At 39.7% G+C, this 144,179-nt stretch overlaps 7 protein-coding genes across 11 annotated transcripts; 3 read left to right on the top strand and 4 right to left on the bottom strand.

Annotated features, from left to right (window-relative positions):
- Positions 1-31,474: 31,474 nt before the first annotated feature.
- rspo3 (R-spondin 3) lies at positions 31,475-44,655 on the top strand. Its single transcript, XM_026914403.3, has 6 exons — positions 31,475-32,256; positions 36,791-36,970; positions 37,075-37,218; positions 39,713-39,859; positions 39,981-40,154; positions 44,004-44,655. The coding sequence occupies exons 1-6, from the start codon at positions 32,163-32,165 to the stop codon at positions 44,201-44,203; spliced, it is 939 nt and encodes a 312-aa protein (XP_026770204.3). The 5' UTR covers positions 31,475-32,162; the 3' UTR covers positions 44,204-44,655.
- A 390-nt stretch (positions 44,656-45,045) lies between these two features.
- Positions 45,046-54,866, bottom strand: fez2a (fasciculation and elongation protein zeta 2a). Its single transcript, XM_026914402.3, has 9 exons — positions 54,479-54,866; positions 53,790-53,898; positions 53,374-53,490; positions 52,594-52,705; positions 51,939-52,204; positions 49,951-50,031; positions 49,709-49,784; positions 49,013-49,078; positions 45,046-47,021 (listed from the first exon to the last, which is right to left on the bottom strand). The coding sequence occupies exons 1-9, from the start codon at positions 54,745-54,747 to the stop codon at positions 47,005-47,007; spliced, it is 1,113 nt and encodes a 370-aa protein (XP_026770203.2). The 5' UTR covers positions 54,748-54,866; the 3' UTR covers positions 45,046-47,004.
- A 3,112-nt stretch (positions 54,867-57,978) lies between these two features.
- On the top strand, positions 57,979-63,357 carry cnih4 (cornichon family AMPA receptor auxiliary protein 4). Its single transcript, XM_026913416.3, has 5 exons — positions 57,979-58,135; positions 58,532-58,600; positions 59,077-59,189; positions 59,297-59,437; positions 61,085-63,357. The coding sequence occupies exons 1-5, from the start codon at positions 58,067-58,069 to the stop codon at positions 61,110-61,112; spliced, it is 420 nt and encodes a 139-aa protein (XP_026769217.3). The 5' UTR covers positions 57,979-58,066; the 3' UTR covers positions 61,113-63,357.
- A 155-nt stretch (positions 63,358-63,512) lies between these two features.
- Positions 63,513-71,781, bottom strand: wdr26a (WD repeat domain 26a). The gene is made up of 14 exons (XM_034306209.2): positions 71,010-71,781; positions 70,271-70,370; positions 69,968-70,024; positions 69,728-69,864; positions 69,293-69,390; positions 68,645-68,801; positions 68,215-68,353; positions 67,896-68,036; positions 67,573-67,692; positions 67,321-67,466; positions 67,151-67,229; positions 66,917-67,046; positions 65,951-66,145; positions 63,513-65,804 (listed from the first exon to the last, which is right to left on the bottom strand). Exons 1-14 carry the CDS (start codon positions 71,306-71,308, stop codon positions 65,782-65,784), a joined length of 1,821 nt encoding a protein of 606 aa, XP_034162100.1. The 5' UTR covers positions 71,309-71,781; the 3' UTR covers positions 63,513-65,781.
- Positions 71,782-72,183: 402 nt separating this feature from the next.
- adcy3a (adenylate cyclase 3a) lies at positions 72,184-93,384 on the bottom strand. Of its 2 annotated transcripts, none has more exons than XM_026914040.3 (20): positions 91,129-93,384; positions 88,646-88,795; positions 84,780-84,910; positions 84,495-84,606; positions 83,741-83,868; positions 83,361-83,519; positions 83,077-83,242; positions 82,850-82,969; positions 80,835-80,977; positions 80,176-80,337; positions 79,660-79,747; positions 78,315-78,431; positions 77,714-77,970; positions 77,094-77,175; positions 76,817-76,975; positions 76,567-76,713; positions 76,307-76,423; positions 76,075-76,204; positions 75,867-75,991; positions 72,184-74,546 (listed from the first exon to the last, which is right to left on the bottom strand). In XM_026914040.3, the coding sequence occupies exons 1-20, from the start codon at positions 91,891-91,893 to the stop codon at positions 74,364-74,366; spliced, it is 3,441 nt and encodes a 1,146-aa protein (XP_026769841.2). In that variant the 5' UTR covers positions 91,894-93,384; the 3' UTR covers positions 72,184-74,363. The 2 variants fall into 2 exon arrangements, with proteins under 2 accessions (XP_026769841.2, XP_026769842.2); XM_026914041.3 differs by having other exon boundaries at positions 82,850-82,966.
- Positions 93,385-96,346: 2,962 nt separating this feature from the next.
- preb (prolactin regulatory element binding) lies at positions 96,347-107,915 on the top strand. 2 transcript variants are annotated; one of them, XM_026914229.3, is made up of 10 exons: positions 96,347-96,422; positions 98,939-99,113; positions 99,566-99,761; positions 100,058-100,293; positions 100,373-100,453; positions 100,578-100,705; positions 101,358-101,531; positions 101,623-101,695; positions 101,793-101,952; positions 103,587-107,915. In XM_026914229.3, the coding sequence occupies exons 2-10, from the start codon at positions 98,979-98,981 to the stop codon at positions 103,679-103,681; spliced, it is 1,278 nt and encodes a 425-aa protein (XP_026770030.1). In that variant the 5' UTR covers positions 96,347-96,422; positions 98,939-98,978; the 3' UTR covers positions 103,682-107,915. The 2 variants fall into 2 exon arrangements, with proteins under 2 accessions (XP_026770030.1, XP_026770029.1); XM_026914228.3 differs by lacking the exon at positions 96,347-96,422 and adding an exon at positions 96,429-96,719.
- A 21,757-nt stretch (positions 107,916-129,672) lies between these two features.
- On the bottom strand, positions 129,673-137,166 carry lyplal1 (lysophospholipase like 1). Of its 3 annotated transcripts, none has more exons than XM_026913375.3 (6): positions 137,053-137,166; positions 136,159-136,306; positions 132,683-132,782; positions 132,220-132,389; positions 130,546-130,661; positions 129,673-129,992 (listed from the first exon to the last, which is right to left on the bottom strand). In XM_026913375.3, the coding sequence occupies exons 3-6, from the start codon at positions 132,727-132,729 to the stop codon at positions 129,747-129,749; spliced, it is 579 nt and encodes a 192-aa protein (XP_026769176.1). In that variant the 5' UTR covers positions 132,730-132,782; positions 136,159-136,306; positions 137,053-137,166; the 3' UTR covers positions 129,673-129,746. The 3 variants fall into 3 exon arrangements, with proteins under 3 accessions (XP_026769176.1, XP_053093628.1, XP_026769175.1); XM_053237653.1 differs by lacking the exon at positions 137,053-137,166 and adding an exon at positions 136,911-137,037; XM_026913374.3 differs by lacking the exon at positions 136,159-136,306 and having other exon boundaries at positions 137,053-137,162.
- Between the last annotated feature and the right edge of the window lie 7,013 nt (positions 137,167-144,179).

Below are 144,179 nucleotides of genomic sequence, written 5' to 3'. Positions count from 1 at the left end.
GCTGTGTGTTGATAAACAGTTTTGGTCTGCCTACTGAGGTACTGAAGTTTATTAAACACTCAATCACACACAAGCTATTGTGAACCATTTGGTAACTGAGAAATGTTAAGCATTGTTCAGTCGGCTGTCAGACACTAAGAAACATTAAGCTTCTGTTGTGGCACCAAGCTTTTGATTTTAATTCTATCTATGCACTAATATTACAAAAAGTTCTTTCTCCAGATATTTTAAATATAAAATATAAATTTTTTTCAGTTAAATTTGGAGAAAGTTATAGTCAGCCTCATTGTGGGCTTAAACACATCTTTATACTTTAGCACTGGTCTAAAGACTATGTCAATGTACATACATCAGTTTTTTACATATTTACTTTACAATAGTGAAAATTCCGGTGAGATATTTGGTATAGTTACTAGTCAGAGTTAACACTGAAGCCTCTCTCCAAAGGAAAAAAAAATCACAATATTCAGAATATGCAGAATTTTTCTGTTTATTAAATTCTTTTAATGTAAAGTATGACAAATTCAGATTTGTATAAGTTATAGGATAGAGTATTTTTCTTTTTCTTTCTTTCTTTCTTTCTGTTTTTTTTTTTTGTTGTTGTTGTTTTTTTACAAAGAATGTATTGCAAAATTGCTTTCAGTTTGATATAACAAGCATAGTCACCAGTAGTAATGGATTATATAATTATGTAGTTAAAGATCAGATTAGACATGAGTCTCCACACAACACTCTGAGAGTTAAACTCTAAAGCAATGCTCACTTTTACATAAATCCCCTGAAACTGTGCAAAACACAATGGATTATACAGTTTATGGAGATTTTCAGTATAATAGTATAGCCTCTGTGTCTGTGGTTTACTCAGCTTATTCTCATATATGAAGCAAACTATGTATGTTCATTTTTATTTCATATTTTTCTTCATGCTTGACACTTGCAAGGGGTGGGGATAGTAGGCAAGACATAGTGAGCTGCTTAATAATATGACCAGTGTTTTCTCCGGAATGGCCCTAGCAGAAAGGATCTAGAGAGCAGAACAGTGGAGAGTGACACCGGCATTGGGTTTCTCTGTGAGTGGAACCATCTCTCTGCTCTCTGCCTGATGCTGCATGACTGGAATGTATTGGGGTTGAAAGTTACAGACCTAGTGGACAGGGAGAAAGTGGCAAATTTTTTTTTCTTCGTTCCTGTTGACAATTCCCTGTTTCAGAATGATATTCCCACTACAGCTTTGACCTTTCCTTCTAACCACACTATTGACTAATCACCCCTCTGTTCACTAGCACGACAGGAAACAATGAATGAGCTGTTTTTCCCTCACTCTCTTACCTCCCTGCCCACTAATTACTCATCTACAGAAAACAAACACAGGTTCATGACGTTGTTAACAGTGTTTTACCGCTTAATTCTCCTGTGGGGCATGATTGTTATACTCGCCAAGGGGAATCAGATGGTTTATGGCTATGAGCATTCAGCCAGCCGGATAGTTCATCATGGTCCACCAGACTTCTTAGCCCAGCTGTTGCTGTTTTGCTGGTGCTGTATATGTTAATTACCAGATCTGACATTTAGGTCAGTTCTACAAAACAAGGAGGACTTATACATGTGGTGTTAACAAGGAGGAAGTGTTGATGCTGAGTTGACTTGCAGAGATGAAATGATCCAATCTTATTTATGGATGTACTGTGACTGTAACTATGGCGGTGGTGTGCGACAGTGCCGATGGGAGGATTGCCCCGTCTCCTTGGGCACAGGTGTGGACTAACAATATTTGTTTTGAAACTGATCAGCACTTCTCCACACATATCTTCCTCTGTCCCTCCCTTTCTCCCTCTCTCACTCGCTCATGTGGAATGTCTGGCATCTCTTACTCCATACAGCTTTGTGTGTGTGTGTGTGTGTGTGTGTGTGAGTTTTTCCTTAACTGCATGTTTGGACTGACTACTATCCCAGCATCTAAGCGTTTAAAAGCCACTTACAGAGGATTGAATAGCAAAAGGTGGAAGGGAAGGTGTCTAAACAAGATGCACATTGTTGAGCCAACTAGACATGCCTGGCACAGCTGCACTAAAGCACAGTGCTCGGCACAGGAGCTCAGACATTGCTGTGTGGATGGGTGCTTCTGATGGAGATAAGGATTTGGCCCTGGCCTGCTGAATTTTGAATGATCTATGCTGGCAGGTAAGGAGGGTAGTTCTCAACAGACTACAGCCCCATTTTTTCTCTCCTTAGTGTGTCCGTCTACATAATCTTTATGCCTCCTACATGAATTTTATTTTATGCAGTGTTGCTAGCAGATTTTTTAGAGCCCTTTAGTGAATTTATTTAAATAAATAGTCTAAAAGTGACTTTTGAGCAGACATGACAGACTGTCCTGCTCTCAATGCGGCTCTCTCTAATACTGCTACTGTTTATATGAGTTGTTGAGCGTTCAACTACAAATCCAGTTGACTCACTACCAGTGTGTAAAGTCTGTCTCTGAGCACATCACTATGTTCCCAATGACCAATTACTGAGCATCACTGATTGTCCCACCCATGGAACTTTTTGCTCTTCACTTCTTTTCTATATTTATATGAAATCAAAGCAAGCTATTGTGTCCATAACCATTTCTCAATTATTTACTACCAGTGCTTAATTTTGTCTGCATTCTTGATAGAAATGATATTAATTTGTAAATGCATCAATAGTTGGTTTAACTCTATTTAGTAAATATGTAAATAGTTATTCACTGGTGCCATGGCCAAAGATGACTTCTTTGTATAAGAAATAATTTACAATCTATTATTTTCTATTCTGACAAATCCCAGTTCTGTTCTCTTGATTACGGTATCATGTGGTGAATTCAAGCACCTCTCTGAGCATGCATTAGGTGCTTTCCCCTGAAAAGAGCTGGCATCACTGATACGCTGATTCATATCTCACCAATAATGTGAGAAACACACCTGATCTACTTTTATGCCTAATGGCATATTACTCAATACAATGGCCATGATGAGAAACACATTAGCGTATATACTACTGACTATTCATTGAATTTCAGTTCCAGTACATTGATTCTTTGTTACTCATTAGAAATTCTAACAGATTACCTCACATATTGAAACACAGTAAATGCTTTCTGGCCACTGTTTAGTCCATCAGATTTCCACTGAATAAAATGTAAGAAATATGATACATACACTATCTAATAAACTAATAAAGTTTTTTCTCCTTGTTTATTTTTGAATCTGTTACATAGTTCCAAGCTCTCTAGAGATCACATCATCTTTTTGATGGCATCAACCAAAGGAAATTTCTTGACAAAGGCCATGTTATTCTTGTGATTTCTTTTGATTCATTTAGATGTCTAATTTATTGTAAAACAGAATATGTGTATAGCAATGTCTATTTATCTTTATAATTGTTTGTACAACTTTACGTGCCAGCAGTTAATAGGAAAAGATTAATTTATTATTCGTCTTCAGTAACAGATTTATCCTGGTCAGCGTCAGGTTTTGATGCAGGTTTGAGCTTATACTGGGAACACTGGCCCCAAGGCAGAAATACATCCCAAACAGGATGACTGGATAAGTTGCAATTTAAAAAAGCAAAATTAGATGAAAGAGCTATATTTGGAGGACTTCTCCCCTGTACTTGGAGGACAGGCCAAAGACCCTGACCTTTTGTCACATCTAAAGCCATATTTCTGAAATATTAGTGGTTGATTACTGCATTCTTTTCACATATCCATCACAAAAAAACAAAAAAAACAATCAGATGCTTGATAATGGTTCAAGTAAATTCAACTGATAAGCAGAAAAATGAAAGGAAAATAATACTATGCAAATGTAATTAATTAAAGATCACAGCTAGGGCAGAGGACAGAAGGGAAATTTCACTAGTATCTGTAATCCATTAAACTTTTTATAATTGAATATTAAGGAGTGAATCAAAAGGCAATCCTCCATGATATATGAGTTTCTATCTCTCATTAAAGTTGGAAGCAACATACTCTTTTATGCACGCAACTTCTTTCTTAGTCAGAAGTGCATAGCTTGAGGACCTGATCATACACCACGACAAAGAGTTTCATGTTTCCCACAATCAACCACATGCACATAAAAGGCCAAAAAGGAAATAGCAAAGTAGAAACCGAATCTCTATCTAAATGGCAAACCCACTTTTAACCAATTACATATATGTAATTACCCCATTGGCAGCATGACTTGAGAAAAGTCTTGGTGGAAAGTTGATTGGCACTGCACAAAACGATATCAGTCAGTAGTACTGCTGTATACACACAAAGAAACTGAAAACATTGTGTTAGCTTAAAAAGTGTTATATTAGATGAGTTTACCAATGTGAACGCTACCTGCTTCTTAGGTGATTATTACACTTTACCTTATTATAGTGCATCAGCAGCGTGCCTTTTAAATGATTATATTGTGTACTATCCTAGATGATTTTGGAATATATTGTTTACATAGCACACAGATGTTAAAACACATCAGTAATATTACAGGGAATTGATCACATTTCAAAGAAACAGTTTTATGGTAGTAAAATTATTTCGCAAATCATTCAACTAGCAAGGTGAAAACAATCAAAGTGAATACAACCTTATGACTTTGGAAGCTTGGATGGCTATACACATTCACAGACACAGTCACACACATATGAACAAAACAAGCGCCAGAGAATTTGCCTCCATAATGCAGGTTGGTGTTTCTCTCTGATATTACTTTATTTGGAATTATTTTTCTTCTCTCTACCCAAGCTCAGAGAGTTAAGGATTGAGTGCTAGCTTTGTTATCTTGGTTAGCTTGCTAATCTTGGCTAGATGGTACTAAAGAGATACGACATCAGCCAATAATAATGCCTGTGTTGACTTAGGATTGTTAGATTATTTTTTAATCATATTGTGATTTTATCTATGCTGTTTTCAATCCTTCCACAGGACCATCCTTTTTTTGTGGATGCATTGTACCGTATATGGTGGCAGTTCAGGGAGTCATTATCAACAAAACTGGGCTCTCTAATCGGTGGCCTTATCTAGATGTTTACCTCATTCTACAGTGTGAACTGTCTCCATCTGAGCTAACTGTCATGTTGGAGTTCAGTTTCTCACTTTTTCATTTATTATGTAAGTAAGAAGTGGTATAGATTATTTCAGGGGCTCATAACAAATGCATTACTCAATTCAGCAGATTCAACAGTGTAGACAGACAAATCAACTCTAGGATATATATGTACTCTTCTTCCAAATCATTATGCTTCAAACAATTTGAATTACATCAGTAAATATGTGAGCCTTGAGGCCTTGAGGCTTGTTCTATTGATGTATTATATATTGATCTATAGATATATTATATATCTAATACAAACATGAAAGATAACTATGCATACACTGAACAAAAACTCATTTGTCCTAATATGGATTTTTTTAATAATTCAACAGATTAATTTTCCACATTAAGCCTGACAAGGGAATCAAAGTCAAGAAAAACAAGAACGAAAAGCAGATTTTTTTAAGTAATTCACCATGAAGCAAAAGGTTCCTTTGAACATTGCAAATTTGGCAGACTGGGATGGAGAGTAACGTTAGCAGGTTATCTAAAATTTAAAACGCACACATCTGTCCAACATGACATCAGTGCTTTCCTTCCTCATCGTTCTGATCCCATGTGCTTCTGTTTTAGTTTTGGTTTTATTCTCTCCATCCTTTTAAGTTATTTGGTTGTTGTATTCCTTAAAAAAGTACTGAGAAATTATACTTAAATAAAAAGTATAGATATTGTGTCAAAATCTTAATCAACTGAGAGTGAAAGCATCCAGCCAAATTATACTTAAGTGAAAGTAAAAAAATAAATAAATAAATAAATGTGCTCGAGTATTAAAACTTAAAAAGTAAATGAATGAACTGATAAAATTAGGTAATTTAATGTTTTTAATTTCATGTTTTCACATATTTTTTACCCCTGGTGTCTAGTACAGAATTGTCTATATATTTCTGCTTTGTATTTAGTTCGTTGTGTGATCTTGTTGGTTTCTTTGTTTTGCATGTTAGTTTGTTAGCGTATTTGTCTTGCTTCCTGTATCCATTGTCTCCCCGAGTTTCAGTTATTAAACATTGACATATATTGCTGGAATGCTGTTGTTTTAATTTGGATGTTTTAGGGAGCCATGCGTCCAGTGCTAATGCCCTCAAAGGAATAATGCTTATTTATGGGTAAAATATTTTATTACTGGGTAAAACTAAATAAAACGTTTTCTGTTCTCAAATCTTTTTACTGTTTTGTTTGTGTCATGTAAAAATGTATGTCCTGTTTTTTTCTTTTTCTTTTTTTGCAAAAATAAAAAATAACAGCACTTGTCTTTTCAATTAGTGTAATATAGCATTTTTGCTGTTTTATTTCAAACATTGATAGAATGATGATTTTATCTATCTATCTATCTATCTATAATATATGGTCAAAAGTATGTGAACATTTGACCATCATATCCACATGTGCTTGTTGAACATCTCATTCAACTGATTTTGGGTGTGCAATCAGCATTCCAGTTCATCCCAGAGGTGTTCAGTGGGGTTGAGGTCATTTAATTTTATTCTGAGACACTGGGCTCTGACCAAATAATATTTCAGCATGATCGTCTTAACCAGAAACCATTTCTTTTTATTTTTGTCTGTCCATAAATAACATAACAACTTAAAATGGGAGAATCTCCTTATGACCTATTTTTCACAATGGTGTAACTGCTGTCTTTCAGGACAAATCAAATTGTTCTGTATGACGTTGTTTATTATTGTTAATTGCCATATTGATGTAATCAGGATGAATGAGGTATAGGGGAAATGAGTAAAACCTCAATGCCTTTAGCTCAGTGGTGTTCAGGGCTTGAACTGGAATATATATTAAGGGTTTAATCCTTCCAGGCATCTATATTTGCCTCTCTTTCTTAGCCTGCACCATGCAGAGGGCCTTTGTGGAAGTGGTTTTTTTAAACAGCACACTAAAGCTAAAAATTTAAAGCCTCACACATGTCAGTGATTGTGGTTCGACTGGAGAATGGGCTTGGTGCATTAGGTATCCTGATTTTTATTCTCTGCACCAACACTAGTATGTTGTGAGTAAACCAGAACACATTTGAATGGCACTGGCTTTTATAAACAGGTTAATAGCTGGCATACGTTTGTTCTCATGGATGGCACTGTTCAAAAAACAAGCTGTACCTTTAAATACATAATTTGGAATATTTTTAGGTCACAAACTTTTTGCATGCACTTTGTCTGGTGCCATAGAGAGTCAGTACTGAGCAACCAAATGCCATTATCTAAAGTGCTCCATAAGTGCTCCTTATACCTAACACATTTTCCAGCATGAGATGATGAGTGTATCATTCATGAAAGATGGCAAAATTGATAGCAATGAAAAGGGTTTGCTAAAATTTTGTACTCTGTTGTAGTATAATATAAATGTGTCACCTTTGTGCCCTTTCTACGTACAGTTTGTATGTATCTATATATGTACAGTGAATATAAAAGATTTACACATCACTGTTAAAATTGCATTATTTTGTGATATAAAAAATGAAACCAAGATAAATCATATCAGATATTTTTCCCACCTATAATGTGATATAGCAACCAGCAAAATTCAAGTGAAAAACAAATACACACATTTTAGGGGAAAAAAGAAAGAAAAAACTTACAATAAACTGGTTGCACAAGTGTGCAGACTCATTTAGAATGAGGCATGTGTGCTCAGAATTGACCATTCACAAACGCATGTCCAAAAATAATTATCATATAGCTGTCATCAATGAAGCGATTCTGATTACCCCCAAATAAAGATCAGCTGTTTCTATAGGATGTTTTTGACATCTTCTTGGCATCTTCTGAAGCCATGGTCTGCAAAGAGCTTACAAAGCCTTTCAACAATCTTCTCTATTCTTCACATGTCTGGGCTATGGCTCAGGGTGGCTAGATGGAAGCCCTTTCTCACAAAAAAACATCCAAGCCCACCTAAATCAATAGAGACACATGGCAAAATGTGTTGTGGTCTAATGAGACCAAAGGAGAAGCTTCAAACACAAGACAGCTTATCACCCAAAGAACACCATACCCACGATGAAGCACGGTGGTGGCAGCATCATGCTATGGTGCTGCTTCTCTTCAGCTGGGATTGGAGGTCTAGTGAAGATAGAGGTAATCATGGATAACTCCAAATACCAATCTATATTGGCGCAAAACCTGCAAGCTTCTGTTATACAGCTGAAGATGAAGGAAAATTCTGCCTTCCGATAACAACCCATAGCACAAATGCAAGTCAAAAAAGAAATGGCTTCATGCTTGCAGAAGAAGATCAGCATTTTGAAATGGCCCAGTCAGAGCCCAGATCTAAATCCTATCAAAAACCTGTGGAATGACTTGAAGAGGGCTGTGTACAGGAGATTAATTTGATAGATCTGGATCATTTTTGCAAGGAAGAGTGGAATGAAATTGACAAATCAAGATGTGTTAAGTTGGTCGGCTCTTATTCAAAAAGACTGATCGCTGTATTACAAGCAAATCGTGCTTTACCAAAGTATTAGTTAAGGGGTGTGAGTACTAGAGCAACCCAGTTATTTTAACTAGGTTATTTTCCCTAAAACACTTTCGTTTCTTTTTCTCTTGAATTTTGGTTGCTGTATCACATTAAAGGTGGAATAAGATGTGACATGATTTGCATTTGTTTAATTTTTTTTACATCACAAAAACCTGCAATTTTAAAAGGGGTGTGTAGATTTTATATCTATTTATCTAACTACATATCTATCTACATCTTTTCCTTGTTAATGAAATGTAGTGGTATACAGGGAGCGCATGAACATTCTCAGAAAATCAGCTACAAAGTACTAAAGGATTGGAAGCATGGAGGCTCTTAGGAGTATAAGTGTGGCCTTTGAAGTACAGAAAAACCTTTCCTGTGGTGAAAAGATATTGTAGCCAGTACAATGTCAAGTACAGTTCAAGTCTGTTTTCCAAAATGTGACAAGAAGAACTTCTTGCTGGCAGCAACTTTCAGGCCCACATCCTACTGAATTTCCTGACTCGCATAAAGGCTGTAGAGAACATTATGAAATGTGTTGCTGAGAGCCTCAATTTAGATTGATGCTGCTGGCTACAACAGTCATGGATTTGAGACATATATGGAACTGATATCACTCATGACTGTGTATTCAAACAGGTCACAGAGGCTGCCAAAATATAGTTAACCCATATTGCCAAGGGCATACATCTTGAAAAACTTAATAAAATTCATAAACTGTGTGCATTGAGTGTTGTGAAATATAATAGGGAGGAGTAACAGCACCAGTGGAGAGTAAATGAAAACCAGTGCAATGCTACAGAGCGGTGTACCGAGGAGTACCCAGTACTGAGGTAGCTAGACCTACTACATTATTGCCGCCTTACCCCTTCCTTCCACGTATCACAGTCCGCAGGTTCCCTCAGCATCGCCACTGGAACTCAGAGAAGTTGAAGGTCAACCCATCTGCCGAGTCAAAGAAATCCTGGACTCCAGATGCAGAGAGGGCAAGCTCCAGTATCTCGTCAAGTGGAAGGGCTACAGCCCTGAGGAGATATGCTGGATCCCAGCATGCAATGTCCTTGATTCCCTTCTCTGCAGGGATTTGTATGCCCAAAATGCAGAGAGACCTGGACCCTGTCTACAAGGTAGTCCTAAGACGAACCCTGCTCCTGGAGTGAGCTCCACGGGGGAAGGGGGAGTGAGGGCGGTTTTGTTCTGTCATGTAAATGCTTCAATTGGCATCAAGCTCCATTTCCCAGAACACACCACAGCCTACAAGTACGGCTGCCAAGAACTACAACACCCAGCCATCTCTCTCATAGTCACATTCACAAACACCCGATTACTGATTACACACACCTGGACTCAGTCACCACTCACTACTATATAAGCACAAAAACTCATTCATTGTGAAGTATCTGCTCAACTCTATTATTCGTCTGATGTGCCAAGTTCTTGATCTATGTTCATGGTTTTTGATCTGGTTTGTTTCCCTGGTTGTTCTGTTTTTGCCTTTGTCTTGGGTATCCTGGTTGTGAATCGCCTGCCCTTCTGTCTGTCTGCAGCCATCTCTGCCACCTGACATAAGCAACTTGCTTTAAATGTATCATTCTATGTCTACACTTCTATCTATCCTGTAAAGTTAATTATGTCTATCTAGAGAAGACTATTTGACTGTAAGTGAATGTAACTGTACCAAGAATAGATAACTGTACTTAGCTATTTTTTGGACATAGTTGGCTAGAATTTATAATACTATAGGTTAACAAATTACATTAGCACTGAAGCTGATTTAACTAACTGTTACCTGAAGTATGCATTGTTGGAAGCATGATTAAATCATTATTTTTTGCTGTACCAAAAAGGAATTGTATGAAAAGTTTTTACCAACATGCATCATGTCACAGAAATGAATGATGAGTGATGAATTTTCACAATTAATTATGCTTTCACAAGTATAAAAAAGTACAATAAAAATATTGTGAAATATTGTTTTATTACCATAGCAAAATAAGTGGAAGACTGGACATTCTTCATTTTGTAATGAAGAAAGCTTTTTAAACATATTAAACAACATTCTACTAATTCTTTGTATTTTTGATACCCAGGCACATTTGATACCTAAGTAGCTGTTAATCAGTGATTATTATAGAACTACAGTACTACAGGCTATTTTTAGTTGAAGGTTTATATTTAACCCTGCAGTTACACTGAGCTAATCCTTAAATTCCTGTGCTAAACATTACATACAAATAACATCATCATATATGTTTGCAAAGTCTTCCTGTGCTGTTGTAATAGCAGATGGTTTAACACAGAAACATGCATTGTGGATTGTTGTGAATTGAATTGTTGTATTCCATGTATATCTGTCTTTAATCTGATAATTTAAGCAGTACTACTATAATCTCCATTAGCCAAGTACTTATTCTAACTTTTCCACAGCATGAATAATGATTCACATGACAGAATGATATCAGAGGATGTTAGAATTCACAAGTAGACTGGTGGCCTTCTCAGGCATAATACGGGCTCTAAGCATTTTAAATGCTATTTAATCACACTGAGCAGTGGGCCAGCACTTAGGCTTTATTTTTCCCCTTCTAGGTCTTCTTAGTAATTGAGAGCCACTTGATGAATGGGTTTAATAATGTCAGGAAACGAGAGCACTTACACAGCTCATCAATCTGGTTGGAGGTGAAAAAAGAGGCAAGGTTTCCAAATCCAGAGGATTTGGCTGCAGTTTTCTCAAGAGCTTTTCCCAGATACATGGAGACAAATTTGGACGGGGAGGGAGGTTAGCAAAGGAGGGGGAATATCTTCAGCATAGAAAGAGATTCACTTATCTGAGAGCAAAGGGGTTATTCGAGTTCTTCAGGGGGCACGGGAGGATAACACACATAGTGGTCCTCTGCCCTGTATCTGTTCTGTGATTGCCAAATATACAGAAAGAGGAAAATCAATTCGTAATGCCTCATTGACCCTATAAATTATTAATAACTAAAGCTACAGTATAAGAAGAGATGGATGTAAACTGAAGCACTGATGTAGTGCACTGCATGTGTCCATGTGCCTTGTGTTTAATTCTCTGCACTGCATTTGTCTGTTCATTCAACAATATCTGGTATTTTGGCATTTTGTATTAGCTGTATTTTTGGTGTCTTTTTATATCCTGTGGTCTGACACTGTGGTGATATTTTATGCACACTGATATTTGAAACTTGTTCAGAGCACCATGGTCCCACACTTGAACATTTGTATGACTATGTTCATATTTAAAAACAGGGGCAAAGGTCAAGATTAGAGTTAGGGCCAGGATTACCTTCCATATTAGTTCTCGAGACAATGCTCACAAAATCAAACAAAATCCAACCATGTTGCTCTCGCACTTGGAAATTCGAATGAATTCATAGGTTCAGAGGAAACCTACCTTTCTTTACCTGAGTTCAGAATGAAGGAACTCCCACTGTGTCAGGTCCCACTCTGAGCGCCTGCATCGCCCTGCCCTCAGCATTTAGAATGAGGGCAGGATTAACGCCACTCAGACACATGCTTCATATTCATAAACCACTTTGCCTCTACTGCTTCCATGAACAACAACTATGTGTGTGTGCTAAATCTCCCTTTTATTGTAACATCTGTGGAATGCTATGCTTATACTTCATTTGTCAAAATGTAAATCACCAAGGTTTCTGTAAAGTTTGCAGTTAAATGCTCTAATGCCCTCTGACGTTTGTGCACCAATTTTCTTGGCCCAAAAAAACAGAAGAGTTTCTGACAGCAGGAAATATGGAGGAAACTGGTGTTCATTTACTACCTTTGTGTTCCGATTCCAAGGAACAGCGTAATGGCATATTTTTGTTTATGATCAGCGAAGTGAAGCAAAAAGTCGTGGCATTTGTTTCAGGTTGAATTTAGGCACAGCAACAACATAAAAGAACAGTGGTTGAGAAACAAGAACAGAAAAGATGGATGAACACCTGTTTGCAATTTTGGAAACAGAAACTCCATGGCCTGGCTGGCTCAGACTTGGGTAGTTTTCAGATAAATCCACATAAATCCAGAGTATAAATGCAGGAGCAGTGAGAGCGGCAAGCCAGCATAGGGACATTCTTGACACAGGGCCAGAAGAACATGAGAGCGTCCACACGAAAGAAAAATGTAATCAATTATTTTTCAGTTTCTATTTTCACAAGATCCATCCAGTCAATCTGGCCTGTATGTGTCATGTATTAGAGCTGAGATTTGCAGCATAAGTTTCCCTTATTATGTTCTCATGTATTATCTTTGCTTTACAATGAGATAAATGTGGGGAAACCTCAACCCATTCAGTCATTCTGTTCATTCATTTTTTTTCCTAGAGTGGATTCCTGTTTACAATTAAAGCTGGAAATGGAAGAAGTTGGGCAGGGATATTGACCAAGTATCCAGTGCTAAGCTATACGCAGGAAAATTCCATAAGTACAAGCATAATTGCTGAGGTCTGCATTTTTATTTAATCAAGATGTAATTCTAGAATTCATCTCACTTGTGTGACAGAAGAACATAAACAATAAAAAAATGTGGTCTTTTAATGAGTAACGAATTGGCAGAAATTTTAGCTGCCAGCTTCTTAGTGAGAGAGGTTTGAAAGTAGAACTTCACATATATTTAACATCCAATCCTTTTTTTCCATTTTTTTCTTGCATTCAGGTATTCAGTTCTGATTTCCTGGATACCTCCAGTGAGACACACACATTTTTGCCTGGTTATTAGTTTTGTATGTGTGAGTCTCTTTCCCTGCGCTGTACCTGCTTTGAATTTGATGCAGATATCCTCTTACCAAACCATACAGGCCTCTGTTGTCCTGATATATGGCCGGGAGCTTATTCCATTCCTGACCTAGAGAAATATCAAAGAACTTGCGCCTGTCTTCCTCACAATTTTTCCCCTTCACCCCTTTTCCAAAGATGGGACTGTTTTTGTGGTCCACTTACCGTGGAATTGTTCCTGAGCTCTTAGGATTTGTATGTGAGGCGTTTAATGTTGGCACTGTGCTAGTAAGTGTGAGGGTCTGCTCCTCTTATAGCTAAAAGTAAGATGTAGAAATGCTTATAGTTTCTACAAATCTGTCTTTTTGAGTCATAAAATAAATAAGTTCAGATTAATGAGTTATCAACTCATTTCTTTTCACTGTATTAAGGTATTGAGGATGATTTGTGCACAAAGATTCAGAAAGTTCTGTATGCACACAAAGATACATTTGCACCCAAAAATATGGAAAATCAGAAAAAAAAAGTCTAAAGAGTGCAGGCCACAGTGGTATACAGTGGTATAAAGTTTCTATCTGAGTTTGCTGAATTTTCGGTATTAGGAATAGTAATGATAGTATGGAAGGCGAGATGGGGGATTGGAGGTGGCATGCCTACAGGGCAGCAGCTGGCATGGCTGACATGGCAGACACGCTGGATGCACATAGTGTACATTTCTGCTGCTGGAGAGGAACCGAGGCAGGGCATTGCTCTCTCCGAGTGATAAGAGCAATGGAACAGTGCCTCTGATTGTGCACCTAAAGCTGTACGGCTGAGTGAGGAGCCGTGCAGGAATGCACACAACCATCTCAGTAATGAAAACAACAGTTTTTGCCTTGAGTATCTTATTTTACCCTGAGTATCTCCTTGATAATTTGGGTGCCACTATAGACAGACCTCCAATTCACTCCTTCTCTCTATACATTATTATTGCTAATTGCTATTACCACACTACATTTTTACATAGAACATATTAAGATAAAGGTGCTATAAAGATCACTGTAAGATTATTTGTACTTACTGGCCCTTTTGCTGTGTTTGGGAAAGAAAGAAAGAGAACTTGACAAAATGGGAGAAACAAGAAGTTATGAAGATGTGATCTAGGGAACCTTGTGCGTCATATCCAGAGAGACAGAAATCAAACCTTATCAATCCAAACACTTAGCACAGAGGCCTGACATGTACATCTTTGTACATTTCTTTGTATTCATTTGACACATAAAATTTGGTTTTCCCCATGATAGCAAACTTTGCCAGTTCCTAGGTCATGCAAAGGATTCTCTCCTAGTGTAAAAAAGAAACACAGATAAGACCATGGAGATAAAATTGTATATTTTTCTTACACTGAGATTCCAGAGAAGAATTTCACAACAGTCAACAATAAACATTTGATAAAGAGACCATATTATCGCTGCCATCCAACAACATTGTCCCATCTTTCCCAGCTTTGTCCCATCTTTGTCCCTATGATAATGTAAAGTGCCCTGGATGCATTTTGTAAAATTAGTAAGAATATTAAGACTATGAAATATAGTCCATAGTCAGTTGCAGTATCACTCTGCATGATCATAAAAGGTTGTGGCTTTGCTGTATCACTTTATAAAGTATAACTGAAAAGGTGAAAGAGGAAGATAAAAGGACAGAAAAGCGGAAACTGAGCCTGAGCATATCATGTCAGCCTATCAGAGACTAGTGTTTAGCCCAGGTAAAGTGTGGGAAATGGGGGAATATGGGCATAGTGGAGCGGAGTATCAGTCACAGCAATGCACTGATTCACACTGAAGAAGATTTTAAAACTATATATATATATATATATATATATATATATATATATATATATATATATATATATGTATATATGTATGTGTATGTGCGTGTGTGTGTGTGTGTATATAAGGAAAATTAATTTAAAAAATTATATTTAGTCATTTAGTCACAGGTTCTCTTTACAGCTTTAGCAGCTGAAGAGAGGAAAAAAGCACCAAAAATTCTCTTACTAAAATACATTAATTTCAGTTAAGAGAATCTAGTAGGATAAAAACATTTCTTTGTAGGCAGAATATTATGTCCAATTCCTGTGTCCTAGTGGTAGCAAGCCTGCCTAGAACAGCTGGAGGCCCTGACGTGCTACTTCACAGTCAGTTCCACTGATAGTGGTGATTGGTGAATGTTCACCCTCATGTTCTCAAATATAACTGCTTAGGTTCAAAGCAGCAGCAGAGGCAGCTGTGGAGACAAATGTAGGTAACCTCTGAGAGAGGCCAGTCCACATAGAGGCCAAACCCAATGGTACAGTTTGCAACAGGCACAAAAGAATTTTGGATCTGTTGCAACTTTGCCCAAGATGTTTATAGAAGCATAGGCAAAAGAGCATAGCAAGATGAAGATGTTGAGGAGTTTGATGGGGGCCTCAAAATCCACCTCATTCTCATACGGGTGCAGCCGTCTTCCATCTGTGCCAGCTCTTAATTCTGTTCACAGTGTTTTAGGCAATTAGACCGCTAAAAATGTCACTCTAATAGAACCTCCCTATGCCTATACACACGCTTGCCAAAACCTTCCAACCATGTGACAAAATGATGTATGACTCAGTATTTAAAATATATTCCTCTGTCATATAACAATTTGTTTTGGCTGTTTTTCTTATCTCTTCTGCCATGGTGAGGTTTTTTTTACATTGCAATTGCTTTTCTTGTGAAACAATATGAAACTCTCTAGCACCTGTAAGTGTTGAGGTGGCTTTCCTTTGTTAGATTTGTTAGCCTTATTAGCTATCAGTCACCAGGTTTTTAGCAAGTTATCTCTACAAAATTGCTCTCACTCACTTCTCATTCTACCTCAGTGCTATCTACTCTGGGTGTTCATATCTCCCACTTTTTAACAATCAAGTGGGCCGGTGAAAATATGATGCTAGTGTGGTTGAGTGGTTTTCCCTCACCATACCATGAATTTTATGACTGACCCTGCTAACTTAGCTGGATTCTGCTAACTTGCAATACTGTGATTGCAGTCGAGTTTCTCACCCCTCATTCTTGCCTCTAGGTCAGGTTCTCCCTCTGCATTATCTGAACAGAGAATTATACATCCCATATTGATTAACCAACTAGTGGGCCTGTGTCTAAGTACTGCTAGTGTGGTTTAGGGGTTTTCCCCCATTATACCACACATTGAGCCTGCTACATTATGGATCACTCAACACTGGACCATTTGGGTTTCCTTCTGTTCACCCCTCATTCTCTATATTGGCCCTCTATCGGCATGGTGATATCTAACCAGAGTAACTTCCCCCATCATGTGGCATGCTACAGCACTCCCCACCATTAAAGAAAAGAGAATGCTCATTAAGGGCAGGGGCTGGAAATGGGACACCTTATAGCCAAAACCATTGCTCCTTGAGCAACGACTACATCGCAGGGATACAAATCCCCCCCCCCCCCCCCCCCCCCCCAAAAAAATTGTCATTTTGACCCAAGAATTTTATTCTCTCTTAGATAAAGATACAAAACAAAGGGTTCAGCATTCAGCTGAACAAAGGGTTCAGCTCAGCTCAGCATAATTGCTCTGAAGAAGAATGGCATTTTCTGTCCAACTCTTAATTTGGCTCCTAAATTCCTAAATTTGAATTTGAATTAGGCTCCTAAAAACCCTTTCTTGCACACAGGACTGGCTCATGTCATTGGACCTACGCAACATTTATTTTATGTCTCCTTCACATCAGAACACAGATGCATTTTTAAGTTTGCCTTCCAAGAACAAGCATCCCAATTCAAAATTTCACCCTCTGGCCTCTCTCCAGTGCCACATGTGTTTTTGAGATGTATGAAAGGGGAGTGCATGGGAGGGGTCCCCACTAGAGAGAGATAGTCAAGAAGAATGCTTTTGACTGAGGAGCAGTGTGGTGCCACAGGGACACAAAGGTGTGGAGACCGACAAAGAGGCCTGGCATGCAGTTGCCATTTCAATTCATCCCGAAGGTGTTCAGTGGGGTTGAGGTCAAGGCTCTCTTCAGAAAACTTTAATTCTTCCACACCAACTTTAGCAACTTTGGTTCTTTATGGAACTCGCTTTGTCCACAGGGGCATTGCCATGCAGGAACAGGGTTGGGCTCCTTAGTTCCAGTGAAGGGAAATTGTAATTCTACGGCATACAAAGACATTCTAGACAATTGTGTGCTTCCAACTTTGTGGCAACAGTTTGGGCAAGACCCACATTTGGCTGTGATGGACAAGTGTCCACATAATTTTGGCCACGTAGCGTATTTTTTCTCTCTTTACATTAAAATAAAAACAGATATCAGAGATGAACATGTTGTAGCCCTATCCTAGTTTTGATCATTACTACATATTTATAATTAACTCATTGTATTTAATAATTGGATTAATTCTAAGATCATTGTCGATGAGGACAAAAGAGATGCATTTCCTCAAGACTCTCTATCTACTTGTTAAGCATATTCTGTTCAGCAAAAGGAACAAATGACGCATCCCCCTGACCATTATCTTGCTCTGCTTATCTGCACAGGCTGACTGACACTTCTCCATTGCCCAAACACACTTACTATCAGGTGCGTCATCCAGCATGTAATTGCTATTCATTCAAGGAATAACGTAGCCCATTCCGGAAATAGCAGCATGCAGGATGCTGGTGGTGTCTCGGCTCTGATGCAAAATAATGATTATGCCTACTATTGCTTGGCTATTAACATTGCAAGAATCAGTCTAAATAACCCTCTCATAATAGTCACTTGCTCAAACTTCAGAGGTCTCTTCCTATCCTTTGCGGGTAGTTCATGATCAGAAGGAATTACAAGTACTTAAAATGTGAACTACATGTTGAACACATATGCTTGATACTTGTGTAACGTGTAGTTGTCTAATTTGATTTTATGTTTTGTTGTGTTTTTCCCTCTACTGAAAATGTGGCTTAATGGCCAAAGATGATGAATGCCTGTAAAGGATACGCTGCAGGTAGGATTTAGTTACAGGGCTAGCTGGCAGAGGGCTGGGGAGAGTCTGGGGCAGATTAAAAGCTACACAGCAAGGGCAGGATGTTTGTATTCCAATGAGGCATGACCCTGGGAGACTGGGCCAGGTCTCAGCATCCCAACAACATGGCCTTTAAACACGGATAAGTGCAATACAGAACCTCTCCAGTTCCCTGTTGTCTTTGATTCTTCTTTTTCTGTTTATCTATGAACAACTTTTCAAGTTTTGCTATAAATCTTTTTACGTATTTCCTTTTCACTCGACCTTCACCTGTGTTCGTCTTGGCCTCTCCCTTCACTCCACATCTTTCTCACTTTCACTTGTTCCCCATCTATCGGCTTACTCTGGGGAACAGTGTGTTTTTCTCTCTGCAGCCCAGCATTGTCAACACCAAAGCCTTTGACTGATGACAGTTCTTGATGGGCACTCTGAGACTGTATTATAATTTGCGGATTTCATCTCTAACCTGGTTGTTTCTTTAGACAAAGCATTAATTGTTGGAGACATTAATATTTATTTTAATAATCCTGAATACCATCTGAGAACAGTGGTTGTGTCCATTCTTGATTCAGTAGGGGTTAATCAAAATGAAATAGAACCCACTCGTAGTGGTCCTTGATTTAATACTAACATTCAGATTAAAAATAGAAAATATAGTCACATTTCCACAGCTATCTCAGCTCATTATCTCATTTAAAATGTATCTTAATCATAATATATGCACCTTGCCATCCTACCTCATCAAACGTACATTCACGTCAGCAACTGCACAGAGTTTTATCAGTAATCTCCCAGAGTTACCAACCATGATAGAATCACTGTCTGATCCCAAAGGACTTGAGCAGGCAACCGAACGCTTAGAATCAACGTTCCGCTACATGCTAGATAAGGTAGCTCCACTTAAAAGAAAAATATTTAGAGAAAAAAAAGCTAGCACCCTGGTATGACGATCATACACACACCTTAAAACAGACCACTCGAAAACTAGAACGTAAATGGCATCAAACTAAATTGGTAGCATTTCGAAAAGCATGGAAGGAGAGCCTTTTGAGCTATAGAATAGCTCTTAGTGCTGCTAGATCAATGTATCAATGTAATTAAAGATAACAAATGTAATCCTAGATTCTTATTTAATACTGTAGCAAAATTGACTAGGAATAAGACCACAATCATTATATGGCAGCGGTGACTTCATGAATTTTTTTCAATGGTAAAATCGAAAATATCAGACACAAAATTCAGACAATTAATTTACAACCAGGCAGTTTTATAACTAACCCTGTAGATAATAACATAATGATATTAGATCAATGAAGAATGTTTTACTCCCCTTAGGGAGACCGAACTAATTTTCTGAGTGTTGTGTCTCCTTGCTTGTGTTGCTTAACCTTAGTGCAGCTTTTGATACCACTGATCATGCTATTCTTCTCGATAGACTAGAAATGTTGTTGGCGTTAAGGGAACAGCCCTTTCCTGGCTCAGGTCTTATTTGACTGATCGTTATCAGTTTGTAGACATAAACAGTGACTTCTCTACGCATACTAAGGTAAAGTTTGGTGTTCCGCAAGGCTCTGTTTTAGGCCCACTGCTCTTTTCTCTATATACGCTACCTCTGGGCAAAATTATTCATAAGCCTGGTATTAGCTTCCACCATTATGCTCATGACACACAGTTGTATGTTTCAGCAAAGCCAGATGACAGACACCAGCTTAATAAAATGGAGAAATGTGTAAAGGACATTAGAAACTGGATGCCTTGCTGTCTGGATGTTCCAGTAGATGCATAAACAAGCTCCAGTTAGTCCAGAATGCAGCAGCGAGAGTCCTTACAAGAACCAGAAGATATGACCACATCACCCCTACCTTATCCACAATGCATTGGCTCCCAATCAAATTTCGTACTGATTATAAAATACTACTATTGACCTATAAAGCACCGAATGATCTCACGCCACAGAACCCGAGTGAACTTTTGGTCTTATATGATCTACCACACCTACTTTGATCAAAAGGTGCAGGCCATTTGTTGGTACCTTGAATAGTGAAGGCTGCAGCTGGGGGTAGAGCTTTCTCTTACAAAGCCCCACAGTTATGGAAAAGCCTTCCAGTTAGTGTTCAGGGCTTAGACACAGTCTCAGTATTTAAGTCTAGGCTGAAAAAATATTTGTTTAGTCAAGCCTTTTGAGAATAGTTTTTTCTTAGGTAAAGGAGCAGGTCTGGAGGGTTCACAGGCATAAAGTGTTGTGGTGAACTGGGATGTTTGGATGCTTTCGCTTCCCCACTCTCAGGCATTCACTCAGGTTTGTAGATGGTGGAGTGGCTGGCAGCTTTATGTCCCAGGGTGCCCTCAAGTCTGTGTTATCATCTGGCTCTCCCTTTTAGTTATGCTGCCATAGCTAGTCTTGCCAGAGTCCCTGCTTGCACTCTGCACGCAAAGTACATTGTCCTTAACCATTACGGGACAAAAACTTACCTAACAATTTTTCCCTCTCTCTTCCTCTCTCTCCCTCTCTCTGTTGAGCAACACATGCAACTCTTGAGATACCAGTGATCCTGACCCCTTCTGCTCTCCAGACCTGCCTGATCCATCCTGATGCCCTACTTCTGGTTGGAGTTCTCATCACTTGGAAGCTACTCGCTGTTACTGAGGATGGGATCACTTCAAAACCATGAAGATGGCTTTGGACTGCAATTGATATGAACAGTCTTGCTATGATGGCTTAAGACTACAAGTTCTATGATAGCTTTAGGACTGCAATTGCCACAAACAGTTTTGCAGCAAAATAGACTTCATGTGAAAACTATAATGAATTTCCTGTTTACACAATTGCATTTGTTAACCATGTAATACACAGTTATAGAAGGGAATTAATTATAACTGCACAATTCATTGTCACCCAGATGAGGATGGGTTCCCTTTTGAGTCTGGGTCCTCTCTAAGTTTTTTCCTCATATCACCTCAGGGAGTCTTTCCTTGCCACTGTCGCCTCTGGCTCGTTCATTAGGGATAAATTCACATATTTACAACTTATTTTGGTTTAATTTAATTTGAATCTATTTATTTCTGTAAAGCTGCTTTGTGACAATATCCATTGTTAAAAGCGCTATACAAATAAAATTGAATTGACTTGAATTGAATTATTATCTTCCAGTGTGCACCGTGGTAGTGAGCATCTGTATATCCTGGACATGTATGTGAGAGAGAGTGAGAGAGAGAGAGAGAGAGAGAGAGAGAAAGAGAGAAGGTGGGAGAGTGGTTGCTCGGCAGGGCTGGGGTGTTTATTTATTTGTTTTTGTTCTGTAGCTCTTTAAACAGTGTGTGAAATGTCAGCTGCTGTAGGGAGATCTACTTTGCTTTGACAAGCCTCACATGTTTAAATGTCCTTGTGGACCTTCTTCACACAAGGTATTCATACGATTCCCACATGAAAGTATGATAGGCTTGACTGCGGTGTCCATATGTCCTGCTGGTGCAGGTCTGGAGAGAATTGATGTCAAAAACATTTTCAAGAAACATAACTTGTGCCTTGAATGAAAACCAGAAACTTTCTGTAATCAAAATAATAAAAACCTGCTTTATCTGATAACATGAGCAAATATTGGTTTTAATCTAACAATTTATGACAAGCTCCTTCTTTTCCTAACATATCTGAAGGATGTATTCTACATTTCTACCAGTATACGACTTTTTAGAATTCCAAAAAAAAAAAGTTCTGTATACTCCTCAAATTTGTCTTACCCATAAAATTGTTTGCATTTATCGTTGTGCCTCTGAATTGATATTAACTACAAATAGAGTTCCCTTGATTCCTGTTAAAGTTAACACAAACACAGCACTTACAGCACATTATTATGTAGCACTCCAATAATGGTATTTCCATGAATGCACGTGCAGAAAAGTTGGGAAGAAGAAGTCTTTGATGAGTATTTGGCTTGAACTGGGAGTGGAGGATGGATTGCCAGGCTAATATTCTTGATGGGGTATTTTGTGTGTGCTTTGCAGTAAAAGAGGTAGAAGACTCTGGGTGAGAGTCAGGAGGAACAGTGTGCTGTGGTGCACTTCAGGCCATGTTTTTCCATCTTCATGCAACACCTCTCAGCCCCCGTAAATCTCCTCTTCTTAACAACCTGCATTAAAATGTCACAGATTAAATAGCTGGAGGATGACAACATTGTTGATGCTGATGAGTGAAAATCGGTCTTTATGGTTGGTCAGGCTTTTATCGGGAGTGTTTGTGAGATCTGAAAGAACATGTTGTGATATGTGATGGAGAGTAGGATAAACTCACTAAATAAGGAATGTCTTAAAGGTTAGCTGCTAGTAGTGGCCTCTATTCTAAAAATTTTTTAAGTTGAATTATTAAAGCATGAATTGTGGGTATGTATTTTGGTTCTGGAGCTGACAAATGGCCTGTTGCTGTTTGGAGCTGACACATTCATTGTAACAATTTCCTAAAACCTAATATATGAGGTCTTCTACAGTCAACTCTCCAGAGAGATTAGTCTTTAGCTCACACAGCAAATTATCCAGTTATTATGCAATAGGACATAGAGCCAAGGCCCAGCTCAAGGTCAGTTTGCTGTTAGATTGGTGTTTGCAGCAACATCAGCCAATGTCCAGCAGTCCAAGAGGTTGCTGCAGAGAGAAACAGTCAGTGAGATCATACTATGTGTACAGTTTTTAGTCATATACTAAGATTTTCTGGATATAAATAGTGCTTTATTAAGTTACAAGCCAAGTTATTAAGACAAAGCACTCAATTAAAAAACACAAGTCTTCCCTCTTAACAGTGCAGACTTTTTTCTTGTTAGGCTGAACAAAGCAGGTAAAATTAGAAGTGTAGAAATTTGTCTTCATTCAATCAATCATGAAGTCAGCCAGGAGACTATAAACATAACTGACCAGTTTTAAACTATAGAATGATTACAGTTCAGTAATAATAATAAGTCTTTAATAACAAACATATGTATCAGCTAATGCATTTTCCTCAGCTTCTGTTGGTTTTGTTACGTGGTAAATAGTTACAATGTGAAAGAAACACACTGTCAATCTTGGAAGCAGGGCTTTTCCCTTATTTATTTGGTGGAAAGAGGAGAAGTTAGCTTTGTGAATCACATGTTGACAGATCCCTGCTCATTAAGTTGCAGTGTCCATGGACCCCAGCAGTGTGGAAGTTGTTTTTGGCTAGGTTGCAGCTAACAAATGCTAGCCAATAAAAATAAAACTGTTAAAATGCCATGAAAACACAAGTGTGATGGGGTGTAAATTAGCCTGTTGTGTGGGAAATCCTCAGGCTGACTAATATTTACAATATCATGCTGACTTTTTTTTCACCAAAGGCTTGTTTTAATAGCCGTGGATTCCAAGGGGATTATGCAAAATGTTACAGTGGTGTGAATGGTGCCCGTGTGCTTTCCTGCAGCGGTTGCGTGTGTGGCAAATGTGATTTGTTCTGGGAGGTCAGGAGGCCAGAGCGTGTTTCCCATCATGCCACAGTTCAGAGGGCTTACCCACACTGCTGAGGAAATACTCCATTGATGGAATCACACACAGACACACACACACGATTACATACAGTCTTGTATTCTAAGGGGCGAGTGTTTCCACATTTTTGTCTCTAGATTTTTTTTGTTGCATTTGTCCTTTGATTTCCCATTTTGTCAATCTTTCCCTGTTTTTGCCATGTGTTTGCCATTAAAGAATTTCAGTACATTTTTTGAATAAGAGGAAAATGAGTCATCTGTTATGGAGACTATTGATCTGTGGGTTGCACCTAAAGGATGCCTCCAAACCCCAGATTATGGTATTAGATCATCTGAGTTGTTTCCTTTGTGAAGGCTTTTCCGGTCTGCAGACCTTCAGCTCAACAGGAATTTAGTTCTCCCTCCAGACAGATGACTCCAGGTGGTTAAACCACTCTCGTTTTTAGTGTGTGTTGAGGTTGGTGGGGGGGGAGGGAGGAGGGGGGGGGGGGACCTGTGTCTGTGTGTATATCTATGTGTGTGTGTATTGATAGATAGATAGACGGACAGACAGACCAACAGAATCACTTCTAAGCTGATGTAAGGAAGGGCGTAATCATTGTTGATCGATTGTGTGATGTTACTTCTGCTGTGTACAAAATCCTTAGAAAATGAAAGATAACAGGTACATTACTTTGTTGTTCTAATTAATGTTTACTTAAGCAATATATGATTTTAGTGTTTCTATACTTTTGCTTCATGCCAGTGTCAGTGAGATTTAACCTTTTAGTTGAAGCTGCTTGTTTAATGCCTTTCCATGCCATTGTGATACTGAAAGTGACAAGTTTCAACAACAACCAATCATGTTACTCGTTGGACTGTCCATGGAGTGTATCGCTTTCACACATGGTGTGGTCCAGTGCTGAGTTCACTTTAAGAAACCTCAGACCACAATGCTCAGGTGGACCAGATACAGGACCAAATTTACTGAACAGACTCAAGTCTGGAAAAAGAGTACAAATAACTGCCTTTAAACTGAAAAAAACTGCCTGTAATCCCTAGGAACATCCAGGACTGTAACTGGCAAATCCTGATTTAAGCACCGTGATAAACCCATAACTGAGAAATTAAAACATGTTTATTGTTTATTAAAAGAATGTGGGTTTCATGACTGCAGAATTATTAATAAAGATCATTGTCTTTATATTGTCTAGGAAGAGGGTTGTTACCACTATGTCCACCATGACCACAGATCCCATGTAATATAATAGCAAACATATTGGCAGTATAAAAAAAAAAAAAATCGATTTAAATGAGTTCAGGTAAGCAATTTTCATGAGCCATTTGGGTTTTTACGGTAATAGGGTTTGTGTATTGGCATTTCCGTAACTGTGTCCAATGACTTCTAGCATAATTAGGCCAGGGTTTGTTTTATGGAGAGACCATTATCACTAGCCATAAACAGTCCAACGTCTCCCTGTCCACTCTAGCACTTAGATATATTTTTTTACAGGTCCCATGTGCCCGACACGCGGCACACACCTGTTTCCATCCAGCGTCAGCGTCCACCAGCACCCAGTAATAGCCAGCAGACAGCTTACTGGCACTAGTGGAGCCAGTCCTGTGGCCATTAGCTTGAACACACATTGGTTTTAATTATTCAGTAGGTTTGGTCATAAAAAGCATGCTTTGAATCATACTGTTTTATATGACTCCATGCTTTTTATGTAATGGGTTTTGATGTTCAGTGTTCATGTTCAGTGGATGCATGTAATGTCTAATTAGCACCATTTAGATTTAACAACTTTTAGCTCATTTTCCTTCCTTTTTAACTTTATTTAAATATTTCTGCCAAAGTACTTTTTTATCTACACACTTGAAAGGAGGCATTTTGGGGGTCGCTATATTGCTTAAACCAAAATGGTTGACTTTTTGGTCACCAATCAGAAGTTATTTAGGGGATCTAGCACCTGCCAGCTTGTAGAAATGGTCTGGAATTAGATTTTCCTTGTTAACTCCTATTTATCACAAACTCTATAAAAACTTCACTTATTTATACAAGCTCTACAATTAAAATGTTTTGCATACACACAATGTTTGAAAATATGTTGTAGGTTATGCATCGATCATCAAAATATATCTTAAATATATCTCTGCAAGTATGTTAGTTTCACACTCATTGCCTGACTGGAGGTCAGAAGTCATCCCTAATGAACAGTACTTGTTTGAGATGTATAACTACACTTTAAGCAAACAGCACAATAAATATTCCTGTTCATAACTCATATATGTTTTAAAATCAAATGAAATTAAGATGCCCACGCAAAAGGCCCACAGATAGAAATATAGGATGTTGCTACAGTTAAGTGATTTATGGACAATTTTTATGCATTTTTATGCATTTTTTAGTCTTGCTAAGGTTTGAGTTGACTATTTGAATTTCTGTTGAAAACACTGCATGGTCTGAACAACAGACAGCTTTTCATAATCTAATACTAATCCAACATCCAGTGTTTTTTCTTATAATTTTCAAATTGGTGGTTTGCTTAGCTGATTTCAAAGACAAAATTTGGTGAAGACTTTTTTTAGTTATTATTTATTTAAGTTGAACCCCCGAAGCCCCACTGGTCAATACTGATGGTAAATATTCTCAATTATTTTGGACTTCTGCCTCTCTGGTAACCTTGAGTACTAGTTTAATTACTAGTATGCACTGATAGGGAAATATATATTCCCAGTTTGTAAGGCTTAACTGAACATTCCGGGTTTTATTTACACTTGCCTGAATAAGAAAAAAAAAACTTTTTCAAAAGGTAATTAAGTTTTCGGGAAATGATAGCTCTACCTCTGCTCTGGTCATGGTTAGTTTTACTGATTTTGTTGCAGAAATGTTATGTTTCATTGTGCTGCTTTCTTAAATATTTTATAGTACTGCAGGTTTTGTTTTCTTAAAAATAATGTACATTCTCCTGCATGGTGAGCTCTTGGACAGATTTACGGCTTCAGACAATCATGTGGTGCCATTTTTTTCCATATGCAATCTTTATTGCCATTTGGTGTTCATTCTTAAGATGTAGAGTATATTGAAGAAGAAGTAGAAGTAGTAGTAGAAGAAGAAGAAGAAGAAGAAGAAAAAGTATGGCAGTAGATTAGATTACATTCAGTTGCGTGGGTGCTCGAGTGCCTGTGTGTTTGATCCAATTTATACATCCTGTACACATCTGCAGTAATTTCAACTTTTTAGACCGGGGTTCCTGACAGTTTGATGACTTTCCTATGACAAATTTATGTCTCTGCCAAATGCCATGGAATACTTGATTCAGATTGTAGCGGCTTCATCATCGTCTAAGGTTCATGCAGTCCTTATGAATTTAGATTCAGTGCAGCTGTTTCATTAGAGTTCCCACCTGGATAGAATTTTAAACATCTTAGTGTAAGAACTGACTGGTAAGAAAGAGACTATTATGGAGACGATAGAAGGTAGAAAATGGCAGTCACTAACACTAGGTAAAGTTGGGTAAAAAAAAAAAACTAATTTAATTAAAAGTTTAGACGGTATTTTGCAGTTATGGAGGAGACTGAGGGCAAAATAAGCATTTGGAATCTTGCAGCGTGTCTAACTTGTGTCTGGTCATGGCATATCTGATTCCAACTGACTGAACTGACAAGATTAACTAATTCAAGTCCAAGTCTTAATGTCTTTATTTGATCTGCCAGACTGCTTTTTTAAACTTACTGGATGGCATCCACTGAGCCTTCAAATGTCCCATTTCTCTTTCACTCCAGCACATTAAGAGCCATATACAAAATCATGTGTGGTTTCATTAAAGCCCAGCTGTAATAAGTGACTAAGTGTAAATAAACAGATGCAGAGATCTTAAGGGCACCAGTAATACAATACCCAGCATTTCCTACTTTACTGGACTGTCAAGAAAGCTGCAAACTAAAACACACTGGGGAGGTTACTCCCTATCCCATCTAGCCTTGTCCAGGGCAAAGAGTGATTACACTGGGACAATAGCCCAAGCTGGACCAGACAGACCACCTGCCAGGAGAAAGAAAAAGCCTTAATCAAAGTTAAAGAATCTCCCAGCATAGCACAGATTAATATAAACCTCCAGGGTCTTTATAATCTCCTAACCCCTCGCTTGGAACACCTAGAGTCGGAGCACAAGTTGTTCAGCAAGAAGTTGAATGAGCTGCTAGAACTGCCTTGATTAAATCTCCGGGGGGGTTTGACTCCACTGTACATGGCTCTTGGCAATCCACAGTCATGCAGTGGGTCTCAAGTATGTTTAGGCAAGGAGGCTTTGTTCATTGTGTGATCTCAGATTAGAGAGATGTCATGGAGCTTTTTAGCTTTGATTCTTCAATTCTTGACAAGAGTTTAACTGACAGCCCCACATGCCAACATGCTAACAAAGGAAATGTATAACTGATGTGTTTCTAATGAGACAGATCACTCTATTTCCTTATTTACTTATGTTGCATTTATTGAAAGCTTCATCCAAACAGCAGAGGCACACCTCAGGAGGAATGTGTAGTTAATGCCATAACCATGCTCAAATTAGTCAGGGTTGCAGAGAAATTCTTTTAATGGGGATATGCAGATATGCAGATCCACTCCTGTTAAAGTGCACGATAATTGCCTGAAAAAAAATAAAGTATGAAATTATTTAATGCTCAGAGTTTGGGAGGAGCAGTTGGTCATGTGTTCACTCAAAAATATGCAAGAAACTGTAAGTGAGATAGACTTCCAGCAGTTGGCGGCATGGTGGCCCATCAGGTAACTGACTGCCTCACAGCTCCAGGGTTCCTGGTTCAGCTTCAGTGTGGTGTTTCTGTGCATGTTCTCCCCGTGTCTGGTCGCGTTGCCTCCGGGTTCTCCAGTTTCCTCCCACCTCCCAAAAAAACATGCCAGTAGGTAGACTGGCTAAGATAAATTGCCCCTCGGTGTGAACGCAATGCACTGGCATCCCATTCAGAGTGTATTTCCTCCTCAGGCCCACTGTTCCCTGGAATAGGCTCTGGATTCACTGCAATCCTGACCAGGATTAAGCGGTTCCTGTGAGTTTGTGAGTGAGCGAGCATTCATCAGTTAGGCAACACTTTAAAATATCATTCCCTCCTGTTTCCTCATCTAACACCTCATCTTGCTTAATGAGAGGAGAATGTGAGAAAACAATGGTGGTTAATTTGGTTAAATTAAAGTTAGATTAGAGGCATTCCTTTTCTCGGGCTGGTGGCTAATCCTCTGTATGCTCAACATGCAAAATCAGGGTAATTAAGCTGTATAGGTCTGTAAGAGGGAAAGTGGGCTGGAATTGATGTCAGTGACCTTCCTTTCACAACTGCACTGAAATCCCCATGTCTAGACTCTACTGCTTTAATTAGATGCAAAATAGCTTTTTTTTTTTACCTGTTTTTCCAGTTCCCACATACTACTACTTGTGCTGCACTCACATTTTTAGGAGAGGTGCACCTGCCCAACTTCATTTCAGGCTGCTGACGGCTTCTCTCATCGGCTATCGCATAGAATGACCAAATGACCTCACCTCCTCTCCTACGTTACCTGCTAGTGTTCTTCCCTGGGACTTATTTATCAGAGGGGTGGGGGTACAAAGACGGGCTTTATTCTGCCCCCCACCCATGTAAAGATGAATTCTTCTGGAATTCTTACCCCCCACATTGACGACGATAGGCTTTTAAAGCTTTTTCTTGCTCTAGTGAAGTTCCGATTAATGTTTCAATACAAGGATGAACATTTTAAAAATGATCTTCTCTCTCCAACTTTCATGGGGCACTGACTACTTTGCCTAGGAAGAAGGGACAGTCTGGCATTTCTCCCAGCACCCTTACTGTGATTGATAGAGTAGCCGCAAAAGGGGAAACATTGGTCTGGTCATGTTCTTATAAACATCAACACACTGCTTAGAAAAAGCAGGCCTCTGCTTTCAGTGCCAGACGTGTAAATAAGCTTCCCTGTGGGAAGAGGGGGAACTACTGGGCTGTGCAGTGCTCTCACGTACACCAGTAATCATTACCATTGTTTATACTCCAGAGCATGCACACAAAAATGCAGGCATTTGTCTTTATGTGGCTATTGCTGCATATCAAATGAAAATGCGTCTCAGACCTTCCGGAAAGAAAAGGGCCCACAAATTCGTTGAGGATGCAGCATGTAACCAAGGGCCATGTAACCAATCATAGCGCTGACGCCCTCTAGAGGCTAAGAGCAGCACTTGTTTTCTTTGCACTAAAATACTGTAGAACTATGACACATGTCCCCAAAGTGGTGCCGCACAATGGCCGTCTATGCTTCTGTACCCATCACTTCCCTGCTGGCTCTTTCTATGTGAAATATTGTAACTTATAAGACAAATTGCAGAAAATGTTGCAGAACCTATTATCATAGAGACTATTTTGTTAGAAAAAATCATCTGTAAAACTTACATATTTTATATGAAAACATTTTACCAATTACATTATAGATATACATCTATCTGTATAATCAAGGAATGCAAAATATTCCACCTGAACATGACCCATCATTTTATTTTTGTTATTTGGTTCTCAAATCGGTCATGCAACATTAATGGTAGACTCTTACACAACGTTCACGGTTGGACTTCGTCTGCTTGGCAGCTGAAAAGAAAGGGATTATGTTTCCATAGTACTTCTACACCAAAGGTATACAAGTAGATACAATTCTCTCTTGCTCATTTTTCCCAAATAAGTTGACAGTGACCAACTCCAAATGATATCAGAACATTGTACAACATGTAAACGTTAAGCATGTGATGAATCACCTGCTGTACTCAACAAAACTAGATTTTCCCTCCTGCTGCTGTGTGTGTAAGTTTTATTTTCTATACTGTTGTACATCTTTAGTTTCTTATACTATAATTTCACAGAAGTCCTTATGTGTGTGTATCTTGGGATCTGCTTTTGGGGCTGCGAAGGGACAACTTTGACATGCGGGACGATGTAAAATGGGATGCACAAGCAATATTTTTAAACATGGTGGATGTAGAACGATTTCTCCGATCAATGCCATGTGCTACTGCGTTCATTCTACACATAATTTTTTTTGGCATAGTCTTAAATGATTACTCTCTAAAACAAACACTGACCTGATCAATAAGGGATTGTAAGGGTAGGGGTTCTAATAAGCCATCATGAACATAAACCCATTTTTCTTTTTCTTACAATTCCTACAGATGTTTGATTACAGCTGCAGTCTTCTTCAATCTTTATTAAACCTTCCAGCAGTCAGGTGATAGCTACATACAGTCACACTGCATACAACTTCAACTTTTGTGGAAGTGCAAATTCATTTTATGTTTGTTTTACCTGCAAACCTCATGGCTTAGGTGAACCAAGCAAACATTTGGAAACAAAACGTTTAGAAAGATTAGAAAATGATCCAGATGAAAATTCTAACTCTGACAAGCAGCATTACGCAAATGGCATTATGTTAATTGGTGACTTGTCTAATAACATCCGTTCGTTGTAAGAGTACTTTTAATAGACTTTGACAGATAGTCGGATCATATGATTATAATACTCAGGTTGGCTTTTTCCTGTCAGTGTTGGGGGGGTGGGGGGGGGGGGGGGGTGACGTTGGGGGCTCACCCTCTAAATAAACTTTGGAGTTCAGGACTGGGGGAAAGAGACGGCGGAGAGCTGAAGTCATCAGTTATCGCATGGAGAGTGTGTTGCGCCGTGGCAGAGAGAGAGAGAGAGAGAGAGAGAGAGAGAGAGAGAGAGTTGCTCAACTGTGAAACTTTGAGCTGTCTAGGCTGCGTCAGTAATGTATGTATATAAAAAGGCGAGCTGAAGTTGATATTTCAAGCCGAATTTGTGTGAAAGTTGTAGTTAAACTCGTGTGAGATGCCGCTGAGACGCGGACCTCCTCCTCCGTACCGAATCCGATAAAGTTACGCGCACACACCTGGACACCCCGCGCTCCTTCCACCCGGGAATACAGAAGACAGGGACGGTGGATAAGCCACACTTCCAGCCTTTCTTCATGTCAGCTTTGGCTCGTGGTGCGACCAAGAACTAACAGTTGGCTTTTGCTATGAAATCTGTGCGACGGACGGAAGACTAACGATCTGTACGCTCCGATGAAATGTGCTACACCGTGTGGATACCGAGCTGTCGCGCGCTCTTTTAGCGGCTTCTGGGAGGATTTCTTACAGGATGGTGGTGCCGAATTGGCCCAGGTGTTTTTGGGCCATTGTAAATTCCCCTGAGCAGAGTTGCGGCTTCTGCCCGCTGTAGAAAGCGTGCGTTGCAGTACACGTTTGGCGCAACGCGTCTGTCGAGGACATTAACATTGGCAAGACAAGCATCGCTCCTCCGGTTACTATGCAATTGCAACTAATCTCCATTGTATTGATCTTGCACTGGATGGAGTACGCAAACTGTCAGCATCATACCTCCAGGCACCGGCAGCACGAGCGTAAGTAGCGCGCGCTCTTTGGCTCTTTGGGGCGAGGCTTCGCGCGCACCTGCACGCACTCCTGCTGCCGCGCGCCGGGAGTTCACACACTGGTTTTCTGGGATGCATTTTTCAAGTGGCCTTTTTTTTTTAGAAAGTTTAGTTTCGCTTAAAATTAGTTGCATAAGGATAGACACATAAGATCCATCATTGTAAGTGGCTTAAGCAGAGGAGTCGGTGAAGGTGGGTGTGGGTTTTTACAAGAACAGACACAAGTACACAAATACTAAGTCTGTAATAAATATCCAAAGAAAAGAAAATATATTATTTTAAAGGATCACACTTGCGCACTGGCCAAGATGACAAAAAAATAGTACCTACTGTTGTATTATTGTGCTACATGTCCTTTTTGTATTTATAACATTGAATGTTTAGATTGTTTAAGCAGAGGATGAAGAATTCAACCCGAAACTTACAGCCGCAGCTGCGCAGGTTGCAGTGCGCACTGGATGAAGTCACTTATCCCGTCAATCAGTTAGGGTTTTATAAACAACCAGCAGCAAATCTCTTTCCCTTTCAAAGGCAGCAGTTGGAGTAAATATGTATGCATGTAAACTGCATTTGGCTATAATTTGTGCTCGGTGTTAGTGAGCGATTAGGGCGCACTGCTCGCTCTCTAGCGGTCTGTGCAAATCCACAACTATGGCTCAGTGTGCGCTTTAACAAACCTCTGAGCTACCGAGAGGCTGAAGTGAGAGACCCAGTGTGAGAGGAAATGTGCTGACTGGAGCCAAATCACTTTCTACACATGCATAATGCATAATCTAGAGTCCGATTCTGAAATAGAGCAAACACGGGGATTAGTAGGCGCAAAACAGATATTATAAAACAAAACAAAACAAAGGTTGCCTTTGCGACCTTTGTATATTCCAGAAGTGCGCAAATGTCGCTACATGGCAAACTGGTTTGTATGTTTAAGCTGAAAGGGCTAAAGACATTTGACAGAATCTGATACATTGCATAGGTGGAATAATTATAAAGCAAACCTGAATTTGTAACTAAATAAAATAGCACTTATATATTTTTTTTTAAAAAAAAGAAGAAGAAGAAGAAGAAGAAGAAAAAAGAAAGAGGGAGACACTGTTGGTGGAAAATGGCCTGTGTGAAATATGTGGAAAATGTGGATATTGACCTATCCTGACCTAATATTTATGTCAGCGAGAACTGTGGTTAGGGAGTTGTACTTTGCATATGTGATTTGTGGTTTTATGCCCACAAGAAATATCTTTAATCCTCTGTCAGGAAGCTAGTTAGTTCAATAAACCGCACGTCTTTGGTTTTAGTTCTGTACTTTTTTCAGGGTAATAACAGAGGAAAATGTAGGTTTCGTCATATTGCATTACATTTCTTTTGATCTCTGCTGCATGAAGGGCTAGAAAGGAAATGTGTATAAATGTAGCTGGAATAATCTATATTGTCCTGCTAATGGCACCGAAGCGTAATGAAAGGTTAGTCGCAGTGGAACAGATCATCACATTCTTCAACCAAAAATTCATTAACAAATTGAAGGCTGCCAACTGATAGAGTCGTGATCAGTTTTGTGAGACAGAGAGATCACAATATGAATTTACAGTGAGTGACCCAGCGGATGCCTGACCTCAAATGCTTCCTGCCTCCTGCGTGACCAGTCCTGTGTCAATGTGCCATAGCCTTGTTTTTTGCACGGCAAAGAGACGCATGCTAGTACTATGGTTTATAATTACTTTGATTTCATTTCAGTGTTTGCAGCCTGGAGTAGTGTTTTATGCTCCTCTAATTCACTGTGGTATAACATTTAGTATGACTATGGATGAGTTGGTGCCGCTTGAATATGTTGGTCAATGAGTCATGTGGATGTAAGTGAGCCTCCAGACGCATTACCATCTTCATGCATTGTGCTGTTCCATTATTATACGCGTGTTATACCAGCATGCAGTTCCCATCTACTGCACATTAATGAGCTTATCTGAATTAAATATGCCAAATGCAGGCAATAATCAACAGTGTAACACATTTATTTTGTTTGCTTCATTTTAACTAATCAACTTTGTCTGTGTGTGGCCACCTCATATAATTAATGTCTCAGGAAATGAACTGTGTTCGTCGATGACTCAGAGCAGAACTCTCTGGCCATGGTTCAGTGCTGTGCCTTAATTCTTGAGACTGAAATACCGTGATTTAGTTAGGTTTTAACAGTTCTTCTAATAAGTTTGATTCTGGGAAAGCTTGTTTTGTGGTCTCTGTGTTTGAACCATGACAAAACAATTTGTGAGAGTTTAAATATTAGAGCTGCTCGTGCTTCACTTGTGCAAGTAGGCCCAGAACTTGTGGCAGCACGAGGGCAGGCAAAATTCCTCTGAGTTAAGAGTTCTGTGAATCAGAAGGTCTTGGCAGGAACGCATGTGGGCAAATGGACAGCAGTTGTAAAGATTGCAGAGATATGTCAAACAGAATATCCATGATCTATTGCAATCTGTCAGCCAAGGCTGAACTCGGGGAATAAGGAGAGAAAAAAGATGCTCTAGCACAGTTCAGTGGCATGGAATGCAAGAGCAGGGAAAGAACAGGTTGAAAACACCTCTTCACTTGTGTGGTATGGTGGGATAAACCTTTTGTTTATCTCTGTGTATTTTCATGTAGATGTCTGAGTGCAGTTAGGAGGGAACGTTTATGTACTGCAGTTCATATTCACAGCAGACTTAGAGTTCATCAAAGCTGTTTAAACATAAAAACATAAAAGTGTTTTATCTCGTTTTTATCTCGTTTGTATCACAAATAGAGTAACAGAGAAAATTTTGACACCTCATATTTATTTAAAACTTATTTAAAAATTTAAAACTTGAAAACAAACCATTAGCTAAATAAAAGCTTACAGGAAAATAATTTCCTTTCCAATGATCACTGGTTGTTTTAGGATGCTTTTGGTCATTTCATTTTTTTTATTTCATTTCTGTGAAAATCTCTAGAAAATCACATATCTTGCTCCCCTTAAAGACCGAGACAGAGCTCACACACAGTTACTCTTGCCTTGCCCACAACCTCTTCTCATAGAACCTGTGTATTCAGGTCAATCTTTCCTACCATCTGAGGCTCTCACCTGAAAGAAACACATGGAACCGATTGACTTCAATCAGGAGTCCTTTCTCATGCAGCCAAGGAGCATCATGCCTTTTTAGACTCAGGAATTCAATGAGGTATTTAATGTAAATCAGTCACTTTGGCACAAATCCGTAGCCTGCACTGTTAAGCTGATGTAATCAGTGACCATATGCTATATGCTTTATTCCTTAACAAACTGTTGCGCTGAATGCTTGACTGTTTGACATTAGTCTTTAAACTGAAACAGTGAGGCCTCACGTTGCGCTGCTATTTGCACTGGCTTTGGAAACTGAGGACTGGAAAGACAGTGTGCCCTCACTGCCAAAACTGCTTTATAGTGTCTACACAGTTTTCCTGATTCTGAAAATCACTCCTTAACAACTCTGCGCCCTGCATGTTCCAATTCACATCAATAGTGGAATAACACACTGACTTCTGTGTTGAGATAACACAGGAGTCGATGGAGGGAGGATGTTTTCATGTGAACAGGTTTGCAGGGCACTGCTCCAGCCTGTTCCTTTGGTCTCATGCTGGCAGGAGTTTATTTCTCTATTTTTTTCCACAACACAGTTGTCCTGTTATTAAGGTTATGAATGCAACTGCTACTGTGCTGACATTTGCGTGCAAACCTCGGTATGCAGCGTGTCTCTGCTGATTAGTTTCCATGGCAGGAGAATGCACAGATGAGGGTGCTTCCTGTCATGTTTATTATTATGCAGCATTATGGTCATTGTCACAGCGTTAATAAATAGCTCTGCTCTTTCTTTAACTGAACCTGGAACTATTTAACTTTTACAAACATTCTTTGTGCTTCAAAATGTGGAGCGGCGCTAAAGTCCCGCTTGTGAAGTTTTTCAAAATGTTCTACAAAAACATTGAGGTGTATTAGTATTATGAACAAGTTAATCTTTGCTCATATCCTGGAGTTGATTTGATTAAATGTTACCTGAAATAATTTTAATCCAAACCAGAAACTGAAATACAATAAAGTACTATAGCAAAGACTATAAGCAAAGAATGGTGAGCTCAGTAGTTGAACTACTTTATAGATAGGTGTAATGGTTAGGAAAATGTGAGAATGTTCTAAATGAATAGTAAAACTAACTCAGCTGTTCAGCACTGAATCATTTCTTTTTTGTGGAAAGAAAGATACACATCTAGGAACGTGCAAGACCATGAAACATATACACATCACATATGTATCTGGGAAAGTGCAAGACTGTAAAACATCTGATCTGTGTACATAAAACAGAGTTCCTTAATTTCCAACGGCTGTTTTAAAAGCAAAAAAAGAAGCATACCATTATTGACCTCTATTTTAAGCTCAGGCAGTAAACTGGAAGAACTGTGAACATCCTCGCAGTAAAATCTGCACTGAAGCTTACTCAAAGCTCTTTCTTTTGCCTTGTGAATTTAGGAGGTCCGGGATGCATGGGAGGCTGTCTGACCTGCTCGGCTTCGAATGGGTGCCTGACATGCATGCCCAGGCTCTTCATTCACCTGGAGAGGGATGGCATGAGGCAGATAGGCGTGTGTCTGGCTTCCTGTCCCAAGGGTTTCTTTGGCACTCGCTCACCTGAAAAAAATGACTGCTCCAGTAAGAACACTTACTAATCCCTGTCTAAAAACAGTCTTAAAGATGTAATTCGGGTGGTTTAATAAGCACCATGATGAGTAACTGGTCTGTGATGTGTCTTTCAGAATGTGGCTCTGAGTGCGACACCTGCTTTGACAAGAATTTCTGCACACGTTGCAGAGCAGGATCGTATCTTCACAAAGGGAAATGCCAAGAGAGCTGCCCAGATAATCTAGTGCCCAGTGACATCAAGAGGGAGTGTGTTGCACGTGAGTACCCTTCTCCCATTGTAAAGATTTATCGCAATTCAATGGCCTAAGAAGAAATGAAATAGCAACATATCATAATAGATGCATTAGCAGTTCTGAAGCTAGGAATCTGATCTCATGCACAACCTATGAAAAATCATATGTTCAAGGCAATTTGGTTGGCTTTCATGGTTGGCTAACAAAAGGAAGCCATTACAAACTATTAAATTACTAAGAAATTGTAATAGGATTACTTTTCTCTTTAGATTCTAGAAAAAAAATAACCACACTACTCATTAGCTTACATTCAAATTACTCTCTAAAACCCGTACAAATCTGTTCCAACTAGAAAGCACAAGATTGACAGATATGTTAAAGTGTTTTATTAAGCAAGAAACAACCAAACAGAGTAAATGCAGTGTAAAAGGCATGACTGAGCACTGTCTTTGCTCTGAACGAAAGTAACATTGCATGATAATGCAAGGTTTAAATTATAAATTCAGCTTATGCTACTTGAAAACTATTATATAATCTGACAAGCAGTCAGCTTCAAATTTAATCTTCATAAAATGAGAGTGTAACAGAGCTGGTTAAGTGGTTCAACATGCTACATGATTAGATGCTTAGACAGATTACTCATCAATGGAAAGTTCTTTCAGGCTTAGGCATAGTTCACACATCACAGTATTGCTTTTTTATTGCTATTCCTGCACATAAATTGAATTTGATGTAATAATGTGTTCTTAAAGTTACCCTCAGTAATTTTAAAATGTAAGATACACTCTATAAACAGTGGTCACATTGACGGTGCCTGTACCAGCTCCTGCAGGCTCACACAAATTCTATAAGGGCTGGTAAATTTATATGCATTCCGAGTAAGTGATATTATTTGTTTATAAGCATAGGTACAACACAAGTAAAAAAAAAAATTAACTTAAAGCTATAAATGTAATGTGATTACGGTAATTTAAACAGTATTGTCTTACTTCCAGGGAAGTACACTCACCATGAACATCTGTACACCTGCTCATTTATGCAGTTATCTAATCAGCCAATCATGTGGCAGCAGATAAAATCATGCAGAGACAGGTCAAGAGCTTCAATTAATGTTCACATCAAACATCAGAATGGGGAATTTCACACACAAGTCTTCCTGGGGATTTCACACACAAGTCTCTAGAGTTTACACAGAGTGGTGCAAAAAACAAAAACCATCCTGTGAGCAGAGGGTCTGCAGGCTGAAACACCTTGTTGATGAGAAAGATCAGAGGAGAATGACCAGACTGGTCTGAGCTGACAGGAAGTCTATAGTAACTCAAATAAGCACTCTTTACAACTGTGGTGAGCAGAAAAGCATCTCAGAGCGCACATCACATCAAACCGAGAGGTGGATGGGCTACAACAGCAGAAGACCACATCGGGTTCCACTCACCCAAACTGGACAGCTGAAGAATAGAAAAAAATCACTAACTCGTTTTTCCAGTCTTCAGCTGTCCAGTTTGGTTGAGTCTGTCCCCATATTCTTGGCTGACAGGAGTGGAACCTGATGTGGTCTTCTGCTGTTGTAGCCCACCCACCTCAAGGTTCGATGTTTTGTGCATGCTGAGATGCTTTTCTGATCACCACAGTTGTAAAGAGTGATTATTTGGGTTACTACATCCTTCCTGGCAGCTTGAACCAATCTGGCAATTTTCCTCTGACCTCTCAAATCAACAAGGCGTTTCCACCCACAGAATTGTCACACACTCAACGATTTTTGTGTTTTGCACCATTCTGTGTACACTCTAGAGACTGTTGTGTGTGAAATTCTCAGGAGATCAGCAGTTTCTGAAATACTCAAACCAGCCCATCTGGTACCAACAACCATGCCATGTCACAGTGATCACATTTGTTCTTCATTCTGATGTTTGATGTGAACAATAACTGAATGTCTTGCCCTGTTTTTATGCATTGTGCTGCTACCACTTGATTAGCTGATTGGATAGCTGCATAAATGAGCAGGTGTACAGGTGTATCTATTAAAATGGAGGGTGAGTGTAATTTGACTACAGTAAACTTGTACTGTTACCCCCAACTCTGCATATGAGTGAAATCTCACTAACCCCACCTCTAACCCTCTAACCCTAACTTGTTAACGTTTTATACAAATTAAGCCATGCAGATTACTGCTTAGTGGCATATGTGAGATCATGGAATAAGGCTGAATTTGATGACCAAATTGTTCATCTTTCTGTTGCATGTGTGTGTTCTTATTTTTATATCTTGGTGGGAACCAAATGTTTTACCTTGTGGAGACATTTGGCTGGTCCGCATAAGGAAAACTGCTTTCTTACAAAAACTGCAGATTTAAAAAAGAGAAGAAGCTTACTTTAACTGAGGTTAAGGTCTGGGTTAGATTTAGGTGTGGGCATAGCATTAATTAGCTGCATTAACAATTATGTCATTGAAAGCTCCTCACAATGAAAATAATACAAATATGCATGTATGTGTGTGTGTGTGTGTGATGGTCTTACAGCATGCCCAGTGAACTGTGAGTCCTGCCTGAACAGTGACACCTGTACAAGGTGTATGTCAGGTCATTATCTACTGCATGGTCAGTGTCACAGCATCTGCCCTGAGGAGTTTGAGCCCAGCGAGCAGTCAATGGAGTGTATTCCTAAAGGTGAGTGCCACCAGACACATCATCCATCCGTTCCTGAGCAAAGTGTGCAAGTATGTGTTTCACACTGAGAAAAGGGGAGAATTCTGTTGATTTGTCCTCACTGTCTTGTCTCTTGTTTCAGTGCACTGTGAGGTGGGAGAGTGGAGTGAGTGGGGCCTGTGCTCGCGGATAGGGAAAACCTGCTTTGGAGAAGAAAGCCGCACACGGAAAGTTCTGCAGAACCCCAGTCCTCAGGGCAACCCTTGCCCTTCCACCTTAGAGAAGAGAGAATGCCTTGTTAAGAAAAAGAGATGTGGTAAGTTAGTGAAGCTTAAAACCTCCTGGTTCTGGGTGGGCTTCAGAGATTTTAGGGATGTAGTTTTAAAAATACATGTAGGTCCTAGGTGTTTTGCTTGCTTAAGGTGTGATACAAAATCATGTGGCAATGTAAATAAGGGAAGCTCTGGAAAAGTTCAAAAAAGAGCTTAATGTCACACTCTATGAAATTAAGCAGGGAAAGATGGCACAGCAAACAAACAAACAGACAATATTTATTTATATTAATAGTAATTATTACATAATAAACAGATTATTTATTCTGTTTGATTTTCAAAATCATTCTTTTCCCTCATCAACTCTAATAAACTGTTTTTTAATGGAGCATAGACATCTGGAATTGGCAGGCACTATCATAATTTTAAAATAAAATTTAAAAATTTTGCAATCTTTAACTTGATTTATGTAAAGAACATTTATTGCCCATAGTGGTGCGTGTTGAAACGACTGAAAAATTATGCCAAGGTCAAAATCATTTAGATTTTATCGGTATCGGCTTCATACCTCATGAAAAATAAAACTCTTTTAAAATAAGGAGCATAAATACTTTCTAACCAGAACAAAAAAGAAACATGGAAGAACTGGCTACGTTGTTAAAGCATATTTATATGATTACGTTCTGAATGTTCGTTTGGTTGGACTGCGGTGTTTAAGGCGTAGAATTCAGCTTTGTGATAGATAACAGAGACCGGCTTCGTGACCACATCCCTCATTAACTCCTGGTGCCTTGTGTGAATGTGCATCAAGTTTCCCAGACCGTGTGTGTTGGTTTACGATCCTCTTTTGCCTTTTATATACTAATAAATAATATGTCATATTTAAAAACAGAGCTAATCCCAGATCCTAGGCTCAGAATCTGACACACAAAGAGTGGGGAGATAAATAACAACTCTGTAACCCCTCTGTGCATTTCTCTCACTAAAGAGAAACACACACACACACACACACACACATCTTGCCTGGAGGGACTTCCGTGGCACATTAGCTCGTAGCAATGAGTCGGCATGATGTTGATCCACTGGGGCCGCCAACAAGGGTGCATGTTACGCACTACAGGCTCGGTTATTGACCTCGTCTCCGACTGTGATTACCCAGCTGCCCCTGCTCCTGGAACATCAACTGAGCACTAATTATCTGCCAGGGCTCTGTCCCATCCATGTTTATGTTTTGCGTACCCCAGCGGGGTCAGTGGTCTGACCCCCGCCAGCCCTGAGTAATCCCAAGCAACCCTCTGACACTGACACATCCTCCCCCTCACCCCCATATACACACGGCTTTATTTTTCCTCCTGCCAAGTCCTTCCTCTCTGCTTTCCCCTGACTTGTCGTTTGTTTTTCCCCTCCATGCTGCTTGACCTTTATCATATGCAGCCTGTTCCAATCCTGAATCCTATGCCCTGACCATTCCCTTTCACCTCATCTCTTTTATTTATTTATCTGTCCATAATTTTGAATACAACTCAACTCAAGGCAAGTAGCACTGACTTGATTTATATTAAGCTATGGTGTACATTAATATGATCTGTTCCCAATTCAGACTATGTATGCTCTGGATATAAATGTCCTGGCCTATCAGCAACACTTTGTTTGAGGGTTAATTTACCCTCGAAACCACTGTCCCTTTATTTGTCCCTGCTAGCACAGTCACAACAAGGTGTCGAAGCCCGAGGCATTCCTCCTATGGGATGAAACAGAGCCCTTAATCCCTGCCTGGCTCCTGCCAAAAGCCCCCGGATGACAGCATGCCTGTCCACATCCTCATTAATGTAATTCTGGCACTCTGTCCTCCACGTCATATCTGGTTTGAGCTATCCCCTGAAACACAGTCCTGAGCACCACTCACGACCTGACCAATCATGAACAGCACTTGAAGCCAGAAGTGTATAGAGAACCTTCCGTGATTCTGGGCTACTCTGCAGTTATTACCTGTGACAATTACATCTGGTTTCTCATGTAGTCTTCAATTTCCTCTTGCTTCCTTACCCTTTTTCAATCACTTTTGAAAATTATGAATAATCAGTGCCAGATGATGCCTATGTTGAAATATTGACGTTGAGCTGAGAAGCATAAACAACTCTAAGCTAAGCTTTGGCAGCCAACTTGCTTTTAAGGGTTGCAACATGTTTTTGAGGACTGTGAGGTTCAGGCACCAGCTAGTTTGTTGATAATACATGCGTGATGAATAGGTCCATTTTCACATGGCTGTTTTGTACAGATCCAACTTTAAATGGACTCCCCCACCAATCCCTCATCCAGATCATCTAACAAGGCCTTCCATCTGCTCCAGCAGTGGTGACCAGATGCTGAAGAATGTGTTATATTCTTGAAGAAACTGCCTGTATAATGATATCCCATTTGGAATCAATGCATCGCTTGACAGTTTATAGAAATGGTAGACAGCCTCCAAGCTTTGAAATAGACCCAATAAACATATCCATAATGATCCGAGCAGCACCCCGATGGTGTTATGGCTTGGTTTGTAGGAAATGCAGAGATTATGACTAATCCACTGATCTCTAAATCGTTATGACAAAGAAAACAATGTGTGCAGAGGGGACTTCCTGTGTATAAAGAGCCGGGAGAGAGGGAGGGGGTGTCAGTGTGAGTGAGTGATGGGCATGGAATTACAGTGTGTGTGTGTGAGAGAGAGAGAGAGACAGAGAGAGAGAGAGAGAGAGAGAGAGAGTGTGATGGCTGATCAGTCGCAACTGAAATGAGACAGCTCTCTCATAACAATCCCAACTGACTCAAGTCTGTGGGAGGCATGGTGGGGTCTGCCTACTCAAGGAGAGCGTGAGAGATAGAGGAGCAGTTGTGTCTCCTCACAGCCGACACTCTCACCCTTCATTATTTGTGCACATTTTTTAAACAGCCATAGCTGGTAGGGCCCCGTATCAGTCTGGCCGGACCCCAGGAATGTGCAGGTCAGTGTGGGCTGCAGTGGGCAGTCTGCCCTGATCCCCCCCAGCAGCAAAGAGAGCAGCGCTGATTAATCGAGTCCGAGTGGACGGATGCAAGCAGGGGGAGGCAGCTGGGTGTCCACCTCAGCACTTTTCCAATCCTCCACACAACAGAGCTCAGCCTTGCTCCACTCATCCACTGATAAGCCTCCGGCAGGAATTGAAATTGGCTCGTTGGGAGTGTTGAGCAACCCCAGATAAAGTAACATCAACAGAATTTTATTTAAAGGTCCTCTATTTTTGACAAATACAAACCCGAAAAGGGAAGATTTGCCAAGTGTGCTGCCTAAAAAAACACTAAAAAAAGAGAGAGGTTATTAAACAAGACTATCATCTTGTGGTTTGTTGGAGCACAGCATCTGCATTAATCACAGAGATGTTATGTGTCTTTCATTATTCAGCCTAAATGTTTTATATATATATATATATATATATATATATATATATATATATATATATATATATATATATATATAGCACTGTGAGAATAATATGAGTAAATTTTAATTTCTTGAAATTTACCTGATCGACAACTCAAGAAAACGTATGTTTAATTATAGACTAATACTGTAGGTATACTCCAGTACCTATATAACTCACAGCTTATTATTCAGTTATTATTCAGTAATTGCTGTGAATTATTCAGTAACTACAGAAAAATGAATAGCAGAATGAATAATAAGGTTTCTAGTTACAAGAGCGATACTGAGCTTTAAAGTGTTAACCATTTTTGACTGCTTTAGTAAAGAAGAGATGGCAGAGTAGAGACGTTTATGTGCTTCTATGGGACATAGAAAAAAAACCCAAAAGCTTTATTTGGAGATGAAAAAAGACTGCTAACGCTAACATTATTAATGCTTGTTTTATTAGGGAAGGGAGACAAAGGCTCACATAAAGGAGAGAGGAAGAATCGCAACAATCGAAAGGAGAAGACAAACAGTGAGGGCCGTCGAGAGCGGAAGAGAGAGCGAGAGCGGGAGAGAGAGCTGGGCACCAGGGACGATGACAACAGGAACAAAACAGAACAGCGTCACAAAAGGACCCAGAGCAGAGGCACTATAATGGAATAGGGAGAATCTGCACGGTGATCCTCTCAATTAACCCTCCGCTGGTTCTCCCACCCCTCTGCCCCTTAACCTCCCCACTTTCAGGGGTGCTGCTGCTACCTGTATAATTTAAATGTATACTGTATATGCACAAGAGAAACAAAGCACTGATCAGACAAGTGACATGAACAGTGAAGCTCACCCTTCTCCCTTCTGGCTCAACGCTCTCAAAGGGCATCTATTGCTCATGTGACATCTTTCTCATGCAGAGGAGTTGGAACGATGTTGAACTCACTGTAGTGGAGTGGGACCTTTATGAAACAGCAGACTGATGATGTTGACTCAGACACTGCCCTGGTACAGCATCGCTTTGTGGTTTGAATGTAGAGTTCTTCAACATTATGTAGAGTTGCTATTGTATAAACGTCTATCTTTTATTTTTTTTGGCTGAGTAAATTAAAAGCTTGTGTCATGGACATTGCCTATTGAGAAATCTATGACTGCAGGATGGACTGGTATAAACCCACCAGACAAGAGGACAGGCTGTGGTTTTACTGGATAAAGAGGTAATGGTTCTCCCTGCAATTTTTTTTTTATTAATCTTTGTTCAGTGTCCTCCAAATAAAGGGGGAAGTTTGCCTGTCTGTAGTAGCAGAATCCAAGCTTTCAATTAAGCCATCTGACCGGAAACCAAAAGCACCTGTATGTTCAATAAATAAAGATGTTTGTACTTTTTTTTTCATTTTTTTGGTCTAAGGAAGTAAGGAAGTGTAAACACAAACATTATAGAAATTAGCTAAACATGCCACACTTTATTTGCAGTAGCATGTTGAGAACCCTATACATATATGATATACATTTTCACAGGTAAATATCTATATTACTATCACTAGAACTTCTATAACTGGAGGCTACAAACCCAAAGCATTCTATAATGATTTGCTGGGCCATATTACAAACGTATCATACAGTATCCCCACCAGGAGATGTTTTGGGGAGTGGCAAAATGAGAGCTTAACCTCTGTTTAATATAATCGTACTTGGAGGGAATGCCAGACCTTCACATTACTTGGGAGTATCATAAATCAGCAAAGTGGTCTAGATTGTAGCTACATTCCAAAGTGTTGTTGAGACAAGGGCCATTTACAAAACGACCCACACTTACAACTCGAAGAGCGAAGAGAAACTTAAATGCTGGAAATAAGACATGGATTAAAAAAATCTGCAATAAGCAAAAGTAAAGAGAGGGAGAGCAAACATTAGGAAATCACTGAAAACAAGCCTTGTCCATGCTGAAATAAATAGACAAGCCATAGAAAACACCTGGAGGTAAAACCTCCAAATACAAAAAGCTTCATATATGGTGAGTCACAAAGAATCACATACACAAAGCCAGTCATGCTGGAGAGAGCTCCTTTCATGGCCAGTGTTCCTCATGTGAGTCTATACTATCATTACTATTATAATATTATATTACAATATTATGTTTCTTACAGACTCAAAATACAAATGAAACAAAACTGTGATGGCTAAGAACACATAACTGCAAAAGGTCAATAGAAAAGTCCCTAATGAAAGAGGCAGAACACAGTTTTATTTTAGACTGTTGTTTTGTTTTACTCTTTTTGCTGGAAACCATATTAAGAGTCGGAAAGCATAAATGAATAGGTACATCTTGCACATCATTAACATCATTAATAATCACCAAAATATGTAAAATAATAAATAGTTAAAAAAAACATAAAAGTAGTCAAAACAATTATATAAGCTTGTTATATCACAAAATGTAATCAAAGCAGCATTGATACAAACACAGTGAAAATTATAAGGGAAATAATTCTGCTAATATTATTCATTCATTCGTCTTCAGTAAGCATTTATTCCTGGTCAATACGGCGCCAAACCTGGGAACACTGAGTGTCAGAATACACCCTGGATGGGACACCAGGTCATCACAGGGCATCATGCACACACACATTCAGACAGAGAGGCAATTTAGAGTAGCCAATTAACCTACTGACATGTTCTTCTGAGAGTGGGAGGAAACTGGAGAACCCAGATGAAACATGCGAAACACTGAGCAGACAGTAACCTGAACCAGGGACACTGAAGCTGTCACGTGGCAATGCTACTCGCTACGCCACCATGTCACTCCACAATCATTTGTTAGTCTCAATTTGACATTAGGATGTTAAGATCCAAATAAGTCTCAGCAAAAAATATCAACAGCTGCCTAAAAAGTTAGAAGTGAATTTTGTTAGTGTATTAATTTCATTCTTTTTCTCTGAATGAATATGACATTTGAGAACAGCAACACTTATTTAACACGTTTGCAGGATACATAAAAACTGTTCAACCCTTAGGATTGGAACTAAAACACCCCTTAGACAACACAACAGTGAAACATCAAGCCGCACACACACACATACACACACACACACACACGGCTCAAGAAATCATTCTGTATGCACTGGCTGTAAATCAGGACTAAGGTGAAACATACCTTTGTTGCAAGGGGTGGTTATAAGAGCACTTTCATTGAAAAAAAATTACACTTTAGAGATTTGTTTGAGTTGAACACGCCATACTACAGCATGGAGCATAACATGAAATTCAGTAAAATAATAAACCATTACCTCATAAACAGTGATCATGTAGCAAATGGAAACATAATCTCTTGATACCTGCAGACATTCGAGCAATGGGACAGAGGTGTAAACAGGGGTAAGCAGAGTAGAAATGAATTCACAGTAACAACATCCATCTGGAAATCCTTCACGTTGTGGAAATTCAGTCTTTTATCAACAAATTCTTCACTTCCCCAATTAGGAAGGGCAAAGCACTGTGAAAGAGATAACGAAGTTATTGATCAGTTACATCACTGAGCTGATTGTTTATGATGACCAAAATAGCATCAGAAAATATACTATACTAGAAAAATACTATACAGGTTTTTGTTCCTCAGGTTACAGGCAATATACAACAGTGGAGCCAATATGTGCTGAAAAATCCACGCTGAAAATATGTTAATCTTTATAATTAACGTATGATCTCCAGTGGCATCCAAGATTTATTTTAAAATGAATTCCTTATAATGAGTTGACTTCTTTCATCAATATGTTGGTCTATGTTCACTTTGGCTCACAGTTTAATGCATTACCCACAATGCTGTTCAACTATTTGTGGTTAATGGGGAAATAGCCCTTATTTATCTGCACATAAAGTCTGTAATACAACAGTTCTCATCTCTCATGTCCTCATCTGTACACTCTGCTCAAACAGATCAGCTTCCAAAGCTTTCATGCTAATACTGCCATCAACACCATTGTCCTTGTCATCTTGTAGCTTAGTAACTAACTGAGCCAAGTTTCTGCCATAACACAACTGTGTCATGCGGCTGCATTGCATTCTGCAACATTGAGTCCAGTGTTTGTTGTCATCACTACATTCTACATTAGATTTTTCCTTAATATGACCCTGAACATTGCTATAAAACAGTGGGTGAGAAAAGAAGCTCTTGCTCTTTTTTTAGGAGCTCACAACGAATCCTGACAGTTATCACTTATGCCTCACATCGATGAATTTTTTCTCCAATTAAAGCCATTGTAACTGAGCTAGCAATGTCGCCCTGTGACATCAGTGCGACAGACAACTTCTCCTGGGAATAAAGCACCAACCAGGAAATTAGCACCAGAATCACTAGCACACCACAAACATTTCAATATAAACATATTTAATGTGTTTCAGAGTGGACATTACCTTTAACTTCTCAGAGATGTTCCACTAAATACAGGTACAAAACTCATCTCTTTGATGGTACCACCCCACTGACAACTGCACCTGATAACCCCAGTTTAGTGTTTTTTCTTTCTTTCTTTCTTTTTCTTTTTTCTGAGAGTGTAGACATAATAAACTTAAATTTAAAATTCCACCTGGAGATCAATGACACTTTAAGATAAGATAAGATAAGATAAGATAAGATAAGAGGGAAATTCTTGTGCCAGAGGTTGCTCAAACAGATATATCACAACAATGTAGAAATAAAAGACAATATAGTAATAAATGAAGTAGTAAAATTAACCACGGTGCACAGAGAATAGCAAAAATAGTGAGATACGTTAGTAAAAAAATAAGTAAGTACAGCAAAAAATAAGTGAAAAGTAGAAAGTGACATTACACATGATATTGCACTTTATATTGCACATGGTAATGCACATTCAAATGGTAGAATAGCAGAAAAATGATAATGCCCACACAATGTCAAATACTTTAGTGTGAAAACTGGGCCTGAGTACGGAAAAGTGACAAGGATCGGACAGAGACGTGTACAAATGCTAATATTTACTGCTTTGGAAAAGGACTACAAAAGGCCACAATGATGAAAACATGCAATAATAGTTTTTTAAACTCATCACATATGTGTAATAGCCAGGTGAAGGCATTACAAAGGAAAAGATGCTGCAGGGACAGTTATGGAAATCCTCAATAGCTGGGAGTGACTGTTCCAGATTAAAGGGGAGAGATGAGAGAGTAGCTGTGGATCTGTGTTTTTAGAAACTAGCACCAGGTAACCACAACAGGAAAGCAACCATGGGTGCAGTACTTTGGTTTGCCAGCAGAGGGCACTAACTGTGGTTAGTGAATTCTTCATAATCACTTACAAACCTCAGGCCATTGCTCACACAAGAGCTACTAATGACAGACCAGAAAGAGATGAAAGAGCACAGAGGGAATAAAACAGAAAGCACAGCTTTGCTCAGTTATACAGAGACTATTATATATGTTATGCAATCAATGCTGTTACAATTATAAGATAGTAACTGAAGAGGTTACCTTTAAGGATGTAGTCTGTTAAAAGACTGGGCACTTTGTCACTGTCATCCTTCATGGCTTGAAGAACTGTTGAGAGAAGAAATAATGAGCTAGAAAAGCTTTAATAACTTCTTTAAATTACTGTAGGTCAGGGGTCATCAACTGGCAGACCGTAGTCCAGATGCGGAGCTGAGCACCTGAAAAAATACTGCAACAGAGCCGATAAACATATCCTCTGTACAATCACATGCTTACATGTAATGTAAATTATGTAAATTATTTAACTGCATTTAACTATTTATCCACTCATTAGACCAGAGATTAGCTACAGTGCTAAAGACATTAGCTCAGAAAGGGAAGCATTATCACTGGCTTTCATACATTTTAGAGATTCCTGGTCTTATTAGCGAACCTATGTCTTGTTGTGTTTAAAAAAAAGGTGATGATGAAAACAGAGTGTTTAAAGACAAATGGGCAGAGTAGTACAGTATGTGTTCATTCTCGCCACAGAAAATAAAAAAAACAGAAGTGTCACCACGTCACTAGTCAAAAGTTTTAACATGAAGCACCACTACAAAACAAAACCACTTCAAACTGTCTTATTTATAGGCCTAAACAAATCACTACTGGTTAAGCATTAAAAGGTAACTGTTGTTGCCATACAGTCAGGTTAGTTGCTGACGCAGTCTGAATATTCCTGGTATAGGTAATACTCACTTTTTGTGAGAACCTGAAGATCTTCGACTGACGGAGGCACATTTTTCTTCTCATAAGGAATGACTGTAGTGAGGTACTGTGGAAAAGTTTAAAAGACACTAGTGAGTGGATAAATGATAGTAGCTGTTTTGGTGTTCCTGGAGATGGGATGGAGACATTAAATTATAAAATCTCAATGAGTTAAAGCTGATATTCAACACTGCAAAGGAGAGAGTGGAAAGGAAGTAAAAGGACACAGGCACCTGTTTCTCCCCTCCCATATTCCCGAAAGTTTGGCGAAAGCTATTTTGAATAGCAGTAGAGATGCTCTCCATGCTGAAGCGCTGAAACACCAGAACAGGTACAGAAAAACAGAGAAAGTAAGAGGGACCAGTTCATGGAGGGGAAATAATATAATTCTCCTGTTTTATTATACAGAATAATAACAGTAGCCATGTTTATATGTAGCCTAATAATTAATTAATAATCTGACATCTTAGTAATCTAATAATCAGATTATTACTTTCATGTAAACATTTGTTTTGTTTTTTTTTTAATTTGTAAATTTCTGAAACTGATTTTCATTCACAATCTCAGTTATTGTATACAGTCGGTGCATATGTATTTGCACACAACACACACTAGCCAACATGGCAAGAAAAAAAACGTCCTGTGAGAAAAATTCAGGTTACAGTTTACACATTTTAAAAGATTTAGATTCCTCTTCTCACTGGTTGTTCAGTAAGGATATTTGAGTACATGTTTTGAAATGAAAACTAGCTGAAAACATAAATGAGGTAATTAAAAAGCAGCCTAATATGCTTAGCTAAATGGCAAATAAATTTGGTTAAGATTACATCTAAGGTGCATATACAGTCAGGTCCATAAATATTGGGACATCGACACAATTCTAACATTTTTGGCTCAAGCCATCATTAGGCTGAAAAAACAAAACAAACCCATCAGAGAGATAGCAAAAACATTAGGCGTGGCCAAAACAACTGTTTGGAACATTCTTAAAAAGAAGGAACGCACCGGTGAGCTCAGCAACACCAAAAGACCCGGAAGATCACGGAAAACAACTGTGGTGGATGACCGAAGAATTCTTTCCCTGGTGAAGAAAACACCCTTCACAACAGTTGGCCAGATCAAGAACACTCTCCAGGAGGTAGGTGTATGTGTGTCAAAGTCAACAATCAAGAGAAGACTTCACCAGAGTGAATACAGAGGGTTCACCACAAGATGTAAACCATTGGTAAGTCTCAAAAACAGGAAAGCCAGATTAGAGTTTGCCAAACGACATCTAAAAAAGCCTTCACAGTTCTGGAACAACATCCTATGGACAGATGAGACCAAGATCAACTTGGAACAATTGAACTGGTTCTCTTGTATTTACTGATGATGTGACTGCTGACAAAAGCAGCAGGATGAATTCTGAAGTGTTTCGGGCAATATTATCTGCTCATATTCAGCCAAATGCTTCAGAACTCATTGGACGGCGCTTCACAGTGCAGATGGACAATGACCCAAAGCATACTGCAAAAGCAACCAAAGAGTTTTTGAAGGGAAAGAAGTGGACTGTTATGCAATGGCCAAGTCAATCACCTGACCTGAATCCGATTGAGCATGCATTTCACTTGCTGAAGACAAAACTGAAGGGAAAATGCCCCAAGAACAAGCAGGAACTGAAGACAGTTGCAGTAGAGGCCTGGCAGAGCATCACCAGGGATGAAACCCAGCGTCTGGTGATGTCTATGCGTTCCAGACTTCGGGCTGTAATTGACTGCAAAGGATTTGCAACCAAGTATTAAAAAGTGAAAGTTTGATTTATGATTATTATTCTGTCCCATTACTTTTGGTCCCTTAACAAGTGGGAGGCACATATGCAAACTGTTGTAATTCCTACACTGTTCACCTGATTTGGATGTAAATACCCTCAAATTAAAGCTGACAGTCTGCAGTTAAAGCACATCTTGTTCGTTTCATTTGAAATCCATTGTGGTGGTGTATAGAGCCAAAAATGTTAGAATTGTGTCGATGTCCCAATATTTATGGACCTGACTGTAAATGGAGTTAAACAAGTTAGTATATGTACTTAAGTGTACTTGTATATGTGACATTAAATGCTATTTCTTTCTTTCTTTCTTTCTTTTTAGGGTTCAGGTAAACAGTTGGTTGGAACCTTAATTTGTAATAAATTCATTTGGATGGACTGGATTCATTTGCATCAGAAGTCCTAGTGTTCACTCACACTTGCAGGTAATCTGTGTAGTCTGCCGTTCTGCTCCCTGACTCCACTCTTCACCTTCTTCTTCTTTTTCAGGAGTTCTTTGTGCTCCTTCTGGAGATTCTGTACATCAAGCAGCACAGAGATGAAACAGTTCATCACTTCCTTCTCAAAGTCGAGCTCGTCTCTAAGAGCCAGGTGCTGCACGAGCTCCTCAGAATAGTGACGGATTGCCGTCTCCACCTCGTCCAATAACTCATTCAGCTCTGCAACACTGAGATTCCTTATTCCTGCAAACATACATTCTGTTAAACACTCCAATACGCCTAAGCCCCTTTTTCACATGCACTTTTATGCAGAAATTCAGTGGCAATTAATTGAAAAGGGGTTAAGTGTAAGTCACAATCCTGAAACTAATGTGGTAGTCGACTGGGACGAAATGTAATATAAGTCCCAGGAAATTAGTGTGAAATTGTGTCAACAGAAGCCAAAGAAGTTGAGATCTTTATATATCTGTCACTGACCCACTAACACCTTTTCACATGGTTGATTAAGAACATTAGCACAGTCAGGTAACAACAGTTTAAAAAATCCTAAATAAACCTAAGCATTTCCATTAATGACATGCTGATAATGTAAAAGTGTAAAAACACTATTAGACCTGTGTTCTGGCACTTACTCTCCTCATAGCTGTGATCAGTGGCTCTGTGGATCAGGTTTGACTGAGTAGGGTACTGCTCTGCCTGCATGTCTGGAGAGTCCTGCATCATCTCTTCGATCTCCTCAATCACCTGCAAAACATAGTGTGGTCCCATGAATACGCAATATATCTGCATCGAAAGGGGTGTGATGGTTTAACAGTATAACAGCATACCATGATAAATAATGATACTATTATCACTATGTAATACCTTTATAGGTAATGATGTCAGGAAAAATACATTTTCAGCAGGGCCTTCAAGACGTAATTCAATTCAATTTCCTTTAATAATTCCTTTAATTCCTATAATGCTTTTAACAATAGACATTGTCACAATGCAGCTTTGCAGATATCTGGATGTTTAGATTTATATTTAGATCCCTAATGAGCAAGCCTGAGGTGACAGTGGCAAGGAAAAACTACCTGAGACAACATGAGGAAGATAGCTTGAGAGGAACCAGACTCCCATCCTCGTCTGGATGACACCAGATAGTAAGATTATAAATCATTACTGTTCTATATTCCATACTATTCTACATCATTACTATGTATAATATAAAACTAAACAGAACTAACAGTACCTGAAAGGATGATCAATATGAGCATATTGTGAATAGGAGTCCTATAATAAGCGCAGGAAACGCTGTCCCAAAAGCTGCTGCCCACATTTTTTGCTTTGACTACACAAGCATGTCATAAATCATATATCTCGAATCATATATCATATATATGTCAGAAATCATATATCTCGAACAGCACCTGTTCTGCAGTGAGGAAAGGCTCGTCATTAATGCAGGACACAATGATGGAGTGCATATCCATCTGTTCTCTCAGCTCTTCTTCATCAGACACATCCAGAGTCACGTTATCCACCCTCTGAAACAACATTTACATTTACATGTAAGGCATTTGGCAGACTCCTTTATCCAGAGCGACTTACAGAAGTGCTCTGAAGTCTCCGTCAATAAATACATCCTGAGACTGGTTCTCTACGTCACTGACTAAGAATACCATCAATCCAGAAACTCTGTTGGGGAGGTAATATAGTAACATACACCCAGACAATACATTGTTTTTTTTTTTTTAAAGAAGAAAAGAGTTTTCGTCTGAATCCTCGCCACATCACTTTGGGTTTTGAGCAGGAGAGCTGAGGTACACATGGGGGTTCAACTCACTGGCGTGTCCTCAATGTTCAGCACGGGGAGGTGAAGTGAGCGGGTGCGAGACTGGTTCCAGTCCACTGGCATGACATTTCCGTAGTTATCAGTCAGAGCCTTCCAGATCCTGGAATAGAGAGAGGATGTCCACTATTACTGTCAGAGTTTCACTTCAAAACAACAAGCAGAACTCAATGCCAAAAAAAAAAAAAAAGATTCAGATATTCAAATGCTTTAATTAACCATTTTTCTGATCTCTTTTATTTACTTTAGCCTATTTAGAATTAGGTTAAATAATGACACTGTTTCCTCCAACACATTAACAGATTTTTTTTAAGCAAAAGCTTTAACACAGTAGGGGTATGGGGAGGTCACGTGACCCACTGAGCTGGTGGAGTGGTGATGGAGGAAATGGTCAGCGTGCACTGGTGCACTGTAACACTGACATGTTTCATTCCTGATTAAAGAATAAACAGACAAATAAAATGAACATCAGTGAGATTCAGAGACAATGCGCTGAACCTTCGCTTTAGGATATGGCTGAGGCTCGCAACGCGTCACGTGCGGTGTAAATAAATACACAAAGGCAGTAAATAAGGCAGTAAATAAGGCTGGTCAGTGCTTCAGCGGTATCTCCTGGTCTGCAGGCTTTCTGATCCCAGGCCAGATAAAGCCCAGCTCTGTGCATACATCCCTCTTTCACTTACTCGTCGTTTTTTAACACAGTGCTCTCTGTCAGAGGATTCACGCCATCGATCAGCTCGGCTTTAGCGTCCACGTTTCCAAAGCACGCGTTTAACTTCTCGTCGAAGTCGGAGACTAGCTCCTCCACACATCTGAGATCCAATCCGTCTGCGCTGTTTTCATCGACATCCGGAAAGCGCAGGAGCTCCGTCACCGCGTCCACGTCCAGGCTGATCCGCTCCGGCTGCTTCTGCGCCAGCATTTCAGACACTAATGCGCTCTGCTCCATCATCCCTGCAGTTCACCAGCTCATCCCTGCACACAGCAGCTCATCATCCCTGCACACTGTAGCTCATCATCCCTGCACACAGCAGCTCATCATCCCTGCACACTGTAGCTCATCATCCCTGCACACAGCAGCTCATCCCTGCACACAGCAGCTCATCATCCCTGCACACAGCAGCTCATCCCTGCACACTGTAGCTCATCATCCCTGCACACTGTAGCTCATCATCCCTGCACACAGCAGCTCATCCCTGCACACAGCAGCTCATCATCCCTGCACACTGTAGCTCATCATCCCTGCACACTGTAGCTCATCATCCCTACACACTGTAGCTCATCATCCCTGCACACTGTAGCTCATCATCCCTACACACAGCAGCTCATCCCTACACACAGCAGCTCATCCCTACACACAGCAGCTCATCCCTGCACACTGTAGCTCATCATCCCTACACACTGTAGCTCATCATCCCTACACACTGTAGCTCATCATCCCTACACACAGCAGCTCATCCCTGCACACTGTAGCTCATCATCCCTACACACTGTAGCTCATCATCCCTGCACACAGCAGCTCATCCCTGCACACTGTAGCTCATCATCCCTGCACACAGCAGCTCATCCCTGCACACTGTAGCTCATCATCCCTGCACACTGTAGCTCATCATCCCTGCACACTGTAGCTCATCATCCCTACACACAGCAGCTCATCCCTGCACACAGCAGCTCATCCCTGCACACAGCAGCTCATCATCCCTGCACACTGTAGCTCATCATCCCTGCACACAGCAGCTCATCATCCCTGCACACAGCAGCTCATCCCTGCACACTGTAGCTCATCATCCCTGCACACAGCAGCTCATCATCCCTGCACACAGCAGCTCATCATCCCTACACACAGCAGCTCATCCCTGCACACTGTAGCTCATCATCCCTACACACTGTAGCTCATCATCCCTGCACACAGCAGCTCATCATCCCTGCACACAGCAGCTCATCATCCCTACACACTGTAGCTCATCATCCCTGCACACAGCAGCTCATCATCCCTGCACACAGCAGCTCATCATCCCTACACACAGCAGCTCATCCCTGCACACTGTAGCTCATCATCCCTGCACACAGCAGCTCATCATCCCTGCACACAGCAGCTCATCCCTGCACACTGTAGCTCATCATCCCTGCACACTGTAGCTCATCATCCCTACACACAGCAGCTCATCCCTGCACACAGCAGCTCATCATCCCTGCACACAGCAGCTCATCATCCCTGCACACAGCAGCTCATCCCTGCACACTGTAGCTCATCATCCCTACACACAGCAGCTCATCCCTACACACAGCAGCTCATCCCTACACACAGCAGCTCATCCCTGCACACTGTAGCTCATCATCCCTACACACTGTAGCTCATCATCCCTACACACTGTAGCTCATCATCCCTACACACAGCAGCTCATCCCTGCACACTGTAGCTCATCATCCCTACACACTGTAGCTCATCATCCCTGCACACAGCAGCTCATCCCTGCACACTGTAGCTCATCATCCCTGCACACAGCAGCTCATCCCTACACACTGTAGCTCATCATCCCTACACACTGTAGCTCATCCCTACACACAGCAGCTCATCATCCCTGCACACAGCAGCTCATCATCCCTACACACAGCAGCTCATCATCCCTACACACAGCAGCTCATCATCCCTACACACTGTAGCTCATCATCCCTACACACAGCAGCTCATCATCCCTACACACAGCAGCTCATCATCCCTACACACAGCAGCTCATCATCCCTACACACTGTAGCTCATCATCCCTACACACAGCAGCTCATCATCCCTACACACAGCAGCTCATCATCCCTACACACAGCAGCTCATCCCTGCACACTGTAGCTCATCATCCCTGAAAAATGCAGCTCATTGTCACTAGGGGCTCTGTTATGCCGTCCTTAGCACAAACACAAAAGTGTGGCTGAACTTATATATATGTATGTCCAGTACATATGTATACACACACACACAAATCAGCCATAACATTAAAACCACCTGCCTAATAATGTGCCAAAACAGCTCTGACCCCTCGAGGCATGGACTCTACAGGACCTCAGAAGGTGTGCTGTGGTATCTGGGACCAAGACATTAGCAGTAGATCCTTTAAGTCCTGTAAGTTGTGAGGTGCGGCCTCCATGGATCAGACTTGTTTGTCCAGCACAAGATCTGGGGAATTTGGGGGCCTCTTTGTCATGTTTCTCAAACAGTTTCTGTACAATTTTTGCAGTGTGGCAGGGCGCATGATCCTGCTGAAAGAGGCCACTGCCATTAGGGAATGCCGTTGCCATGAACGAGTGTACTTGGTCTGTAACAATGTTTAGGTAGGTGGTACGTGTCACCTACCGGTGTCTGACCGGTCTGCAGCTACGCAGCAAGCTGTGATGCACTGTGTGTTCTGACACCTTTCTATCAGAGCCAGGTTTAATTTTTTCAGCAATTTGTGCTACAGTAGCTCTTCTGTGGGATCGGACCAGATGGGCCTTTGCTCTCCATGCGCATCAATGAGTCTTGGGCGCCCATGATCCTGTCACTGGTCCACCGGTTGTCTTCCTTGGATCACTTTTGGTAGGTACTAACCACTGCATACCAGAAACACCCCACAAGACCTGCTGTTTTAGAGATGTTCTGACCCAGTTGTCTAGACATCACAATTTGGCCCTTGTCAAAGTCACTCAGATCCTCACGCTTGCCCATTTTTCCTGCTTCCTACACATCAACTTAGAGAACTGACTGTTCACTTGCTGGCTAATATATCCCACCCCTTGACAGGTGCCAGTGGTTTTAATGTTATGGCTGACCGGTGTGTATATATATATTTTTTATACTACCAAACGCTAGCAAAGTCATATAATTATAGGACTAGGCAAACATTATATATGGAAAAATATTACTGTAGGTTTTTGGTTTTTTTTTTATCTTAAACATGCCATAATGCCAAACAAGAGTCGATTATTATATTTTCTTAAGTTTTTCAACTCCTCCACCAGGTTGGCTCCTACACGAGAAACAATTATCTTTTGGGAATTATATTTATTTAAACGGACAGTGTTAAGAGATAAATTAAACCCCTGGAATCAGGACCTACCTGTCTTGCTTTCAGTGTATATATGATCTATCATGCCTGGAATCTTAACACAGAAATTGTGAGTTGTGGCCACTGTGTGGCAGTAGCGCTGTGTAAGTCCTAGAAAGTGCAATGACGCGAAGAAGAAGCTCGACCGGAAGTAGAACTCTTAACCGGAAGTAGGCGCGGGTTGGGAAGTTGAAAATGGAAGCCGCTGTGTTTATCCTGTCGCTTGTCGACTGCTGCGCCTTGATTTTCTTGTCTGTGTACTTTGTATCCTTTCACTGCACTTTACTTCAGATTAATCGCTGTGTTTAATTTGTCACGTCGACACAGTGAGTAGATTCTAGCCTGCAGTTTTTTGCATTTTGCAGTGGCTTGGTTAGCAAAGACGAGGCTCAGAAACGGAGATTGCGAAAAACCTTATTGCTCCAGGTCTTTTAGTCTGAATCAAACAACATGTTCTTTTCACCCGATCGTAACAGTACCCTGGTCTTTATCTTTAAACCAGCTGACAGATTTTATTACTGTAACATTACTGTGCTAGGTGAATGAACTGGCGAGAAGTTAGCTAACTTCCTATATTGTGACTTTTGTCCTAATTACAACATGCTGTCTTTTTTCTTCCACGTGTCGATGAGTATTAACTGACCTTAACTCTACATGCAGATCATCACTCTGTCTGATCTTGAGTGTGACTACATTAATGCCCGAGCTTGCTGTTCAAAGCTGAACAAAGTAGGTGTTCATGAGGTTTTTCAGTAGAGAGGAGGATGAATGAATGTGTAGCTAGTCAGGGTTCCACCTCCACACTTCTCAACTCATCAGTTGCCTTCCAGTGCAGTTTCCTGTGCAGGTCGTGTGCTGGGTACATGTTGGCTCATACCCTGCACATGTGTGTGTGTGTTTTTCCTGCACCTGATCCAACCCCTCAGATGTTAAGTGTTAAGCTGGTCCCAGGTTTAGTCTTGAGTTCAGCAGCTGTGCAGTGTAAAGTGTACAGTCACTGACACTGGGAAGAGAAAAATGACCTCCTTGAATTTAAATATTCAAATTTTCCAAGTTGCTTTTTACTTGGAGTGTAGATCCACTTTCACTTAACAGCTGACACTAAACACCACCAAACTGCCTTCCTTATTGTGTATTTGTATATGTGCATTATGCTGTGATGATGTCTAATAACATGACTAATCATCATTTTTCCCCGTGTGTAGTGGGTCATACCCGAACTAATCGGCCAAGCTCTGGCCACGTTCCTAATGCTAGTCTCCATGCACTGGTTTATTTTCCTCCTCAATGTACCTGTGGCATCGTGGAACGTGTACAGGTGAGCTGTACAAGTCGTCAGAAGAGTGCTTTTTGGAAACGTCGCTAACAGAATTTTCTTCAGTAAAACTAAGTGTTGCTAAACTGCACATGTTTTCTTTTTACAAGATATCTGAAGGTTCCTATGGGTAACATGGGAGTGTTTGACCCAACAGAGATCCACAACAGAGGACAGTTAAAGTCCCATATGAAGGAGGCCATGATCAAATTAGGCTTCCACCTACTCTGCTTTTTCATCTATTTGTACAGGTAAAAAAAAAAAAAAAAAAAATCAATTCACAACTCTCGCATGTTTGGTAGGAATGTATATACAAATTCAGCACGATGATCAAAACTTACCACAGGAAAGTACACTTCTGTAAACAAGAACTAAATTACCTTTAACTTGTCAGCTTCGGTCTGTCTGTGGACACCTGACCATCACATGCATATGTGCTTTCTGAACATCCCTTTCCAGATTTAGTTTCCTTTGCTGCTGTAAAAGCCTGCACTCTTCTGGGAAGCTTTCCACTAGATGTTGAAGCGTGGCTGTTGGGATTTGTGTTCATTCAGCCACAAGAGCATTAGTGAGATCAGGCGCTGATGTTGGGATGTCGAGGAAGTCTGGGGTTCAGTCGGTGTTCCAGTTCATCCCAAAGGTGTTCAGTGGTGTTGAGGTCAGGGCTCTGTGCAGGACACTCGAGTTCTTCCACGCCAACCTTCACACACCATGTCTTCATGGAGCTCGCTTTGTGCACAGGGGTATTGTCATGCTGGAACAGGTTTCAGCCTCTTAGTTCCAGTGAAGGGAAAATGTAACGCTACAGTATACAAAGTCATTTTAATCAACTGCGTGCTTTCAACTTTGTGGCAACAGTTTGGGGAAGAACCACATATGGGTGTGATGGTCAGGTGTCCACAAACCTTTAGGCCGTATAGTGTATCAGTATTTATTGAATGTTTATGGTTAAGGTCTTGTGTCTAGCTAGCCCACCAGGCAAGTGAAAGCTGTAGTGTGATGCCCAGGCCCATGTTTTGCTTACCTGGAACTGACCAGACTACAAGTGGTAGCTAACATAATGTAATAACATATGGACAGCTAGTTTGCTAATTAAGTTCATTAATACAGACCAAGAGAATATTCTCTCCTGACAAAGTTTCTAATGTAGTGTACAGCATAATGTAAGAATTCATTAATGTGGTGTTATGTCCTTTTATCACAAGTTCAAGTCTGGCTAGTGTCTTCATAGTCTTCTGTGAACATGTTTAACTGCGAAGTGACTGCAGGAGAGTTAAATGATGGCTTTGCGTGAGACTTTATTTTATTCAGTCGTATCAGTGTTTCCACATAATCTGCAGGTTCCTGATTCTGAAAAGATTGCAAGGTGTTTTGTTTAATTTTTAATTCATTCCAAGACCTAGTTTATTCATTTCATACAACAGTTAACCACGCAGCCCAGGGTAAGATGGGTAATACCACAAAGTCATTACTGTAGGCTTTGAAGGTAATGTTGGACATGTCATATTCATAACATGTTTGTCTGAACAGGGTTTTCTAAAATGTTTAGTTATTACTGTATAGCATTATACACATTTATGTCTTCTGTTGTTTTGAAGGGATGGGATAAAAAAAACTTGTATAATGCCATGTTGTATACAATTACATGTAAACAGACAGATATTTTTTATATGAAGAATAATGCATAGTATCTATAAAATGAGTTAAATGACAGCTAATAGGCAAGGTTTATTTTCAAATGAAAAGTTAAACAGCAACTGTCCAGTAATTGGACCCTGCTGTCTGTTTAGGGTTTCTGTACCGGTTACCTCCAGGTTTAACCTCTGTCCATTTAGCCCCTTGCCTGGAAAAAGTCACGCTCTCTAACGCACTCACTCTGTCTCTGGTTTCAATTCCAGCATGATCCTGGCACTGATCAATGATTGATGCCGCAGAGACGCAAGAACCTCAACTGCCAAACCATAAACTGTCCACTTTGTGCTGTGAATACAGTCATCAGTCACAGCTAAAGCCGATCAAAAAACCCCCCACACTCCATCAGACACTTCATCCTGACTATCATCATCATCTCCTTACTGAAATAATCGACTTGAGAGACTGGTGTTCCTGTGTGTTCTTTGCTTGTGTATTTGCATTGAAGTAAAGCTTTGTGTAGTTACTTTATTTAGCTGTTTGTGCAAAAGGCTCTAAAGCTGTAGCACTGCTCACATCGTGCGCTGCTTCTCAGGGCTGAATCAACATGACAATCTCACTGACTCATCAGAGCAACTGATAAGCTTACACCTCGTGAGCATGTCATGTCTCCACATGCTTGTCTTAAATGTGCCGTCATTGTAAACGTGCCCACCTGTCTACCCGTCATTTTTATTGTAATTTGCTGGAATATGCTCTGTGTATAATGTTTCAATGTTATTCAGTTAATGCTATTACTACAAATGATTCCAAACTGTAATAAGCACATTTTAAATTACCAACTTGGCACGTGTTTGGGTTAACATATGTATATATGTTTTTCATTTACGATTTATGCAAAGTTGTGTTTCTGGCCTGTTTTCTGCAGTATTGTTCCTATGTTTTGGGGGTACCATGGTTACCTCTTTGCCTTCTGATTTTCATTTTAACAAATCTATCAGTTCATCTAACAAGCTGTAATTTGTTGGTGTGAGTCATTCTCACATTTACCATTCTATAAACATGAGTCCAGTTAGAATGAAAAACACTATGCTCAGGGGTAATAAGCTGGGAGTTGCTGCTGGCTTTTGGTTGCAGTAGATTTTTTTGGCAGTAGTCTGTCTACAGCAAACATGATATAACTTTAGCTCTGGCATGTCTGGTCTCATTTGTTTCAAGCATGCTGTTTGTCCATTTCACATTGATTACCTTTCCATCTTGTTAGGACTTGCTCAACAGCAGAAAAGCCCTGTTTTATGAATGTCATGTATAACACATTGCAAAACTGTTAACTCCTTGCAGGCCATATCGCCTGGACATTGCCCTGATCTATGATTTTGAAAATTAGAAAAGACTTTTTTTCCAGAGGCACAGTCACAGAGTGTTAAAGTAACTTCACACAAATCGGGAATGATCCTGCTGAGTGATCACTGTTGTATTTACATTTAAGAGTAATTCCTGTGTTTCTCTGAAGGTGGTTTTTTAGGTAGTTTTTCTTTATTTTAGTTTTTTTTTTTTTTTTTTTTTTTTTTGTAGTTTGTAGTCATGTAATTTCAAAGAGTCATGTAGTCATGTAATTTCAAAGATATGTTCAAAAAGACACTAACTTGTGATATTGCCAGGTTAGTTTCTTTACTTCATGACTGTATTTACATTTTCTGAAGTAGGCTCAAGCTTCCGGCTGTAAAAGCTTCTCACAAAAAGGCAACATATGAGGCATACAAAGTTTCAGCAGAGGGCATGCAGGGTCACTTTGAGAGACCGATAAATCTTCTAATTGCAAGTGCAGTTTACCTTAAAGGCAGCAGAGAATTCTAAAAATTACAAACTGTTCCTTTAAGAGCAGTGATTTATTACCTACAACATGAGATATTTTCTCACTAAGATAAAGAGCCATAGAGAATCAAACATCTTTCCCTTACATTATTATAATTGACAAATATTCACATTGCTACAAAGGCGTAGGTGGGCTGCCTGTTAGTACACTCAGTGGCAAAGTACCCATTACGACCCAGAATTCTGCAAGGTATTCTGGGATGGATATATGGATTTTGTTAAGTGCATGTTTTCCTTCATTATCTTACATTCACTTTAACTTGAACCATTTTTGCATGTGTGCAGTTATCTTGTCTGCTTTTCATTTGGCATCTTTAAAGTATAAAGTAACCCATGACGGGGTCATTAATTGAAATCCCTCCACAAGCCTATTTCTTCCTAACTGCAGTGTCCATTGAGAAAGTGATTTAGGACTGTTTGGGAATAATTCATTATAGGCTACAGCACTGTAAGTGGAATATTGTGAATTAGAGCATGAACGATGGTAATTGGTGCGTTTAACTTGTGTCGCCTGGGAGATTTAGTTGATTAAAGCAATTTTTCTTTATATAGTTGTTAAGCTACAATGACATAAAAGCATTTATTTATATTGTGATACTGTCTTCCCCAAAAATGCACCACAAAAAAATGAAAACTGCATGGAAATTAAAAAAGGAAAACGTGACTAGAAGAGTTGTTTTTTTTTTGTTTGTTTGTTTGTTTTTTTTTAAATCCAAAAGCAATTCAATTTCATTATAAAGCATGTACGTTGCCCTGGCAGATCATTGTGTTGTGCTACCCGGCAGAAAGCTGATAAACCGATAGTGACTCATTTTTCTATTTTTTAAAACCCTGAATGCTTTATTGAAAATATGCATATGTAAGACTTCTCCTACACATTACATAACGGTACAATCACTTAGAATATTAACACAGTTAAATGCAAAACAGATCCTTCAGGACCTGATGCAAAGCAAACTGTTTGCCCGGTAATTGCACCCTGGGCCATGTGGTTAACGTGCTGGCTCACAGCCATGCTTTCACAGCACAGGAAAGCAAAAACAAATCCTCTGAAAATGAAATACAAAGTCACCAAAAAAGGTCATTTGCATATGCAGAATATTGAATATAATGTTGGTGATACAGTGTTTTAACATTAGACCTAAAGGGTGTGTGTGTGTGTGTGTGTGTCTGTCTGTCTGTCTGTCTGTGTGTGTGCGTGTCACTCCTCAGCGACAGGACAGGTTTGGCTGGTGAGGGGAGGGATAACCTGTACAGAGGAGCTTACCTGATGCAGGTGCAAACGTATGTCATTTGGAGGGAAAGATATGTTCAGTCTAAATGATATTCTTGACCAGTCATAATACATGCCATAAAATACACACACATATAAAGCACATACTACAAGCAAATCATAATAGGCAAAGTTCCTTATGCTTGATGACCAGACTGTAACACTCTGTATAGTATAAGAACATCACATAGAGAAAAAGAAAGGTAGTTAAGAGGCCACTTCTGAAGATATATTTTCTATTATAGTTGAGGGAATAATAAGTAAAACAAAGGATCAATATAACATTAGACATAAACAATGAATTAAGCCAAATAAAAAGAAAAAAAATCCAACAACTGTGAAGATTATTCAATTGTATATCTAAACAATGTTTAAAAAAAAAAGAAATTAAATCAAGATAAAATAATCTAAATAGGACAGATGACTGACAGAAGGGGATTAGTACATTAGGATGGATACTGCAGTAAGCCAAAACATTAAGGAAAGATGATCTGAAGGCTTATTTAGACCTTAGCTTGCTTACATTACCCTTGAATTGTATTCCTCTCAATCTGCATCAACACCACTGAGCAATTTACCATATCATACAAAATCATACCTAATTCACCCCCATCGAACATGACACCTGATTTAATATTAACACCCAATTAATTCACTGAAAAGCTTAACTGTGAACTTGCTACAATAACACAATCCAAATATGACCAACACCTATTAGCCATTTACAAAGGGAAAGCATTCTTTCTTGCGCACTAATGATGGTCGATATTTACATGTGCTCATAACCTTGTAAATAAGGTCCAAGTCTTATATGGTGTCCGCAAGTTGGACAGCAGGGAACAAGGAGCATGCAGATAAGAGAGAACGGCCATGGGCGCCTAATCCCAAATCTCACTGATGAGTCTCATTGATGGGTCAGTCCCTTTCTGACAGGTTAAAAGATTCAAGTAAGGTCAGTTCATGGGACATTACACTTCCTGTCTTACCCGGGCCCATAGCATGCAATGCTGTGAAGATAAATCTTATTCACCTTATCCCCTCACTGTCTAGCTGCATCACCTCTCACACACTTACCCATCATACATAAATGATAATTAGAGACTTTAGAAAATAAAGTACCATAAACTTAAGATTTACCTCAGAAATTGAAATGGGTCTGATCTCACTGTTAAAATGCCTGCAAATTCAGTCAATTAAAATTGTCTAAACATGGAAAATTATTACATTCTGCTGGTGAAAACGTCTCTCAGGCACACAATCACACGGGTGCCTGAAAAACATAATATTTATATGGGTAAAGATACAATGGACAATCGTTAGTGGACCCCTCCAAAATCTCCAAACCCTTGCTGCCCTCAGGGGTCTCCGGGGAAATCATATAAGCTAAACTGATTAAAATATTCATAATAATAATAATTAAAAAAAAAAAAAAAAAAAAAAAAATCTTCACTGAGTGAATATTGTAAAGAACATATCATGACTACAACTCAATCCTGATGCCTCAACTGATACGCAGCAATAAATAATAAGTGTAATAAATAATAATTTGGTGTGTTTTGTGAGGCTGCAGCTCCTCAGACATCAGATTGAGGTCAATTAGCCTCCTGAGTGAAGCCACGCAGGTCTGAGGGCTAAAGGCCAGCAGCTAGGTGAGTTTCATTCAAGTGGTCCGGCTTTACTGCGTAAGCTCAGCCTCTCCATTGCTATGGGGTAAACCTCCAGAAAAACATCATCAGTGTGCATTTTTTTTTACTTCATTCATCCATAATTTCTTGCAGTGTTTACTCAGATTTTCCTCCTGCTCCAGGGCCAATATCAACTGTCCATGCTACAGCATTCTATGGAGGAGGGAAAAATGTAGGGCTATTTTATTTTTGTTTAAAAGTGTTCACCATTCATGAGCTACAGAATGATGACAGAATGCTCACAAATTGTCCAGATATTTACATAGATTGGTGGTGCAACTTGTTAACAGAGCTCTTACCACCTAGCCTCTCTGCCTCCTGGGATTCAGTGAAGGGAGCAGGACCCCAGATGCGGACAGTGCCGTCATCAGACGCGCTGGCCATGAGTCCTGGCAGAACCGGGTTCCAGCTCACACAGTTCACAGTGCGCGTGTGGCCCGTCAGCTCGGCGATTGGCAGCTCACTGCGCTTGTGCCAGATGTACAATTTGTGGTCTAAAATAAAAAAATACATATATATTAGATTAAAAAAAAAAAAAAAGACTGGGCTATTATATAAGACCTCATTATTACACCTGACATGAAAAGGAAAAACAAATGTTCATTACATTTCATTAATTGCTTTCTGTAAAATTAAAACTAGACTTATAGCTCACATTCAACATTAATATTAGGTGAAAACATAAAATGTGAGAACAATAAAAGTCAATCAGTATAAGCTATGAATATCATTGAATTTAAAATCAATATGCTTGTTTTCCTTTTTTTTTTTTTTTTTTAATTTTTGCTCATACTAAGCTAACCAAATGTTATTAGATAAGTTCAACATTTGTATTAATGCTAACATTTAATACAAATGTGGCCCGTTCCTGTCAGCACCAGAACAGAAAAGAGATGCTTTTGCTGCCAATTTAGGGATTATGCAGTGTGCAGGGAGTGTTTAAAACTGGTATTAAGCAAAAAATTAGCTATAAATTATCTATAAATCTAGCCGAAACAATGATTTACGCTCATTGTCATGGTTCAACACTAACCAGATTACATAAAATTCACTGATTAAACTTTTGGCCAGCTCTTCTTTAGAGATCACCCAATATAAGGAAAAAAAGATCTGTCAGCCAGTCAGAAAGGAGTATTTTCCATGATCAGGTTAAAGGCATGTAAATACCAACAGAGCAGGTTCTTCATGAATCACTTCATTAGCATTCTTCAAGGCACTACGTGTACAAAGAAGTGATGTATTGCACATCAATTCAGGCATTCTACCTTCACTCCCACTGGCAATAAAGTCTTCGTTATGGCCACCGAAGCAGGAGTGGATGGTGTAGAAGCCTTGTGTCACACCTTGGTACTTCCTTACCAGTACCCGATCATGTAGGTCCCACAGATGAACTCCCTACACACAGCAACAGAGCAGAGTGAGCAACACTGCTATTTCTGTTCAATCTAAAAGACAGACATGCAGCAGAGAAACAGAATACAATGAATAAGAAGGAGTACCTGAGTTGCAACATTTAATAGAGCTAATCTGCCATTCTTTGACACGGTGAAAGACATTATAGGGTGATCCTCCTGCACACTGTGAAACACAATCAACGGTTACTTATGAATGGCGATTAAGTACGGCTTTTCTAGTCAGACTGGTTCTAAAGGTAATGTCATGCCCTTACATGTTTCTGTCAGTCAGATCTTCAAAGTTATATCCCCGGATACGCTGATGCGTGTCTGAGGCCAATACAGTTTTGCCGTCATTCAAGCACCACAGGCATTGAACACGAACTCCTTCCCACGAATCCAGCAGATTTCCATCTAGATCCTACTCAGTCAAAAATGATTAAAAAGGATGTAGATGCACAGTAATCAGCAACTGACCAAATACAGTTTCCAGTTACATTATTACATACAACTCCTGGGATACGTACACACTGATAAAACTGCCCTCTCTGACCCCCAGTTACAAAGCGCTTTCCATCTGGGTTCCAGGCTACACTTGTCAGGCTATCTTCATGGGACTGGCTCATTTTTGTCCTCAATTCCCCAGTCTGAAAGACAATAATAGAGATTTAGGATAAGCAGTCCTTCATTCATTATGTTTAAAAACTGCTTTTATCCTGGTCAGGGTTGTGGTGGTTCCGAGGCCTATCCCAGGAATACCGGGCGAGAGGGGGAAATACACCCTGGATGAGCAGAGGAGCGAAATTAAAACCAGGCAGCACAGCTGTAGCTGTATAGGGTAAAGCTGCACCTGAACATTCCAGAGCCACAGCTCTGAGCAGTCATCGGGGCCACAAGCTATCAGGTATGCATCATCTGGGCTCCAGGCCAGGTAAGACACCCCATAGGCATGGCCTTCCAGAGTCCTCAGCTGCTTCAGTAGGTGCGTCTCCTGAATATTCATGACAGACAACCAAACAGTTTACCTTCCCTTTCTTTCCTCTATAAATAGTCTATATATAATTTTTACAATTTCTACAATTATGTTCATTGTTAAATAAATAAAAATGTATTAATTTATTTAAAATTATATATGATATTTTTATGTATTTTTGAAGAAGAGCACACACCGGGTCAACCTGCCAAATAATAACTGTAGTGTCTTTGGATCCTGAGGCCAGTTTGGTGCCATCATTGGAGAACTTACAGAACCAGACCTCATTGCAGTGCTCTGTCAGGATCTGCTGAGTGTAGCAGGGAAATTGTTTCCTGGAGATAAAGAGAACGCATTTCAGAGGGGCCATCTATAGCGCATCCATAGCTGAAATGAATGTGAGCTGGCATGGGCAAGACAAGTGTAACAAAAATAGAATCACTGGTAGGCTGTACCACAAAGATCACAAATCAAGATAAATGTTAATGGGGCAGAAACAAGATACAGATTTCGAAAACTCTATTAAAAGCTGGAGGGAGATTGATATGAAGCACTAGTTTGAGGGAAAAAGAAAAAAAAAAGAAAAGAAAGAGAGAGAGACAGAGAGAGAGAAAAGGAACATTTACCTGCTGCATACATGGTCCACCAGCAGAGACACAGAGTCCAGGTTGCTGTCCAGTTTGGTGTTGTGGTAGAGGCAGCGATCTCTCTGCAACTCCACAGCCTGACGTAACAGAGTCTGTAGCCTGCGAGGAGGCAGCATCACAGAAGGGGGCAGATACGCTGTAGAAATAAGAGAGGGATACAGAGAGAGACAGAGGAGTGGCAAGTCGCCAAATAAGAGAAAGTAGGGAGACGTAGCTCATTACAGACTGTAGGCAAGGTTAAGGTCAATCCCTTTTCAACTCAGCCACTTTAGGAGATTTACTGAATTCAGTTCATCAACTAAACTTCTCTACAGTGCAAAACTTGTTTTAAGTAATTATTTATTTAATACATCTTCTGAATTCACTTTGTCTCCTGAGATGGCTGAATTAAAATGATACTGACCTAAACCCTGAACGTGAAAAGCAAAAGGAAATTACATGGCACTGATAGAGAGATAAGAAGGTAAAATAAAGAAAAGGAGAAGGACGGAATATATCTGTTTAACCATGATGAAGCATACGTAATACACACTACTATGTAAACTGGAAATGGGAATTAATTACACAAGGGGATGTGTGTATGTGTGTGTGTGTGTGTGTGTGTGTGTGTGTGTGGACTGCACTTACTCTGGAGTTTGTCAAGCAGCTTGGAGCGAGAGGATGTCCCTTTTCCCTCCCACTCAGCCTTGGCTCGGAGATCATCAGAATGGCTGCACATCAGGTACCTAAGCATCCAACAAATGTGCTTTACACCATGTTCCCTCTATTCTCATTTCCTTCATCACACATTTTGGTAAGACGCATAACATGATCCGAAGCGCGACACCCTGAGAATTTTAAATAATCATTTATAGATGTCACTGCTTAAAGCCATGACATGTGGAATCAAAGTGTTCATCATTAAGTTTCCATGTGTAAGCAGGTTTTAAAATTACTTATGTATATTAGAAATTCATATCAACTAAATATTTAAGACGTTACGATAAGCATCGGCATTTCTACTATCCAGAAATGGAGACAAAAGAGCTTTAAAGTGTGCAACAGGAGGCAGCAGTACTATACCCGCTAAGAATGTGGATGCGCTCTGTGTTGTACTTCAGAGGAGTCAGTTCTGCTCGGAGAACATGTAGTGCCTCCAACACTTTCCCATCCTCTAAATACTCCAAATACTTCTGCTGCAAGAGCAGGAACTTCATCCGCTAAACAGAGGGAGAAAAAGAGATGCATCAAACGAGCGGCAGCGCATAATATAAACGATTAATACCTGACAGTAAAAACACGTGTGGGGAAATTCTCTCTCACCACGATAGCATTTGGAGAATGCATCAATGCTTTCAACTCATTGAGATCACTTTCAGCCTACCATGAAAAAAAAAAAAAAAAAAAAAAAAAAAAAAAAAAAAAAAAAGAGAGATTCATTAAGGTCACAAATAGATACAACTGATTAAACGCAGTCAATGGCTAAACTAAAGGAGAATAACCGCTAAGTAGGTTCATCCTTGAAGGATGATATGATCTGTCACTCCGTACCACATAACTATAACTAAAAGCACATGAGACATCTGCTGCCAGAACAAACAGTCAACGTGATTATGTTTTTATTACCTTGTCCCATTCTCCCTCCATTACATGGTTGCGGAACTTAGTGGCAGCTGGATGCTCAAGTCTGCAGCCTGATTCCTGCATGAGCAGATCCACTGTCTGACTGAAAAGAAGAAAAAAAAAAACAGGGATATTCACATTTACTTATTTACTTACCCATTTTACCTGACACAAAGTAATTATAAAACACATCTCCCTTATGGATGGGGTAGAAACATAACGAGGATTTCTATCATGCTGAACTTGTTTCATTGCTCAATAATATTCAAATGAAGTCCCATGAAGTCCCAACAGAGAATATAACAGATATTTAATGATGGGTATTCAATTTAATACATTCAACAAAAGCAGCATTTCAGTCATTTCAGATATTCTTGATTGTGATGTTGCTGATCAGACACGTTCCCAGTATCTGTTTTCTGAGCTTGATGGTGAAAATGAAACCACTCATGCTAGAGATCTGTGGAAAACTGAATATGTTGAAAAACAGGTATCTGTAGACTGTAGTCTTCCTGCTTTCTGCAAAATGGAGCCCCCTGCGTCCTCTTCTGCAGGTTTGTTTATCTTGCTCGTATTTTCATTTCCCACTACAAGACTTGACAATCAGCAGCACATACAAAGCACCCCTCATAATATATTTATTATTATTGCTATTTATTTTTTTTTTTTCTTACTTGAAACAACCCATTCCCTGTTAAATGGACGGTTTCATGTTAAACCTAAAATGATTCCAGCTACTTACTTAAGCCCTAACCCGTGTAGATGTTGTCCTATTAAGCGAATCACATCCTCATCAGACTGAGACAGCCGTTTCTTCTTTTTCATTGAGCCTGTCTCTGAGCCCAAGGTCGTGGCGGTGGAGGTGGCAGGGTTGCCCGGTGCCGGGACTCCGTTGTTTGCGGTGACAACAGTGCCGTTGTTCGTGGAGGACAGCAGCCCGTTTGAATGCGCTCCTCCGGCTGCTGACGATTCGCCGTTTTGGGCGCTATTTAGGCAGGACAGCTCGGAATTTTGTCCCTGTCCTGTCCCGTTGGCCTGCATGTTACAAATGCTGGTGTCAGTGCCCCTGTGCAGGTTGAGGCAGAGAGCAGAAATAGCGCGGGGGCTCGGGAGAGAAGCGAAGCCCAAAACAGCCGCAGAGAGGCCCGCGCTCCCGGCAGAAGCCCCGGTCTCTCCTGCGCCCTCCGCCGCCGACACTCGGACTTTCTTCCGCGGTGGCGAGGCTCCGCCCGGTTCCGAGTCGCTGGAGGAGCAAGCGGAGGCCAGAGTTACTTCACTGGGAACGTCGGTGACAAGACGCCCGCAGACTTGTCTCTTACTGCCTAGACGTCCAAATTAAATTCACTGCAGTATTCGCACTTTATTTCGCTTAAGAATGCGATCGCCGATGTTGTTATTGTTTGTCAGAACAGCTGCAAGTCCGTTATGGACGTCTCAACGTGATGACGTCACCGGGAAGCCCTAAACAACCTTGAGCGTTGTGCTACCTTCAAGAGCTTGTGTGATTTCTACTTTATCAAAACCGAGTTACATTTGCTCAGAGTAAAAAAATATTGCTTAGGTTTTATGTTTTCTAATAATTCCCTTCGTCAAATATGGAATCTCAATGAGTTCATTACTAACCAAAAAATCCGATTAACTCTCTCCTGCTATAATTGATCAGCGTTGGATAATCGGTAACTTGAACGCGGCATTACCTTGTATCATCAGTGTAATGGTATAGAAATTGACCTATAAAAATGAACCGTCATAATACACAAAAATAATCAGTAATCATGCTGTATTTTCTCTTTCCATCCTAGTTCCCTGACCGAGAATGGTAACTTAAAGTTTGCTAGAAAAAGGTCTTATATCAATAAAAATGATTTATGCTTCGTTCTGTGGTGCATTAATTATGTACAAATAAGAGATCCAAATCATTCAAAGTGCCATTTTATTCCCATGTCTTAGGATATTTCAAAAAAATTCAAATTATTTTTCAGTAAAATCCTGCATCAGGCCAGAAAACAAACAAACAAACAAAAAAAACAATCTCCATGACATTCCTTCAGAATCCATTACAACAATTCAAAAACAATAATTGCAATTCTGTCTGTGGTTTCTCATTCAATATCCCTGATATCAGCAATAAATTAACAGGAAACTGCTGCCAGGCACACCACTCCAGTCCTGTACCTGGTAAAACTGCACAATACTCTTTTGAATGAAACATATACAATATAAAAATATGACTTACTGGGTAGAGAATGTTTTTGCAAAGGGTATTGGAGAACAGAACATTGTAAAAGAATAAACTATTGCACATTCATCTAGTATTTTAGGAAAGTCTTTGAGGGGAATATAATCAGAGATCTGAGAAGCATCCATATCTCCAATACTGCCAAAAAAAAAAAAAAAAATCTCTTCACCCTAGCTGCACTTTCATCTAGTGCATGCATACTGTACATACACACTTGTATTTCGCCTGCTCACAGTGACACGTCGATCACCCCAGAGGAGCATATATACAGGACACAAAATTATGTTATGGCACTTCTTGTATGGCACACTAAAACACTTGCAACTGGGTAGAAAAATGGGTTGACCATAAAGGGCTGTAAAGTCCAAAGCCACAGAAATAAAAGAGGGTAGATAAAAAGATGTTCAGTACAGCAGGCAAGAACACACACAAGTCTGCGTGCATGCATCTGCACACACAAAATGGCAGAGAGAGCCAGTGTGCTTCCCTTTATATGCTTTAAAATTTGCTCTTCAATTAACAAAAAAAATCTGAGACATACAACAGAATTTTTAACAATAACTTATATAGGATCAGTTTAAAAGTCAACTGTAAAAGCATTGTGTGTCATGTACAATCTTGATTTTATCCACCAAGTCACTAAATCTACTGTTTTGTACTTTGTGTTGTAGTCAAACAATAGTTTTACTGATTCAGCAGACAGATTATTTTTGGAAATTCATTCATTCTTCCTTCCATCCATCCAGCCAGTCATTATTTAAATGATCCACGTACAGTATGACCCCGTATTTCTCCTGAGTGACCAGAGAGAAATCTTATTTTACACTGTATTTCTGTGATCTGCCTCCCTTTTAATATGCAAAACAATATTTTTTAAGGGGAATTCCACAGATACTTCAAATTTCTACCCAATTCTTCCAAAACTCTTCCTAAATCTTTAAGAAGTATGAAAGTTATTCGGATTGTTTGATCAAATACGCACCATTCATTCAGGAGTATTTACAACGGCAGTGATAGGAACCAGCTGTTTGAAGTGCGTAAAGTCTCTAGAATCTACCTCACAGAAACATGATTCAAATATATGGCTGATGCCCTAGAGGCAGTTTAATGATAGCTTTGTGACAAGGCTTTAGCCATATTTATGTTTTGTATAAAATTGTATCCATTGATTACTTCTGTCTTGTTCTCGTTCCAACTGTTGCATTGTGCATGAAAGCCAAACTCCCAAACCATGTCAGGCATTTCTGCTGTTAATATAGCCTGTAGAAATAGCCAGTCAACACATGTAACAGGTGCACTATTCCACTCTTTTATTTACTTTTAGCCTACCTACTAACAAAAATGGCAGCATAGGAGGATATTTTTAAATATCCAGAAGCTGCATCAGTTTTAACCTATAAATGCAGATAAAGAATTGCAGTAGACTCACAAAGAGAGCGCCAGAAGGATGAGGAAAACTACAGAACACTGATAAAGAAAGAGAACAGTCCAGGGCAGGTGGAATTTGATGTGCAGATACAATAGATGTCCTTTTGTGCTAACAGAAACTGAATGTCTTTTTTGCCTAAACTGCATTTCACAATGCCACTTAGTAAAGGACTCATTGTGTATGAAGTTACGACAATGACCCCAGGTTCCTATCACAATTGTTAGGATTTTTTTTTCTCTTCTCTTCTCTACTCTTCTCTTCTCTTCAGTCTGCATAACTTAATTTTCACTAAGTGAATTATGATAGATCTTGGAAAAATCTGTGAAATTCCCCTTCCAAGGTCTTACTTGTTACATGTATGTTACATATGTTGGGTAGGCGATTATTAATTTGAAGTTTAGTATATGGTGGTTTTATGTGCAAGTAGGTCAAGAGCTGTCCACCACCTGATGAGGCAGTGTGACAGAGGAGCCATTGATGAAGGAACCCTGTTTTTCTCGTCCTTTTAGAAAATAAGTGAGCAACTCTCCCTTCCCTTTAACGAAGATTGGTCCTCTTCTCACAAAACGGAAGCCATAGTCCTTCAGGATGTTATAGCAGTCTTCCACCACCTGGGGGCAACACACACTGAGTTACTGACAAGCTCTGAGTTACAGAGCAATTATCATAAATATGGAGAAATTATAATTATTATGATGACAACCTCTATCATCTATATTCATATTTATGTATATGTACACACACAATGCCGTTCCATTCACATGCTTTTGCGCAATTGTGTGAGGACAATTATGATGTAGTAAAGTGATAGAGAAGAAAACAGCAGTTTTGTTTCATATTTTCAAAGACCTATCATGTACTAAAACTTATGTCACTTTGTAACACTCGTCAAAATAACCTGAACATAGTCGGTATACCCTGATCAGCCATAACATTAAAATCACCTGCCTAATAATGTGTCGGTCCCCTTTGTGCCGCCAAAACAACCCTGAGCCATCGAGGCATGGACTCCACAAGACCTCTGAAGGTGTGCTGTGCTATCTTGCACCAAGACGTTAGCAGCAGATCCTTTAAGTCTTCTAAGTTATAAGGTGGGACCTCCATGGATAGGACTTGTTTGTCCAGCACATCCCACAGATGCTCGATCAGACTGAGCATCCTGGTGCCATCTCTTCCACAGGTAAGCGACGCACACGCACCCAGTCATCCACATGATGTAAAAGAAAACGTGATTCATCAGACCAGGCCACCTGCCATTGCTCCATGGTGCAGTTCTGATGCTGACGTAACCACTGTAGGAGCTTTCGGTGGTGAACAGGGGTCAGTATACGCAGCAAGCTGCGATGCACTGTGTGCTCTGACACCTTTCTATCAGAGCCAGCATTAACTTTTTCAGCAGTTTGTGCTACAGTAGCTCTTCTGTGGGATCAGACCAGACGGACTAGCCTTCACTCTCCACGCGCATCAGTGAGCATTGGGAGCCCATGACCCTGTCGTTGGTTCACTGGTTGTCCTTCCTTGGATCACTTTTGGTACGTACTAACCACTGCATACTGGGAACACCCCACAAGACCTGCTGTTTTGGAGATGCTCTGACCCAGTCGTCCAGCTGTCACAATTGTCAAAATTGTCATTTTTTCTGCTTCCAACACATCAACTTCGATAACTGAGTGTTCACTTGCTGCCTAACATATCTCACCCCTTGATAGGTGCCAATGTAACAAGATAATCAATTTTATTCACTTGGTACCACTTGATTAAACCACTTGTCAGTGGTTTTGATGTTATGGCTGATCGGTATATAAATGGAAGCAAACATGATATTGCTATTAGTGAAAAATGTAAAATGGGCCACTTCTCCCCAAAAAGAACAGAGTGATAAATTTTTAGGTTTTATTAATTCTTTATTTCTAAAAGCAAATGCTTTTCACCTGAATGTTTCCCATCACTCCTGTAGACTCCATGCGACTAGCCACATTAACAGTGTTGCCCCAGATGTCAAAATGAGGCTTCCGAGCCCCTATGACCCCGGCAAGAACAGCACCCTTATTCAACCCTGTGGAGAAAAGATGGAAGTCAGTATACTTTACATATTTTTGTAGATCAGTTCTCCTGTGCGCTACAATGTTTTCCACTTACCAATGCGAAGCATGAAGTTGTTAAAGGACTGATAATTAATGTTCATCAGAGTAACTTTCATGGCCAAAGCAAAATCTGCCAGATCTGCCAAGTGCTGCCAGCGCTCCCTATCAGACAATTCCTCCTTTTGCTGAGAAGAAGAAAATTCCTCGTCATTAGCATCTTCAATCGTGTCATGTTCATTATCACAAAGCTTCTTTCTAATTTATTAACACCATTCTGATTCCCTCACCTTCATGCAAGCATAGCCGTTAGCGTTGGTGTCAGGAGTGACTCCGGATGCTGCCATGTAAGTGCTGCCGATAGTCTTAATCTTGGTTATACAGCGAAACTGAGGCTCATCTAGAAGCTATGAAGACCAGAAGACATGAAAAATGCAATGTACTCAGTTTTTTCATGTCCTATCATGCCATGCTGGGAGGATCTGACTTTTGAATGACCTATAATCACTCTATTTAGGGAAAAATGTGTAAAAGATGATTTGATACTTACACTATCAAAGTCAGAGATAATTTCATTGAGGAACCTCAGACACTCAATGCCCCCATTGTTGATGCTCTCCTCTGTGTAGAAGTCGGAGAAATTTGGGATAGAGGCGAACATGACCCCAATCTCATCATAGGACTGGCTGTACAGTTCCTGTAAGGGGTGAAATGAGTTAGACACATACATAGAGATTGCAGTACTTTTTTTTTCTTTTGAGCCGCTTGTATCCTGAAGCGGCCTGGACAGATTTCCTCACCTCATCCCTCTTTTTGGAGCCCAGAAAGTGGCGGGCAACATGCTCCGGGAGCATGTTCGTGACTAGAGCCTCGTTCCAGCGTCTCATCTCGTACACCTTCTCCTTCTGCTCATGTACCTCAATTTTCCACAGGAACAGCGTGCGGGCCAGTTTCTCCACCTGAGATGAAATGAATGAGAGAACAGGACAAAATAAAGTAACAGAGCAGAACATGAAGTCACAGACAGAACTTTAAATCATTATTAAGGTGAGAGAGGAGTAGAGAAAAATCACGTACATGTCGTGCAAAGTAGTAGAAGCTGACCATCATGATGAAGATCATCACAGTCATTGTATATTTGGAGGGCACGAGGTATATTCTGCTCAGGAACATAAAAAGCATCAGTTCATGAATTCTGTGAGTAAATAATAATAGCGGTAGGAAATATGACAATATGATATTGTTATTGTAATAAATTATGTAATGATGCTTTTATGAGACTTTTATCACAATATAACGTTGGTATATAGAGTAACAGGTACATGAGTGGGGTGTGTATTTTTATTCCTTTTTTTTTTGTTCATTTATTTTTGTTAATTTAAAAAAGAAATATTATAATGTTTACGGATGGTGAGTAGGTGGATTGGCTATGCTAAAATTGCAGCAAAAAAAAAAAAAAAAATCCACGGCAATCCTCTATCCTCTAGTTACTGAAAATGACTAAATGGGTGTACTTTTTATATTGTGCTACTGGTGTTTTGTTCCAAAAATATTGTGGTTTTGTGTATCATTGAAACATCTTTAGTTGTCACGATGTGATCATTTTGCCGTACCACCCATCCCTACTTAATACTTAACATAATATTTATATAATGCTAAACATTCAGGACGGAGATCCAAAACCATTCAGTACCCACCTGTACTTCTTATAGTGGGTTAGATCATACTGGTCAAAGATGTCCCTCCAGCTGTAAATATTGACGATGCCCGAGGCTACTGTGATCAGTAGCATCAGCGTAAGCTTCACCATGTGGCTGACCTGCACCAGCATGGTAGTAGCAATCAGCGCTAATACAGCAATGTAACTGTAATATTTGGGGTTCTCCAGACAACCGCCTAGTCCACCTGGGGCTGGAGAAACATCCCCAACAGGCTGTGGAGGCTGGCAGCTTAGCTACAAGCATGGACACACAAGTAAATAAGATTGAAACACAGTTAGAGATTGAAATGTCTAGTGTGAGCAAGTCAGTATGACTGGACCAGTGTTATAATCTTGAAATGTTTCGTTACTCGTTCAAGGAAATTTATCAGGTTTTAAAAGAACTGGGTCGGCCCTTTGAAAGATTAGCAATATACCTTTAATAATATCACACCACAAGCCCAGTCAGCTTGACTTAGTATTAGTATTAGTAGTATTAGTATTCAAGCCCAATAGTATGTATTAACACTAATGAATAGTACATTAAAATGACAGTTTGCTAAAATTATATATCCAAAATTTACCCAATAGTGTCTCACCATGTCTATTATGTCAGCCAGTGTGAGGATGAATATGGCTGCCATGGCCCAAGTGTTGCGAGCCCAACGTGTGTGATCAATCCATGTAGAGAATGACACCAGTCTCTTAGGAAATACCTACAACATTGAAATAAGTCATTTATTCCACATATCAAACCCTTTCAGCCACACAAATCACTTCACTGGCAAAATGGGCATAGTGACTCTACAATATCGGAACGCAGAACTTCTTTTGGTAACTAGCTAACTGGCAGTTCAATCCTTATTCAAGTGACCGTGCTCTGATTACATTTAACATTCCCCTTGCGTTTCTCCTGGGAGGACATCTACATGGTAAAAGCTGATTTATAACACCATTATGTGACCCCTGGCTTCAGAGTGCAAAGAAATGTACCAATTTTCAAAGCTTAATTCAGATTTTAGAAATTATTCAAAGAATAGCATCTATATTTAAACTTTATGTTCCTCATGTCTCTGGAAATAAGAAGTCCATGTCGCCATGGGCTGGGAAAAGAAATTTTCCTTATTTTTAGATGTCTGACCTTTATGTGGCATATTTAACACTGGTAAGTAACACTATTAATTAATGTTGTAGCATTTATGCATTCACTTGATGACTAACCACAGAAAAGGGAAAAAAGTGGTTTTAAAAACATATAAAATAATCTTGTTTACATTTTCCTTGTGGCTTATATGCATTCATGACGTTTCTTCCTCAAAACCCCTTCGTACCTCCTTATGAATCTGTGTATCAGGGTATTTCATACATTATTGACAGACAATGAGTATAAAGCAATTACAGCTTAAAAGAATGTCTTCAGTTTGCTGACAGTGCTGGAAAATTAATCAGTAAACCTAAAAAAAAAAACCCATCAAACTATTTTTTTTTATTCTACAGTAAAAGCAGTGTCAAGTCACTGTTTTCTTGTTCTTGTTATATTTTTCTTTTTATACATTTAAGCACAACTTCCTCTGTATTGAACATGCCATGTTGTGTCTGGGTCAATGTTCCTCTCCTTAACCATCTCCATTGGTGTTTCCATTGTTCACTGTGATCGCTTTAGGCATGTTTAGCACACTACCAGTCAATATTGCTATAGAACTGTGTAAGTTAATTGAAAGTGCAATGACCTGACTAATAAAGTCGGATCAAATGCATGAGTGAATCACAAACAGTATACTGAGAACATCTACTGTCTACTGCAGTAACTCTATATAAGTGCAGTAGTCGCCCGGAAAACAAAAATGACAGGCATTAGATTAGGTCAACCTTTACAATAAGCTCCAGATCCCCAGAAACTAAGTACATGTTGTGTGTGTCTGGCTAAAGTGCTGGGTCACTCACCCGTGGGAAAATGGCTGCCAGGGAGCAGATGGTGAGAATGAGCAGCAGCACTTCCCCCACAGCTAGAGTCACATAGTTGGCTATCAACCTGTCAAGATGTACAGTAGACATTAAAGTACAGTAGATAAAGGGACAGCTAGAATAGTAAAGGCCATTCATGCGTTCTTTCAAACTAAACATTTTAAGTGCAGAACGCTGTATGAAAAAGTAGCCATTTTGACCCTTGTATTAAACAATGTTTACTGTAGCAACATATGTAAGATGTCAATATTGGCAAATACAAAACACTTGTGCCCAACTCCATTATTATTATCAGCATTCTGGAAGCAGGATGTGGCTCTTTACAGATACTGATTCTTCAGTATTATTGATCTAAAGAGCATCTTAGTTGCTCATTTGTTCACTGCCATTACTATTTGGACTTTCCTTTTGTTAACAGCAAGCTACTTAATGCATTCTGGCATACATGTAATTGGTTCATGAAGAAAAGAAAATGTGCACTACGGTGTGACTCACAGAGGATCTATAAGTGCCTCAATTGCTGCTGTAAAAAGCAGCACTACACAGGAACAGCTGAAGGCGGCTCCACTCTGCTTCTCCTTTTCGACTGAGAAACGTGTCTCCAGCTCAGGGTTCACAAAGCGCAGCGAAAGGCGGTTAGTGTACTTTCCCTTTAATCTAAGACAAACATACACAGTCAAAGTGACAGTGTAACAGTAAATAACCACTCAATCACAATTGTTACGATGCTTAATAACAGAAGGGTTTAATAACAGAAAGGTTTAAACTAACACATCATACACAAATGAAGTTTTAATATAGAGCAAATAATAGGGGTGCAGATTTTTATATGATTTTAATATTATGATTTTAAGCTGATTCATATACAAGATTGGTATGCTCTCAGTAACTAAACCTGCTGTCTATAAGCTCTCTAATGGCACCTTGCTTTGAGTTCATGTATTCAAAATCTCTGTCATGTCATACACAGTCATTGTATAAAATGTGCGTCACACAATCGTACCAAATCTGACCTGAAACGAATCCAACATTCCAGGTCAATATCAGCCCTGATACCAACACTCATTATCAGACTGGTGTATCCTTAGCTGGTGTAAAACACATCCGGCACACTCATGTGAGTGACCGAAATAGAGATTTAAAATGGTACTTACGCCTGCACTGTCTCTCTCTCCAGCAGTGCCTCGTTCAGGAGTTTATTCAGCTCCTGCTCATTTTCCTGAGCATCAATAACTCTCTCAGCCAGGTCTCGCAAACGAAGACGCCGCCGAGGGTTTGGAAACGAGGGATTCACCACCTGAACACACACACAGACACATATATAAGAGGGGTCATTCATAATCAAGCCTGGTATAGCATCAGGCTCTTTTCAGCACAAGCACACATCCTTCAGTTTGTGTCATATCACACCACTGTCATCACACATCCCCAGTTTTACACAGCACTTTTTAGTTTAAACTCAACTTTACATGTTTAACTTTAAGTGCAACTAGCCACCTAGGCTGTATTGCTGTGGGGAGGGTGGATAGAGCTACAGTCAGGTCCATAAATATTGGGACAGTGACACAGTTTTGGTAATTGTGCCTCTGTACACCACCACAGTGGATTTGAAATGAAGCAGTCAAGATGTGACTGAAGCGTAGACTTTCAGCTTTAATTCAAAGGGTTTAACAAAAATATTGCATTAACCGTTTAGGAATTACAGCCATTTTTTACAGAGTTCCTCCATTTTCACAGGCTCAAAAGTAATGGGACAATTGACTGATAAGCAGTTTCATGGCCAGCTGTGGCCTGTTTCCTCCTTATATCATGATAAATTAAGGAGATAAAAGGTCTGGAGCTGATTCCAAGTGTTGAATTTGCATTTGGTAGCTGTTCATGGGAACTCTCAATATGCCATCCAAAGAGGTGTTGATGCAAGTGAAGGAGCCATCATTAGGCTGAAAAACCAAAACAGACCTATCAGTGAGATAGCAGAAACTTTAGGAGGGCCAAATCAACAATTTGGTACATTCTTAAAAAGAAGGAATGCACTGGCGAGCTCAGCAACACCAAAAGGCCTGGGAGACCACAGAAAACAACTAAAGTGGATGATTGCAGAATTCTTTTCTTATTGAAGAACAACCCCTTCACAACATCTAGCCAAGTCAGGAACACTCTGGAGGAGGTAGGCCTATCATTGTCAAAGTCTACAATCAAGAGCCACCTTCATGAATGTAAATACAGACGGTTTACCTCAAGATGCAAACCGCTGGTAACACTCAAGAACACAAAGGCCAGATTAGACTTTGCTAAAAAACCTCTAAAAAAAGCCTGACCAGTTGTGATGCAAGATTAACTTGTACCAGAATGATGGGAAGAGAAAAGTATGGAGAAGGAAAGGAAGGGCTCATGATCCAAAGCATACCACATCATCCGTCAAACATGTGGAGGAAGTGTTATGGCATGGGCATGTTTGACTGCCAATGGAACTGGGTCACTGGGGTTTAATGATAATGTGACTGTTGATAGAAGTAGCAGGATGAATTCTGAAGTGTATAGAGCTATACTTTCTGCTCAGATTCAGTCAAATGCTGCAAAACTGATAGGACAGCGCTTCACAGTATAGATGGATAACAACCCAAAACATACTGTGAAAGCAGCCCAAGAGCTTGGAAATTAAATGTTCTTAAATGGCCAAGTCAGTCACCTGACCTCAACCCAACTGAGCTGCTTTTCACTTACTGAAGACAAATCTGAAGTCAGAAAGACCCACAAGCAAGCAGCAACTGAAGATGGCTGCAGTAAAGACCTGGCAAATCATCTCAAGGGAGGAAACTCAGCATTTGGTGATGTCCATGGGGTCCAGACTTCAGGTAGTCATTGACTGCAAAGGATTTACCTCCAAGTAATAAAAATAATCCTAATATTTATGATTATATTAGTTTGTCCCATTACTTTTGAGCCTGTGAAAATGGAGGAATTCTGTAAAAAATGGCTGTAATTCCTAAACGGTTAATGCAATATTTTTGTTAAACCCCTTGAATTAAAGCTGAAAGTCACATCTTGACTACTTCATTTCAAATCCACTGTGGTGGTGTACAGAGGCAATATTACCAAAACTGTGTCACTGTCCCAATATTTATGGACCTGACTGTAGGTGTGTCCCGATTAAAAAGTGTATAGTTACCCGTGTGTCCAGCTCCTCTGGTTCTTCAGGTGTGGTGCAGCCTGTGTGTACACTGCCATTACATTCTGTAGTGTTGATCAACAGAGGAGAGTTCCCATTAGATGAAGTTACCGACAGCTTCTGGAAGAAAAACATGGAATGAAAGACAGCAAAGAAAGACAAGGACAAACTGCTGTTTAACCAGCAGAACAAGATTAATCAGACTGTATAAACGAAGTAACACTCACCACTCCATTGATGCCATTCTTGCTCACTGGTCCTTTGGGAACAACAACCAGGTAAGTTTCAATGCCTCTCTCCCTCAGATATTCACAGCGGTCGCCTCCATTCCCTGGCTCGACATCAAATTCACCATGAAGACACTCGAGTGTGCTCTGAGAGATGTGCACTCGCCTGGTGGAATAGGAGTACAGCAGTACAGGAAACAGTCACATTTCTACAGCATAAAGTACACAGCATGTAGTAAACATTCTTCCAGATGTAGGGCCTGTAACTGCTGCTCAGGACTCACCCAGGTATACCTCCAGCCTCCATTTTGTTGGCCACTGTGACATCTGTGGACCAGACATCGTATTGCCAGCGCTTCTGTCCCAGCACCCCACCAAGAACTGTCCCAGAATGCACCCCAACACGCATGTCAACATCTGTCTGCGTCTTCTCTCGAACATAGCTGAAATTGACATGTGAATGAACAGCATGTGAGCCAGTCATCATTAGACAGGCTGGAGACTGGTGTTTTCAGCTCACTTGCTAACTTGTAGATGTGCAGTTCAATCATTACTTGCATACCAGCATGAATATTAAGAATAGCACTACTTTCTCACAACAGTAATTTTTTAGTTTATGAGTATCTTTAAAAAGACATGATGTTAGAAGATGTTTATCACATACGAAATAGCTTCCACCATGGCCAATCCCATCATTATGGAGCAGGCTGCGTGGTCTTCTCGGTAATCTGGAAGGCCACAGATACAGTAGTAGCAGTCCCCGAGGATCTTAATCCTCAGTTGGTGATATTTCTACAGAGTAAAAATGTGCAGAATCATGACACAGTATAAATTTCTAGATATATTTATAAATTTCACAGAAATGTTTATTGACTAGGTAGCATTGCATAGCAGAGTTTGTGCAGAGTTTTGCATGTTCTCCCCATGTCCATGCTGGTTTCTTCCAGGTTCTTCAGTTCCCTCCAACTAAAAACATGCCGGTAAATGGATTGGTGACTATAAAATGCCCCTACATGTGAATGAGTGGTGTGAATGTTTGTGTGCATGTTGCCCTGCAATAGGCTGGTATCCTATCCAGAGTGTATTTCTGCCACATGCCTGGTGTTCCAGGGATAAACTCCAGATTGGCAATTAATTAGAGTGAATGAATGAACATTTATTGGCTTGCCCAACATCTGCCCTAGATTTACACTAAGTCTTGAGTAAACGTGTCTACTGTAATTTCCTTAATACTGAAAAGCGCTGGAATTAATGTCTGTGGTAATCACCAATGCGCTACAGATGAAGTACATTTAAGAGTTAGCATATCTCCGAATGGCACCAGATACTGCGTAGTATTTCATCCTGAATTCTTGTAAGCGTAACAAAGTACACATGTATTTCCAGCGTGACACATGTGGAGGGAGGCAGTCACTTACAGCAGCCAGTTTGTCAAAGCGGGCAAACAGCTCATTGAGCAGCTTGACTAGCTCCTGTGCACTACAGGAAGAGGAGAGCTGGGTGAATCCCACAATGTCTGCAAACAGAATACTGCAAAAGAAACACACCATACTATTTATCTACACCATACACAACTACATTAAAATCAAGCATTAACTGTTTAACTTTGGACGTACAGTGTAATCATTTTCAATCAAGCTCTTTAAGCCTTGTTGCTTTCTTCTGAACTGACATCAATGTAGTGTGATATGTATAGGACTCACCTAACATTTTCATGGCGATACATGTACATAGTGTTGAACTGCTGCATCTCTTTCTGACTGGCCTCTTTCTTCATGTCTTGTAGCATCTCGTCTGCTATGTGCTTGGGCAGAATGGACAGCAGTAGACGTTGCTGTGTGCAGAGAAACAGCATCACAGTGCACGTTAGAGGAAATGCGTATGATAATGTGTAGGGTCAGATGGAATACTAACCTGAAGCTTTCCACTTACCCTAAAGCATGACCTTTCAGCTTGTACTGTTTAAGGTTAATGGACCATGTATGGATCCATTTTCCTTGACACAAATTACACCAATCCTCCATAACATTAAAACCACTGACAGGTGACGTGAATAACATTGATTATCTCGTTACAATGGCATCTGTCAAGGGATGGGATATATTAGGCAGCAAGTGAACAGTCAGTTCTCAATGTTCATGCATTGGAAGCAGACAAGGGCCAAATGGTGATGGCTAGACGACTGGGTCAGAACATCTCCAAAACGGCAGGTCTTGTGGGGTGTTCCCAGTATGCATTGGTTAGTACGTACCAAAAGTGGTCTAAGGAAGGACAACCGGTGAACTGGCGACAGGGTCATGGGCGCCCAAGGCTCACTGATGTGCGTGGAGATCGACAGCTAGCCCGTCTGGTCCCACAGAAGAGCTACTGTAGCACAAATTGCTGAAAAAGTTAATGCTGGCTCTGACAGAAAGGTGTCAGAACACACAGTGCATCACAGCTTGCTGCGTATGGGGCTGCGTAGCTGCAGACCGGTCAGAGTGCCCATGCTGACCCTGTCCACCACCGAAAGCACCTACAATGGGCACGTGATCATCAGAACTGGACCATGGAGCAATGGAAGAAGGTGGCCTGATTTGATGAATCACATTTTCTTTTATATCATGTGGATGGCCGAGTGTGTGTGCGTCAGGCACCACGCCATGAGATGGCACCAGGATGCACTATAGGAAGAAGGTAAGCCAACAGAGGCAGTGTGATGCTCTGGGCAAAGTTCTGCTGGGAAACCTTGGGTCCTGGCATTCATGTGGATGTTACTTTGACATGTACCACCTACCTAAACATTGCTACAGACCAAATACACTCGTTCATGGCAAGAGTATTCCCTAATGGCAGTGGCCTCTTTCAGCAGAACATGACAAAGAGTTCAAGGTGTTTACTTGGCCTCCATATTCCTCAGATCTCAATCCGATCGAGCATCTGTGGGACGTGCTGGACAACCAAGTCCAACCCATTGAGGCCCACCTCACAACTTACAGGACTTAAAGGATCTGCTGCTAACGTCTTGGTGCCAGATACCACAGCACACCTTCAGAGGTCTTGTGGAGTCCATGCCTTGACGGGTCAGAGCTGTTTTGGCAGCACAAGGGGGACCTACAAATTATTAGGCAGGTGGTTTTAATGTTATGACTCATTGGTGTAGTCTGCAGTACAGCAATCTTATAAACAGGGGATAGCTAAATGCCCTGAACACCAACCCTATGTGAAAATGCACATCCTTATATACTATGACAACATCAAATATAACAGAGCCTAATATTTAGTGGCTAAATAGTAGCATGTCCATTACATTCAAGAAATTACCCAAAATACTGAACTGGATACTCTGCAATACTCTTACTAGTATTATCATAATATCAGGACACACAGCTGCAATCAAGATGACCCTGTTTCACCACACACACACACACACACACACACACATACAACTTCAGCGCAGGAGAAGGGTGGACTGCATAATAAATCTGTATATATTAGAGTGTAGCTGTAAAAAGGACATAAAAGGCATAACAAATCAAGAGGAGATAGTCAGAAGTGTGATTACAGTTGACACTGTCTCAGGAGGCTTGTCACCATGGTAACCTGCAGCCGCCGGATGCTCCTTGATTGGCTGGCAGGCCCCGTCTCCCAGCAGCCCTTGTTTCTCTATTAGTATTCAGGGAGTTTCTGCTGCTATCAGTGCTTTTGTTCTCTCTCTCTCTCTCTCTCTCTCTCATACACACTCATTCATACACATACATACACGCACACATGCACATGCACACACACGTACACACATGCACGCACACGCATGCACAAGCACACACACACCAATACTTCCTTCCTACATCCCATTCTTTCTATAGCACCACCCCTCCACCCCCCAACACCCACCACCCCTTGTTAGCAGCAACTGTTTGCTCCATTTATAGAAGCAATCAAGAAAGCCCAGTGGCTACAGCTGGGAGACCAGAGAGAGGGAGGAACTGACTGCTGACTCTGTAAATACACACATACGCGCGCACACACACGCACACACAGCCACAGAGTGCATATTCATAACAGAGCATGCACTCAGGATGTGAAAAAATAATCTAAGATGCAAAGTATTTCCCAAACTCTGAGATTTAGTCATTGCCAGTACCCCCGTCCCTACCTAGCTACCACCTTCCAATCTAACACATACTTCCTCAGAGAAATATAAAGCCAGGCACCATATCTTTTCAAACTACTGCTGCAGATGAACTGTCCTCTTCCATATACATGAGCTCACAGATTGTCTAGTGTCGTTCTGAGTTACAGGAGAGAGAGGAATGCTATACTCCTCACCCAGAGAGTACAGCCCATTGCGCTTTCTCGGCCTTCCAGCCACAGAGGAGTTCTGAAAAATACTTTACCATTGCCTCTGCTTTAAAATAAATAGTTTATTTATTGACAAAAAGTTAGCAGTACCAAACAATTCTGATGCAAATTTAAGATCTGTCAAATTTGCATTTAAATTTTAATTATTAAAGGTATTAAGATTCAAATATATTTCAATAGTAACTGAATTAATTTCACACTGCTTCACACAACTACAGTATGTGTTTATATCATGGAAGGTGAAAGCTGTGTTGCGTTCTGTTCCTACACCCCTAATGGAAATACCCTTTTTCGAAGACAAACAAAAATTATAATATGTTTTAAAAAGCAGGAAATGTTCATTTTAGAAAGTCAAAATTCATAAATCCGCAAGATGAATAAACATTTATTTTATAATCACATCTTGATACCTTGGATCGAAATTAAACCAAACTATGAGGTGCCTAGAGATTCCCACCCCTTATACAAACACACTGAGCACACAATCACAATACCAGAAGAGATAGATAGGGGACCACGTGACTTACACTACAGCTAACACATACAGTACCTCTAGCTCAATATTACAAACTAAAGCAACACTTTGCCTTATGGGTTTCACCAATCAAGGGATAGTCCCTCAGAAGGCTCACATCAAGCTCCTCCTACATCTACGATGACCCTTAACTCTAAATTCCCACAGTTATTACCCTGTTGAAGCATACATTATAGCCTGTTGCACCACTCCAAATCGATCTCTCTTCAATACACGTTGCCACGCTTTTACATTTACACAAAACTGATTGAAAAACGGCCCACAAAAAGTCAGAACAACATAAATGCAATTACATTAACACAATAATTCTCAAATCGTCCTACACAAGCTACAAAGCAACCTCAAAACATCCTCACATTGTTTAGGACAGTAGCTGGCCAATCAGCTCTTCCCAGTACGCAGCCTATTCTCAAAAAGATACTCAAATGTTTTCCATGTATATGTGGACATCATAGAGCACTCGATACAGCCAGTGGCCTAAACTAGACAATCAATAAATCAATATCAATAAATCATTCTCACTCAAATAATAATTCCCATATATAAATACGAAATTAAAGTAAAATATAATGCTTAATATAATTATTAGCAATTATTTTACAGTTAAAATAAATATTAATGGCCCCCCGAAAAGTCACAGTCTACATGGTGAAAAGCACTGCCACAGAATTTTCCATTTTTTCTTGAGCTTACCTGCTGCTGACTCTGTTCCTCTAAATTCAGCTTCACCTCCAGAGACTGCCTGGCCTCCAAAAAGGCCTTGCGGTGTTTGCGATCAGCCATGTAATATGACATAAGCCCCACAGTAATTGCACATATGTAGATCAGGATGTTGGCCAACAGCTGAAGAAAAGAATTTAACAAAATTACCTTTTAACCAAATCACAGCGCAACCACATTTTCAGTAGAAACACATTCTCATGCACAGGCATGCACAATAATTAATGTCTAACTGCTTTTAATTCTTGAACTCTTACTTGTATAATCAGTGTACTACTCTTCAGATTATTAAGGGAACTGTTCCTGTTGGCTTTAGAGTGCTGGTCTTGTTTGCATAAACCTGAGAGTAGACTGGGGATATATTTACAGTTCTTTGATGAACCAGCTATAACCTGATCATTTACCCATAATTTCTTTACACTATTATTGTGTGCAGACATTAAAATCCAAATCCTTTATATAACTGACCCATGTAAGGGTAAAGGCTCTGAGCTCTTAAGTAATCTACAGGGAATTCAGTGGTATTCAGTGATAAATGTTTGTTTTCCATAAACATGAAGCCAGCAAAATCTTTAAAATTTTTAAAAATCTAAGGTCGGTTTTAAACTCTCAGCAGTTTGTGTATTTGCATACAGCTGTATAATACATGCAGTAGATTTAATCCCTAGATTTCTCCCTTAAATCCAGGTTCTCCTGCTGCAATGCATTGTAATCTTCTGGGTTTTTTGTGCCATGTCTCTTGAGGCTGCAGTTTGCACCAAAAAGATTTTGGACCCTGAGTGTCCAGCACACACAGCTAAATACAGCGTAATAACAAAACAAAAATATAACCTTCATGCATCTCTTCTGCACGAAGGAACACTAGTGCTCTCCTCTACATATTAATTCAACAGTGAATCCAAATTAAATTGCTGCCAATATAACAAGATATATACTTTCAAAATGTATTGTATTTAGTCATTTAGTAAAATGTAAGTCTGTTTATGAGTTTATGCATGGCCTATTTAAACTACCATTTACGACTATAATCCCATTGCTTTTGTAGACACAACAAAATATTACAAAAGTAATTACAAAAGTCTATAGGTGTGATTATCACGACTTCGATATTAACATATCATACTCTGTTATGAATTTAATTGTACGCAACTGCATTGTATTACATAATTAACTGCACCTGCATTGCATTACATTACATAATAGTAATCAAACACTTGATTAAAGACGGTGAGTTACTATTTCCAATGTAATTTTAGTTTCCAATGTAATTAAAGAAAGAATAAATATTAATTAACATTATCGTTCAGCTTTAGACTTTCATTTAGGCTTGTCTTGCACATTGAGGCATCTTTTAGATAAACTAGCAGTTGTTAGTGGTATTAAGCTATTAATTATTTATTAAAAGACATATACTATAGAAAGATAATTGGATAATAAGTCCGGATGGTTCAGAGTTGTTAACATCTCTACTTTCTCTCAGTGAGAACATTTTTTAAATTAATTACTTCCAGTAGAGACTAATTTGCAGTTTATTAACTGACAGTGCATTGTTTGTGTTTCGGTAAGTATTCAGTAGCTTGTGCATGGAGGTGATTTTGTGTCAAAAGTAATAAACAAAATGAAAAGTAAGTATCAACATATGAAAATAGATGTAAATACAAATAATATGAATTAAGTCCATTTTAATTACTTTTTGTGATTCTGCTGGTTGGGTTTTAGAAGGCGCCATAAATCCGATATTACTAGCTGGTATTAGTCATTTTGAATCCATTAGTCATATGCATTTATTGACCCATGGCAGTCACTCAACATGACAGAATGATCTGGACCAGGTGCTCCACAGCAGATATCATTAGCCTGGAATTGCAGCTATCTACTGTATGTATATATTTTCATAACCAGGCTGTACAGTGTGACAGTACTGTCTCACATGCTAGGAGAGATTTAACCTTTCCTAATACAAAAAAGATCACAGCCATACATGTCCAAGAACCTTGTTTTTAAGTCCTAGTGCTCATGGCAGATCAAACCACACAGTAGATAAAACATTTTCCATCTGCTTGAGCCATCTTCTCAAGTGTATGCAATTGCATGGACAGCTGACGTCACCCGTATGGCGACAAATGGATGTTTCCACAGACAAGGCAGTATTATATTTCTTGCATTATAATGCTTGTGTAATGTAATGTGTATTACAACTGACTAATATCTGACAAGAAACTGGGTGTTAATAGTTTCTGAAACACATACTGATAGCCTTGTGGTCCAAAAAAAAAAAAAAGTTCAGTGTTAAGGATCAGTCGAATTATTTAAAAATAATATGATCACTCATCCTTGTTAACCTACCCCAAGCTCCCAATCTTCTAGATCTTACTACCCCATTTTCAGAATGTTACCATAACTTTCTCCAAGCACCCTAAACTTTCATTTTTGTCCCCCGTCCCCAGTGCCCTAACCTGTCTCCCGAGAGCAGCTCCTTGGATGTCTTCTTGCTGCTGCTGTGCGATGGTGACTCCCAGCGCCAACGTGTGCACGCCACACGACACAGCTGTGATGAGCACAATTGGTGTCAGTCGTAACGGCAGTGTCAAGAAGAAGGAGAAGCTGAAGAAGGCCTGCCAGCCTACTGTGTCACTGGCCTGGTGGAAGCGGGCAAAGTTCAATCCTAGATAACAGAAGATCTGGGCATCTATGAGCACCCACAGGGCATAGGGCACCAGTCGGCGAGAAATGCGCTCAGGCAGAAGGCCGTAGCGGCACAGTAGGTAGAGCACGATGTCCACAGCCAATGCTACGCAGGCCACAGCCACAGACGCCAGCTTATCACTGGTATAGACCACGGCACACATCACAATCACATAGCAGTCGAAGAGGGCTGCAAACACCACCAACACCAGCAGGGTTTCATGCCGCTGCCTCCGAAAATAGGTCTGGTAGAGGTTCTCTAGTGAGTCTGGGGTGAATGTGAGGCGCATGAACCGAGGGAGACACAAACAGCAGCCTGAGTTACGCACGGTGACCTCGTGGGTTCTTCCCACTGCTTGGCCCGGATCGGAGGGCAGCGTGACCGAGCAGTCTGCTGAATATTCAGCAGAGTACTCCGGCTCGGAGAAGGCCCGGTTCCGAGGCATTCTGAAGAGCCAATAGGTTACTTGAAGAATGAAAAATAGATCCTTATTGTCCCTGTTACTCTTTAAACAAGTGGTTCTTAAAAAGTGCATTACAAGTACATTGGGCTGGCTTGCCTGGCACCCTCTTCACGCCCATGTCAAACACGCTTCCGACCTGAGAGTTACATCTGAGGACTGGATTCAGACTGGGCTCCTGATTGGCACTCCCTGCACCGAAACTGGAGCTTGCATGTACATTTAATTTATTTCACACAGATTTTGGTCATCAAACTGGACCCTTCTTAAGTGACTAGAAAGGTTTAACACTTTGGCATTTGAAACACTTTTTTTTTTTTTTGAGCAGGATGCATTTGTTGTCAGGACGATGTGCAAAAAGCAGGCCACAGAATGCTCGGCTGCGGTCCACATAGAGGGGAAAAGGCAGTTTAAGAGAGATCTGTCCCTCTAGCCATGCTTGTTTACATATGCGCCGCTGTGTGTGTTTCCGGCCCGGGTTGCCATCATGGTCGCTCGCGCCAGGTTTCCATGGTGAAGCCTCGCGGAGACAATGAACGCAGGATTCAGGAAGGAAGCAATGAGATTATTCCTCTTTTCTTCCAGATGCAGGCTAACACATGCTTTGGAGAAGTGAAATTGGGCTCAGGTGGCTGATTTTATTATTTTAAAGCTTTAAAAACAAGAAGCAGTCGCCATGGAGGTCTGAAAATGCACCACTTGCACGAATAGCCTCTGGCGTGATCAAAATGGCCTTCGCGGTTTAATGTCGTGTTTCATCCCTTTTTCACATGACTGCAAAGTGAAATTCGCTTGTTTGCATTCACTGTTGTGGTCGCTATCCGAAGAATCCACAGTCTTCCGAGGGAAAAAAAAAAAGAAGAGAATGAAAGAAAGAAAGGAAGGAGCACTTACAGGAAATACATGTTGCGCTCGAGGGACAGAGTGTGTGCATCCTGGGAAATGTGGAAATACAGATTGTCTGAGCCACTAATGAAAACAGACGCGTTCTGCCTTCTGACAGAGTATAAAGCGCACATTTCTGCCCTTTCAGGATTCACGATTCAGGCGATGGAGGCGTGCAAAAACGCACCAAAGTGTTACACTGGCGTGGTTACATAGGCTCAGTTCTGGACCTGAAATGTATGCCCCACACACACACACACACACACACGCAGAGACACAGAGATCACCCGATGCTTCTTTTTCCTCTCGTGCTGTTCAGTGTTGCTTCATAGAAATAGTCGGGATTTGGTGTAATCTGCACAGGATCCACAACATGCGCACACACACGCACGCACACACACACACACACAGCGCGGAAGTCTGCATCCAGTTAGCGGTAACTCCACTGGGGATCTGTCCCTGTTGTCAGGAAGCAAAAAGAGAAATCCTACAGAGGTGTCGTGCAAAATTCATCCGCAGAAGAGCTGCCCCTGGAGATGCAGCTGGAGATGTGGGTGAATCCAGAAGCCCAGGCTCGTGCTTCGGAAGTGCCGCTGTTTTCACTAATAAAAGTCACCGCTGATTGCGGGCTGCGGTTCTGCGCTTTCCCTGATGAGGCAGGAGAAAACAGTGGAGCAGTGATCCTCTCTCTCTCTCTCTCTTTCTCTCTCTCTCCCTCTCTCGTCCCTCCTCTCACCCTCCTCCAAGGACAGATCTTGCCTGGAGAATAACACTGCAAGCATTACAGCTAAAACCGACATAAATAATAAGAATTAATTAAAACAAAAAGCCTTTCAGGTTCCACAGATTTTCTCTTTTTTCAATGTTGATGCTGATGCTTTATTTTTATTTCTTCTGAAACTCCTCATTTAGATCACTCAGTAGTAGCTCACTAATATCCCTTAACAGTATTATAATCTAATATAATTGTATAATAATATATACAACTATAATAGAATATAATATAATATAATCTAGTTGTATATATTATTATACAACTACATTATATTATAATACTGTTCTAATATAATATAGTTGTATAATAATATATACTAATAATATTCCATGGTGATTGTGAACCAGGCCTAGCCTAGTCTTAAAGAAGTCTTATTGTTGGATAATTCAGCATTCTTAGCTTGTTCTGTTTGGAAACCTTTATGATAGATAAACATTAGATCAGTTGTAGGCTAATACAGTAAGGATCCTCCAGAGGGACAACCTCAGAACACTAAAAAAAAAAGGGGGTCTAAATTGTCTAGATGTTTGAGTCGACTCTTTTTGGTAAACATTGGGAGTTAGTTTGTTAGATAGTGGAAGCTCTGTGGTTAAGATGTTGGACTTCTAATGGGAAGGTTAAGAGTTCAGATCCCAGCACCACCAAGCTGCCACTGCCGGGCCCTTGAGCAAGGTCCTCAACCCTCAACCTTAACCCTTAGTTGTGTAAATGAGATAATTGTAAGTCGCTATGGATAAGGGCGTCTGCCAAATGCCGTAAATGTAACTGTAGATGGTACAAAATGAAGACAAATTGCAGAAGAGAGACAGTTTCATGAGGTTTGTCTCCACACCTGGTGCTGGCCCTGCTAATAAAATGACTTCATGTTGGAAGGAGGACTGTGTGTGTGTGTGTGTGTGTGTGTGTGTGTGTGTTGTTTGTTCAGGTGCTTGTGTGTAAATGTAAACCATACCTACAGTGCTGTATGATGCTGGCTGACCCAGTTGGCTTTCCTGTACCTTAGCTGCTAACCAGCTGGGTGGAGTAAAAGACATCCATTACCTTAAATGTGTCTTTATGCACGAACATTACAAAATATGTAAGTATATAACGAATAAATTATAAAAGAAAAATACATTTTGGTATGTGGCACTAGTGATGTATGTAGATTTTAACTATAAATTCATTCTTATTAATTATATTTGGAACATCTGTGTTTATATATTGAAATGAAATATTTTGCTTAAAGAGATCGAATCATAGGTTTCGGTCAAGCATTTTGATCAACTACAAATGTTTGTAGCTTAACATTTATATTCCCTATATTGGTTTTATAAAGTCTCTATTAATTTCATATGAATTAAGGTAACATAAAGTGTGTGTTATACAGTATATCTGACACTCTCTTTTACACACACACACACACACACACACACACACACATTTTAGCTAGCAGCTTAAAGGAAAATGGTGATGTTTGGACAGGTGAAGGTGGTTGCCACTCAAACAAAGCAAAGTCGTGAATAAGAATGACAACGCTAGAATATAAAGCGTCCAGACACCACTTGTTAGATTTACAGGCATGGGTGGAATCTGGGGGTGAGGATATGGAGCCTGTTCTGTGACAGCAGTTGGTTTGAGAATGAGGCTTGTAAGCTGCTTGTTAAAGATGAAGTTGATATACAGGGCCTGCATGACAGCTGCTATGTAAAATCCCTGATTTATTGTACTAAAAATAACAATATTTGCTAAAAATATGTGTACACTTGCACACACACACACACACATTTTTCTCTTTCTATACTTGTGGACCTTCTACTGACATAATTATTAAAGTAGCTAATTAATACTATGCTAGACCTAAAACTAAACCTAGCCTTAACCTAGGTAATGGAAAAAGCTCTTTTAGTCACTAAATAAAAGCTACAGTTTAAAGAAAAACTCAGCCAAATATCCCAACAAGGTCAAAACTGACAGATATTCTTATCCTTGTGGGGAAGTCCAAACCAAGATATTAAAACATGCACGTCATGCACGCACACACACACACACACACACACACACACACACACACACACAATATCTGACAGCGGAAGCTTTCACTGACACCACCTTGGGGCGTTATTGATTATTCCACTGAAGTCCTGTAATGACCTTGCAGTCACCAGCCTGCTGACTTTTAGAAAGTAACAAACACACGGATATCCAGTCTTCCTTCACTGCAGCTGTGAAGAACGCATCAGTGCTCAACCTGTCATAAATCTGACTTCCACACCACTGACCTAACCACATCACTCTTATCATTTATTAATCTGCCCACTACAGTTATAGTATTGTAGACCCCAGTCATGAAACTTCAGCCAAGTGAAATGATACTGACAAAGACTTTGACAATATAAATATCCATAGTCCATGAGAATGTCCCATTCTTTCATTCATTCATTCACTAAGCATTTCCAGGATTTGTTCTTTTAACCTTCCTATTACTCATGAATGTACAGCATCATATAGAAATGATGCATTGCCTCAGCATTAATTCATTAATTAATTTCATTCATGATCTTGTTGTTCTGTCTTGCACTTTGTTTAGTGTATTGTTTATTGTTTAATGTTTTTTGTTTATTGTTGAACTGTACCAAATCTACACTGTTGTGTGGCAATAAAAGAATCTTCTTTCCTGTAATTTATGTATCTTATGTCAAGTATCAGTGACAGATTATATTCTATATAAAGCAGTACACTGTGTTAGAGTATGTGATATTTATATTTAACACTACCACATGAAACACTGTAACTTTTATGTCTACATTTTACAATAAACGGTAGGACAAGTATTTCCTAAAATAAATACTACATGTTTTAAGGCGCACATTTTCTTGCGCGATTATTCGACGCATTACGGGTGACGTAATGACGTACGTAATGCAGGACGCGCATGCACGAGATATGCGCTGCTGACGTGTAGGTAAGGAAGTGGCCGGATATTGATGTTTTCTTTGTTGCATTACGGATTGCGGTGTGATGCCCGGCATATTTTGTAATAATTTCGTTTATAGAAGATTGCGGAATTTATAAGTAGCATGTCGGATGAGTAGAAAGGCAGTGCATTAGCTTGGAACCAGCCACTAGCAGTTAGCTTGTGGGATGTTAGCTAGCTGGCTAACACACAGTGGGCTGCTAAAGTGTTCAGAGAGTCCAGTGAGCCACTGGGCTAATCGGAGTACTGGATATTGCACAGTATAGGCAGTCTTCTGATTGAGAGGTAGGATTGATGGGCTGATCAGTCAAGCTGGGGGAAGTGATGATGTGGAAACAGCTGTTACAGTCAGTGTCCTGGATGACTGAGTGCAATGCAAATGTACCTGGACTGACATGAGTAGAAGGTCTTCTGTAGCATATAATGAATCTGTTAGCTGAGCACCATCAGCTGCTCATTAATGTGATAAAGAGACTGGACTGGACTGGACTGACAACACACACACACACACACACACACACACACACACACACTCAAGTCAAGTGGCTTTACTGTCATTTCAACCATATACATCTGGTACAGTACACAGTGAAATGAAACAATGTTCCTCCAGGACCATGATGCTACATAAAACAATACAGAACTATTTTTATATAAAGTGCACAGTGCAAACAGTACAGTAACTACCAAAACAGGACAACAGGCAAAGTAAGATACAGTGAAGCGCAGACTAGTACACAGATCTAGTACAAAAGTGAATCAGATGTGACAGTAATGCAAAAGAGTAACAGTATCAGTTGCTGTAAATGTAAACATAAGGAGTAGCAGCTGCATAGAGTATAAAGATTATGTACAGTATTTTATAAATATTGTAGCAGCAGAAATTGCAAAGAGCATGTTCTTCAGTTGTGTGTGTGTGTCTGTGTGTGTGTGTGTGTGTGTGTGTTGTCAGTCCATGACTCAATTGAACACCATCCCATTCTCTTGCAAATTTTGCACATCTCTGTATTCACTACCTGCATTTCTGCTGCTACAATATTTATAAAATCCTCGGCTGCTACTCCTTATGTTTACATTTACAGTAACTGATACTGTTACTCTTTTGCATTACTGTCACATCTGATTCACTTTTGTACTAGATCTGTGTACTAGTCTGCGCTGCACTGTATCTTACTGTGCCTGTTGTCCTGTTTTGGTAGTTACTGTACTGTCTTGTGCTGTTTGCACCGTGCACTTTATGTAGAAATGTGTAGTCTCTTGTAGTTCTGTATTGTTTTATGTAGCATCATGGTCCTTGAGGAACGTTGTTTCATTTCACTGTGTACTAACTAGCTGTATATGGTTGAAATGACAATAAAGCCACTTGACTTGAAGAAATTTACATCATTTGCATCCAAGACATGTTAGATGTCCCAAGTTTGCACCTGACACCTCGTAACTCAAGTATGAGATTAACATGTAACATGTAAAGGAAGTCTGTTTGAGATCAATTAACTAATCAGCATGATCTAGATGTGCAGTCTGCTGTCTTAATCTTTTTCTTTCTTTCTTTCTTTCTTTCTTTCTTTAAGTTAAAAGCCAATATAGTTCATATTCAGTCTTGATTGATGAGGCCCACCAATTGAAGCCTTATTCTAACAGCCCATAGTCCACAAAATCAACACCTGCGCCACCCTTTTCCTCGATTATAATATATTTAATTTCAAACCCTTGTCTACTGATCTAACATATGTGAGAAAGATGACCTGCAGTAAACCTTTCCTTCCGCCAATCAAAAGGTTCAGCATCTACGACAGAGCACCATCTTAAATATCGACCAGTTGTTTTTAATACGAAGTTCCATTAGTAAAAAAAAATGTGTTGACTGATATATACAACACTCATTGTCATTTAATATCAACCTTTTGACTGTTTCTGTCATTTACAAGTTAGTAATACTGTAACTTCCTTACAAGTAACTATGTACAGGTTTCACTTCATACAGAGTAAAGATTAAAAGGAAGTTTAGAGAGGCTTGTTTGATTTTGGCAGCATAGCAGACAAGTAGTATAAAAACATATCAATTTATTCATTCATTAATCTTTAGTAACCGCTTTATGAGACACGAGTCCATCACTGGGCACCGTGCACAGACACATTCACCTCCAGGGGCCATTGAGAGTAGCCAGTCCACTTACTGGCATGGTTTCTAGGAGACAGTATAGTAATCAGAGTTCAGGATCAGACTGAGGATGTGTGAGCTGTGATCCAGAAGCACTACTCTCTTCACCACCATCCAGTCCCACATAAGAAAAAAAAAAACAGCGAGAATAACAAAATAGATGACAGGAAGAATAACACTCTTAAATGTCATAGAGAAAAAAAAATGACAGTGACTAAATAAAGGGGTGAATATCCAGAAAAGTTCAAACCCTTCACTTAGAGAGGTTTAGGATGTTTATTCTCCATCAGCTATTTTGGTATGTTGCATAAATTGATTTTTTTTTTTTTTTCCCCCCAAACAGATTTTCGATGTGATTGTCCTGTGATTACATACAGATAATCATGGGCAAAAGAAAAGTGCCAGATTTGTATCGTGCCCCTTTCCCTCTCTACACTGTTAAAATCGATCCTAAAACTGGACTCATCATTACTGCTGGAGGGGGCGGAGCATCCAAGACCGGCATTAAGAATGCAGTGGTGAGTGTCTGCATTAACCCCTTTGCTGTAGCAAACCAAACCAGTTATTTATTTATATTGCTTGTGATTATAGTGACTACTTCTAAAATCTGTCGTTTTGTAAATAAGTTTCATAAATAAGAGATAAATAAGATGCATGTGGCGTGGCAAAATCTAGCAGACCGTACAGCAAAAGCTCAGCTCACTTGTATTTAAATTGGTTTGTCTGCTACATTGCGTTTAACAAATCTGGTGAAGGTTAATACGTGTTTCTGACAAAGTGGAAGACTTTAACTACATCCATAGAAACACCATGAAAACACCCACAAGTGCTGAGCAGAGAGAATCAGTGTAGCAGTGTGGTGGTACAGTTTGTAAATGGACATGTACTGTTTGAAAATCTTGCTTGTTTCTTCTCAAAGTTTATTGAAGTTACATAATAGTCATGATATGCCCTTAAATTTTGGCCACAGCAATTCCTTGGTTTAGAGCTAGTGGGAGGACAACACAGTGCCACTCTGCTGCACTCTCATGACACTGGATCATGTGCCACCATGAACATGGCACTGGGAGGAGATGTGATCGCTGCTGGACAAGATGGCAACTGCAGCGTGATGCGCTTCAGGCAACAGGGCCCTAAAGAGGGACGATCAGCTGCGCCGAAGGATGGTTGGTAGAAGGTCCACGCACATTGTGTCGACTTTTACGTTTTACGTTTATTCATTTTGCAGATGCTTTTATCCAGAGCGACTTAGAAACAAAGAAAGCAAAGCAAGCAGAGAACAATTCAAGTAGTGCTACCATGCAAGATGATTAATTGAGTGCTAGAGGAGCAAAGTGCACAGAGTAGAGGTGGTGTTTTTTTTTTGGTTTTTTTTTTTTTAAACCTGCTATAATTTTTCTCTTTGAAAGCTAATCAGAGGAGTAGTGGTCTCAGCGGACATTTCTTGATGCTGTTTTGGCAGGATCTGGGGAGCATGGAAATGCCAGGAAGAGAGGGCCGAAAAGCCAGAGTGGTGGTGGTGGTGGTGGTGATGTTCCCCAGACGAAGGACAAGTCTGTGCAGATAACAGTGGACAAGGTTGGACAGGTGCAGTCAGACCTCAGCCCTCAGGACCCGCTGCAGAAATGTGTGCGCTTCAGCTCTGACCTGAAGCTTCTTCTCACAGGAGGAGCCGACGGTTATGTGAGAGTGTGGGAGGTGAGCTTTGCCCAGCCGAACCCCGAGTCACTTGAGCTGATTGCTGCTTATTAACATGAGTCATTTATTCCCTTCTCAGTATCCCTCCTTGAAAGAGAAGTTGAACTTCAAAGCGCACCAAGATGAAATAGAAGACATCGACATCAGCCCTGATAACAAGGTATTGATACGGTAATAAAGTTCATACATGCAGATGGGGTGCAATTCATAAATGATGAAGTAAGTGTCACAACTGGTGTATCACAAATGCAACAGTAGGAATGATGCCTCTGTGTTTGGTTCAGCGCATCGTGACAGCAGGGCGAGATTTTGCGTGTAGTGTATGGAGTGATGATCAGCTCATGCTGGGTTTACGTTGGCATGACCACATGCCCCATATTACAGAGAAGATGTATCGCTACCAGTCTTGTCGGTAAGTTACTCCAGGTTTTATTCGTGGATAAACCTTATTGAAAGAATTAAAGGAAAAATCCACCCTGAATCACTTGCATAGTGATGTTTATAATTAAAATGTGATCTTCAACGGTGTCCAAGATTTAATAATGATTCTGAGTTGACTTCTTTTATTGACACGTTGGTCAAATCACTACTGGTGAATGGAGATCTCGGAGATCGCTGCCTTGTCAAGTCGAGTTTCTGCCATAACTCAATGCAGCTAGGTCAAATAGCTGAATTCTGTAACTTTGAGTCCAGTGTTTGGTCTTCACTACTTCTAAGTTAGAGCTGTCATTAATATGACATTGAACATCGCTGGAAAACAGTGAGTAAGAAAAGAAGCTCTTGCTTTTTTGTTTTTTTTCGGAGAGAACAGTGAAACCTGACTGGTATCTCACTGACATTTTTAAATGTCCTCCTGTGACTTGTGACACACAACCGCTAACTTCTCACAGGAATAATGAAAATACAGCATCGACCAAGAAATTAGCACCAGAATCACTAACCACATCACAAACAGTTCAGTATAATTATATTTCATTTGTTTCAGGGTAGAGTTTTCCTTTAACAAAATGACTTTTATTAATGATACTACAGCAGAATGCTTCCTGGTTCTCATGGTGTTTTAGGTTTGCTAAGGTCGAGGACCAAAAAGATGCTTTAAGACTGTACACGGTGCAGATTCCCCACAAACGAGAGCGTAAACCACCACCATGCTACCTCACGAAATGGGATGGCAGGAGCTTCTTGCCCCTGCTTACTAAGCCATGTGGCAATGAAGTGATATCCTGTTTGAGTGTGAGGTGGGGACTGAGTGATTTTCATATTCTCTTCATTATTTGTTGCTCTTGTTGTATTCTGATGTTTTGATTCTGTTGATTCTGTTTTATTCAGTGACTCTGGAACCTTTCTTGGCCTCGGTACAGTCACAGGATCAGTATCCATCTACATCGCATTCTCACTGCAGGTAATTACACATGCAGAATAATCCATCATTAGGAATCATTAATAAAGTATTCTTTATTCATTATTAAAGCATATATATATTTTTTTATCTCCTGCAGAAGCTGTACTACGTACAGGAATCCCATGGCATTGTGGTGACAGACCTGGCGTTCTTGCCTGATGCCCCCAAAAGCAAACCTGTAAAGGGAAATAATGAAGTAGCCATGCTGAGTGTGGCTGTGGACAGTCGCTGTCAGTTGCATACCGTGGCCAACCGGAGTAAGTACACTTTAACCACAGCTCAGATCTAATGTTAGAGATGTAGTTAGACTGCATAGATGTCAAAGCAAATATAACTTCAAATCATTAGGCAGGTTTTATGTGGAAAAAATGCTTTAGCAATTTGAAATGTTTGATGACGTAATCAAGGGAAATGGCAGTTCTTGGGTCTTTTGACTTTGGTGAATAAATTCTTTGTTTATTCATGAAATCTTGGGAAAACATATTTTGCATACATTTAGAGTTATGTGACAGGATTTTCGTTAAATATCTCTCCTACAACAAAATATCAGTTGCAGAGGTAAGATGGATGCAGACCAGTGTAGCTGAATGAGAACGTTTCTTAGTTTAATTCTAGAAAATGACATGACTGGATATAGTTTACTGTAAAACGTAAATAGTTTACTGTAAAACGTCGTTTGTGAATTTGGTTAATTTCTGTCACCCTTGTCAGTAGAGGATGGAGTAGCCAAACAAGAAAACATACACAGTGTTACAATATATATTACATTTTTGATGGAAAGGTGTCAAACACAATCTTTTTATGATCTTAGTTTTTTGCAGGAATTTATTCCATTACAATGCAAAAGTCAATCTGATGGAAATGAGCTGCTGGCAACAAAATTCACTAACCTTTTAAAATACATTATATGTGTATACATTTTATAGCTTTGTTTTATACATTTTTAGTGGAATTGACTGAAATGGGTGAGACTTGGGGGGGAAACACACTCCCTGTTACCCAGATTGCACTCATGGCCTGGGCAAGACACATGCTTTTAAAACGTTTTTGCACTTTTAGTCCCAATTATGCTACTTTTCTGTCTATAGGAGGGCCATGAAGCCATGAACTTGCTGTTATAGGACATACTGTAGTCCTGTTTATAAAGCAGCATTCTGTAAAGCAGTTGTGGCTTGGAGAGAACTGGTCTTAAGAATTGTGTTAACTAATAAAGTAACAAAAATGAATATAGATAAATATTTCATGAAATAACTGTAATTTCCCTAAATGAATAATGGTTGTTTGGAGTAAGGGCTTCATCCATCCATTGCATCAATTAACAGACAATAAGCTCCCCAGTGTTGATAATAAGCACTGGTGTGCTTCATGTCTAAAAGCAGAGCACAACACTGAGACCTGTCGCGTCCACCTTCCAGGATGGCAGCTTACACTAAGGTGCTGTTGGGTAGGAGAGAGGCGACAGTGGGTGGTAGATGCAGAAACTTTATCAGAAGTGAAGGAAGAGATGGGAGTTTATAGGAAATTAACTTGGAAAAAAATGGAGCTTCAGACATGGTCTCAACTCCGTTAATGTCAGATTCTGTCACATCAGGTCAGGTAAGGATTCCACCAGTGTCTTCAAGTGCTGTTCCAAATACTTCCCCCAACATCACTATGAGATATTAAGGGCAGTGATTTTGCAGGTCAGTCAGTGTGTCTCAGTAACACATGCCCAGAAGGCAGCCTCAGTATCTGGCCCACATGTTTTATTTATCCACATGTGCAACCTATTGACACTGGGGAGCTTACAATCTCCTTAATAATGACCTAATAAAGTAATTGCATTTTAAAAACACTTAGTCAGTATGATCCTGCTGAGGACTGAATGTGTTTTTGTCTCTGCTGTATCCAGGATCTGTTCCGATATGGCTGGTGTTGTTCCTGTGTATTGCACTGCTTGTGGGTGTCATCCTGTTGCTGCAGCATTTCTTCCCAGGGTTCATTTAAAGATGTGGTCGAACACAGCGAACCTCTCTCTCTCACCAGGGAGCAAATCGGCTTTCGCGGCGTGCAGCAAAATGAATAGAACACAACCTAATGTCAAGCATGGAATAACTGTACTTATGGTGAACTTTCTGATATTGGAGCGACATTTTAACTGAAGAATCATCTCAGGAGCATGCGTTTATGCTAGGAATAGTTAGGAATGAAGATCTGGGGTTTTTACTCTGTGATGGAGCCATCTTTGTCTGTCCATGTGTCTACAATCATCTTTGCAGTGCTAATACCTGCATGTACAACAGACTGAACAGGAAGAGGAAAAATAATTTTTGAGAAGGTCTCAACATCTGTTCATTCTGCAGATACTGTATAATGCATTTAATTTAATACACGGAGAAAGACACATCATTAGATAATTTTAGTTATTTAAGCTAGATGGAAATATAGAATTATGGAAAAAAATCTTTTTGAATCTGCCAGGTGCCTTTATCACTCTGTTGCTGTTTGATCCAGTGGAAGTATCTCTGTCTTTATCATGCTAGAGTTCATGCAAAATTAATGGAATGTGATCTGTGTCAGACAAATATGGTTTACAATGGAGTAAAAAAAAAAAATTGCATACATGCAATTCATATTTATTTTGAAATTAGTTAAGGTGCTACCTAAGCAGTTTCATGATTACTTGTTCATAGCCCCAGTAATGTATTTAAAAATATAATTTGATAGAATATTTTATATTTTTGAATTATTTTCCATTATACTTTTTAATAATTGGCAATAAAAATGGTAATAACTAATATGGACTAAAACAAATTTTACTCACACATTTCATGATTGAACTTCATAGATCTAGGATCTTGCTGTTTATTGTGTTTGTAAGTTTTAAGTGAGCACTTTCCTGAAACCTTTCTTTTAATTGTTTTACATATATAAAACTATTATACAGTATATAATAGAAAAATTGCATTCCTCCACTAGAGGCCAGTACGGCTTCATTTAGGAGCCACATTGAGCTGAACTGGGCAAATATGTTATAAGGACGAATATGAAATAAAAGTTAATTATTTATTCTTTTCACTCAATTTTCACTTCCAGAAAAATGACCATATTTAGCAACAAGTAGAATAAATAGTTAGAACACTTTATTTTATTGGTTAAACACATCAGATGCACTATTACTATAAGTCACTATTACTATAAATCTCTTAATCAGAAAATCTAAATGTCTGTTGAAAGGCATTGCCACTTACATCGAGTAACCAAGCAGGTTATCGCTTGTGTACTGCAACAATCAAAAAATTTGTTTATATAGGAATCATAGAAAGGGTGTGTAGCGTGTAGCATATAACATTTCTCAATCCTGATTCTGTTTTCTACACAATACACATTTTGGTGTTTTACCAACACACATGACTCAGCACATCAGTTAATACACAGCCTTTCATAAGTTTAAAACTCATCAGGGATAAACAATACAAGTTCAGTGCAGAGAGACTTAGACACACTCTCATAGTCCTTACCTCTTAGTGTGTACTGCTTAACTTATTAAACTTATTAACGCTTTTAACTTTATTTTTAATTTAGTACAGTTTGCTTTTACAGATATAAGCTGCCCAAGAGAGTCTACTGCTGCATATTTTAATACTGGGATGAACAGTTCCAGCACAGATTAGTTATTTCTCTGCTTGAGCTGGTGAATTGAATCAGGTGTTTTTGAGCAGGAAAAATCACAACATTTGTGTAGGATTCTGGCTCTTCTGGCCTGGTTTTGCAACACCTGCTCTAAAGACGTCACTTAACAATGATCTGCTGGATAATTATGATGAATTAAAACCTTTTCCATAACTGCATTAAACAGGCTTCAATTGCTGTGTTTATTCATACTTGTTTTCCATTTCTGTAAGTCCTCTTTGATCCTTCAGGGCCACAGAACTGATGAATATTAATGAAGTGTCTCAGTAAAGGACAGGGCTGCAGGGCCAAAATCCACAAACGTTCGGTCCAACAGGAACTCAGTCTGATAACGTCTGTCTTTGTGAGTGGAAAGCAGTCAGAGCAGCTGTGCCTTCACACAGGGCAGATGAGAGAAAATTATTCATCCAGTTCGCTCAAAAGATATCCTCGTAATGTTCATAATTTACAATGTGCAGACTTTTTGTTGTGAGAAATTTTCCAGAATCAGAAGTTCTTTTAAAGTTATCCTTGACTATAAGCACTTGAGACAACTGAACATTGAGCACATTCTTTCCAGCGGTGAAGTGAGAAGGACAAAACAACTAATTCACCAGTGACTGCCTTCTTTGTAAAAACTTTGTATATGGAGCCAAGCTAAGTAAGTGCTGCTTCCAAATCTTAAGATGAATAAACCACCATTTACAAGCTAGCAGTTAAATGCACAATCTTGTATAAAGTGGTCTTTTTACAGCATTCAACACCTTCACCTTAACAAATCTTAATTTGTTCTGTCCAGTTAAACACTTCGCCAAAGCTTTTATTGGGCTTAATGGCCTTTAAGTGCAAGTTATTTCCCCCCACTCTCTTTGATGAAACCTGACACTTGTCCAAGTAGATGGGTGTTTATGTTGGTCACCTACAGTTCCTCTTTGTGCTTTCTCACTGCTTTTTATTTCTACAGGCACAGGAAGGCTTTTAAAGGTTGCCCATGTTGCTAAGATACGCTGAAAGAGTCGTGTCCAAACCTGGATTGCATTCTACCATGATAAGTAACAAACTGTGGCTATGTCTTACCAGGGCATTAGCAAAGAGACCAGGACCAAAAGCACATAGCACAACCTTAAATAGGTCTGCTCCAGTCCCCTCTAAAAGTATTGAAAGGGCAAGGCCAATTCTAATATTTTTGCTATACACTGAAGACATTTGGGTTTGAGATCAAAAGATGAATATGAGAAGATAGATCAGAATTTCAGCTTTCATTTCCTGATATTTATATCTAGATGTGTGAAACAACATAGAACATGGCACCTTTTGTTTGAACCCATCCATTTTTCAAGTGATCAAAAATAATGGAACAGGTGTTTCTTGTTGCCCAGGTATGCCCTGTTAGATTGATTGTCTAAACAATTAATAGCTCTGAATGTCTACTCTTGGTTTGAACCCTGGGTTTCACCTGTGAAGACTGCATTTGTTAAAAACAGGATAAACCAACAGGATGATGAGAGAGCTGTTTATGGGAGAAAAGCAAGACATTTTGAAGCTGAGAAAAGAGAGAAAATCAGAGCCATTGCACAAGCATTGGGCATAACCAATACAATAATTTTGTCCAGAAAAAAAAGGAAACCACTGGTGTACTAACAACCTGACATGAAACAGATCAGCCAAGGAAAACAACAGCAGTTGATGACAGAAACAGTGAAAGAACTGTGAAGAAAAACCCCAAAACAATAGTCAGTGACATCACCAACAACCTCCACAGGTCAAGGATGAAAGTATCACAATCTATCGTTTGAAGAAGACTTCGATATCAGAAATGTAGAGGCCATACCACAAGATGCAAACCACTCATCAGCAGTAAGAATCGGAAGGCCAGATAGGAATTGGCAAAGAAATACAGAGATTAATCTCTACCAAAGTGATGGAAAGGTCAAAGTGTGGAGAAAGATAAGATCTGCTCTTGATCCAAAACATACGAGCTCAATGGTCACAGTGGAGGTAGTGTCATGGCTTGGGCTTGCATGACTACTTCTGGAACGGGTTCACTAAACTATTGATGATGTAACTCATGATGGTAGCAGCAGAATGAATTCAGAAGGCCACAGAAACAGTCTGTCTGCCAAATTACAGAGAAATGTACCCAATCTAAATGGGAGTAACTTCATCATGCAGTAAGACAATGACCCAAAACACACAACAAACAACTTCATCAGGGGAAAAAAGTGGAAGGTTTTAGACTGGCCAAGTCAATCACCAGACCTTAACCCAACTGAGCAGCATTTCACCTCCTGAAGAGGAGACTGAAACTCCCCCAAAACAAACAACATCTGAAAGAAGCTGTGGTACAAACTTGGACAAGCATCACAAAAGAAGAATGCAACAGTTTGGTGATGTCAGAGGGTTGCTGGCTTGATGCAGTTATTGCAAGCAAGGAATATGCAACCAAATATTAAGTGTTATTTACTTTAAGACTATCTATTCCAATACTTTTGCTCACCTGAAGATTGGGTGGTCTGCCACCAAAGGTGCCATGTTCTAAGTTGTTTAACACATACTACTTGTAAATATCAGGAAATGAAAGCTGAAATTCTGCTCTCTCATCCCATATTCATCTTTTGATCTGAAACCCAAATGACTTCAGTGTATAGCAAAAACAAGAGAATTGGCCTTGCTGTTCCGATACTTTCGGAGGAGACTGTATGTCGAAATAGTATGACGCCATTATAGGTGGCATACTATTCTTACAAGTATGTTGTTCTCTTCTTACATTCTTACATGTTGTGAGCTCTCTAAAATTAAACACCAGTCCTAATTTAGAGAGTCCTAATTTATAAAAGAATTTTTATTTAATTTTTATTTTTGTAGGTACTTCAAAATGGAAAAATACCCCATACTATTTGCTAACTTATGTTAGAGTAACAGAAACCTACAGCTACTAGGTTAGTTTAATATAAAAAAAAGCTAAACAAATTAAGTAATGTAAATAAAATTGTGGAAAACGTTGCAGATTGTGTTAGCTCACATACATCCAAAATGGCTCAGAAGAACAGGGTCCTTCAGTGTTGATGACGTCATACACGTTCAGCGCTTTTGATGGACTGGTGCTGGTTGATGACCTTAATGGATTGGTGACTTCATAAAATCAGGTCATGCATTGCAATACAGCAAAAAGAGAAATAATGACTGGGAGGTGAATACTGAATACTTTCTGGAGGCACTGTACTATCTTCACTATACTATCACTGGTATAGTTGTACTCTCTTTTGTCGATGAAGCCATATGTTGCCATAAGGATATATACAATAAGGGATATACAATAATACGGTATGTTAATTTAACTAGGTTTGCAACTAATTTAATTATGCCATAGTTGCTATCATCTAAACACAGTCGGCAGGTGGGCTGTCAACTTTAAATTGCCCCTAGATGTGAATAAGCATGCAAGTGTATGTGTGTGTGATGTTCTCCCATAGACTGGTGTGCCAGCCTGGGTCTATCCATGCCTTGTGACTAGTGTTTCTAATGAATGAATTTCCATTAACGGCAGTATATGTACAGTTGTACTATGTAATGAAATAAATATAATGAAATAAATATTCCTGTTACTACCAAATGTATCTCCTTTCATTCCATATGAGCATTCAAAATTTAAAATACTTTTTGATTGTGTTCTGATTTATTAAGATGCCTGAGAAACTAAGCAATGAATATTGGTTGTTGGTCATTTACCAAATACACTTTAATCAGCGAACCATGCTCACACTGACAACAAGTGATGGTGCACTGATGCCCAGAAGTACCAAGTTAAGAAGAATAAACACGAGATGAGATTTACTGAGCTTTTGGCAGTGCAAGATTATCTTAAATATTATTTTCACACAAAGCAATTGATGAGAGACATTACAATACAGTATAAATAAAATTAAAAAAAAGTATGAATAAAAATGCAGAGAATATATACAGAACATCAAGTGTCCATCACTGCATTCCACCAAAACTGCTTCAATGTCTCTTGGTATAGATTCTACACATCTCTGGAACTATCCTGGAGGGATAAACATCATTCATCCTTAAGATATTCCCTCAGCTGATTTTTTTTGATGATAGTGGTGGAAAGCACTGTCCTCAATGGTCCAAAATCTCCCATAGGAGTACAATTGGGTTAATATCTGATGATTGTGAAAGACATAGTATATAATTTATATTATTTTCATGCTCATTAAACTAATCGGTGAGCCCTTATGCCCTGTGGAGAGGAACAATGTCATCTTGGAAGAGAGCAGTTCTAACAGAATAGAATTGTTTCATGTTTCAGGAATGTTTCAGGATAAAGGTGAGCACTTTTTCCTTTGTCACCCGTCTGTGTGGTACAGGTCTGTTGGGCTCAGGAGGAGAGGGGGTCTCTGACGAGTGGTTTGGGAAACACTGATCTAAGTAGTGCTTGAAAACATCGGCTTATAGACTCAAGCAGAACAATGTGTGCTGTGTTAACAGAATGGGGACTTGTTGCGCCAGTGAAAGGCCAAAATGCTAAATCAGCAGGCTCACGCCCTACAAGCATACTTTGTGCTCAGAGAGGTTTTGGACTGAACCCCTTCCCGGTGTAGAACTGCGATTTCCAAATCCCAAACTCAGTATTCTAAAGAGTTCCACATTATTCCTGCTGCAACACACCTAATCCAACACATGGCAGGCTTTATAAATAGATAATGAATGGGATATGGTGTGTTGGGAGAAGGGAAACCGGTGCAAGATTGTGAGGATTAAGACTGGAGCTGGGATCTGAGTTACCATGTAATTCTAAACGATGTTTTGAAATGGTGATATTAGACTCCAGTCCTGCAGGGTCACAGAAATTCATAGTTCAGTGTTCTGCCTTATTTAACACACGTTTTAACACATCAGTTACTTAAGCCTTCAAGGGATGAATACGATGTGTTAGGAGAAAATCATGGAGAATAAAAACCACAATGATGGTTCTTGCCATCTGTGAACTGATGAAAAGGCTGTGATGGTACTGTGAACTAGGATTGTGTCAGATGCAAAAAACAGACAAAAAAGTTATTTTATGGCTTAAAGGTATGAACACTGAATGATACAGTCTTAGAAAAAAGTTCCACAAGTGCTCACTGGATAGTTCAGGGTTAGTAAGTTCCTAAAGTGGTATTATTTGGAACCGTTGCTGATAGGGAAACACTGTTTTATGGCTCTACATAGAATCTTTAAGGGTACCCCCAGAAGGACAAGCCAAAGTGCTCTGGGGTACTTTTCTCTAAAAGTATATTCTCTAAATTTAGATCAGGGTAACAGGGATGACAAATAACTTCACTGCTGACAGAAGTTACAGTACGATATATAGTTACAGTATGATATATAGTGGGTGCAGAACAGAGAGTGATGGCTGAGAAAGGAAAACTCATCTAACTCACACAGGCAGATATCTACAGTAAGCCAACAGATGGCACTACAGACCAAGCCTGTGAGGTGGAGAACATCACTATAGTATTGACCTAACCTATATTTACTTATAGACGCACAAGCTTCCCACATATACACACACGAACACACACACACACACTTAGGTGCAGACATGGGAAAGTTCCCTTTTGACCAGAGGTCTATGGTTTGTGGTGTGATGTCTAAAACCACCTCTCTAATACAGGGTTACACTGTGACACCACCGCAATACTGTCTACTGTGCTTGAAAGACGTGGAAAATGACATTTGCAAAGTTCAGCGGCCGTCGCACAGGCTGTTTTTAACGTCATTCCTCTGCAAACTGTGAAGCAGATTTAGATGCTTTCTAAACACACCCCCACTTTCTCCACTTCACCCTTCAGCAGTGGGCAGGAAACACAACACCCACCTCTCACCTACACTGGAGCCCAGCAGGAAATGAACACCCCAGACAGCCCAGTGTCTCAGACTCCACAAGGAACAAATACTGTCCCTTTTCCCCTCACAAATACCCTTAAGGCTTCCAGACCAGGCTAGCCTGTAAAGGGGATTTCAATTTGTTGAAGAAGTTCGTACTGGCATGCTCCAAACCCCAGACAGTTTGAAGGACTTACTACTTTATTTTATATATTAAAATTACACTGGGCCTGTATCAAATGCGCAGTAACCTAATGTTGACATAAATTCCCAACATTAAAAAAAAAAGTTTTTTGTTTTTATACCAACAGTGTCGCTGATCAAATACTTCATACTCCAATTACAGTGAGAGTTACAGGTCTTTCAGTATCTGAGCTCGTTATGGTTTCCATCGAGTTTTTATCATATTTTTTAGTTCTAGTTAAAACCAGTTGCTGACAGTTTATAATTTACTAGCCAGCTTCTGAGTTAACTGCCAGTTGCTGAATTACTGATCAGTTTCTGAATGACTGACCAGTTTCTGCATTTCTGACCAGCTGCTGAATTACTGACCAGTTTCTGATTTCCTGGTCAGTAATCTGGAAACTGGTCAGTAATTCAGAAACTAGTCATTAATTCAGAAATTGGTCAGTATTTTAGAACCTGGTCAGTAATCTGGAAACTTGTGAGTACATCAGAAACTGGTCAGTAAATCAACAACTGGTCAGTAAGTTAGAAACTGGTCAGTAATCTGGAAACTGGTCAGTAATCTGGAAACTGGTCAGTAATCTGGAAACTAGTCAGTAAATTCAGCACTTGGTAATTCAGCAATTGGGCAGTAATTCATAGACTGATCAGTAAACCAGAAATATACTGACCAGTTACTGAGTTACTGACCAGTTTCTAATTTACTGACTAGTCCCTTGATTACTGGCCAGTTTATGAACTACTGACCAGTTGCTGAATTACTGAACGGTTTATAAATTACTGACCAGCTAGTGATCCCAGCAAGCGGGGCCCCTTGCTCTCTTGCAAAGAGATATGGTATAAAGTGAGCAGCACTTTGTGATTTTTGTGAAGGTGTGAGATAAAGTTCATAAAAAATGCATCTTTCCACTATAAATACAAGCCTCTGATGTCGCTGCCTCACATGCACTGCAAGATCAAGCATTTCAAATTAGGGAGAGAAAAAAAAGATCCATTCTGCCAGATGAAAAAGGTTTCCTGGGGTCAAATTCACATAAAATCTCCTCTTAAATGTAGAGCAGTTAAGTAACCATGCAAGGTAATGTAAAACAGGCAAGGCCCTGCCAAGCATCCCCTGCTTTTGCTTGTGTCAGCATCAAACTGGGATATCACAGAGACGCATGGCACTCCCGCTCGCCGCTTTCATCTTTACTTCCAACACCGTACCCCTCTCCCACATTTCATATGCTTGCCAACTCTCTCAAACCTGTAAAATGCACACCAAGGGCATGGTATGACAAACATCTAGAGTCCACCATGTTTCATTTAGACATTTTGCTCACTTTTAAAACTTAAAACTGGTAAAAACTGGTTGTTTTTTTTCCCCTCTCAGCTCAAATAGTTATATATTACTTTTAACATTGTCTGCTGAAGAAAATATTCATTAAGCTTAAAATAAAAACGCACATTTTGATAACGCTATAAACACAATGCCTAAACACTGTTAGACACATTAGGATCAAGTTAGGATTAGTTAGGGTGGTGCGTGTGGAAACAGAGGTTATTAAGGGTACCACGATGCTTCTCCATAGCAACAACATATCCAGAGTGCTAAAGGTCAGAGCAGGTCAAAGCAGTGTCCTCTCTCTCTCCTGTGTCCATCTCAACCACACCTTTCTCACACACTACCCTACTGTGGGCTGCTATATGTCTTAAAACAGCTGCAAGTGACTCAAATCTCCTGTCTCCCTCTCACTAACGTGTCACTTGTTCCTCATTTCCAGTGCAGAGTGGGGAGAATTTCTCATTATTGCTCTTAGGTTTTTCATTCTAGCAAAGTTTTATATGAATCATATACTACAGCTTCAACAGTCTTTTTATTCATGACAGGGAGCAGACAAAGTATGCACACACTCAAAAAAAAGGTGCCTTTTGTTTGGCTAGTTTGATCTTGCATGTGTGTGAGTGTGTGTTTAACCATTTGTAGTCTGAATTTCAATGATCATCATGGGTCTGTAATCATATATATGGTGATATCAACACCAGTTAAAGTATTTTTGTAAGTTTTATGCAAGTGTATATGCGTAAATGAAAATAAAACGTGTGTGAGTGTGTGTAGGGAGGGGTGACTCTGTGATTGTATGAGGTGGAGGGGTAGCCAGAGTGGCACCAGGTACAGCGCTTCATGGGAGATGGAACACATTAGAGAGTATTATTGCTTCAGCATGTTTTATCCCACACTATATTTCACTACCACCAGCTCCTGTTGCGACCACTTTGCATTGGAAGGGTTAGAGGTTAGGTTTAAATTCCACAGATAAAAACTCTACATTTATTTTCATTCCAGCTCAAGCCTGTCTAATCTGTGCGTTTATGTGCGCGCGCTCGTACGAATGAGTGTGGCCCTGCTGTGCACATGGAAACTCAAAATAAACAGAAAAATACTGCTAACTAGATTGTTGGTGGTCGCATGTACAGTTAAAATGTGATCCACCCGGCTTAATTTAGCGGTAGGGCAAAAGGCTGACAAGGGAAAAAAAAGGCAAGAGTTTGTTTTTGACAGAGGACTGTGGGGATGGGATGGAAGAAAATAGCAAAAATGTGTGTCAGATGAGTTTAATTGCAGGGCCCCTAATCTGAAATGATTCAAGCCCACGTCTGCAAGGCAGACAGTGACTCAGCCCTGAAGTCTGGACTAGAGGCTCTTCTTTGCCTCTGACTGGCTCTGACTGTTCTCATTTGGCCCGTGCTGACCGCTCTGAATAGAACAGTACCTGGCCACTCTGATGTAGCTGTGAGAGCTATATTGGTGTGGTCAGAGGGAGGAAACCCTGCTGTGATTCAGCGCCAAAGCGAGCAGTGAGTAAGCTTGCTGTTCCAAGAGAGAAAAGCCCCGTCCTCACTCCCACCACAAGCGTCTGCATGGCCCCTTCCACTCTGACGTAAGTTTGTGGGTCGCCACGGTCCCAGTGGAAAGCTGCTGTATGTGGCTAAAAGCAGTGCGTAAACACACCAGGCTGAAAAATACAGGCTCGCCAAAAACACTAAAAACAAGCAAGAGGTTCAGGTTTCCTTTCACTTCTCTGTGAACTCTGGTGTGCCTTTTATAGTAACCATAATCATCAATATGCAAGCTGTTTTCCTGAAACATACACAATAACATGACAAAAATTACTTCACGCCTGAAAAACATACAGGCACTTTATAAAAGCGTGACAGCAAAAAGTAAGTCTTTAAAAAATTTTATGACAAACATTAAATAAGCCTTTCGGTCCTCCTGCCTGTCTAACAGGCCAAACTGAAGGGCAGTGTTTTGGCTTTACTGTAAAGAGATGGGATGTGTGCAGTGACAGATGTGGCATTCTCAGAGGCGGTAGCTGAAAGCATTGTGCATGTCATTCTCTGTGCTGACATGATATTGTTTCCGTTCTGGGCCATGACTGCAGAACTGGTCTGGCCACATTAAAGCACTGAGCATGGTGCTCAGTGGTTCTTGCTGAGACACAGTTCTGCTGTCTGGGTTTGTCTGTGCTTTGGGCCGCCCCAGTGTCTCCCCAACAGCGATCAACCTCCAGTCAGAGGGGGCACTCTGTGGCCTCCCACCCCTCAATTTGTCTCTGTTCACTTCTATTTCTGCTAATGAGTCAGAATCACAAAATCACGCCACGTACGAGTGTCAGCAACTAAATTACATGGGTGATGAGTCTGAGGCTACACACACACGCCCAGATGGCATTTTGGCTAATAAAAGCCAACACAAAACAGGGAAAAAAGAAAACAGATTTGTGTTGAGACTGAGGGTTTCGTGTTTCTGACAAAAAGGGGAACGAGACAAAGAAAATGACAGGGACGACTGGAACAAGCACTTCTAGCTGTCTGAGTGGCTCACTCCCTTCTCTCACCTCACTTTCATCCTGGCAAACGTTCTAAAAAACAGAAAATATCAACTGAGGCCAGGCTGGTGGAAAATTGATTGAGTAGGATACAGGATTAACATGCCCCATCAAATGTCATATACATTAAAAAGACATTTGAGGCTCAAGAAGCACACTACAGATTCTTCTTATGGGTTTATTAGATGTTTAGACAAAATATTGCAAACTCACATTGCCTGCGCACAATTACAGCCTATTAATTAAAGTTAAAAAAATAAAGTAATCAAAGGAACAATTTGTGTACTTAAGGGCAAAAAGGACTTCCTCTAGCAATTCTTACTAACTACAAAAGTTTGACTTGTGACTCAGAAAAGAAAATGTGTATGGTGTGAAGTTTAAATAAGGGGTGTGTATGGTGAGATGGTGGTTTTGATAATAAGAGTCTCAGGAACACCCAGCGACATGCAGTCTGGTCGCTAATGCTCCCATCAGTGAGGGGTCTGTGTTGGGGGGGCATTACAAACTACGCTGTAGTCACTGTGTTGAGGGGCTCCTCTCACTGACGCCATCATTTTCCCCCACAGCCGACTCATGCACACACACACACACACACACATGAATAAATGCCTCAATAAAATTATACATCTGCCCCTCTGAACTAACACAATGTGATTCACTGTGGCATGCTTTGCCCCACCAGGAGGATTTGATGTGTATGAGCAACATGTGTGAGTGAAAGTAGTTAAAAGTGTGACAAAGGTGCAATGGCTTGTGTTTGTGTGTGTGTGTGTGTGAACACACTAGCTCACGTACCACTCAATGGTTGGTTGAGAAAACACGGGCAGGGGCAATTTTAAGTGGAATGAGGTGAAATAAATCAGGGGCCCTGTCCAGCTGTTCTCTGCTCCATCCCTGTGGAACACACTCCCAGATGGTGGCTGCTGCTCTCTCCCCTCACATGTGGGCAGCTTCATTATCATGAGGTGAATTACAGTAAAACATTACCAATCTGCAGTTCATGATGAGCTTCACAGCTGTGGCCCACACTTGAGGTAATGTGTCCCACTGAGCAGAAAGTACACACGGATTCAAAGGAAAGGTTTGCTCAGCTCCTGCTTTAAATGTCTCATGCGGCTGAGCAAGGTATGGAATAAAAAAAAAGCACAATACCAGAATCTGGACATTTAGACTCATTTTTGGGCATATCCTTGGAATAGGTGGACTTTTTTCTTCATTCCATGTGTATTCCATTCAGGTCAAAATGACTTCTTTAATTTCTTTTTCTAAATAAACATGCATAATTTTGATTTATGAAATGTGATGAACAAGCCACTGAAGTAATGAAAACTCACTGTCATTTTCCTGGAAACATTCAGTGTAGTGCTTTTTACATGGTGCATTATCAAGTAAGTGTAGCTATGTACTGTAGCCATGAAGGGAAGAACATTGTTAAGATTTACCTGACCACCATCACACACACTGCCTGTTGTACTCATTCCAAAAAGGATGGTTCTCTTGAGATGTTTATTTCAAATTCTGATCCCTCCATCAGCATGGTGCAAAAAGAACAAAAATAAAAACGAAGTAAAATCTAAACTAAAAAAAATGTACTTTATGAACTACCTTTATTCACCATTGCAACACAATGTCAGAACAGTGTAAAAAGTGGATATCATACTACAACACATCATCAGTGGTGTAACTTGAGGGCCCTCAGGCATTTTACCTCTTTCAACAATGGACACCCTCATCAGGCAACTCTAGCTTTAGCTTGTGACCCAGTAGCAACCTTCCATAAATCCACTTTCTCAGCCCAGAGTCATCTAAGGTGGTCTCTGTGGCCTCTGTGTTGTGGTACATGGACCATCTCTTCCTTTTCTCCCATGAAATTCTGTGTATGCCTTACAAAGGGACTGAATGTCCAATAAAACCTCTGCACCCCACATCTACGGGCAAAGCACCTAATCTCCCAACCCATGGCACAGTTACTTCTGATCTCCTGGGATTATCATGCGCAACAGTCTATAGAGATTAAACAGAATGGAGCAAAAAGGAAGGCTACAGTAACCGCTCTTTACAACCATGGTGATGAGAAAAGCATCTCTGTATGCACAACACATCAAACCTTGAGGCGGTTACAACAGCAGAAGTCCACATTGACTTCCACTTCTGTCAGTCATGAACAGGAATCTGAGGCTATAGTGGGCACAGACTCATGGGGTATGTACACTATATATAGAGTATATACACTACATGGCAAAAAGTTTGTGAACACCTGACCACACTCATATGTGATTTTGCACATCCCATTCCATATTTAGTTCCCCTTTGCTGTTATAATAACCTCCACTCTTCTGGGAAGGTTTTCCACTAGATTGTTGAATTTGCATTTGTAGCATTTGTGCTCATTCGGCCACGACAGCATTAGTGAGTACAGGGAGTGATGTTGTGCGGGAAGGCCTGGGGTATGTTGATGTTCCAGTTCATCCCAAAGGTGTTCAGTGGGGTTGAGGTCAGAGTTCTGTGCAGCCACTCAAGTTCTTCCACTCCATCCTTAGCAAAAATGGTGTCTTCATTGTCTTCATTGGTGTCTTCATGGAGCTCGCTTTGTGCCCATGTGCATTGTCATGCTGAAACAGGTTTGGGCCCCTTAGCTCCAGTGAAGGGAAATTGTAAAGCTACAGCATACAAAGACATCCTACACAATTCTGACTTTGTGCCAAGAATTTGGAAAAGGCCAACAAATGAGTGTGATGGTCAGGTGTCCACAAACCTTTGGCCATATAATGTATATAAGTAAACCTGTATAGGTATTATAAACACAAAAGGAAAGAGATCCTAACTTGTAAATTTGTACAAACTATTTTATGACAATCCCATACAAAATTATTGCTCCAGGTTTGACTTATGACTTTCAGGGGACATATTTCTATTTCACACATGAATATGTGCAAGAGTCAAGATGCAATAAAAATGTAATCATTTTCTGATCCAGCTTAGAAAACCAATTATGCTGCTTTGACTAAGAAGCAATAGTCAAAATATAATGGTTTTACGGTATGCCATATTTTTCCATCAACTTGGGGACAATATTCAGCTTTATTTCTTTGATGTACCATGAAAGGATATGAACCTATGGGTTAATAGCAATAGGAATAAATTGCAGAAAAAAACACTAAAATATGTAGGACAAAGGGTACTCCAGGATCAGGGCTGGCAACCTGCGACTCACAGCAACAGCCTTTACCATCCTCCAGGTTTCTCATGCAGTCGCTTAAAAACCCAAATAACCCAAATGCCATGCATCTCAGGACCGCCTTACTTATAAGTATCTTTGAATAAAAGCATCTGCTCAACAAAAATAAAAAAAAATGCAAATATTTACATTTCATGTAAAAGACACTCAGTAAAAGAAAATAGGTTTTGAGTTACAGAGGATCAAAATACAATTCGAGCTTGTGTTTTGCTATTATGAGTGGAGTTTACACGCATGTATGGTTAGTCTCTTCCATTCTACATTACATTACATTACATTATTAAAGATGTCAGTAATCATCTCTTAACATATGAAATGCATTAAATGGCTTTTCACCTCGTTAGATTTAGAATGGCTTAAACAACTGCTCACTTTTAAGAATGTGTTACATAAGAGGTTGGATTTTTACAGCACTTCTATAAATAGAATAAAATATAAAAGAAACTTCTCTGTTAAAACAATCAGTGGTCTCATAAACAACACACCCTTGAACGCCTCGTGAATCTGGCACAAAATGTCACAGCTCAGAGAACCTGGCAACCGCTGACTATCAAAATGCATGTCAAATAGAACAGTCTGTCTGTAATGCAATGCTGTGTATCAACCACTGGATGGATTCTTACTGCCGGAATGCTTTCCAGAATGTCTAGTACTACTGGGCAGATACATCATGCCATTAGTTAGACATTATGTGATTGGTTTGAGACGTACCGATTTTTTTTTCCCGCTGACCACTACCCAGTAGGAGTATCATTCCAGATAGAGAAGTCATTCCATAAAATTCCACTTAACAATTAATGTATCTAGCTGTACAGAATGTTTACAATTTTTCATGAATCAGTGCAAGCATTTAAGGAAAACTTAAAGGAAGACTAAATGTAAGAACGCAAGGTCAGTATAATTCTTATCATCTGATATAACTCTATCATCTCTTATCAAGTCCAGTCTGTTTCTACAGTGGGTCCAGAAATATTCAGACCCCTTCAGTTTTTTTGTGGACTTTATTGTATTATAGATTTAATAATCTACATAAATATTCTTAATGACAAAGCAAAAACATGATTTTAGAATTTTTAGCAAATATATTAAAAAATCAAACCTGAAATCTATCCTGAAATATCTCATTATTTAGATATTTAGTATTCAGACCCTTGGCTCAGGTACTTCAAATTGAGCTCTGATGCATCCTGTTTACTTTGATTATCTTTTAGATATACACCCATTAGCTATAACATTAAAACCACCTGCCTAATGTGTAGGTCTGCCTTGTGCCACCGAAACAGCTCTGACCCATCGAGGCATGGACTCCACAAGACCTTTGAAGGTGCGCTGTGGTATCTGGGACCAAGACGTTAGCAGCAGATCCTTTAAGTCCTGTAAGTTGTGAGGTGGGACCTCAATGGGTTGGACTTGTTTGTCCAGCACGTCCCACAGATGCTCGATCAGATTGAGATCTGGGGAATTTGGATGCCAAGCCAACATCTTGAACTCTCTGTCATGTTTCTCAAACAATTCCTGAACAATTTTTGCAGTGTGGCAGGGCGCATTATCCTGCTGAAAGAGGCCACTGTCTTTTGGTAGGTACTAACCACTGCATACTGGGAACACCCCACAAGGCCTGCCATTTTGGAGATCCTCTGACCCAGTCATCTGTCAGTGGTTTTAATGTTATAGCTGATCAGTGTATAGAGAACTTGATTGGCGTACACCTGTGGCAAATTGAATTGATTGGAGATGATTCGGAAAAGGCATACACCTGTGTGTATAAGGTCCCACAACTGACAGTGCATGTCAGACCAAAAACCAAGCCATGAAGTCCAAGGAATTTTCTGTAGACCTCAGCATGGTTGTGGCAGTGGCATCATGTTATAGTGATGGTTCTCAGCAGCAGGGATCGGTCATAATCGAGGAAGCTAACTAGAGAGAGTTCCTTGAAGAAAATCTGCTCCAGGGTGCACACAATCCTAGACTGGTGTGAAGGTTCACCTTTCAGTACAACAACCCAAACTCAGACTTTAACTCCATAGAACATCTGTGGAGGCCTGAAGATGGCAGTTCACAGATGCTCCTCATTCAGTCTGAATGAACATGAAAGAATCTGCCAGGAAGAATGGGAGAAACTAACAAATCCAGGTGTGCAAAGCTTGTAGAGACTTGGCCAAGAAGACTCAATGCTGTAAATGCTGCCAAAGGTGCTTCTATAAAGTACTGAATAAAGGTTCTGACTACACATCTAAATGAGAGATTACAGTTTTTGATTTTTTTATAAATTTGCAAACATTTTTCAAAAACCTGTTTTTGCTTTCTCTCTATGGGTTATTGTGTGTAGATTAATGGTCAAAAAGAAGATAAAGTCCAGTTTAAATTAAATCTATAACATTATAAAGTGTGCAAAACCTGAATCCTTTCCTTACCCACTATATAAGCACAGCACACTGCCCTAAACTTGGCCCAAAATATCAAATAAATATTTGAGACATGAGGTGTGTTAAATTGTTTAGTTATACTGTCACGGCATTCATGCAGCAAATGTGTGTAAATAAATAGGAAGAGTGTCTGCTGGTCTTACACCTTTGGGAATATCTGACCATAACTTGTACCTTTCCCTGATGAGACCATGCTTTAATAGCTGGCCTTTACGAACAGGGTTGCGGGGAAAGAAGTGGGTGTACCTGCATGAAGTCTTGAAAGAGAAAAATTGGGATGTGATATAGATGCATTAAGGACTACATAGATTATATACATTACTCATAGCTGGACAAAGCTCTCTGTTTACCATTCAATCTATGTTCCTATCCTCACCTATGGTCATGAGCTCTGAGTAGTGACCAAAGGAATAAGGTTCCTCTACAGGATGGAGCTGCAATCTGTGGCTGGGGACAGAAAAGTCTGGGGTGACCTTCTCAGCCTGTTGCCACCATAACCCCCACCAGGAAAATGAATGCAACACCAGTCTGTGTCACCCACAGATGTTCTCGGATGATTTCTCCTTTGCATTGTCCATAATAAAGACTGGTAGTAGCCTTCTGTCTTGTGGAGCTTGATCTACAGCACAACATCATCAATAACTAATGATAGATTTCAGGGGATTTTGTGGAGAATCATGAAAAAGACCATCCATGATTCAGGTAGAGGATGTGGAAATGGCTCTGTCTAATAACCAGGGGTGGAAATATCGACCTACAAATCTATTTTAATGAAAGTCAGAAAGTATCTACATTTAAACATATTCAAGTATTCAAGAAATTCATTTTTAATTCAAGAAATTCATGTTCATTTTTATTTATCTTATGAAATATTTATTATATATTGCATATGTCTTTAGATTTGATGGCAAATTTCTATTTCATTTTTACATGGGAGGCAAAGGAGACATCCAGCAAAAGAGAGCAATAGCTCAAAGGCCTGTTAGAACAGTTTCATTTGACGTTAACTTGAATGTGATTGGATGTCTTTAAAAAAAAATTAAATAGGCAAGAACACACAAACTGGGCAAGAAAAATATCTCATGCACTGTGATTTTTTAACAAGTTATTTGAATGTCAAAATGAAAATCTAAACAGAGTAAAAAGTATGTTTTTCTCTTGTAAATTTACTTACTAAGTACAAGGTTCAATAGTACTTGAGTAAAGTACAAATCTTCCAAAATAGTACTTAAGTACAGTAAAGAAGTACAATTACTGAAGTATTTTTTTCACCTCTGCTAATAGCTCCCTATAGCAATACTCCATGGACTGGGCTGACATCACAAACATGCTGTACACAATAAAGACTCTTCTTTCTGTGAGAGATCAGGTCTTCTAATGTATGCCAGAGATGTGTTCTCTTCTTTTCGACCAACATCACTCCATGAGAGGTAATTTTTGCCACAATGTGTGTGTGTTATGTGGCTGTGCCTGTTTATTATATGTGCAGTTTAACAGTGAATTGATAAAATCCATCCATCTATTCTATCTTTCTGGGAGAAAACATACATATGAAGATGTTCACACTAAAACAAAGGATCACTAAAAATAGGACATTGTCCACAAATTGCTGCCAGTTACGCATGTGGAGTGAGACTGCTTAGACTTACCACAGACCTTAAATGGGGAGAGCCTTGGATGGCATCTCTGAACACAGTGCAGGCACTGTCTCATGGCAGCACGGATGTTAGAATAATATGTATGTTGGCTGTGGGCCCACTGTTAAAGATGGAACCTACTCAAGGCACTTGTGTAAACTTTTGGGAACTGTTAATGTCTAACTGATATCAAAGATTTTTTTTTTTTAAATAAAAAAAATATCTAATGATATTATTGAAGAGGGAGGTGGTTAATGAAAAGTTCGGACAAATTACTTTTTCTCAACCTACTGGGTTCAAAGATCAGAAAGAACATCTTGATGCTAAGGAGGAAAAAAAAGAAGAAATAAAAGGAAATAAATGCACTTGATGATTTGATCACGCTTTGAAATGTTAAATGGTGTGAAATTTGAACGTGATCTCAATTCAAAATAAGCAGCACCAGGCAGCACATATTGTGATTGGAGAAAAGAGTGTTTATCCTTGAGCTAGGCCTTGCTCGCTGAAGTGAGAGGTTTGCTCTGGCAGTGATGGCCCTGCACAGCCCAAATAAAGCACTGGACAGTGAAAAAAAAGGCTGAGTGAATTTCTGTCACTCCAGCTGCCCAGCCCCTGAACACCACACAAAAACAAGAGTGTCCCCACGGGGCCCTGAGTCAACAGCACCTCTTTCCGCTGGCGGACGCCTGCAACTGCTTTTCTAATCACAGGAAAACCTATCAGGAGCACTGTGTGCCTGAGCCTGACTATGTGTATGTGAACCAACAGAATACACATGCATACTCTTGTGCACACGATCTCACAGTTATACACTTTTGTGAAATGAGACAGAGTATCTAACACACAGAACTCATACAGTCCTGCTGTTCCATGATAACAATCACACAGTTCCAGTAATAACCTCAAAATAATGAGGTAATTATCTCTCTTACACCAGCCTAATATCTGAAAGTGCAGATATAGCGAGTGATTCACAAAACAGTGATGATATCACTGAGTCTAAAAGACAGTATGACTAATCTTTCTAGACACCAGGGCCATAGTGACATCATCATCTCGAAACCGAAGTCTGATCTGTTGTAAGGTATTCAACATCTTAATTCCAAAATTTTATACCATGTGTTGACTGTCTCAAAGAAGGATGAGTGTTCTCTTGGCAAGTCATAACGCTTTCCAGATAAAATTCACATAAACACAAAAAAGGGAGAGTGAGAGTGCAAAGAGAGAAGGAGAGAGGCAGACACACAAATGAGTCATAGTGCAATGACATTACCACATATGAAATATATGCAGTATGACTCGTAAGAAAGAATTGTCTAAAACGAGACATGAGTAAATTTGAGAGTGATATCATCATGTTAAGCGAGTCTGCATTTATCTCAGTGTGAGGCTTTGTAAGCAGTTTAATAATTCTCTTCATTAATTCAGGTATGGCACTGAACTATATTTGAATTACTGGTCAATGAACATATAGGTCTCCAAAACGTCCCTTGTAGATTTCTATTTCCTGTTCACTAATTTTTGCTATCTGAAATGATCATTTAGGACTGTATTGTGAAATACTACCAGACGGTGGCTACTATTTATGTCTATGTGGGTACTATTAAATGGTCTATGTAGCAAACTGATTGTCGAGCCTTGTTAATGTTGTGTTAATGGTCATAAAGCCCATCCATAAGAAACAGGAAAAGATAAAATGAATTAGGACACTTCTGATGAGCTAAGCAAAACATTTCTCTTAACAACCTCTCACAGCATAAATGGCCCTGGGGTGGAAGCTCACAGAGTTTAACTGTGCAGGCCAGCCAGCATGGAGGTCCAACGATGGTGGTTCCCAACTGCCTGAGACACCCGGGTGTAATAAGTGTTCACTATGCCTATGTCAACCATAACAGACACTACAGCATCTCACCATATACAATTCTGAGAAGCCCCACAAGGCCATTAACATTCAGAAGCTAAAAATAAAAAGCATAGTAGTCTTTGAACTCAGGGGTGGCCGAATAGTCTCTCGGGCTGCTTTGTCAGTAATCAAAATTAAGGAGGAAGGGGAAACGAGGAAGAAAGAGAAATATAATAGAGACTAAGGATGTACATTAAGTCAGTGGTGAAGTGAATCATTACAGGTGATATCATAAAGGTACAGTGCATTCACAAAGTATTCAGACCCCTTCATTTTTTCACATTTTGTTATGTTGCAGCTTTATGCTAAAATGCTTTGAATTATAATTTTTTTTTTCACATCAATCTACACTCCATATCCCATAATCACGAAGCAAAAACAGATCTGTGATCACTTGGCAAATGTATTAAAAAGAAAAAACTGAAATATCACATTGACATAAGTATTCAGACCCTTTGCTATGACACAGAGTGGCCAGATGGAAAATGAAAGGAATTACAAGTGGGCTTTCCTGTGTCTTGCACTGAGGAGACGTTTCCGTCTGGCCACTCTGCCATAAAGCCCAGATCGGTGGAGTGTTGCAGTGGTGGTTGATCTTCTGCAAGTTTCTCCCATCTCCACATATGATCTCTGGAGCTGAACCAGAGGGACCATCAGGTTCTTGGTCACCTCTCTTACCAAGGCCCTTCTACCCCAATTGCTCAGTTTGGCCAGGCAGCCAGCTCTAGGAAAAGTCCTGGTTGTTCCAAACTTCTTCCATTTAAGAATTATGGAGGCTCTTGGGAACCTTCAATGCAGCAGAAATTTTTTTTGTAGCCGTTCCTTTGACCTCATGGATTGACTTTTGCTCTGATATGCATTTTCAGGTGTTAGACCTTATATAGACAGGTGTGTGTCTTTCCAAATCATGTCCAATCAATTCAATTTGCCACAGGTGGACTCTAATCCAAGTGTAGAAACATCTCAAAGATGATCCAGAGAAACAGGATGCAACTGAGTGTCATAACAAAGGGTCTGAATGCAAAGTTATCACAAATCTGGGTTTTACTTTGTCATTATGGGGCATGGAGTGTCGATTGCAACATAAAATGTAAAAAAAAATGAAGGGGTCTGAATACTTTCTGAATGCACTGTACACACATAAGGCATGCATAGGACAATGTGTTAACAGCAAGAGCTAAGATGATACCATTAACCAAAAAATTCCCCTAAGGCCTAAAAGGTATAGGCAAACTGCACTGTATTTAAGACTCTGTCATTTGAAACCAAGAGGGAAAATAATAATCTGATAATCCAGATTTAGAAAACCAAGGAGCCTACATTGTGAAATTTGGATTTGATTTTTTTTATATTGTAATAAGTTGCAACAACACTGTAATTTAGTTCAACAATGATAAAAACTTCAGAATCACAGACATTATATATGCTATGTTTGAAATTAATTCAAACAGGCTCAAAGCAGCAATCAACATACATCCCAAGCGAAACATATGCTACGTCCCAAACTGCATACCTGTTCTAAAGAATAGACTACTCGTCTATATGAAGTATCTTCTAGTGGTATACTATTCTTAAGTGGCAAATAAATCTGCTTATTTATCTGCTTCTCCAAGGACACAACTCTCCACAACCAATGCGATAAATTGAATTGTTTTTGGCAATCTGCTTTTCCAGTATAACCTCTTATGCTTGAGTGTGGAGATCTAATTTCTCTCTGGAGAGCATTGAGAACATAAACATGTACATAAACGTCTGTATGAGAGTAAGAAAATGACTCAGCTCATGGTTTCATTGCATCACATAAGCATATTCCTGATCAGGTTTGGAATATTAGGCTGCAAAACAGCCTTCAAGGAAGCCGTCTGCTTGTATTGATGTGCAAAATGTTTCTTCTTTTGTTATTAGCTATTGTACTACAATTCTGTTGAATTCTTTATTCTGATTGGTTTTCTCTAACAGCACAGTGGGGCATGGTCTTATAGGAAAATAATCAACTTTTGGATAGTAACAGTCCTTCACTTCGCCTCAAGCTGCATCACTCAAGCCCATTATTGATGATTTTCCTATAACAGCATGCCCCCTCATATTTTGCACCTAACCTAAATAGCTAATTTATCAGAGGAAAATTGTTACCTCATGTTACCTCACTGGCTCCCAAGCAAATTGGTAAGAACCTCAATACACAGTATACAGCCTGACTTATGATTTAAATGAACAACTGTTTGGGTTATAAACCTCAACTCAAGTGTGAAGGTCTGGTGACGGAGATCATATGGCATGAGTGACTTACTGATTCATATGGTCTCCACTCACTCAATGCACTTTTGGATTTTAATTGACATGGTAACATTTCCTGGATGTAGTCTGCCACTTCTCTTGTTCCAGCTTGACAGAGGAGTGTGGTTTTAGGTTGAGGGTCAGTTGTACAGTAGAGTCTGACCCTTTACAAAAGCAATCTGGACCCTGTCAACACCTTTGTTCCCTAAACAGGCTTCTTCAGGCCTCTGGAGCGGCACCACATGGAAACTAGTGTGCAGTGGAAACTGGCTGCCAAAAAGCCCAAGCTCTGCACCTCTTCCAGATTAGCATTCTTTCCATCTGACACATGCGCTGTGAAGCGGATTATCATCTAAGTGGATGAAACACAACTTAAAGAAAGGTGGGCTCGACAGAGAAAAATGTAAGCTCCTCAGGATACATACACTGAGAGATGGAGGGTGTAATATGAGAAAATATAAGGAAGTCATGTCATTTGGAACAGAGTCATGAAGAGTTCACTGCATTCAAACTGTATAGATATTGTTTGAGTTTGTATGAGGGTATTACTTATGAATGATGGACAACAGTAATGAGTCTGATATCACACTGACATTTGTCTGACCACAACTGCTTCACTGCTTCCCTATTGTAAAGGTAATATCCTTTTAAAGACTCTGACAGTTCTTTATTTCCTTACCTGATTTCAACTCATAAGGAGTAGACAGCATGGAGCCTTCTTCATTACCCCCACCTAGCCCGGGCATTAAATCATAAAAAAAAGTCTGAACTTCAATCCGGCCCCAGCTCCCTAACAGTAGAACCGAAGGAAGTGAAGGAGTTGTGCGGAGGGAGAGGAAAAGTGAGGGATGGGGTGGAGTGAGGAGGCGTGCAAGAGTGTGGGAGACTGCTGGGCAGAAGAGAGAGCTGCTGCTGGTTTTTCATACATAGCTAGAGCTAGAGAGAGAGAAAGAGAGAGAGAGAGAGAGAGAGAGAGAGAGTGGGAGGCTATTACTGTTGAGTAAATGTTTGAGAGTATTAATGATTAACATGTGTATATAACAGCACTCGCTCTAATACATTATCATTTCTATAGTAACAACATACACAGGGACTTGGATGCTGCACATAAACATTTAAAACGTGTGTAATTGTTGATAAATTGAAGCTATCTGTGAGGAGATGATGTTTAGCATTTTTGGAAGGAGTCTCCAGTGTCAGCGTTTTGTAAAAGTTAGAGGTAAAGCTGTAATTTTATGTTTTCTGACATGAGAAAGTCATTAGGATGGAAGGCCATGAGGCTTCTCGGTAGCTGCAGTTTTTAGGTCTCTTTAGGCTGGTAAGGGCACAGACCGTTTTTAGCTGCTATAACATAAGTGAAAATAGGAACTAACTTATTCCCCAGATGTTCCACAACATTAAACTTAACTATCAATGGAAAAAGTGTCATTTTTTAATAAATGAAAAAATTGTAAGCAGTGACAAACTGCTATCGTTTAACAGAAAAAAAAACACTTCAAGATACGCTGTTATTGGAAAAGTATCAGCTTCACAGTGGTATCACACCATCCCATCATTGATTATTTTCATACAACAGCATGTCGCATAGTGTGTTATTCCTTTCCCCCCTGTATTTATCTTGAAATTAAAAACAATGCAAATATGCAGCAGATAACTTTGGACATTTGAGGACTCAGATGCAGTAGCAAGAATGGAAGCACTACATAATATATCAAGGCTTATTTCACCTAAACGGATATTACTGGCACTGTAACTCATGGCATTACTGCTGCCAAACTGTTTTGGGAATTTGGTTTATTATTTGGCATTAAATAGGACATAAAAGTGATATAATGAAGCACAAAATAGTTTCATTTCAATGGTGACTCAATTTAGGTAAAACTTTTGGGCTAGTTACTTGCACCGCTGTCGGCTCATATTTTATTCACCCTGGATTAGGAAACATAAACTGCTTTACAATTAATAAAAGAGTTGAGATGTCTTACCATTGTTTGTATATATGTTTGTCATTAAAATCAATAAGGCCACCCTTAAATATGTCATCTTATGATGTAATTGAGTTTGATCTTTTAGACGTTACAACCTTCCAAAGGAAGCCGTTTAATGGAGAAACGATCATCAAAGATCATCAACTTTACTCATTACTCAATACCCTTATTCATTTTCATATAAACACACTTGTACACAGTCCATCACCGCTATGTCAATTTAAGTTTGTCTGTGCTTCTTAAAAGACTGGATAGCTGCATAATCCGAGCAAAGGGTCAAAACAGTCAAAACAAAGTGAAATGACTAACTACTTCTGCCCAATAACCATTAATGAAGCAATCTGTGCTGTAGCCTGAGTCCACTGAGCAAACAGCCCAGACCTCCAAACACATGTTTAACAGATTTCAAAAGAAAGAGTGATATTGGTGCTTAAGGGGGAAAAGAAAAAGTGAAGACGAGGGATCTACTACAAGCCTGCAGGAAACGGAAAGGGTGTCAAATGGGTAGGAATCCAACTTCAGACCACAAAGCTGAGTGGCATTCCTGCTTTCTGGTGTGATAGTTCTACCTGCAGCTCCAGCCTGACCACAACTATAATGAGTGAAAGCAGGCTCAGTGAAACAGCCATCCCAGCACCGTGGCACTGTCTTCAGCCAACACTTTAATGTGGTTCCTACTGCCAGCTGGGAAATGTGCACAATAACTGCAGTTTTTTCAACAGCAACACATGTACATAGAGCACAATCACCAGAGAAAGCTTTTATAGCTGTATTAACCCACGCTTATACACATGGATGTTCTCACAAGCTGAATATGTTGCATAGTAAACAAATTATCGACAGCAGTTGCAATGTATTCAGCAGTTTATAAAACAGAACACACTAAAAATATTTTTTATTTCACAGAAAATAAAACCACTGCAGGTCAACATACACAACAAATAGAACAATTTATTAAAAATCAGGTTATGCAGAGGAAAACAGTGAGGTCTTTACAGCTCAGGATTTGACAGTGGAAGAGCTTTCAGATGGAAGCTTCTTCAGGATCCAGGAACGTAGGAGCTCCAACTCAGGTCGGAAGAGCTGGTGGTTAAGCCCTGAGAATGAGTGGAAGGACGTAGCCATGCCAGCTTTCTTCAGCAACCTGCTGGTCTCTTCGCCCCAACCGTGGGACACCAGCTCATCAGCTGTGCCATGACACTGGAGAAGCTCTGGTAGGTGACCTCCTACTGCATCTTCAACAGCCTGCACATGGAGGGAGAGGCAAGAAGCGAAGGGCTGGGATTTTGCCTTTAATGCTTGGATGCATAGAGTTAGTTGTGGGGTATAAGTTTGTATAAATTCTTGTATAAGGAGAAACACTAATGCAAACCTTGATGGATAGTCTCCAAATCATATAACTGGACTGAGTTGCTGCAAATTTTTATATGAACTATGCTATCAAATTTAACTCATTTATTTTGATTGCACACATAAATTTAGTGAATTTTATGAAACTCAGATTCATGAAAGAAAGCAAACCAAAGCAAATCAAAATATTACGACAAATATGATGTAGTAATTCAATTAGGACAAAAGAAATGTTGCCGTTTAGTTAGAGTTAGTCTGTGTTAGTCTTTAGTTAGAGTTAGTCTGTGCCTATGGCAGCTGACTTTTCCTTTTAGAGTTTTGTGGAAAATCAGCTTTGCCAAAACATTTGTAAATCTGGCAGGAAATTTTTAGTTTGCTTTGGCATACGAAAACCTTTACACACAGCTTTACTAAAAGATTGATAAAAGTGACCAAAAGGTATACTTACCTGATATACAACTGAGTCCTTATTAAGAAAGCTGGACAGTGCAAAGACTCCAGCCACATCCTGGTGGTACCTGCAGGCCAGGTGTAATGCCATGGCTCCGCCCATAGAGAAGCCGCCTCGACAGGTCAAAACAGCGCCAGTGATTAGAAGCTAATGATTCACATTATGACACCAGTCCTACTCACTTGTAATTTTTTCCTCTTTGCCTTTTGAATGGTTTTCAAGCTTAGGCAGCAAATTTTGTTAAGCAGCCATAGTTAATTTTGCTCTGTGGCTGTGATATGATGTGATGCGCTCACAGCTAAAGTTACAGATTTGTGCCCTACAAACACAGACAGACATCGTGCATGTGAACGTCCACGTGAACTACAGTAGTTCAAGTTGAAAGCCAAAGTGGGCTGAAGCAGAAAAAAAAAAACCCAAAGAAAATGAAAGCTAGTCCTGAGTTCCACATCATCAAACTTCCATTTTTCTGAAACCCTTCCATAAGCCTGTCTTTAATTTCACACGTTGGGCAAATCTGGCCACATCTTGGAATATGCACAAGTACCCATCACTCTGTGGATGGAGCGAAGTGGTACATGAGAGAAGATTGAGTTCATATGTATTTTAAGCATCAGACAGTGATGACATGAGCATTGTGATTATCGGTGTCTAAGAAACTGTGTCTTAATTAGCTACAGCTCAAGTAAAGACAGATCTATTTCTTTTCCAGTGGAAGCATATTTCCCAGCGTTCAAACTACCACCTCCATCTCCAAAGCTCTCTTGAGTCCTTAGTTGTTTGGCTAGAGGTTTTGCATGTGTGTTTGAAACCTTATTTCTCCAGGGCTTTTCCCACGGATCAATACACCTAAGAGATTGAAAAACATATACAATAGCCTATGATTTCTCATCTTCCTGAAAATGTTTTCCATGGAAAGTTCTGGCGCTTGTCAGTCCATCAGCTTTAGGAGTGGACTCAGGGAACAGACCACTTTGTTTCTCCAGCGTGCAGAGTGACTCCAATGAGTATTTATAGTTAATGACAAAATGTTATGATTTAGGAAGATAATATTTCAGCAGTCTCACAGGAACATGTGTTTTTTGAATCACTTTCTCTGGAACAGAGTTCAGGGGCTTTTCTGTCCTTCCACACAGATCCTTTCACACAAGGTCTTGTTTTTCTCCCTATTTATAGGTATTTATATGTTACTTTCTTTGACAGGTAACCATTCCCCAACTGTTGGGGTTGGTTTTTACCTTTCTGGTAGTCCTTACATAAATAACCTCTGTGTGACTTCTCCTCCATACAACCCCCTGTACATTTCCTGAGGGAACTTTACCTGGACCAGTATATGAATCTCTCATAGAGTACTACTTCCTGCCATTTTTATTTCATAATGATTTATGTGTGAACCTGATAACTCAAATATTTTGAGATTAAGCCGTGCGGAAACCTGAGACTCTTCCAAAAAATTCCTTTCAAGCCTTCTACTGGCAACGCATGAAAGGAATGAGAAATTTGATAAGTTTCATTCTTCACTTCATACAGTGAAGGAGAGATATAACAGCGCTGGCCTGAAACTTGACTTAATTTTGACCAAGTGATGTGCGAGAGTATGTAAGATTGAGCAAAGCAATGGAAGAGAAAGAAAGGGAGATGCAAGGGCAGAGTAGAACATCAGAGCCATACCGATAATCATCCTGTGCTTAGGTACACCAGCTTGGATCTCATCTTGGACTACAGCTCCTAAAGTACTGCACATTTCTTCAATAGACTCCAAATGCTCTGGGCAGTCACGAGAGATTTTGTAGCGGTCAAACCATACGTGAGACAGCGCCCCATGCATAGGTGTGTAAGGCCTGAGAAGACATAAGTTTGGCAAATAAACAGCCAGAAAGCCAGGGTACTCCTTTAATCCAATCAGCAGTAACTGAAATTTCTCAGTGGTATTAGAAATTTCATCATGAAACTATGCAAGGATTAATACTAACTTTAATAATAATAATAATAATAATAATAATAATAATAATAATAAATGTATTTCTGTCATATATTGAACTGATAGCTGTGGCCTCTAGCATGTGGCCATGCAAACCTCAAAGAAAAATATCAATAAATCATATCAGAAATTAGCTGAAATATTATGAATTACCTTGCTGGAGCTGTGGGGTAGATCACTCTGATATGCTCAAAAGCCATATCTTGTGCCAGAACATCACGAACCCATGCTCGTAATCCCTGCCCTGTGTCTCCTAACATATCAAAGAAACAAAATGGCATTTCAATATATCATACAACTATATTTCAGTATAGTACAGTTCACTGAAATATCAGTTCAATATAACAGGAGCAAATCAATACAGTAGGAGATGAATTTTTGGTTCTATTAAAAGCCATTATACCACAGCTCTGTTGAATTCTCTAGTCTGATTGGTCAGAAGGTATTGATTAATTTTTTCAAAACAGCACGGCTCTGTCAATGATGCCTGCTGTAATTCAGATGACAGGTTTATATTAATGTGCTCATTTCTATAGTAACGGCTCATTCACAGGGACGTGTATGGCAGATGCTCTACATAATCTAAGGCTAATAATAAATGTGGTCATTTAACACATAAGAACATATATCACTCTTATGGTGAAGCTGTCAGTAAGGAGATGTTTATTGATCATTTATGGAAGGTGTCAGTCCACCCATTGTGCATTTTCTTCTTTGCTCTGTTTCATGTTTTATTCCTTATCTTCAGCTGTGCCCTTTTCCAAAAAAGTGATCAAGTTGTTCTTGTGTCTGTGACCAGCAATACCACTTGTTCAGTCAGGCTTTGCAATGTTCCAATCACACAAAAGGTCGCTGGGTACGATTTTACCTAATCAGGTTACCTTTAAAAGCCTTTCATTCAAAGCTGCAAGATAACGTCCATAATGCCCTGAATTTCACAATTAGCAAGGGAGAGAAGCACTAACATTCTGCATATTATATGCCAGGAATAATTCTGCTCCACTGTGTGACTGCAGATAAAGATTCAGCAAACTATGACAAATGACCACTTGAGATAGGGTCATATCTCTTCTTAGCTTTAACCCTATAAAGCACTTGTGGAATGCCATTGGTCACACCATCAGGATCACTGTGGCCCTCTTTTTGCTAACAACTTCACCAGGCTTGTAAGCAAAGTGTTCAACAACCTGATTTTTCCGAGGTCTATTCAGAAACTGAAGGACTGCAGGTTAACTACTGATAATGTTCACAGTCGATGCTGTCTTCCTGTTATTGTTTTCATTGGTTTATTGTTATTTACACAATTAACTGTGGAATTTTGAGTGTGGCATTGGTTTGATTGCCATGATTATCATAAATGTTTAATCTTATATAAAAATAACACTAGTGACATTTAGACTTTAAACATATGGAGATGCTGAATATTTTTTTAAATACTGGTTGCAAAATGATCAGCACTCTACTACAAGACAATGTTTGGTGAACCCTCCTGTGGAGAGAACAACAGCACAGTGCCTCCTGCTGTACTGTCAAACGAGGTTGAAGTTCTTTGACTAAACATCCCTTCCCAAAATCGTAGGAATTATTATGGAGCTGGTCCCCTCATTTTTCTGCTATAACAGCCTCTACTCTTCTGGGAAGTCTTTCCACTAGAGTTTGAAATGTGGTTGTGAGGATTTGTGCCTAGTGCTTTTCAGTTCATCCCAAAGGTGTGGAGCTGAGGTCAGAGCTCTGTGCAGGACACTCGAGTTCTTCCACTCCAACCTTGCAAACCATGTCTTCATGGAGCTCGCTTTGTGCACAGAGGCATTGTCATGCTGGAACAGTGATGTGCTCCTTAATTCCACTGAAGGGAAACTGTAAATCTACAGCATACAGACATCCTATACAACTCCAGCTTCCAGCTTTGCGGCAGCAGTTTGGGGAAGAACTCTGTATAGGTGTGATGGTCAGATGTCTACATACTTTGGTCATATAGTGTATATATTGCTAGGTCTGTGTAATTAGACTGCCTACTTCAATTCAGACAGCAGGTTATTTTTATAGGGTTCAAATCCATAGACTTACACGGCTATTGTAAAACACTGATTTTTGTGTTCCTGGAACAATTCCTGTATTGATTTCAGTGTACGTTTGAGGCTGTTATTGCGATAAAAAATCAGGTCTCTGGCAAAGCATGCACGTGTCCTCTTCCTGACAAATTTACAACTGTTCCAGACTTGAAAATCTTTGCTGATGGCACAGATTGTGTTTAATGCTACTTTTAACTGTTTGTGTTGCTTTATATGCATTACCTCACTTGTGCGGGTCAAATTTTGTCTTTTAGTTTTTGTGTTGAAAGCTCTTTGTCACATGCAAAATGATGAATTTTACATATGTGCAACCTCTAAATGCAATTTCTGGAGACAAAAAGCAATGAATTTAAAAATATTCTTTAGAGTATCAATAAAAGGACATTCTATTAGAATAATATTTTTCCAAGGAAAGGTTTGATTCTAAAGTTAACATGGGTAAACATTTGACTATAACTATAAGTCTAATTTAATGTAAATGTACCTTTGTATTATTCTACAAATTGAAAGTGCTGTCCAAGTGGCAAGTTGAATTTGCATGAACAGACACAAAGCAAAAATCACTTATGCCAGTAAGATGTGAAGAGAACTCAGAGTTAGTAATGTAGATTCAGTGTTCATCAATGACACACAAAAAACCCTGCGTGCATTAATTAAAAAAAAAAAAAAGTTACAGTCTCGAGTAGGCTTTTTTTTTTTTTTAATCAGACAGTAGTCTATGTGAACAGGAATGTCAGCCTTTATGGCAAACAAAAACAACATGTAATCCTCTACAGCCGACCAAAGTTAATGGCAGAGAGCAGAGTTTTATTCTGGACAGAGTCTAAATATTGTGACATACCATTTAATATAGCAGAGCGCAGTTTTGGATGTAGCTAACCTTTGTCCAGGCTCATTTACGCCTCATCCATTCTACACGAGGCGTTTCCAACAGGTAATCTATTAAAGAGCAATTGATCTGTGCACTTTTGTGCAGACTGTGACTGAGTTTTGCTCATGACTAAGTACAGGCACCAGTGAGGCCGAGTGTAAACAAAGTGTTAGAACTCATGCCTGTTGCCTTGTGATGGCAGTAAATCATCATGTTCAGCAGCTGTATTTAATTACAAAGCCTGGCTGTGAGATGAGGATTCCCTCACAGAAGCTGAATCCCAACAGAGAAAAAAATGCTCTGCATGAGAAACCCGGAAGCAACGCTCTCTGTTAAAGTACTCAACACTATTTACCCACCTATCTGTTTACACATGCTATTACACACTTATTTACATTACTTTCATCTTCCCTGACACTTCTCACTGCTTTCACCAGAACTCTTATACCATATACTTCTACTGTTTATTATGCACACAATATACCTCTCATATTTTATTTTGTATTTTATATTCCCCTTAACTCTACATTCTCAGTTAAGTGACTGATTTGAACTTAAGAATTTCACCTTTTATCCAGTTTAAAACTGTTCTGACATTAAATCTTTTATAAGTGAAATAAAGCTAAACAGATATATAAGCATATGAGAAGTGAGAGGTGAGAAGTATAATCAAAGACACCTCTCACCCCAACCATGGTCTGGTTACTCTTCTACCATCCGGGAAACGCTACAGGAGTCTTCGCTGTCGCACTAGCAGACTCAGGAACAGTTTCTTCCCATCAGCTGTCAGCCTTCTGAACTCTGAGCTCAGGCGCTGAAGTGTACACGACCATTCTGACCCATGTTATAAAAAAATATATATATTAATGCTGTGTGCACTCTTACATACCACCTGTACCTTGTCATTTGCACTACCATGGTAACTGCCCTTACACCTCATTCAGGACTTGCGTTCTTGCACATTACTGACTAATTACTGCATGCACCTTCTGTGTTTGCACTGAGCTGGTCTCTACTTTCTCTACCAGGTATATAAACCTCATATCTCTGTACAATGCACCTTATATATCTGGGCACCTTGTCATTTGCACTGAGCTGGTCTTTACTTTCTCTACCTTATACCTTGCACATGTACACACACATACACACACACACACACACACACACACACACACACACATTGCTATTTGCACTTCTGGTTAGATGTTAAACTGCATTTCATTGGCTCTGTACTCATACTCTGCACAATGACAGTGAAGTTGAATCTAATCTAATCAAAAAGTAATATGGAAAAGCAATGGAAAGCTAGCTCTTAGTGCCACATCATCAACCCTGCTTTTCTCTGGAAGCCTCTCCCGAGTCTGTCCTTAACTACTGCTGCTGCTGCTGCTGCTGTTGTTGTTGTTGTTGTTGTTTCAGGCGGGTAAACAACACTCACGAGCTTATTAATGTCATGTCATTGTCAGTAGCAGTAATAGCTTGCTAGCGACGCTGTAATGTCCGCGCTGTTGTGAAGGAGACTAAAGAGAAACTCCTTCAGAAAGACTCTTAAATACCGAGAATTCATAAAGCAAAGGCACCTGAGCCATGAAGAAAAATGACAGACGCGGTGTGTTTTCCAGCCTGAGACACTGCACACTTTTTCAGTTTCTGTACAGCAGCCATAGCGACGACGCGTGATCTCGCGATACTTGGGGGCGGGAGGAGGGAGGGAGGGAGGGAGGGAGTTAAGGCCACGCTACGCTGATTGGCTGATGCAGAAATCATTTTTCCTGGAATATGTTTGCCGGAATATGTATGCGTAGTCTTACTTTATATGTTAAGTATTTTATACATTTATACATCTGAATGATGTATCAGAAGATGATGATGATGATAATAATAATAATAATAATAATAATAATAATAATAATAATGAAGGGCACAGTGGCTTAGAGGTTAGCAGTGATGACTCCAGGGTTTGCATGTTCTCCCCATGCCTCAGGGGTTTCCTCCAGGTACTCCTGTTTCCTCCCCAGTCCAAAGACATGCTCTGTAGGCTGATTGGCATTTCCAAATTGTCTGTAGTGTGTGAATGTGTGTGCGATTGTTCCCTGCGATGGGTTGGCACCCCGTCCAGGGTGTCCCCCGCCTTGTGCCCCCGAGTCCCCTGGGGAAAGGCTCCAGGCTCCCAGCGACTCTGTGTAGGATAAGCTGTATGGAAAATGGGTGGATGGATGATAATAAAAATAAAAAACCTTATTTCAATATCACATTTTACACACATGGTAGCTCAAAGTAATAAACATCATGTGAGGAGATAAAAAGTATACATATATGGAATAACGATTACACATAAACATTTAATACAATAAATAACAAAGAAATAAGAATAAAATAATTCAAAGAATTTAAAACTATTTACATGAAAATGAAATTAAACTATAAATACTGAAACAGAGGATGTGTTTTCAATTAAATGACAAATTAAAAAGGTAATAAAATAATAATAATAATAATAATAATAATAATAATAATAATAGTTGTTTTTGTTGTTATAATTTGCAGTTTTAATTGCAATTTTATTAATTATATCAGTCAGAAATGATTCCTAGTGTTCTTTTCATTCTTCTGTTTTAAACACGCTCAAAGCTGCATCTTATTATAATTCTTATTCATTATTTCGCTATAGTAACTTAGAGGTTTTAGGGGTTTGTTTTTGTCTCTTGTGTCTTATCTTTTATTTTTGGTGCTATTTGGGTCCCTGTTGAGTCAAGAATGAACGGAGAGCATAGCTCTGTAAAAGCCCTGTCTGATAACGCCTTGTCCTGCTCTGTGCTCCAGTGAGCTCTATCATGAGCAGAGATTTAGTGGAATGTCTGGATCTACAGTTCCGTTTAAACACATTCTGGACTCTTATCTTTAATAAACATAGATCTGTTTTGCTTTGATTCTGCTATATTTCAGTTGCTACACACACCCAGACCACACATTTTGTGTGCTAAGCCTAACTCTCCAAAATACTGTCATTACGTTGAAGACACTGGTCAAATTGCCAAAGTGTGTGTGGGGGGTGTTATGTGTATTTGAGTGCGTGTGTGTGGTCAAACAGACAAATTACCTGGGTCATCTCCCCACATATGACAGCAAATATAATTACCTCCCAGTGTCTGTTTATTCCCCTTCTCTACACACAATTATGTAATGCAGTGAGATCAAAATCTTCTGATTTGCCAAACAGCTATTTAGCTTCATGGTGATTGTCTCACAGACTGAGTCATGTTCTTGTAGGACAAAAAACTTGTAGAAAAATATGTTTTCATACTATACTGGTAGAAAGAACAGAATTAACATGTAGTTTTTGGAGAATAACCATCAATAAAACACCAGACGATCATCTTATCTTTATAACAATTCATATCCGCTGTAGCTAACAATAATCTAATAAGCCATAACAATAATCCTTATACAATACAATCTCTTTTCATGACTGTGAATTATTCAAGAAAAATGTTATTTATTTATTTGTTTGTTTGGTTAGTTTTATGAACATTTAGACTCTTTAGACTCTTCAGCTTCAACTGTGACTGTTCAGAAGAACACCCAATATTATAACATTAAAAAAAAAATGACCTAATAGCTATTATAGTGTAACAATATTATATAAATAGTATAAGTGGATCTAGAAATGTTTATTATTAAATAGTAAATTGGAAAATGGTAGAAATGACTTTAATTTCCTGCAACAATTTAGATGTAAACTAATCAGAATATCTTTATCTCTTTAATTAGGCACTTCAGACATATTTACTGTATGGTTTATAGTTAATACTAGCACTTATTACTGTATGAGTCTTTACCTATAGGCTTAATGGGAAGTGAGCATTAATGCGGCACTCATTTAGCGGCAAAGATTTAGATTTACTTCTTTTATTGCTAATCGGTATGATTTTTGATCTGTGGTAATCGTAGCTAAAAAACTGTAATAAAAAAATGTAATAGAAACTCTAGGTGTTCAAAAACCTTTGACTAGCAGTGTATATTAGCAAGCACAGGCCTGTACATTCTTTAAAGCTGGAAAAGTAGTGTAGATACAGTAGTCTAGATACAAACTTTCACTTACATTCGATTCTATACACCAGACAAAATCTACCATCTCAGGTAATTTCTCTATTTTTAAAGTAATTCCATTAGACAGAGCTCTTGAATGTAGGGCTGAGGTATTTATAGCCAGGGGAATTATACACAGCACAGTAACCTAACACCAGAACTGTAAGTGAGATATGTGTAAAACATCCTGTGATACTGAGCAGATAGCACTCTGTTTTATTAGTATTCACTCTGTTTATCTCTTGAGTGTGGGATTTTATGCGGTGTATAGAGCCACTCATATAGAGTGCTTCATTCTTGTCTGCTGATGGAGTCAGAGGTTGATTTGTGTTTGCCACAACTGCTGTCTACAAGGCTTTATATCTCCAGTGCTGCCACAGGCTGCTTTTTAGAACAGCCAATGGAGGAGTATGCCAAAGCAAACCAACAGCGAGTGCATATTAATGCACCACCTCTTTGTAGTATCACACACACACACACACACACACACACACACACACACAATTGAAAAAAAAAAGGCATCCATTGAGTCAGAAAGGACAACTAATGCTTCTCTTAATACCTGCTTCTGGGTTTATCATAGTGGAAACTCTGAGAGGGGAGGAAGACCACTTTGACGGCCATGATTTTTCACCACGCTATTTTTCTTCGGCTTTCTTTTATGTCGTTCTTTTTTAAAAATGAGCTCACTGGTTAGTCCCCATGAGCTTTCCGTGGCACACTACTTAGCACTCATCAATCAGTGCTGATGAAAGACATGTCACATTTGCGCTGAGAATAGTGATGACTAAAACAACGAACCATTCTGATTCAAGCCATTCCTATTTGATTTAAATTCATTCATTTCGAGTGGGGGAGTTGGCTCCTAGATGAGTTCTCATGGTTCACTTGGTGAGGAGAGGGTGCTTGCAGGTCAAACTCTGCTTATTTTAATCAGAAGAGACTCTTTTTGCTTTTGCTCTCTCTGCATGTGTCACAGAACATAATGTTAATGCTCTGTGTGGGTATTTCAAAGAAGGGAGTATAATTCAAATACAAGGGAGACATTTTACTCTAGTCAAGCAAATAACCAGCAACACCTGATGATGCAGAATTTAGGCCTGTAAAATGGGCCTTTTTTCCCTGATTGGTCACGCATGATGCATGCAACCAATCAGACTTGCTCCATTTACTTCCGCAGTAAAATTGTACCTAATTCCGACATCACTGAGGAACTCTTGATTGAAATCGAAACAGTCAGACCAGGACTAAATCGTCCTCCATCGTCTTTAGGAAGTGGTTCATGATTTGCAATTTGAAGCACTTATGTGGCGTTCCTTTCACTTTACTGAACATGCACCACAGCTTTTAAAGGTTAAAGGTCATTTACTTCACTTTTCTTATGTTTTATCCTACCACCTTTTACATAGCCCAATATGCTGTACGCCTAAGGCAGCATACTGGCTCCAGGAGCGTGGTCACACTGGTCACATGGTCACATGAGTGCCACATTGGAAGACCTCAGTATTATAAGGTTAAGATTGAATGGCAGATAGAACTCTAAGTTCATGATCATTGACAGATGATCCCAACTGCCATCTTTCAAAGGACATGCCTGAGAGATCTATTAGTCTTGTAATTCATTTAGACATAGCAGAAAAAAGGGTACTAAACTGTTCCATTCATTGTCATTGTATCTCTTGTACTTTTAGTGCATATAGTGTACGTTTACAATTTTACTCTAAAAGCTGAGTACAGCCCAATTACATGAGGTCCAATCATTTTTAAAGGTACACTATCCATATTTCCATGTGGAAGATACATCTCGAAATATGGATAGTGTACCTTTAAAAATGACTGGACCTTACGTAATGTACAAAAGACATACCTGAATGGCATGATGGTGCAGCAGGTAGCATTGCCACCTCACAGCTCCAGGTTCACTGGTTCAATCCTTAACCCATTTAACCCATTTTACTGTCTGTCCAGGGTTTACCTTGTTCTCCCTGTGTTTACGTGAGTTTCCTTCGGGTTCTGTGGTTTCCTCCCACCATCCAAAACATGCTGGTAGATGGATTGGCTACACTAAATTGTTACTAGGGTGTGTGCATGGTGTGCTGTGATGGACCAGCGTCCCATGTGGAGTGAATTCTCCCACCTTGCATCCAGTGGTCCTAGGATAGACTCCGGATCCACTGTGATCCTGACCTGGATAAGGTGGGTACTGAAGATGAATGAATGAATGAATGATTGAATGAATGAAAAGATGTACACTTGAGGGTACCATCACAGCTGAGAGTGTATATTGTGTTAAATGATCATTGCAGTGTTGAAGGTATTCTGTCCAAATTCACTGAGCTTTAGTAACTACAGAGAAAGTACACTATATGGCCAAAAGTTTGTGGACGCCTGACCATCACACTCATACTGTATGTGCTTGTTGAACATCCCATTCCAGACTTAGTCCCCACTTTGCTGTTACAATAAGCTCCACTCTTCTGGGAAGACTTTCCACTAGATCTGTGGGGATTTGCTCATTCACCCACAAGAACATTAGTGAGGTCAGGCACTGATGTTGTGTGAGGAGACCTGGGGTGCAGTCAGCATTCCAACTCAATCCAAAGGTGTTCAGTGGGGTTGAGGTCAGGGCTCTGTGCAGGACACTCGAGTTCTTCCACTCCAAACTTAGCAAACCATGTCTTCATGGAGCTCGCTTTGTGCACAGGGGCATTGTCATGCAGGAACAGGTTTGGGCCCCTTAGTTCCAGTGAAGGGAAATTGTAATGCAACAGCATACAAACACATTCTATACGACTGTGTGCTTCCAACTTTGTGGCAACAGTTTGGGGAAGGCCCACATATGGGTGTGATGGTCAGGTGTCCACAAACCTTTGGTCATATAGTGTATGAAATGCAAATTTATATAATAGAGTAGTACCACTCCACAGAGTCTAAAAACTTGGACAAGTCACACTTTAATCTTTCAGCATGTTAAAGATTTCATATTATTTACCTTTTTGTTTTGCCTTTCTGCTGCTTGTATGGGGCAATAATAAAACAGCATTATTAAGAGAGCAATCTGGCTCCCCAAAATCGTAGGCTATGCTTTCATCTCTCATATGGTGTGCACTAGGACAGAGCTGGCTGGTTGGATCGGAGCGGACCACTCACACCCCTGTCCTGCTTCCACCTCGGCGGGAGTGCGCGCTCTTGGCCGCTCACTCGCGCCGTTTATGGCCTCACTTCAAAGCCCCCTAGTGCAGCTCTGCCAGAGTGCACCACATAACTCAGCCAACATGAAAGTATGGCCCATCGTAAATTTCACGAAAAACTAAAACAAACATGCTGGAGCACAATGAGCTTAATATGTAGGGAACTGTGCCGCAGGTTGGGACCCAAACTCATGGCTCATGTTGAACACGTAGTCAGCTGTTTTGATTTCAGCTTAATATGTTTAAGTGTATTTTCCGTATACAAGTTCTCTGTAATATGTACACCTACAGCACTGCAGAGTTTTTTTTTTTTTTTAGGAATGCTTATAGTGGGGCCAGGGAATTTTTTTGGCGATGGGATTTTATTTTCCTCAGTAGACTTTGATGTGGATCAACGTATTCTCTGTTCTTTCTTTCTGCCGCGGAAAATTAGAAGCATGCATGTCAGCACAAAGGTCAAGGGCAAAACAAGCTGTTACAATGAACTTACTTTTTAATGGGAATGTTTTACTCAAAACAATTACATTTAATAGATAATTAGTGGGCAGAGTTGCACAGCCATCTTTAACAACTCTCTCTTAACCTCATTGTACCCAACAGTAAATAATAATCCATACTCAGACTGTGTAAAATACAAGTTCAAAAGAAACTACACTGATCTTCACTCAGCATTTCAGTCAGCCTTATGGAGAGTAATGAATAATAAACTTCAGTTCCATATTATGCATCTAAATAGGGCTGCACTCAGAAAAAAGTACCTTTCCTTGTCTATGGCGTGGTACCTTTACCTTTTGTACCTTTCATCAGGAAATATGGATATAATAAACATAAAGCATAAAGCTTTAAAGATACAATATATACTCATTTATAGGTAAAAAAAATACATGTAAGGAATAATACTGTTGAGTAACCTCTTTTTCTGAGAATGTAGTGGTAATATTTGCTACTGCTAAATGCATTGAGTTGTCAAAGATGATTTCGCATGTCCTTTTAAATAATATCTGAGTAAAATCCTGAGGGTCTGTGCGGTATAATGTTGCAGTATACCACATGATCTATAGTGCACAATGGCCCTGCACCCCGATCTGTGTCATATTTGCGTGACTCCACATTCATGTATCCGGCCATGACCCCTCCTGGCTAACGCTGTAGAAATTAAAGTAAACACTGGCAGTGAGTGCCTGCTTGCCTTCATTTTCCTGTTCACTGTGTAACTGCAGCACCTTGATGACCTCATTCCTCGCTCACCCTATAATCCTCTCCTCTTACCCGCTTCCCCTGAGCGGGGCTTTGCAGTTCGGGGAGCACCTGCTTTCGTCCTCTTATTAACAATAACACCATGGTTCTCTCTCTCTCTCTCTCTCTCTCACTAACACACACACACACACACACACACACACTCTATCTCTACTTGAGACAGGTTTCCA

This window comes from Pangasianodon hypophthalmus, chromosome 1, assembly GCF_027358585.1.
Source record: "Pangasianodon hypophthalmus isolate fPanHyp1 chromosome 1, fPanHyp1.pri, whole genome shotgun sequence".
Lineage (NCBI taxonomy): Eukaryota > Metazoa > Chordata > Actinopteri > Siluriformes > Pangasiidae > Pangasianodon > Pangasianodon hypophthalmus.
The sequence above is the reverse complement of the archived record's forward strand: the minus strand, read 5'-3'. Positions and strand labels throughout refer to the sequence as shown.

Excerpts from the sequence above, each read along its gene's own strand:
- cnih4 (XM_026913416.3), top strand. The coding sequence starts at position 58,067 with ATGGAAGCCGCTGTGTTTATCCTGTCGCTTGTCGACTGCTGCGCCTTG. Across the intron at positions 58,136-58,531 it reads TTTTCTTGTCTGTGTACTTT|ATCATCACTCTGTCTGATCT; the intron begins GTATCCTTTCAC and ends CTCTACATGCAG. Across the intron at positions 58,601-59,076 it reads GCTGTTCAAAGCTGAACAAA|TGGGTCATACCCGAACTAAT; the intron begins GTAGGTGTTCAT and ends CCCCGTGTGTAG.
- preb (XM_026914229.3), top strand. The coding sequence starts at position 98,979 with ATGGGCAAAAGAAAAGTGCCAGATTTGTATCGTGCCCCTTTCCCTCTC. Across the intron at positions 101,532-101,622 it reads ATATCCTGTTTGAGTGTGAG|TGACTCTGGAACCTTTCTTG; the intron begins GTGGGGACTGAG and ends TGTTTTATTCAG. Across the intron at positions 101,696-101,792 it reads ACATCGCATTCTCACTGCAG|AAGCTGTACTACGTACAGGA; the intron begins GTAATTACACAT and ends TATCTCCTGCAG.
- rspo3 (XM_026914403.3), top strand. The coding sequence starts at position 32,163 with ATGCAATTGCAACTAATCTCCATTGTATTGATCTTGCACTGGATGGAG. Across the intron at positions 32,257-36,790 it reads CAGGCACCGGCAGCACGAGC|GAGGTCCGGGATGCATGGGA; the intron begins GTAAGTAGCGCG and ends TTGTGAATTTAG. Across the intron at positions 36,971-37,074 it reads TGAAAAAAATGACTGCTCCA|AATGTGGCTCTGAGTGCGAC; the intron begins GTAAGAACACTT and ends TGTGTCTTTCAG.
- adcy3a (XM_026914040.3), bottom strand. The coding sequence starts at position 91,893 with ATGCACTTTTTAAGAACCACTTGTTTAAAGAGTAACAGGGACAATAAG. Across the intron at positions 78,432-79,659 it reads TGGCAGCCATTTTCCCACGG|GTATTTCCTAAGAGACTGGT; the intron begins GTGAGTGACCCA and ends TCAATGTTGTAG. Across the intron at positions 77,971-78,314 it reads TGGCTGACATAATAGACATG|CTAAGCTGCCAGCCTCCACA; the intron begins GTGAGACACTAT and ends CCATGCTTGTAG.
- lyplal1 (XM_026913374.3), bottom strand. The coding sequence starts at position 137,137 with ATGGCTGCTGTACAGAAACTGAAAAAGTGTGCAGTGTCTCAGGCTGGA. Across the intron at positions 132,783-137,052 it reads CATTTTTCTTCATGGCTCAG|GAGACACAGGGCAGGGATTA; the intron begins GTGCCTTTGCTT and ends TTGATATGTTAG. Across the intron at positions 129,993-130,545 it reads AGGACTCAGTTGTATATCAG|GCTGTTGAAGATGCAGTAGG; the intron begins GTAAGTATACCT and ends CTCCATGTGCAG.
- fez2a (XM_026914402.3), bottom strand. The coding sequence starts at position 54,747 with ATGATGGAGCAGAGCGCATTAGTGTCTGAAATGCTGGCGCAGAAGCAG. Across the intron at positions 50,032-51,938 it reads TACACAGATTACCTGCAAGT|CGCTTCAGCATGGAGAGCAT; the intron begins GTGAGTGAACAC and ends CTGGTGTTTCAG. Across the intron at positions 49,785-49,950 it reads ATATGGGAGGGGAGAAACAG|TACCTCACTACAGTCATTCC; the intron begins GTGCCTGTGTCC and ends ACTTTTCCACAG.
- wdr26a (XM_034306209.2), bottom strand. The coding sequence starts at position 71,308 with ATGCAGGCCAACGGGACAGGACAGGGACAAAATTCCGAGCTGTCCTGC. Across the intron at positions 67,467-67,572 it reads GAGGGCAGTTTTATCAGTGT|GATCTAGATGGAAATCTGCT; the intron begins GTACGTATCCCA and ends TTGACTGAGTAG. Across the intron at positions 65,805-65,950 it reads GGAGGCAGAGAGGCTAGGTG|AATGCTGTAGCATGGACAGT; the intron begins GTAAGAGCTCTG and ends CCTCCTCCATAG.